General features: G+C 41.8%; 1 long non-coding RNA gene and 1 pseudogene across 2 annotated transcripts; both read left to right on the forward strand.

The window, feature by feature from the left end:
- Positions 1-8,297: 8,297 nt before the first annotated feature.
- Positions 8,298-112,165, forward strand: LOC144333301 (uncharacterized). 2 transcript variants are annotated; one of them, XR_013401846.1, is made up of 4 exons: positions 8,298-8,434; positions 30,220-30,275; positions 85,683-85,745; positions 107,418-112,165. It is a non-coding gene; the product is annotated as an uncharacterized LOC144333301 (long non-coding RNA). The 2 variants fall into 2 exon arrangements; XR_013401847.1 differs by lacking the exon at positions 107,418-112,165 and adding an exon at positions 106,844-107,278.
- Positions 112,166-128,563: 16,398 nt separating this feature from the next.
- On the forward strand, positions 128,564-135,638 carry LOC100429996 (structural maintenance of chromosomes protein 4-like; annotated as a pseudogene).
- Positions 135,639-144,179: the final 8,541 nt, after the last annotated feature.

Below are 144,179 nucleotides of genomic sequence, written 5' to 3' on the forward strand. Positions count from 1 at the left end.
ATCCATGGCTGCAGATCCTTGGTGAGGTGTCTAGTTCTCCTGGGATGCACTTGTCCCAGATGAAGCCTGCGGGACTAGCGAACTACTGTGCTGGAGTCTGGATTGAGGATGAAGTTGGGGAATGGGCACCAGTGAATGTCCCTGCTGGTCCTGGGTGCCCTGGGCTGTGGCCTGCTGACTTAGCTCTGGCCGGCCCTGGAAGCCCTCGGACTCCGTCCTCCACTTGAGAAGTTTCCACACAGCCTGAGGATGGTGGGGGAGCTCCAGGCTGATCTGGCTGATTCTTTCCTGGTGACCAAAAAATGTACTTTGTCTATTCAGGCAAAGCATCCAACTCTTCTATTTTCTTGGGAAATGGTCTAGCAAACCATTAACATTTGATCAATTCAAACCATCATGCCATACATGATAAATATACACAATTTATATTTATCAATTAAAAAAGATTCTAATCATATATATTCATATTTGATATCAGAAAAGTCTACTGTATTTCAGTTCTGAGTTGAAGAATATGGAAATTAGTTGAAATAAGTAAAAGAAGGGAGATTGTTCAGCAATTAGAAAGTCAAAAACAAACCCCAAACCATTTGATTGAAACTTGGCCAGTGTCATGTGAGGGTAGAGTGGATCTCACCAAATACATACTGAGGAACCGCTTGCGTTTCTTCCCTCTGAGAATGAGACTTTCTATGATATTTGGGAAACTGCTGGTGTGCAATAATCTGTTCTGAACCTTCCTGAATCAGCTCATCAATTAATTGCTTAGCTTTCTAGGCTAGGTAAAACCCGAGCAATCTGTTCCTAAATCTCAGCTTTTCAGAGTCACGCAGGGGAAGAGGGGAAACTCTTTTGATGTGTCTCCTCCTCCCCCGCCTCTCCATTCTAGGCATTTTTGGGTAGTTGGGGTCACAGAGAGCTCATAAAGCTATCTTGTTTAAATACTTTGCTCGGTTTGAATGGCATGAAGTGCTCATTATCCAATTCAAACACTTTTTCTCATATATAAAAATGAGTGGATTTCACTGCTCTTCCCAAAATGCCAATTTCAGGTTTATTTTTAATAGAAATTAAAGCAACATGTCACATGGCAATGATTGGCTGGGCTAAGTAGTGGCTGTGCTCTTGAGATGGTGGCATGAGCTCTCTAGTTTGCCATAGAACTCACGTCACCCTTGAGTTTTCCTGCGCATTCCCTGTAGGAATTTGGTTTTGTGACCTCTAGATGGAGGCTTATAGAGGTAGTTTATTAATTTCCCCAGTAAACATTAATTGAACACCTAAGATGGCTAGCCATCCATGCAAAAATCCCTGTCTACATAGAGCTTAATTCTAATGTGGAAAGACAGACAATAAATAAGCAAATTATAGAATATGTTAGAAGTTGATCCATTGAGAAAATAAAGCAGAGAAGAAGATAGCAAGTGTGCATAGGGGGCAATTTTAAAATAGGAAGGGCAGACTGGGCACGGTGGCTCATGTCTGTAATCCCAGCACTTTGGGAGGCTGAGGTGGGTGGATCACTTGACGTCAGGAGTTTGAGACCAGCCTGGCCAACATTGTGAAACCCCATCTCTACTAAAAATACAAAAATTGGCTGAGCGTGGTGGTGTGTGCCTGTAGTCCCAGCAACTTGTGAGGCAGAAGCATGAGAATCCCTTAAACCCAGGAAGCAGAGGTTGCAGTGAGCTGAGATTGCGCCACTGTACTCCAGCCTGGGTGACAGAGCGAGACTCTGTCTCAAAAATAGGAAGTGCAGGGAAAGGCTCACCATAAAATTTAAATCAAGATTTGGAAGAGGTGAAGGAACTGTCAGATATGGGAAGAGCATTCTAGAGGGAACAGTAAGTGCTAAGGCCCTGAGGCCATGGGAAGTTAGGGCAGTAGGGCAGCTGTAGAAAGAGTGATGGCTGGGGTGACAGATGCTGCTGTGTGCTCCAGATGAGCCAGTAGCCCACTCTGAGCCTTACCTTCTTCACATGAAAATGTGGGCTTGAGCAAGATTTCCAAGATTCTATTCTCTCTGACATTTGGTGATGGTAGGGCAAAGCCCTTCTCTTAGGGAAAGCGGGAAGCTGTTTGCCAGTGGGAATGTGCTTACGGAATTAAAGAGTCTTTTATTATTTCTCTTAGAATCTGTAAAAGTTGGCTTTGGACTCCTCTAATAAGGGAGAGCCAGGCTAGGGTTTGGCAGCTGAAATGCACATGCTTATGCTCTTCGAGGGCTGAATTTCCGATGTACCTGGGGCACAGATAGGTTGGAAATGAATGGAATCAGCAGAAGTGATTGCTATCATTTTTTATTACTGTTCAGTGTTTGATTTCTGCTGTAGCCCTGGCAGATGACAACAGATTGCTGGGCATGAACAAGAGAAGATTATTTTCTATCTGATCATTCTTTGTGTGTATTTGGGGTGACCGAAGGTTTTTAATATTGAAAAGTCAAACAGCCTGGACTGTTTCACCCACCATCAGCTTAGCCTATTATTTACAGTCCCATTCCTTTAACTTTCCAGTTCTTGGGGAAAAAAAAATCAACTATCAACAGTTTGGACAGATAATGTGGGAAGATGAAAGCTGGTGATAAATACACATCTTCCATTGCTCTTAGATATTTTCTGGAGTCTTGGGTTGACATACAGTCTCCTATTTGTGCCTTACATGGGTGAGCCCCATGAGAAAGGTTGATGGAAATGGCGAGTATTCTTTAACCATGTCATGCCAAAGGTTTGGACGCAGCAAGGGACAAAGTGCCTGGAAGAATTATTTCTGCATCTGGAGAGTTCTTTAAAATATACAGATAATTACTTTGAGATTTCTATAATTTAACCACAAGTGTTAAAAATATATTTCTGAGGATTGATTGGATGTTAAGGACCCGGTGTTTACATCTGGGAGGTAGGTCAGGGACAGGGTTGGTGACAAGGAAGAAAGGGACATTAAGACTGTGAATGGTCTGGGATTTTACCCCACTTGCCAGCTGACCAGTTAACCTGCCACAGTTTCATGGATGCTGGTGGACTCCTGGGTCAGAGACAAAAAACTTTACTACATTCCACATTAGCAGTAACCGGAATATCAACATTTGTACCAGGGCAATGTGGAGAAGGCCAGGTAATGCCTGTGCATGCGGTGAATTGTGTTACAGAGGTACCCTGAGCTCAGGGAATCCAAATCTTCCCTAACAGGCAGTGAGCATGGCTGGGCTTAACTCCAGAGGCAGATGTCATCTTTATGACATGGGCGATAAACAACCTTGCCCTTTGCTCTGGAGGGAGGCACAATTTCTGTCATCCAAGGCTGTGCTCTATACAAACATCCTGGGAAAGACAGTCTCCAGCAAAGGCAGTCAGACACATGGAGAATTGTTTTCCAAGAGGGACTTAGAAATATTTTGGCCATAAAGATGCAATTAACTCCCTCCCTGCCAGCTCCCTTAGGTGAGTTTACCCTTTGGATCATGGTAGCTTTTTTTCTTGAACTTCCAAGGAAATCCAGGGAGACACATTTCTATCCGAACTCAAGGCACAGTTCAAACCCTTCCTGGGGGCAAAGGCTGAGAAGAAATGTGAAAGCTCTGTCCACTTCATGACCTGTATATCTCTTTTACTTCGCTGCTCATTGAAAGGTAGTTGAACATTCTGGCTATTAGAAATGCTAATTTCACATCATCTCTAACCTCGAAGACACTGCAAGTTGTTGCCTGGGTCAGTCCTTCTTGATTGGGACGGACTTTACATTTTGGGCAGCTAAGGTTTGGAAGAATTAAGTGTCTTCCTCAAAGTCATTCAGTAAAGACCTAGTGGAACCATGATTCCAAGTCAGGTCCATGGAAATGGAAAATTTCCTGTCATTTTCCTCAAAACCAGAGTTTTGACTAGGGAATGTTTTCAGACAGGATCAACCAAGAAAAGTTGAGGGGAAAATAAGATGAAAGATGGGTGATGGTCCTCAGAATATCTTTCTTTAGCAGTTGTCCAGAAAGCAGTGTGTGAAAGAGATTGCCAGTTGCCTACGCAGTATCCATGTTCTCTCTCTCTCTCTCTCTTTTTTTTTTTTTTTTTTTTTAGGATAAGGTCCCTGTATATTTGAGTATGGCAATTTGTTGAACTTTTATTTAATTTTTAATTTTAAAATTTCTAATCTTTAAAGATTTTAATTTGTTTTTAATTGAAAAATAAAATTTGTATATATTTATCATGTAAAATGGTTTTGAAATATGTGTCCATCATGGAATGGCTAAATCAAGCTAATTAACCTATGTATTGTCTCATGTACTTATCTTTTTGTGGTGAGAACATTTAAAATCTCTCTTTGCATTTTTCAAGATACCCTGCTTAAAAAAGCAAACATATTTGTTAGCTTTCCTTGAGGTTGGGGTGGTCAATGAGGTGTGAGTGGAAGTCATTTCCAGCAAAGTTCCTTCAAGGGGACTCACCTGGCTGGCAGGAGACCCATTCCTTTTCCCCTCTCCCTCCTCCCTGCCTGGAACATGGCTAGGATAATGAGTCCCAGCGACAGTCCTGGGATGGTGAGGAGACCTCATGGATGGAATCTGAGTGGAAGACGGTGGAGCAGAAAGTGAGAAGAAGCCTGGGTCATCGCTAACACCATAGGGCACCACACCAGGCCTGGAGAACCCGCTTTTGGGTTTCTTCTGTGTGAGTGAAAAATGATGCCTTTTTTTTTTTTTTTTTTTTTTTTTTTTTTGCCACTGTATCTTTCAGGAGCAGATGAATGTTAATTTTTAACAGACAGTGGATGCTTACTGATATCTGTGATCCCTGAATGTTCATTGTATCCAGTCAAGTTTCTTAGTTGCAAGTAATAGAAACTTTGGCAGCCTTTAGCAAAAAACGGACTAATAAACTTCTAAGAAGGTTTACAGGGTCAAAAAATGGAAGTGGTGGCTGAAGAACTTGGAGCAGGTGGGCACCAGATTGTTCCAGAACATCTTTTAGTGAGTTCTGCTCATTGTTCTCTCCAGGGCTCCATAGGAATCAATGGATCCTAATTTCTTGTCTGTCCTTGTGTCACTGTCAAGATTCAACATCTCAGGGAAGCAAGTATTCTACTGGCTGAGCCAAGGTCACAGGACGGCCCTGTATCAAGCTGGTGAGAGGAAGGACAGAGCTGAAGGAGCCTCATGGGGCCCCTCCAGCTTCCACTCTGGGAGGGCAGGCACGTGGTTTTATTGTCCCACAAAGACTGCGCACAGTGAGGGCCAAGGTGACTCCCTACAAGGAAATCAGAGCATGGTTGGGAAGTGACACCACTGAGCACGTCCTACCATTAAACAAGATTCAGTGTAGCAGGTTTGGCGCTTTCTGTGATGAGGTGAATTGGTCAAGATAAAAGGCAAAGATTTTTTACACCATGAAGGCTTCAGGGATGAGCAGTGTCTTACAGACCTGATAATAGCAGTGCCTTTGAGGAGGACAAATGCTTCATGCAAAATAATTCTTTTAATCTTCTCCGGTTGATGTAGATGTAAGCAATATTTCATGGTAAAAATACTAACACATCTATTTCCTTGGTTGCCTCTTTTTCTTCCTCTAACTGGCTGCAGTTTCTAATTCACACTCATGAACCTGCCTGCAACAACTACAGGTCTTCATGGATCTCCCTAAGTGGGGGCAAACAGTCTTGTTCCTCTGTGTTGGGAAACTAGAACTCCGGAAAGATCAAGTGCTGTCCCCAGGGCCACAGGGTATGAGGGTGGGCTGGGGAGGTAAAAGCGAATTACAGAGTCTGTGGCTAAGGTGGCTGTAGGTCGTCAGTTAAGTGCTGGCTGCCAAGGAGAGCTGGCCTCAGTGTGAAGAGGCTCATGAGTAGAGAAATGAATGTGATTCTCTAGCCTCAGAAAGTCTAGGTTGTCATGAAATATTAGTGAAATATGTCAAGGAATGTAAAAACTTGGAAACTTAGACCCTTAGGGGCCCCACCAGACCTCAGTTTCTTGTTGCAGCTGTCTCAAATGCAGCACCGGGATGGGTATCGACAGGAAAGCAAAGGCCGAAGTCTCTATCCTGCTGAAAACTCTTCACCGGCTTCCCAGAGTCAGCAGAATAAAACCCAGTCTCCTCATTCCGGCCAATGAGATTTAAAAATTTTTTTTGAGACAGAGTCTCGCTCTGTCACCCAGGCTGGAGTGCAGTGACATGATCTCGGTTCACTGCAACCTCTGCCTCAGAGGTTCAAGCGATTCTCCTGCTTCAGCCTCCCGAGTAGCTGAGATTATAGGCACATTCCACCACGCCCTGCTAATTATTTGAATTTTTAGTAGAGACGGAGTTTCACTGTTTTAGCTAGGATGGTCTCGATCTCCAGACCTTGTGATCTGCCCGCCTCGGTCTTCCAAAGTGCTGGGATTACAGGCATGAGCCACCACGCCCGGCCCCAATGAGATCATTCATGACCTGTTGCCTTCCCATGTGCTCTCCTCTTTCCCTCTGACTTCCTTGCTGCTGCAGCCACTTTGGCCTTCGTTCCGTTTCTGCAAGCTTGTCCCCGCCTCTTTGTATTTGCTGCCAGGGAACGCTCTGCCCCAGAACCCTGTCTGGCTAACTCCTCCTTGCCATTCTGGTCTCAGTTGAGATGTTGCCTCCCCTAAGCGGGCTCTACTTCCTGGTTTCCATTCTTGGCTCTACCATGGGCTGACTGTGCCATATTAGCCAGTCCTTAACTGCTCTGTGCCTCATTTTGCTCAGCTGTAAATGGGAATCATGTTAGCCTTGTTATACGGTTACTGTGTTCTGGTTTGCTTCTGTTATAGTACTAATCACTGTTTGAAATTATTTTGTTCGCTGATTTATTGTCTGTCTCCTCTAGGCTATTAGCAGGTTGAGTAATTGGATCTACATAGAACCCAAAGTTTATTCATTAGGCAGGCAATGATGGAGCAAACCCTTACAAATGCATCTTCATATGTCATCCTGGACCCTGGATTTCCCGCCTGAGTGGTGAAGGAGTGGGCCACACCAGTGGTTCTGTGGATCAGAATCACCCTGGGACCTGTTAAAACTAAAGGTACCAAATAGAATTGCCAGATGATCCAGCAATCCCACTTCTAGGTATACATACAAAAGAATTGAAGCAGGACCTCAAAGAGATATTTACACATCCATGTTCATAGGCAAAAAAAAAGCTGAGAGGCAGAAATAACCCAAGGGTCCATCGACAGATGAATAAACAAAATGTTGTATGTAACCAGGTAACTATTGTTCAACCATAAAAATGAAGGAAATCCTGTCTCATGCTACAACACGGATGAGCTTTGAGGACATTATACGAAGTGAAATAAGCCAGTCACACAAAGACAATATTGTATGATATATGAGGTACCTAGAACAGTCAAATTCATAGAAACCGAAAGTGGAATGGTGATAACCAGGGGCCTGGAGAAGGTGGAAGGGGAGGAGTTGTTTAAAAGATAGTTTCAGTTTTGCAGGAAGAAAAAGTATTGGAGATCTATTTCATGATGATGTGAATATACTTAACGCTACTGAACTGTATGCTTGAAAATAGTTAAGATGGCAAATTACAATAAAGGTAGATTAAGTTAAAAAAATAAAGATGCGGCACCTAGATTCTGAGTAAATAGATTGGAGTGAGTGGGACACTGACATTTGCAAAACCTCCCAGGGAGATTCTGACACTGCTTAACGTTTAAGAAGCTCTTGGCCGGGCGCGCGGTGACTCATGCCTGCAATCCCAGCATTTTAGGAGGCCGAGGTGGGCGGATCACTTGAGGTCAGGAGATCACTTGAGGTCAGGAGTTCAGCCTGGCCAACATGATGAAACCCCGTCTCTACTAAAAATACAAAAATTAGCCGGGCGTGGTGGCACGTGCCTCTAATCCCAGCTAGAAGGGAGGCTGAGGCAGGAAAATTGCTTGAACCCGGGAAGTGGAAGTTGAAATGAGCCGAGATCCCGCCATTGCACTCCAGCCTCGGCGAAAAGAGCGAAACTCCGCCTCAAAGAAAAAGGAAAGAAAGAAACTCTTAGTTAATACTAGAGTTGACCCCAAAGTTAAAGGTGAGTCTGTGGTTTGGATTTGGGGCATGTAAAACTTGCATCACCCCTGACATAAAAAGCCTTAATTATACGGAGAAAAAAAAGTTCCCCAAATCCTCACGGGCTAATTTTGCCGGATGAATCCACTTCTCACCTGCATTCACGCCTCTTGCCGTCTTTCTGGGGCGCAGAGATTAGGTGGGCAGAGAGCACTGGAGCCAGCCCACCGGCGGTTTTACTCCTGGTGTCCACAAGGTGGCAGGCCAGGCACTTGGATTTGCGCAGCTGAGGGCGTGCGTAGCCGAGGGCGTGCGTAGCCCGCGGCCGGAAGTGCCCGGGCAGATCGCAGACGGGACCGTGCGCTTGCTTTTGCTTTTGTATGATTTGGGGGCTGGTACCTGGGCTAGAGCTGAAGCTGGTAGGTCAATTTCCTGGGAGCAGGGGTGCGTCTGTTCTCAGAGAAGGGTTTGAGCCGATTCCCACGTACGCCCTGGCGGCCATAAGAGCGTCTCAGAGGGACGCAGGACCTCCAGCGTGTGCACGAGTGTTCAGGGATAATGTGAACAAGCTGTTCTGGTTTTTTGTTGTTGTTGGAGGGCAATGTTTTGGTGATAGTTTTAAATAGTAAAAGGTAAAAGGTAGAATAGATGTTTTGTGTGGTTTGAAAACTCCTAAGTGGAGGGCAGAGGACTCCAGTTAACATGCACTTGCTGTTGGATATTTTATGGGCATTTAAAATATATAGACTTGCTGACCCACTTCAGGGCTTGACCCAGCAAGGGGGCGCAGTCCATAACAGTAAATAAGTCAGCGAGTGTCCTGGTGACACGTTGGGATGAAAAGTGGAGGGGGAAGTTTTATATGCTTTTAATATGCTGTTTTTTCCTACCTCAAGCTAGGACAGTGGTTTCCCATGGGTACAAAATGCTTGCACGTGGTTCAGGGCTCCTGAAGACTGGGAGGAGAAAAATGATACACGAGGAGGCAGCCCAAAGAGCAGAGGTTTGGGGTTAGATGGGCGCGGGCTGCACCTCCAGCTCAGCCTCCCACCAGCTGTGGGATTTGAGACTGGTCCCTCACCCTGGCTGAGCCTGAGTTCACTCCTCTGCGATGGGGATGAGAATGCGGGGGTGAGGTGAGGAGTAAAGGAAATGCAGTTCGTCTGTTCCCTCATTGAGCACACGCAGCTTCACCCCCTATGTGCCAGGCACAAGAAGGATGCTAAGGCAATCAGGCATGGTGATGCCTCCCGGGCAGATATGCTGAGGGGTGTTTTCAGTTCAGCAAGAGAGACAACGGTCTGCATGGGGTGCCCCGGGGTGGGGACTGGCGGGGGAGGCAGCAGGACAAAGGCAGGGAGGGTTAGAGGGTGTGGATGTTCAGGGAAGGAGTGGAGAGAAACACAGATCAAGCGGAGGTAGCAGATCGGAGACCAGGGGATTTGGAGTGTACACTGTTTACATCATAAATAGAATTATTTACCATGATTTTAAAAAATGCAGAGCTTTCCCTTGGAATTCCAGGTATTCAGCTCCTCTGGAAAAAAATAGACTTGGCTACACCGAATCAAAATTTCCACATCAAACAATGGTCTGAAACGATGTAGTGGTTGCCTTCTTTCTACAGCGTGTAGGCTGCAGTCCCCACCACACCCTATTGCACAACCAACTCTACCTGCTTCCCTTATTGACTTGTAGTCCTTTCTTCTGTGCAACCTCTGCTATAGGCTGTCTAGAGCAGCTGCACACAGTGGGTCCTTGATACCTGTTGTTTCCCTTCGCTTCTTGAGGGCCCAGATGGCCTCACAGGTTGCTTAGAAGAATAAAGGAGCCACAGGTGTAGTCAGGATTCCATTTACTGGGTCTTCTCTTTCACTTCGGGGGTATTTTCACCTTTGCAGTGAACTTCTGGCCACAGCTAGGTGTTTGGTGAATGTCAGGGAGGCTTGCTGAACTTACAGTCTGTAGGGCCTTTTCTGTCAGCCATGCTTGGCTCACTTGAGAGAACCACATGCAAATCCCTCTCCAAAGCACCATTTCCCCACAAATAATAGAGGACTATTGTTGAGAGGACGGAGACCCTGTGGTTCTGTAATACTAGCATTTTCATGAAGGAAAATCACAGCCCCACCCTGAGCACAGCTGAGAACATGGAACCTATTACTGAGACATTCTGGTTAAAATAGAGCATTATCCCATAAGATGGGTCTGCCTGTGGGAGTCTTTGGAAAACCAGGTGAGAGGGGTTTGCAGGTCCTGCTGGAAATGAGTCCGTAAAAAAACATCCTTCCGTCCAAGGATGATTAAACTCAATCATGAGGCTCTTAGGAAGCCCTAGCCTCACCTTCCTAGTGGGAGGTAAAAGTGGATAATTCACTGTCACAAAAGAAAGCGAGGAGTGAGAATGGGGTGAGGGCGGTAAAGTAGAAGAGGGAGGGAGGAAAGATGGCTTCATTGTGGAGTCCAGGGTCACTGGAAGAGTCAGGGGGAATAGCTACAATCAAGGGGTCCTTCTCTGGGCTTGAGGGTGGTGCCATTTGTAGGGGACAGTGGGTTGATGTGGTTGTGCCATTGAATGTGAACTGCACCCCAAGTCAGAAACCAAGAGATGGGGAGACAGCTGCTGGCAGATGAGGCTGGGACCAAAGGACTTGGGGGAGACCAACAAGCCCTTCATTCTCAGACAGTGTGGGAGGCAGGGGCTGCCCCTCCTCTTACACTTAACTACCCTTTCTTCCCCGATACATTAAAAGATATTTTTGTTTTGCAATTTATTAAATCTCAGAAGTATAGAGAATAGTGTTTCCTGCATATTAGAATCACTTGGGGATCTTTAAAAAATTCCAAAGCAGAGTCACTTTCCCAGACCATGTAAATCACTATCTCTGTGGGTGGAACGCAGGTATCAGTGTCTTTGACACTCCCTGGCTGGTTTTGATGCACAGACAAGTGTAGGAAGCACTGGCGTTCCTGCCTGTTCCTGTCACCCAGCCTCCCCCATAACCAACATGTGGCCAGTCTCGCTGATGCCGCAGCTTTTGTGTCCTAGGTCCCTAATTTTCCCACTGCCCACCTTCCTTCCCAGATTCTTCAGAAACAATACCAGGCTTCATGCTACCTCATTCTTACATGCTTCAATATATAAAAGCTTTTTAAAAAGTGTAAAACAACCTTATCACTCCCCGCTCCACAAAATTAACAGTATTCCTTAGGATCATCTAATATTCTGCCTGTGATGCTCAGTTTAGCTTTGGAGACATTTATTCCTCTCCTTTACCTTTGATTTTAATTTGATTCTGAAGGGATAAAGTTTCCCCCTTATTTGGGGGGTAGTGGTGTTGGTGAAAGGGACTGGCTCACCCCTGATAACCTGCCTCTTTTCCTTAGGGTGCCTGAGGGTTCCAGTCCCTTCAGGGACAGCCCTGCCCACATTGTTGAGGACAGTCATTCAGGCACAAGAGGCTCGTACAGTCATTCGGCAATCATTGATTGGGAGCCTCTACATATTCAGACACTGTGTTAGGTCCTGGGGGATTGAGTCTGTCTTTGTCATCATTCTGTTTAGCACACTGTAGGGACTCAAGAAGTATTTAGTTCAGTGATAAAAGTATATGTTTTTGTTACCATGATGGTCAGCAGCCAATCCATTGCTGATGTATTGAGTCTGGGTATGCAATGCCACTTTATAAATCACATATACACAGAACTTCTACATCGTACCTCTTTACCTCTGGAACTTCTACATTGTACCTCTTTACCTGGGAACCTATGAACATTTTTTTCTATTAAGTAATTTTCACAACAACTTCATATGTGGTTCCCAAATGAGATGAAACAGCATGGCAGAGTTAAATCATCGTAGCAGGGAGTGAGGGCAGCCTGAGTGGTTGAAATGCAAACACGTTGTCTAAGCCTTATTCCAGCCACGAGGTTTCAGCCGTCTCTTTCTATCAAATCCTTTCAAAGGAGTGCTAACATGCAACAGAAATTGGTTGGTTTGAAGCTGACCTTCTTGTATTTCTTTTACCCAACTTCTAAGTGTAACACTTAGAAACAGCAATAAAATGTCCAGGAGGCAACCAATGTAACCAAGGGAGAAAGTGGTATCTCACTGACCCACATGTTTTTCTTTTAGACTGTATTTTTCTGCTTAACACACTACTATGTTTATTATTTAAAAATTCGAAAAATATGGAAGGAAGATTTGAGGAACTGAAAATCACCCATATGTTATCATTCAGCGATAACTACCATTGTCTGCCAGAGATAATTGACTGGGTGCATTTCTTTCTAGTCTTTCTTTTTTCCTGTGCCTAAATATGGACTGTGTACTCTGATTTAATTAGAGTTAGTGTTAATTTATTTAAATATTAGAACTTTATGCTTTCATTAGCAATTTTTGTTTTGTTTTCTCCTTTTTTTTTTCTCTCATTATAATCTTGTAAAGAATGTAAGGAAAGTATTATTCTAATTTTACAAAAGAGAAATCAAAGCCCATAAAGAAGTGGTTTTTCATCAGTGGCCCAGAACTCCTCACTCTTTTTTTTTTTTTTTTTTGAGGTGGAGTGTCACTCTGTCGCCCAGGCTGGAGTGCAGTGGTGCCATCTTGGCTCACCACAACCTCTGCCTCCTGGGTTCAAGTAATTCTTCCGCCTCAGCCTCCCGAGTAGCTGGGACTACAGGTGTGTGCCACCATGCCTGGCTAATTTTTTTGTATTTTTAGTAGAGACGGGGTTTCACCATGTTGGCCAGGCTGGTCTTGAACTCCTGACCTCAGGTGATCCACCCGCCTTGACCTCCCAAAATGCTGGGATTACAGGTGTGAGCCACCGCCAACTCCTCACTTTTAATCCAAAGGTCTTTTATCTTCTCTACCCCTTTCCTGCCTCCACATTTAGACTGTTCTAGAAGGTATCTGACTTAAACCTTCTGGAGATGGGAAGAGAAATAACAGTAGGTCCCACTTCCATAAATAATCCTAAGGATTTCCCCACTGATGGTTCATGCCTCTTGTATCCAAGACGAAGCAGGTTTAGAGAACACATCTGACTGGACTGTATATTTGCTGGGCAGAAATGAATACAGCACATTGCGGTGATTGTTGGTTTGGATTCTCTAAACCATTTTTTTCCAGCGATATAACCGGGAGTTGACTTGAGTGGAATAGGAGGGGAAAAGGAGTTCAGAACTAATATTTTAGATGGATGGTATGTAAGTCTCCATTCTTTTATTTTTTTAATATACTATTTTGTAGAGCTATTTTAGGTTCACAGCAAAATTGAGCAGAAATTAGAGATTTTCCATATACCTCCTGCCCCATACATGCATAGCCTCCCCCATTGTCAACATTCCCTACCAGAGTGGCACACGTTACAACTGATGAACTGACATTGGCAAGTCATTATCACACAAAGTCGGTAATTCACCTTAAGACTCACTCCTGGTTTTGTACATTTTATGAGTTTGGACGAATTTATAATGACAGGTATCCACCATTATGGAATCATACATAAAATTTTTCTGCCCTGAAAATCCTCTGTGTTCTGCTTATTCATTCCTCTTTCTCTCTTTAATTCCTGACAACTACTGGTCTTTTTTTTTACTGTCTCCATAGTTTTATCTTTCCCAGAATGTCGTATAGTTGGAATGATTCAGTATGTAGCCTTTTAAGACCGGCTTCTTTCACTCAGTAATAATATGCATAAAAGTTCCCCCTATTCTTTTCAAGGCTTGATAGCCCATTTCATTTTAGTACCAAATAATATTTCATTGTCTAGATATACCACTGTGTATCCATTCCCCCATTGAGGACATCTTGGTTGTTTCCAGGTTTTGGCAATTATGAATAAAACTGTTATACACATTTATGTACAGGTTTTATATGAGCATAAATTTCAACTCCTTTGGGTAAATACTAAGCACAATTGCAGAATTTTATGTTAAGGGTATATTTAGTTTTGTAAGAAACTGCTAAACTGTCTTCCAAAGTGGCTACTATTTTACATTCCCACCTAGTAATGAATGAGAGTTTCTGTTGCTTCACATCCTCGTCAGCATTTGGTGTTGTCAGTGTTTTGGATTGAGGCCATTCTAATAGGTGTGTTGTGGTATTTTATTATTGTCTTAGTTTACATTTCCCTGATAAAAAATGATGGGTAACATCTTTTCATATGTTTATCTGTAATCTGTGTCTCTTCTTTGGTGAGGTATCTGGTTAGGTCTTTGGGCCATTTAAAAAATTAGGTTGTTTTGCTTTCTTATTGTTGAGTTTTAAGAGTTCTTTGTATATTTTGGATATTAGTCCTTTATGAGACATGTCTTTGACAGATATTTTCTCCCAGTCTGTGGCTCTTCTTACTCTCTTCATGGTGACTTTCACAGAGCAGAAAATTTGAATTTTATTGAAATCCAGCTTATCAGCCCTTTCTTTCATGGATTGTTCCTTTGATGTTGTATCTAAAAAGTCTTTGCCAAACCCAGGTAATCTCGATTTTCTCCTATGTCATCTTCTGAGAGTTTTACAGTTTTGCATTTTAGATTTCGTTCTTTGATCTATTCGAGTTAGTTTTTGTGAAGGTTGTAACGTCGGTGTCTAAATTCTTTTTTTTTTTTTCATGCGGGTGTCAGTTTTTCTATAACCATTTGTTGAAAATATTATCTTTTCTCCATGTGTTGTCTTTTATTTTGCCATAAACCAGTGACTGTATTTATGTAGGTCTATATCGGAGCTGTCTATTCTGTTCCACTTATCTATTTATTTATTTATTTATTTATTTTTTGGCCCATACTACACTGTTTTGATTACTGTAGCTTTGGTCATCAAGTTCACTTGTTTTAGTTTACTTTTACTACTGTAATTCTTGAAGCTGAGTAGTGTCATTCCTCCAACTTTGATCTTCTTCAGTATTATTTTGACTATTTTGGATCTTTTCTCTTTTTGTGTAAACTTTAGAATTAGTACCAAATAATATTTCATTGTCTAGATATACCACTGTGTATCCATTCCCCCACTGAAGGATATCTTGGTTTAGTTGCTTCCAGGTTTTGGCAATTATGAATAAAACTGTTATATACATCTATGTGCAGGTTTTTGTATGAGCATCACTTTCAACTCCTTTGGGTAAATACCAAGCACAACTGTGGAATTGTGGAATTGTTAATATCTTCAAAATAGTCTGCTGAGATTTTGATTGAGATTTCCTTGAATCTATAGATCAGTTGAAAATAATTGATATTTTGATAATATTGAGTCTATCCATGTCCATGAACATGGAATAGCTCTCCATTTACTTAATTCTTTGATGTCTTCATCAGAGTTTTGTAGTTTTTCTCATATAGATCTTGTATATATTTTGCTAGATTTGTACCTAAGTATTTCATATTTTTGTGTGCTAATGTAAATGTATTGTTTTAAATTCCACTTGTTCATTGCTGGTATATAGGAAAGTGATTAACCTTTGTATATTAACCTTGTATCGTGCAACCTTGCCATAATTGCTTATTAGTTTCAGGTTTTTTGTCAATCCTTTCAGATTTTTCTACATAGACAATTATGTCATCTGCATACAACAACATTTTATTTCTTTCTCATTCTTTATGCCTTTCATTTCCATTGATTGTCTTATTGCATCAGCTAGGACTTTCAGAATAGTATTGAAAAGCAGTGATGAGGGGGAGCATTTTTGCCTTGTTCCCAATCTTATTAGCAAAGCTTCAAGTTTCTTATATCCATTTTTTCAACAGATATTTATTGAGTGCTGTGTCAGGGAGAGCCAGAGAGACAGAACCAATTCATATATATATATAGCATATATATATGAATTAGGGCTCACCCTAATGACCACATATATGAGAAGGGATTTATTAGGGGAATTAGTTCATGTGATTATGAGACTCAGAAGTTCCATGATAGGCTTTCTGCAAGCTAGAGACTTGAGGAAGTTGGTGGCATGACTCAGTCCAAGTTCCGAAGCCTCAGAACCTGGGAAGCCAATAGTTTAACTCTCAGCATAAGGCCAAAGGTTTGTGAACCTGGACTTGGGGCAGGGGAGTGGGAAAATTGCTGCTATTGGAAGTCCTAGAGTCTAAAGGCTGGACGACCTAAAGTTCTGATGTCAAAGGACAGGAGAAAGAAGGGTGTCCCAACCCTGAGCCGGGGGTGGGGGGTGGGTGTGGGCAGGAGGGCAGGGAGACAGAGAGAGGGGGAGAGCACAAATTCACCTTTTCTCTGCCTTTTTGTTCCATCCAGGCCTCCAGCCAATTGGATGGTACCCACCATGTTGAGGGTGGATCTTCTGTACTCAGTCTACCAACTTACACGCCAGTCTTCTCAGGAAACACCCTCATTGTCATGCCCAGAAATAATACTTTACTAGTTACCTAGATATCTCTTAATCTAGTTGAGTTGACACCTAAAATTAACCATTACAAGTGTCAATTCTGTCCCAGGCGTTATTTTACATGCTGGGAAGACCACAGTAATCCAACCCTACAAAAGTCCCCATGCTCCTGGGCTTATATTCTGTTGGAGTTGCAAAGTTAGTAAAAGGAAATGTGGCATGTATTAGGTTGCCATGGCTGAAATAATAAAGTACTACAGGCTGTGGCTTAAGCAACAGACATGTATTGTCTCACAGTACTGGAGGCTTGAAGTCCAAGATCAAGGTGTCAGCAGGAATGGTGTCTTCTGAGGCCTCTCTCCTTGGCTTGTAGATGGCCATCTTCTCCTTATGTCTTCACATGGTCATCCCTTTGTTCATGTCTGCGCCCAAGTTTTTTCTTCTTATAAGGACACCAGTCATATTGAATTAGGGCTCACCCTAATGACCATTTTCACTTAATTACCTCTTTAAAGACCCTATCTCTAAATACAGTCATATTCTGAGGTACTTGGGGGTTAGGACTTCAACACATGAATTTTGGGAGGGACACAACTCAGTCATGACATGGCATAAATTAAAAGATGGTTTTGATGCATAATGATTAACCATATTTAAAGCATAAAAGTTTTTGTATTGATTTTTCAAACTTGGGAAACAGTTGCTTGTCCACTGACAATTGTGTATGGCCCATGAGGGCTTGGTAGGAAGACTGGCCTTGGCCAGCAGAATGGTATAGGGTTGTGTATGGAGTAGCTTTTTTCTCATGAAACTTCCCAGGCCACATAGTGATTGAATCTATGGCCCGGACTTGGTTAATATGCTAGTCTAAGCATTGTATTTTAGATGTTTAGATGGGACTGTTTAGGCTATATTAAGTCCAGAATATATATATATATTTATATATATATGCCATATATATTTATATATATATGCCATATATATATAATATATATGGCCTAGCTTGCCAGAAATCAGTAAATTTATTTTCATAAACAGCTCAGGGAAGAACTGCAACCATACCACAGGAGTGCATTAAAGCCATTTTTTTTCCCCTTGTAATCACCTCCTATTTTCCTAATGGTATTGGAGTGTGTGTGATTCCTGCTGTTTTATATATTTTTCTTGCCATGTGGCTCATTGGTTTCTTTTTTTGTTTATGCTTTTGTGGTCTTACTGAACAAATGACTTTCTGTGACATAATGAGTTTCTGGGCCTTGACATACTGAGCATAAATCCACCAAATCTGCAACTCCTTGCTGTGGAAGATTCCGCTTGGCTTCTGAAATAAGATGAAGGTGCTGAAATAGTTGGTTAAGTACATAGGAGAAAATCTCATGGTCCTCTGGAGGCTTTAACACAACAGATGCCTGGACTGACTTGTGGTGCGTGAACTTGGTCCGTCTATCAAGTAGGAAAAACCATCCGTCTGCCAATCTAACAACAGGGGCTTCTTTCAGGGGAACTGAGAGACTAATTTGTTAGTGAAGGGCTTTTCAGGGCACTGAGTAATGAACAGGGGAGTATCAGTGAAGCACTACATGGGGTTGCAAAGGCTGTGTCAGTTTTTTGCCAGAGGAGCTAGTTGAAAAATGAAGGATTTAGATAAATCAGGGGAAGCAGGTGGGTTGATTTTTTTTTTTTTTTTTTGAGACGGAGTCTCGCTCTGTCGCCCAGGCTGGAGTGCAGTGGCCGGATCTCAGCTCACTGCAAGCTCCGCCTTCCGGGTTTACGCCATTCTCCTGCCTCAGCCTCCCGAGTAGCTGGGACTACAGGCGCCCGCCACCTCGCCCGGCTGTTTTTTTGTATTTTTAGTAGAGACGGGGTTTCACCATGTTAGCCAGGATGGTCTCGATCTCCTGACCTTGTGATCCACCCGTCTCGGCCTCCCAAAGTGCTGGGATTACAGGCTTGAGCCACCGCGCCCCGCCTTGGTGGGTTGATTTTAGAGGTAAGGTTAGGAAGAGAAGTTTCCTTTTGTGATTTCTGTTTTCTTTTTATTGTCTTGAAAGTCTTTATTGGAACTTTGTCTCTATTCATTGATTGATTCCCTCATTTCTGTATTTATTCATTTATTGAACATCTGTTAGATACCAGCAACTGAGCTAATAGGTAGGCCCTTCTTCCAAAAAGCCTGTGTTAGTCCATGACTTCTGGAAGCAGACACCAAGACAGGGCTAAGTGTGCAAACATTTTATTAGTGGAACTGCTTCACCCTCTTAGGCACTCAGGCTAGACACCCTAAACATTTTCTTCTTACCTCTCTTTTTCCCTCAAAAATCCATGCTCTCCCCTCAGGGAACCACAAGCTCCTATCATTCTGTGTCTTCCCAATTTATCCTTTCTATTCCCATGAACACTCCAAGTTCAAGGTTTTCTTGTCTCTTGCCTGGATGATGTTACAAATGGCTTTATAACTGGTTTCTCCACCTCTAATAGCTTGTCTCTTAGGTTCACCCTCCACAACTGGAGTTATCTTTCTCACCTACAGCAACAGTCATGCCTCTACCCTGTTGGAGTCTTATCAGTGACTTCCCACTGGCTATAGTTTGGATTCCTTGGCTTGGAGGTTGCATCATTCCCCAGCTGGCCCCATCTGTATCTTCCACCACACCTCTTCACAAACTATGCTGTCGTCAGTTGGAGCATGATGGCCTTTTGCATCTTCATGCCTTGGATCATGTGATTTCTTTAACCTGTCAATCTCTTCCCTGCCTTCCTTGCCCTTCAAAATACTGTGTTACCCAACAGGCTTCAGTTCAAGGTCCACCACTGTTGTGAAATCTTGGTATGTAGTCAGTATAAATTGTGATTCTTTACTGTAAATCATAGCTTTTCTTTATATACTGCTGTACAGTTGGTGTTCACATTTTCTAGACTGCAAGCTGTTGAGTACATCAATCGCCACCTTTTATTTGTCTTTGTGTGTAGCCTCGCGATTAGCATAATTCTTCTCATGTATGCATTGCTCAGTGAGGGTTTACTGGGTGAAGGGACTACCATCCTACCATCAGACAACTCCATTTCTCCCTTGGGAGGCCCCACCATCCACCTTAAGCACAGCATTTTTGAAACTGAACTCCTGAGTTCTGCCCACCTCAAAATAGTCTCCCCTCCCCAGCTCCCTAGTTCTGTCAGCTGCTACTGAGTCACTGCAGCCCAAAGGCTCAGCCATCCTTAATTTGTCTCTCCTTTCCACCATAACACTTGTTAATTCCAAGGCCTTGCACATTTCACCTAAGATGTGATAAATATGTGGCCCTTTCTTTCTGATGAGCCTTGCCCTTATCATTTCATCTCAGCTTTTATTTTATTGATTGATTGATTGAGATAGAGTCTGGCTCTGTCACCTGGCTGGAGTACAGTAGCTCAATCTTGGCTTACTGCAACCTCCGCCTCCCTGGTTCAAGTGATTCTCCTGCCTCAGCCTCCTGAGTAGGTGGGACTACCGGCATGCGCCACCATGCCCAGCTTATTTTTGTATTTTTAGTAGAGACAGGGTTTCACCATGTTGGCCAGTATGGTCTCCATCTCTTGACCTTGTGATCTTCCCGCCTCAGCCTCCCAAAGTGCTGAGATTACAGGTGTGAGCCACCGCGCCTGGCTCATCTCAGCTTTTCTTAGTAGTGTTTTAAGTAGTTTCACCTGGTTCCGTTTCATAGCCATGGTTTAGAGTAGGTGTATGCTGAACCAGTCTAGAGCAAAGAACATAGAACAGGCCGGGTGCGGTGGCTCAAGCCTGTAATCCCAGCACTTTGGGAGGCTGAGACGGGCGGATCACGAGGTCAGGAGATCGAGACCATCCTGGCTAACAAGGTGAAACCCCGTCTCTACTAAAAAATACAAAAAACTAGCCAGGCGAGGTGGCGGGCACCTGTAGTCCCAGCTACTTGGGAGGCTGAGGCAGGAGAATGGTGTAAAGCCGGGAGGCGGAGCTTGCAGTGAGCTGAGATCCAGCCACTGCACTCCAGCCCGGGCGACAGAGCAAGACTCTGTCTCAAAAAAAAAAAAAAAAAAAAAAAAAAAAAAAAAAGGAGAACATAGAACAGAGCTCTCTGAGGACCAAGAACCATGTCTACAATTCAGTGAGCATGGTAGGGCCTCATTATCAAAAAATGGTTTTTATAACTTTATTTCCATGAAAACAATACATGTCCACTTTAGATAATTTACAAAACACCAATAGGAAAAAAGAAGAATACAAAAATGACATACAATTTAAGCTCTATACATTTTGGTATATCCCCCACACCCTTTCTTCCATAGCATGTATGTGCATGTCTGTGATGTATGTGTGTGTGTACACCTGTGAATGTACATGTGCTACCGTGGGTTGCATCTGGCTTCAAGTGACAGAGAAACCAACTACAGTGTCTTAAGCAAATAGAAGTTAATTTTTCTCAACTAACAAGAGATCTGAAGAGAGTGAGAGTTGGCAGGTTTAGTGGTTCATCACGTCAATGCTGAATTCTCTGCAGTTCCCTTGCCATTTGCTCAAGAGCTGAAGATGGGGGCTGAAGTTCTAGCCGTTGTAGCTGCATCAACTTCAAGAGGAAGGCAGAAAGACAGCATCTGCAGACTTGTCTCTCTTTCATTGATCAGAACTCTGTCATAGGACCAGTCCTAGCTGCAAGTGAGGCTGTGAAATGAACATTTAGCTTTTACACCTTTACTGTACAGCAGACAAGAAGCCTGAAATTGGTGCTGGCTCTATTGAACTACAATATCTGCCACATGGATAATGCTGCATTTGATACCCTTCTTGCTAAATATTTATGTATAGTCTGGATTGTAGAATTATCACAGGATAAATTCTAGACATGATTCTTTCTTTCTTTCTTTATTTTTTTTTTATTTTTTGAGACGGAGTCTCACTGTTGCCCTGGCTGGAATGCAGTGGCACCATTTCAGCTCACTGCAATCTCCGCCTCCTGGGTTCAAGCGATTCTCCTACCTCAGCCTCCCAAGTATCTGAAATCACAGGTGCCCACCATCACGCCTGGCTGATTTTTGTATTTTTAGTAGAGAGGGATTTCACCATATTGGCTGAGCTAGTCTTGAATTCCTGACTTCAAGTGACCCACCTATCTCAGCTTTCCAAAGTGCTGGGATTAGAGGCGTGAGCCACTGCACCCAGCCCTAGACATGAATTTGTGGGTCAAAAGATGTATAACATTAAAAAAAAAAGCTTTAAAGAATTACTTTTGAACTGTGTTGATAGCAATAGTGAATCATGGTTTTTATTGAATGTCCAACAAACTTGACTTTGTGGATATAATCAAATATAACTTCATTGTTCTCACTGCCTTTTTAAATTTCACTGGGTATGCTGGGGTGGGGAGTAAATTTCTCTTGCCTATGATAAAAATTTGGGCAGGTCTGTGGCTTTTCTGCTCACTCTTAGGCAGCAAACCAATAGTTATACTAATTGCAACCACAATTCAGAAAGTAGAATCTCCAGACCTCAACAGTAATCAAATCTCTGAATATAATTAGCATGAGATTTTGTGCCTCCTGCGGCTGGACCCCCACTGTGGCTGACCCTTTGCAAGAGCAGAGCCATGTCCTTCTTGCTTCTCTGCTCTTGTCTCTATACTGGATAACTGCTGTTCCCAATCACTGGAGGGGGAGGAGAGGGAGGAGGCACAGCAAATCTCCTTGCTGAACTGCCATCTTTGTCACACTCCCAGGCCTGGCAGATATTTTGAGCTGACTCTCACTCCCACGGATGTGAAGATGGGGGCTGCAGTTCTAGCCATTGCAGCTGCATCAACTTTGAAAAGTTATTTTGTTGATTCATTGAGACAGAGTCTCGCTCTGTCGCCAAGCTGGAGTGTAGTACCTTGATCTCAGCTCACTGTAACGTCCGCCTCCCTGGTTCAAGTGATTCTCCTGCCTCAGCCTCCTGAGTAGCTGGGACTATTGGCATGCACCACCACACCGGGCTAATTTTTGTGTTTTTAGTACAGACAGGGTTTCACCATGTTGGCCAGGCTGGTCTTGAACTCCTGACCTGGAGTTTTCTGGAAACCCCTCTGCCTGGGAAGCCCACTGACACTCCCTTGATGCAAGCTGTGCAATTCCTTCCCGCTATGCTGCCCTCTTTCCTGTTCTCTGAAATTCCTCCACACAGCATCTCACACTCTCCACACACTCCTGGGCAGCCTTTGGGCAGGATTTAAAATGGCTCCAGGCTAGCTTTCCCTCAGGGTCTGCATCCTGTCCCGGTAAACCCTGGAGGTTCAGGCCAAGCCCAGCTGTGTGCTCTCTCTGGTTGCCACATGCCAAATGCAGCGGCTGCCTGCTCAGTTTTCTGTCCAGGGCACAGTGTTTCCTCACTACAGGGATGCTCTTCATGGTCTTTGAATCGATCAACAGAAGCACCTTCTCCAGAAAGCAAGTCCTGCTGCCTCTGCATGGAAGGGTTAGGGTGGGACTCCCAGCATCGTGATAGTTCTCTTCCAAGCAATTGCTTCACACATTTTCCCCTTCTCCTCTCTCAAAATTTTATATTCCCAAAGCAAGTAAAGGGTAAGGGTAAGGGGCTCAAGAGTTACAAAACTGGTTCTCAGCAATTTCCTGTAAATTCTGTATTGGAGGCTGCTCCATACTCACTTTGCTATCAGATATCTATGATATTGGCATTTTGGTTGGAGCAAACAGGAGGAATTTCAGAGTAGCGTCTTCTTCCAGTGGAATGCAAGGCTGTAGAGATGAGGACCCCCTCCTAGAGATGGAATGCTTGTGTCCACCCAAGCTCATGTGTTGAAACCTAGTCCTCAATGGGATGGTGTTAAGTGGTGAGGCTGGTAGGAGGTGTTTAGGTCATAAGTGCAGAGCCCTCATGAATGCAATGACTGCCCTTATCAAAGAGACCCAAAAGTGTTCCCTTGTCCACCACATGGGGACACAATAAGAAGACAGTCATCCAGAAACGGGCATGGTCTTTCGCCAGACACTGAATCTGGTGGTGCCTTGAACTTGGACTTCTCAGCCTCTAGAACTGTAAGAAATAAATGTTTGTTGTTCATAAGGCACCCAACCTTTTTTTTTTTTTTTCTTTTTTTTTTTTTTTTTTTGAGCTGGAGTCTTCCTCTGTCACCCAGACTGAAGTGTAGTGGCACAATCTCGGCTCACTGCAAGCTCTGCCTCCTGGGTTCACGCCATTCTCCTGCCTCAGCCTCCCGAGTAGCTGGGACTACTGTGCCGGCCACCACGCCCGGCTAATTTTTTTTGTATTTTTAGTGGAGACGAGGAGATGGTCTCGATCTCCTGACCTTGTGATCCGCCTGCCTCGGTCTACCAAAGTGCTGGGATTACAGGTGTGAGCCGCCGCACTGGCGCACCCATTCTTTTGGTATTCTATTATAGCAGCCTGAACGAAGCAAGATAACTCCCCCGCCCCCCGGCTCCCTTCAAGGCTTCTCTAAAGCTCAGACCAAAAAGGTTCCCACTCTCCCTGGAATCGAAAAAATAAAAAGCCAGCAATTGTCCTGGCGTAATAAGTATGTGTAATGATTTACATAATCCAAATGGCCGTGAGAACTGGAAACCAGCTCGTACAAGAGGTTAGGCAAATCCTTGCTAAGGAGGATAATGCTGCAAACTGTCATTGTCTATTTAAACATCACGGGAAGTGCCTTATGGAAGAGGCAGCTGGAATTACTATGTTCTTTCAGGGAATGGAGCGTGATGGCTTCTCACACGTATGGTTGTCCAAATGCAAATACAGTGGCTGTCTGCATAGCCTGGTGTTGGAGGGTGTGCTGAAAGCCCAGGAGTGGATTTCTGCATCATAAAGGAAGGTGTGATTTGGCCAGATCAGTGGCCCTGCCTTATGGCAGTTCAGCAGCTCCTGCCAAGTTTCTACTGTTGAGTTTGGGGAGCTTGCTCCACCTTGGACAGAATGCTGCCTGCAGGACTCTGACGGGCTTTCTGCCAGAAACCTGGAGCAAGGGGCTGCCGTTGGGCTAGAGGGCTGAAGTGGTCTCTCTGCATGCGAGCTCATATCCTGTTCCCTTCCCAGGAATCCTGATGTGTTCTCCCTCTATCCACACAGCCTAACCATTTTCCAGGTCTTCGGCTCAATTCCCCCTCCTCCATTAAGCCCTCCTTGATCACTGCCTGGAAGCCCTCTCCCCTTGAGGTCACACAGCAGCATTGCTACTTCCTTTCGTTGTTGCTGTGGCCCTTGAGTAAGGGCATCTCTGCTGTTACCTTATGCGCCTTCTGGGAGGAGCTGAAGGTACCCATGTGATAGGTAAGAGCCCTGGGGGCCTCTGATCAGAAATCAATTGGAAGCTGGGCCCTCTGCTGTGGGATTCAGTTTGTTAGATATTTGAGCCCTACCCAGCTTGAAGTTTACAGATTGATTCTTTCTTTCATTCTCTCTCTCTCTCTTTCATTCTCTCTCTCTCTCTTTCATTCTCTCTCTCTCTCTTTCTTTCTTTCTTCTTTTAACCTGCAGCAGGTGTTAACTGAGCACAAACTGTGTGCTGGGCTCAGGGATAGGCCCTGAGACACATTAGGAAGAATGATAGTACTTGTTCCTCCAAGAACCCAGTGTTGAGGGAATCCTGCAAGATGTATGTGAAATGAAGTAGAGAATTTCATCCATTCCATTCTAGGGGGCACTTTCTGGCAAGATGAGAATTCAGAGGCTTGCACTGGGCTGTCCTTCCCTAAGAGGTGAGGCCAGGAAATTCTCTCATCAGAAGCAAGGGTGCTGGAGCAGAGAGGCTAGTGTGCATGGGAGAGAATAGTATAGCAGGGAGGGAGGATCAGAGAAGGAGAGATTTTTGGCAGGTGCTGTGGGTGGGAAGCTTTGAGGAGAGGAACAGATATCCAAAGAGGATTTTTATGAGGGTTTTCTGTGGATTGTGTGGTATAATCCCCAGTTTCCCCAGGCAGTGTCCTTTAAGGAAAATGTGGTAGATTTGGGGACTTGCAAGTCCAGGCTGGGCTCAGAGAGCTTCACAGTGGTGACGGGTGGTGAGGTTGATCAGATGACCCTGGGCTGCTCACCTCTGTGCTGGTTTCTGTATTGCAGCCTGTATTTCCAGTATTACCCTTTGGTTAAAATGTGCTTTTAGCAAAATTTATGCATCCTCAATGATTTTATTTCACGATTTAATCTTTTTAATATGTTCCATTAGCTAATATTATTTACTTTTGCCTTTTTATCTGTAGTTTTTATTGTATTATTTGTCTTTTATGATGTGATCTTAGTGTTTATTTTATCTTGGCTCTCTTACAGCTCTAACATTTTAAGTGCACTGTTCAACTCATCAAATTTATTTTCCAGCATTTTTTGATTTTATTGGTTTTCATTCCAGCGTGTTTTAAGCTAATGTTTACTTACAGCTTTTTACTTTTTACTCCTTTTCAAAACCGTTTTTATCCTTTTAGCTTATTTCATCTTGTTACATCACAGAGAGCTGTGCTGATGTCTTGCCTCTTGGTCCTACCTATTTATTCTTCCACAGTCCCTGGCAAAGCAGGTGGCCCTAAATCTTGACAGAGAGAGTGACTGAATGCATGACTCATTCATGTTGAGTCAGTCACTGAGTTCTGGCCATTTCACCTTCTGAGCATTTTAGCTCCGTCTCTTCATCCGCTCTGCCACTGGGTTGGTACAGGCACCACCATTCCTCACCTGTGGCCCTGCTGAGGCCCCCTAATGGCTCCTATCTTCTGTCTTCTTTCTCCCAATTTAGTCTCCATCCTGCAGCACAGTGATAGTTTTTAAATGTGGAAAAAATACCCAAATACTCTCCCATTCGTTTTTGGCTACTAAATTAGGATATTTAACATTGAAAAAAAAAGTATGAATTTAATAGAACTTCTTCAGTTCTTTTTTTAAAAATAATTCATGCGATTAAAAATACATCTACTATGAAAAATTTAAACTTACACAAAAATAGAGTGAATAATATCATGAACCCTCACATACCCATCACTTGTCTTCATTATCAACAGTTCATCATTTTTAAAAAATCAGTCTCCCTTTTGGTTTTTATATTTTGCCTGAGTAGCATGTTTTTATATTTTGCAATACCCAGACATCATGTCATTTCAGTGCCATCGTTCTTAAACACAAACCTGAACTTGGCACTGGCCTGCCTAAAACCTCTCAATGTCCCTCCAAAGCCACCAGATCAGGTATCAACACCATCGCCTGCACCTACCAACCCTGGCTTCACAGCAGCCTGGTCTACCTCTTCTTATGTCTCCCACACCCAGGCCACGGAACCCTTTGCTTCTCAAACTGCCATCCCCTCTCTGTCTGCAGCCTTTGCGCTTGTGGATATCTTTGCCTGGAGTGTCCTCTCTCTCCCATCCCTTTCCACCCCTGTGCACTTAGATCTGGGCATCGAGGCCCTGGGCTCAGGGGAGCCACCCTGACACCCCTTCTCTGACTCCTCTCCCTCCTTCCTAGTCCCCCTATAACACCCTGGACTCTCCTGCCATAGAACTTATTATGCTTTTGCAGTTATTTGTTTACATATTTATTTCCCATCTAGGCTCTGAACTCCGTGAGGGCAGGATGTTCATTTCTCCCCAACTTTTAATTATGGGAAATAATAAATGGAGGGGCAGCTGATAGTATCCTCAGGGTTGTTCTGGCTGCCGGGGATTGGGATGCTCCAGTTTCGCTTTGTTACTCATTCACTGCGCATCTAACCATTCATTGTCATTCACATATCACCATTCACTGTGCCGAGCTCGGACAAGTTTGGTGAGAAGGGAGGGTGAGCCAGATGCATCCTTGGGTATGCATCCCTGCTTTCCTGCCAGGTAGGGGACTTTCTGAGGCGTGAGAGGCCTCTGCAGACCCCAGTATGTGGGGCTTCCCTGCACCGGTGCCTTGTCCTGGAACCTGGGAATTGGGGTGCATGGGTGGGGTCTGCACATGCAGGAGGTGACGGGCAGAGACACAGCCTGGCTCTTCCTACAAGATGTTCAGGGCTGGCCTCTGGAAGTCAGTCGGCAAGTCTGACAAATAGCTCGTGGGTCTCTGTGGAATTGCTTTTGGTTAGAGGCATAATCGTTGGACCACTTTGCTGTTTTAGCCTTTGTGTAAGAACAGAGCATGTTCCTTCAGCGGGGCTGCATCTTATCCATTCGCCCTGCACATATTTATATCTGGATGGATTCGGCGAGGCCAGTAAATGGTCTCTCTGCTTTTCCAAGATGGGGCAGATTTTTACACCCACATATAATCTCTTTTCTGAGAATATTGTCCGAAAACTAGGTCATCTATTATAAAGAAAATTAGACAGTAATTAAATTTAGCTGGAAGTTACAGTATTGGTGGTTTCATTTTAGAGAGAGTGGGCTTCCCTAATTACTTTATTGCTACAGTTACACTGGTTGGTTTTTATTTTTGGGGGGGGTCATGGGGTGGTGTTGGCAAAGGTTGTATTTAGTGAGTTAGATGATGAATTCTGGACTTGAATTTTTAGTTGGCAGAGTCCCACGTCCACGGGCAAGTTTTCTTTCCTCTGTGCCCTTTTCAGGTCTGCCTGTCAGAAGTCAGCTCTACTCCCTGTGCAGTCATTCAGCTCAGCCTCCTCGGGATATCTTTTGACAAGAGAGCCATATAGACGAGACTAGGCTAGCGAGAGGCAGCTGATTTCAGTGGGTTTTCCTGTATGCGGTTCCTGGTTCCAGCTGGATGGGACCTAAATGATCTCACACTGTATCCCTCCCTTCTCGTTTTCCGATTAGAAAGGGCACAAAGACAGAAGCCCGGCAGAAGGTCAACTTGCTAGTGGAGCGTCAGAGGTCCTGGGAGAGCCCAGGTCAGATGATGCCCCCTTCAGTGACCTGTCATTTGCCACGTCTGATGGGTGGCCCTGAGGTCAGGGAAGCTGGGAAGAGTTGGCCCCAGCTGGGATTTGGCGTCATCATGCCCACAGGACATGCTGAGTGACAGGACAACCTTGGAACCAGGCTAGCAGGCCCTTGGTACGTGGGTTACATGACCTCTTCACTTTCTCTTAGTGCTGAGATTCACATAGATCACCTGACCCCAGAAAGCAGGCCCAAAGTGCTCATGGCTCACCACTTGCTCTCCTCCTTGCCCCTCACCGTGAATGTCTTTGACATGAGGCTAGCTGCCTCTCCCTCCTTCTGCTTAAACATTCCAGAGAATCATCCAAGTAAAGACCATTAAAGTTCCCAGAGGTGACCATTCACCGTCTCCTGTAGCTTCTTCGCTGGGTACTATTATCGTTAGTGTTGGCGAGGAAAGCCTACCATGAAACTTGTTGCTATGTTCCTAAAAAAAAAAAAAAAAAAGTAATTTATTTCTTCTGAAAGCCCACAAGTATGATCCAGTGTACTGCTTCCTAATAAGTACTTTTCATGCTGGCTAACTCTTTCTTAATTAGGTGGTGCAGGAAGTAAGCAGCCAACCTGGTGAAGCTGTGCTTGTGTCTTTGTGTGGATGTCACCTGTTCACTGAAGCTGGAGGCTGGCTTTGGATTGAATCCTTGCCCAGCAAGGAGGACACCAGGGCTGTGCCTCAAAGTCCCATCTCGGTGTGGTTCATGTGAGGTCCTTGTAAAGCTCACAGTTTAGGAGAAAATAATAAACAGCGGAATAAGAGCTCAGCTCAGGAGATGTCTTAAAGAGCAAAGAAGGATCCCACAGAGCACATTTTAGCTGGTTAATAAGGAAGCTAGGTACAAAAGGTCCGTATATAACCTGTTCCCACACTATATCAATATATAATTACCACATATTTTCCAATCTGCTCCTGGGAAATGTGGCAGGTAAAATAGATTGAGAAGAAAATAATGGTGCTTGCTGCACAATTTACTAGATTGATATCTGTTAATAGTTGAGCAGGCTCCTTGTAGGATGAATAGAAAGCCCCGAATGCTCCAGTTCAGTCGAAACAAAGTGACTGTTTAAGCTCTTTGTTCTTTTAAATAGCTGGTGTGCACTCGCCTGCATAGGGAGAGCAGAGCATGTACATTTATTAAGACTTCCCTGTCTTAGGGGTGGCAGGTCTTGCTAGACTTGATCAGGCTACGGGAAGCCCTGTGTGCTATGTGGAAAATGACCCCCTTTCCATTCCCCGCCCTGCCCTCCCACCCCAGGGACAGGAAATGGAGACTTTCCCCATTGGGCCGGTGGATGGAGGCCTTGGCAGGGATCTGTGGCGCTCGAATTAGTCTTGCAGGTTAACTACGACCAGACCAAAACAGTTTGGAATCTCCATTTTGCCCCCCTCTTTCTTCTTCTTTCTTATTAAGGAATACAAACAAGAATATTTGGAAAGCCGAACTGCAGCCCTCTAGATCCCTACTACTTTTTTTTTGTTTGCGTATTACCTTTTGGTTTTTGTTCTTATGAAAGTAATAATATAAAGATATGTTTTTATACTTACAGTTAATGTACACATGATTTTTGGAATTCTAATCTCTTTCTGCCAGATAATGTATCAAATTTCCCCAATGTTTTACCCAGATTTTACACTAGTAATTTTAAATTAAGACAGCCTAACATTTCATCATGACCGGAGGTCCCCAACTCCTGGGCCATGAACGGGTACAGGTCTGTGGCCTGTTAGGAACTAGGCCATACAGCAGGAGGTGAGCAGCAGGTGAGTGAAAGAAGCGTCATCTGTATTTACAGCCACTCCCTATTGCTCACATTAGTGCCTGAGCTCCGCCTCTTTTCAGATCACTGATGGCATGAGATTCTCATAGGAACATAAACCTTATTGTGAACTGTGCATATGAAGGATCTAGGTTGCATGCTCCTTATAAGAATCTAATGCCTGATGATCTGTCACTGTCTCCCATCACCCCTAGATGTGACCATCTAGATGGAGGAAAACAAGCTCAGGGCTGTCGTTGACTACATGATGGTGAGTTGTATAATTATTTCATTATATATTACAATGTAATAATAATAGAAATAAAGTGTACAATAAATGCAGTGTGCTTGAATCATCCCAAACCATCACCCCCACCCCCAGTCCATGGAAAAACTGTCTTCCATGAAACTGGTCTCTGGTGCCAAAAAGGTTGGGGCCACTAATCATGATGATATATAAGAATTTAGCCAGGTGCGATGGCTCATGCCTGTAATCCCAGCACTTTGGGAGGCCAAGGTAGGTGGATCACCTGAGGTCAGGAGTTCGAGACCAGCCTGGCCAACATGGTAACACCTCATCTCTACCAAAAATAAAAAAATTAGTCAGTGGTGGTGGGCGCCTGTAATCCCAGCTACTTGGGAGGCTGAGGCAGGAGAATTGCTTGAACCCAGGAGGCAGAGGTTGCAGTGGGCCGAGATCGTGCCACTGCACTCCAACCTGGGTGACAAAAGCGAAACTCCATCTCAAAAAAAAAAAAAAAAAATTTTAAATAAACAAAGATGTTTCCATGAGATGCCCAGCGTAGTGACTGTCATTTATTTATTAATTCCTTTGTTTAATAATTCACTGGATAAACATTTTCCTAAACATCCATTCTGTGCTAGGCATTGGGGAGAAGGAGGTACATAAGGCATGGTCTTTGCCTTTTTGTTTGTTTGTTTGTTTGTTTGTTTTTGAGATGGAGTTTCACTTTTTTGCCCAGGCTGGAGTGCAGTGGTGTGATCTCAGCTCACTGCAACCTCCACACCCCCATCCGCCTCCCACCCACCCACACCCCCGATTCAAGCAATTCTCCTGCCTTGGCCTCCTGAGTAGCTGGGATTTTAAACACCCACCACCATGCCTGGCTAATTTTTGTATTTTTAGTAGAGACAGGGTTTCGCCATGATGTCCAGGCTGGTTTTGAACTCCTGACCCCAGGTGATCCACCTGCCTCAGCCTCCCAAAGGGCTAGGATTACAGGCATGAGCCAATGCACCTGGCCTGGTCCTTGCCTTTAAAGAGTTCTCTGGCTAGTGACACACAAGCATAGGATGGCCATCCCGGCAGGTATGCTAGAGGACAGCACTGTGTGCTCTCAGGCTGCAGGTCAGTGGTTTAAAGGGTGGAGGAATGATCTCACTTGAAGTAATTAGCGAAGGTCTTGGGGGCTGTGTTTGAGCTGGGCTTTGGTAGGTAAGTGAGATTCAGCAGATACAGGTGGGGGCAGCAAGAGAGGAAAACATGAAACAGCATGGCTCACTCTGACTTGGGTGACTAGCTGCAATGTTGTCTGGACTGGGACACTCTTGAGGGGAAAGGGCAGTGCCAATAATAACACAGGACTCTGGGTGTATACTGAGCCTGCTCCTGGCAAGTAGGCTTTGTGGATATTCTTAGTGGAATCCTCCTGCCAGAACCACCGGTGTATTAGAGCCTGGGGGTGGGTGGGAGTGTCAGAGAAACCTGGAGAATCTGCATTTTAACAAGCATACCAGGTGATTCTGAGGCAGACAGTTCATGGACTATATGTGTCTCTGTGTGTACACACACACACACACACACACACACACACAGTGTTAAATTAGAAGCTCATTTAAGTTTACTTTTAAAACTTTTCACTGTGAAAATCTTTCAAAAGACATAAAAAGAGAGCAGAATCAAGACCCCATAACTGCTCATCCAGCTTCAGCAATTAGCAACACATTTTCCTAATCTTGTTCATCTGCTTATCCTGGTACTCTTTTTTTTTAAATGCTAGACTATTTTAAAGCAATTTTTAGACATGATTTTACCCATATCCAGTATAGACTGTGTTTTTTTTTTTTTTTTTTTTTTTCTTTGAGACAGAGTTTTGCTCTGTCTCTGTCGCCCAGGCTGGAGTGCAGTGGTGCGACCTCGGCTCACTGCATCCTCCACCTCAGGTTAAAGTGGGTCTCCTGAGTAGCTGGGATTACAGGCGCATGCCACCATGCCCAGCTAATTTTTGTGTTTTTAGTAGAGATGGGCTTTCACCATGTTGGCCAGGCTGGTCTCGAACTCCTGACCTCAAGTGATCTGCCTGCCTCGGCTTCCCAAAGTGCTGGAATTACAGATGTCAATATAGACTTTTTTTTTTTTTTTTTTAACATAATCACTATTTATCACACCTAACAAAATTAACAGTGATTCTTCACACCCTCCAATTCCCCATCATTGTTCAAATTCCCCTAATTGTCTCAAATGTCTCTTTGGAGTTGGTTTTTTAAGATCTGAAAAATATGCACACGCTGAATTTGGTTGTTAAAGTTCTTAAGTCTCTTTTAAGAAACTTTTTCTCCCCTGTGCTGTTTATTGAAGAAATGGATCATGTGTCCTGTACTGTTTCACGGATCCCACTGGTCTGATCTTTCTTGTTTAGGTTATTAGCTCTATTTTGGAGGATTCTCTGGTGGCTTTGGGTAGTCCCTTGCACAGGCTCCTAACTATCATGAGAGAGGACATCAGCCAGGTGGTGAACATGATTCTAAGAAAACAAATGGTTTTTTTTTTTTTTTTTTTTTGAGACGGAGTCTCGCGCTGTTGCCCAGGCTGGAGTGCAGTGGCCGGATCTCAGCTCACTGCAAGCTCCGCCTCCCGGGTTTACGCCATTCTCCTGCCTCAGCCTCCCGAGTAGCTGGGACTACAGGCGCCCGCCACCTCGCCCGGCTAGTTTTTTGTATTTTTTTAGTAGAGACGGGGTTTCACCGTGTTCGCCAGGATGGTCTCGATCTCCTGACCTCGTGATCCACCCGCCTCGGCCTCCCAAAGTGCTGGGATTACAGGCTTGAGCCACCGCGCCCGGCCAACAAATGGTTTTAATAAGTGACAGTCATGCTACAGATTCAGTGATGTGAAAGAGGGTTCTTGCTTTCAAGGAGTGAGAAATCTAACCGGGGCAGCAAAAGTGCAGTCAAAAATTCTGGATGCTGAGTCTTACACACCCAGGTGGGGAGCAGGTGGGTATCTGGGAATGTATATCATTTTTCCACCTTTATATGCTTTTTACTGTTTGATTCTGTCATGACTTTTTAAACCATGATAAATATGTAAACAATTCAGAGCTGAATAATTACAGTGTTGACAATTTGCCTCTAGCCTCTTTTAATCTCAACTTTGGGAGGTCATCAATATCAATAACTTGGTGTATATCTGTCCACATCCTTGATCTGAATCTTGTAAGCAGAGAGGGCCTTCTCCAGGTGGCCAAGGCAGCCAAGGGCCTTTCTTGGGAGGAGGTTTCTAGGTAAGGAGGATTCCCTTCCCCCTGGAGCACTGGGGACCCCCTGAAGGATGAGCTAGAGAGAAGCGTGCTTGGATTTATGCTAGGACTTACATGGCCACAGCGTGGCCCAGGGAGACAAAGAGCCCAGGAGCCAGGCTGACAGCTGTGGGAATGGAGAGAGGGACACACATGGCAAAGGGGGTTAGGAGTATCTTTTTCTCAGAGATACTGTCTTCCCCACTATGAGGAAAATGGCATTTGCTGGCCTCCACTTCCACTTCACCCACTACTAACCAAATGTGTCCATTATGTTTGCTCATGCAGCCCTCAGATGGGCTGGCAGCAGCTGCTTACAAGCATGGCTCTCAGCAGGGTTCTGCAGTGGAGGCTGAACCCAGCAGGATGCATGGCCATGAACTCCTGACTAATGAGCACGGGAGGGGAGCAGCAGCCTGTGTGTGCTCTTCCTGCCTAGATACCATGAAGAGTGATGGCTGGGAGGACCCAGGTTCCTTGGGATGCTGCAAGAGCTGTGAATAGCAGCACTGGGGATAAAAGCATAAGCTTTGGAGTTGGAAATAATCTGAATTCAAACCCTGGCTTTACCAACTATGTGATCCTGAACGTGACTAAACTCTCCTGATCTCCAGGTTTTGCATCTGTGAAGTGAGATTGGTGAGACCTGCCTTATTGGGCCCCTGGGATAATGAAATGAGAGTATACACACAAAGCACTTGGCATGGTGGATGGCACATGGTGAGCGAGGTGGTTCTTGTTATATTGAGACATTAATTTATGCAGTCCTCCCAAAGTGGTGAAACAGGATGGCTCTGGGGCAAGTCTGCTGAGTTGTTGAAGGCAAGTGGGCAGCTGGGCATGGTTCCTGACTAATGCTACCCCTCTGAGCTTCTTTATCATGTTGTGGCCATCCTTTCTTACCGCCCAGGCTGGCTGTGGCTCTGCGTTTTACTTTCTGCCCCTGCCGTGCAATCTTTGATGTGTGCTTTAATGAGATTTCACCCAGGCAGGGCCTGGCTGAGAGGTTTGCATTTCATATTTGTCTGCCTGTCAATCCATCAGGCCCCAGAGCGATGGGCACCCACCATGTCTCATGTAGCCCTGGGCTTGCTATGATCCATGCCTTGGTGCCCAAAGGGACACTGTATTTATAGCATCATGTCTGTTTGTCTCCTGCCTTAACCTTGAAGTGGTGGCTTTAACTGATTTTTGTTAACCCTGCCTGGGGAACAAACTGCCGATTCTTACCATTCCTTTCTCCTCCTGTTCCATTTCTCTGCAAATGAAGCCTCTTTATCTCTAGGGAAGAACTTTATCATCTCCATTCACTCAAACCCTGATTGGAAACACTGCCTGTGGGGGTGGCAGGCTATCTGGAAGTAGAATATGCCAGAGATTCCTGGGTCTGTTTTTCCTGAAGCAGTTGCTTGTGCGTGGAATTGAGGAGAGGAGGAAATGCTAAATAGCCATCTTTTTCCTTGGGGTGGTGTGGTGTCAGCTTTGTTAATATTAAATCATTTTGATGCAGCTTCTTGCTTGGCATTTTTTGGAGTTCAGCATCTCTTTCTGGTTCCAGAATTCTGGATATTAAATTAGGCCCCTTGTTGGCCTTGCCCACTTAGATGCAAAGGTTTTCTGGGACAATGTTTGGAGGCTAGAATGTAGCCAAAGGGGTAGCAGGAGAGCGTGGACAGCACATTCTCTGGCTGCCCCTTTTTTATAATTACTTTTAAAATGTATTGACGTGATGGTTGTTAAGACTCTGTTGAAAACATCTTTGGGAGCCGCGTGAAATAAGCAATTGAAACATCCATGGGAAGATGAGCAGATGAAGAAAGAAGGAAGCCTCTGGGGCACAGTATATTGAAGTGCTGGTTTTCTCCACCAACGGAGGATGCAGGCATGGCTCACGCGCTCTCCCCACAGGTTTGTGCGTACCTGTTTTTGACAGTGGTCTTTATCCATGTGCTTTTGTAAACATTAGGACACAGTAAGCTTTTCTTTTGTATTTTCTTTAACAGCAACTTGACTTACACCTGACATTTTGTATTATCCTCATGTGCTAGAGAGTATACATTCAATAGAGAAGGAGGGGTGGGCACAGGAGGTGGGGGGGTGGGAGATACAGCTTTCAGTATTGATTGTATTCTGTGGTGATCTATGCATATGGGCCACCAAGCTTTGGGATAATTTGTTAACTAATACAATGTCTATTGATTAAGAAGAGGGTATTCAGTGTCAGCCACACACTATGATCAGAAAAAGAAACCTCTAACCCCAGCCCAAGACAATGACACTAATTTCCTCCTCTTGCCAGGTGAGCCTTCCCTTGGCCGTGGGTGGTGGTAGTTGTAGTCAATCAGTCAGGATAGGGTAGGTTATGCTGTGGTAACAAACAATTTCCAAAGTTCTGTGCCTTAAAATAACGAAGGTTTATTCCTTGTACTTGTTCACACTATGTGCCTTTTGCAGGTCACAGGAGTAGCTCTGCTTTTACTGGAATTACTCAGGGCCCCAAGCTGACTGAGCAGCCACCACCTAGAAAGTTGCTGATATAGGTGCAAAAAGCCAAACTCTGTAAACTATTTAATGAGGTTTATTCTGAGCCATTATGAGTGATCTTGACCTGGGGTACAATCTCAAGAGGTCCTGAGAAAATGTGCCTGTTGTGGTCAGGTTACAGCTTGGTTTTATACATTTTAGCGAGACAGAAGTTACAGGCAATGACATAAGTCAATACATGTAAGGTATAGATAGGTTTGGCCCAGAAAGGTGAGACATCTCAAAGCAGGGTAGGTCATAGGTAGATTTAAAGGATTTTTGATTGGCAATTGATTGAAAGAGTTAAGATTTGCCTAAGCAGTTGAAATCAGTAGAAAGAAATGCTTAAGATAAGGAGGCAGGGTATGGAAGTCAAGGTTTTTGTTATGCAGACAAAGCCCCTAAGTAGCAGACTTCCAGAGAGAATAGATGGTAAATATCTCTCTTCAGACCTTACAAGGTGTCAGACTCTTAGTTAAATCCTTCCTGGATCCAGAAAAGACCTAGAAAAAGGAGGAGATTCCCCACAGATGCAAATTTCTCCCACAAGAGATGGTTTTGCAGGGCTACTTCAAAATATGTTAAAGAAATATATTTGGGGATAAAATATTTTTATTGTTTTCGAGGCTTGCTCTCATGTGATGCTATACCAGAGTCAGGTTGAAATATGGTATATTTTATTGCTATACGGAGTCTGTTTTGTCGGTCTTAGGATCTCTATTTTAACCTTAATGCTGTCAGTAGTGCCAAACTCCAAAAGGAGGGAGTATGCTGAGGTGTGTCTGACTTTCCTTTTTGCCGTGGGCAGGAATTCAGTCTTTCAGGTTTCTCTTGGTCCAGAGAGGGTCCATTCAGTCAGTTGGGGGACTCAGACTTTTATTTTTGGCTTACATTGGTCAGTGTACCAAAGGGAAGAGTTCTGGAGGGACTTGCACTGGTAACTAAATGTTTCAGCTTAGAGGTGAAGGGGATCTGAATATGCTACCCCCAAATGGCTACTTTGGCATAAGAATTATTTCGATCTGAAGGCAATTAAGAAATAGCAGACAAAGGAGGAACCCTCTCTCCTCCACCCTTTCTTTCTAAAAGCAGGACATACATTTTCCTTTGTGAAGGTGTTCCCCCTCCTCTCTCCCATACCAGGAAAAGGGGAACAATCTTAAATCACCAGAGATTTACCAACTCTTATCACTGGAGACTCACCAACGACTCTGCATAACCAACATTACTAACATAACCTTATCTTCCATTAGTTTCTTCCATATATTTATTTTCACACAATTTATAACCCCTAGAAGCCCAGACCCTTTTTCCTCTCTCTTGTCACTGTTTGAAAATTTATTGCCCTTTGTTAACATGGTATATAAGCTCCCAAGCCTTTCTTTCTTTTCTGTAAAGCTCCTGTGAGCATACGAAATAAAATGTTTCTCTTGTTAACCTGCCTTTTGTTAGTTTAATTTCCAGGCCCCAGGCACTGAATTTAAGAGAACAGAGAAAAAGTTTTTTCCCTCTCCTACAGAAGTGACATCATGTCATTGACTAGAACGAGTCACATGGCCACACCTTATGCCCAGAAATTAGACAGAAATATGTGTCAAACAGTATTCATGACTACCCCAGAGGACATTTGTTGCTCTTTTTTGTCCACTGATTGTAACCACCCAATGGATTCACCTTTCCCACTGCTTAGAGCTAACTTATCAAGATAAGAATTGCAATAGAGAAAGAGTAATTCCTGCAGAGCTGCCTGTGCGGGAGACTGGAGTTTTATTATTATTCAAATCAGTCTCCCTTAGCATTCGATGATTAGAGTTTTTAAGGGTAATTTAGTGGATGAAGGGGGTTAGCCAGTGAGTCAGGAGTGCTGATTGGTTGGATTGGAGATGAAATCATAGGCAGTTGGTGCTGTCTTGCACTAAGTCAGTTGCTGGGTGGGGGCCACAAGATCAGATGAGCCAGTTTATCTGGGTGGTGCCACCTGATCCATCAAGTGCCCAGTCTGCAAAATATCTCAAGCACTGGTTTTAGGTTTTACAAAGAGTGACATTATCCCCAGGAGCAATGTGGGGAGGGTCAGAATCTTGTAGCCTCCAGCTGCATGACTCCTAAAGCATAATTTCTAATCTTTTGGCTAATTTGTTAGTCCATCAAAGGCAGTCTAGTCCCCAGGCAAGAAGGGGGTTTGTTTTGGTAATTTACGGTCTTTGTTTTAAACTATAAACTACAAAGTAAGTTCCTCCCAAAGTTAGTTTGGCCTATGCCCAGGAATGAATGAGGACAGCTTGAAGGTTAGAAGCAAGATGGAGTTGGTTAGGTCAAATCTCTTTCACTGTCTCAGTTATATTAATAATTTTGCAATGGTGGTTTCATGATAATGCAATAGCAATCACATTTTATTAAGTATTTTTTATATGTCAAGCACTATGTCAACCACTTGATATAAATTGTCTTGTTTATCTTCCCAACAGCCCCATGAAGTAGATACTATTACCATTTTCCCTATTTTACCAAAGGGGAAACTGAGGCACACAGAGGCTAAGTAACTTAAGGTCAGACAGCAAATGGTAGGAACTGGATTCAAACTCTAGCATGTATATTCAGAGTACCAACTTCCTACCACCGCAATTTGCTGCCTCTCTAACCTGAGCTGGAGCCATTAGAACCATTAAAGATATTCTAAAAATACTGAACCTCAAGAGAAACATGGTTCAGCATCTTGGTATCTTCTCTCCTGGGAACTCCTTAGTTTCTAGCAAATTTGCTGAATTTCTACCCAGAGGTCTTTAGCTTCAAATATCAAGTGGTAAGGGGAGTATGGTGGGTGCTGGGATGGCAATTCTCAAGTCCAAAGAACATTTCATTTTGACAAAATGAAACAACAATAGCATATAACATTTATTAAAGGCTTGCAATATGTTAGACATTGTAAGTCTCCATTACATTTATTTAATCCTCATTACACTCCAGTCAGTATAGGTACTATTTCTATGCCCATTTTACAGATGAGGTAACTGAGGCGCAGAGAGGTTAGGTAAGTGGGATAAGTTCACATGAATGGTAAGCAGAGGGATCAGCACACCTTTTGGAAAGGTAGGAGATTAAAGAATGGTTGGATTTTATTTTCTTGCCAACCCCTTACCACAGTATCAAATGATTTTTAGGAAGAGTATCAACCCTTTCATTGGATTGTGTTTCTTAATCTTCTAATTTAGAACTAGAGGCAGCAGCAAAATGGAAAAGGGGAAATGTGGAGACATGAAGAGAAATGGCCACTGAAAACTCAAAGTGGTGCTTCATAGGGGACACCTACTTTAGTGTTTAGAGACGGAGTGTTTGCATTTGGCATATCAGTTGTCAATGAGTGCTTAACAACCTGAAAATGTGTTCTCTTAGGTATCTTAAGTGGCTCCCATCCTGTCTCATTTACTTTACTTTGCCATACCTGTTAAGAAAGGGCATACTTGGCAGTGCTCACTCACAACAGCCTCGCTGTCCAGTTTTCCTAAATTCTGATTTGAAGGCTTTGGAATCAATGAGGTTGTTTGTTTATTGAAACAATTTCAGAATTAAACAAAACTTCCAAGTACATTACAAATAACTTTTCTTTTCCCGAACCACTTGAGAGTAAATTGCTGAACAACATCCTATGGCTCTTGAAGGCAGTATGCTTTTAAAAAGATAAATACAAATATTCTCCTTCATCAGTGTCTCTCAAATGGTCTCTGAATCAACAGCATTGGTGTTCCCTGATAACTTTTCAGAGACACACATTTTTGGGTCTCACTGCAGACTTCCTGAATCAGAAACTCAGATATAGGGTCCAGCAATCTGCATCTTTTAACAAGTCCTCTAGGTGATCCTGATGAACACTCATTTTGTAGAGTGTCTCATATTATCTCAATAGAACAATCAAAATCAGGAAATTAATACCGAGGCATTACTGCCTCTACTCCTCACAATGCATTTACATTCTGCCAATTTCCCCAGTTTTCACGTCCTTCATAGCAAAAGGATGACAGCTGGAGTTTCCCATTGCATTTGTTTTGTCCTTTCAAAACCCTTTAGCTTGAAACAGTTCTTTAATCTTTTCTAGGTTTTTATAACCTTGACATCTTTGAAGGTGACAGGACAGTGATTTTGTAGCATGTCCCTCAATTTGCCTTTGTCTCATGTTTCCTCATGATCAGATTCAGGTGATGCACTTCTAGCAGAAATATCATGAGTGTGATGCTGAGATCTTCTCATTGTATCCCATCAGGTGGTGGATGATTTCAATTTCATGTCTCATTTCTCATGATGTTTACTTTGGTAACTTGATGAAAGTTAAGCCCATCAGGCTTCTCCACTGTGCAGCTGATATTTTCATTCTGTAATTAACAAGTATTTTGTGGTGAGAAATGTTGAGATTATGTAAATATACTCCTTATTAAACCTTCCATTTATTTATTTGTTGTTTGTCCATCCCTCCATTCATTTGTTTATTTGGGCATGGGACTCATGGATTTCTGTTTTATTAAATGGGTTGTAATCCATTACTATCATTATCCCTATGTTCATACTGTCTCAGATTGGGGTAGTGGAAGCCCTTTCAAGCTTGTTTCTGTGTCCTTTTCACGTGTCCTCATTTGCTGAGCCCTCCCTTGCCTTCTGGTGCAAAAAGATATTCCAGGATCATGTTACATTTTCTCTGCCCCAGCCCTAGAATCAGCTATTTCCTAAGGAGCCCTAGTTTCATTTTGTTTCTTTTCTTTTGTTTTAGTGGCAGATGATATTTCGAAATCAAGATCTGGGCACTAGATGTTCTCATTGCTACTGGGGTGTTACTGCTTCCAGACCCACTCAGTGGACAGAGCTAGAGACTATATGTATGTGCGTGTACATACACATGCAAACACACTTATATCTATATTTGCTTCAATATCTAGCTATACATATTAAAGACTATGAGTTCACACTGCTATCTCCAATTCCAGTCTAATACCAGAGTTTATTCTAGTTTTCTCTGTTTCTGTATTTGTAGCTTTCTGCCGTGATGGTAAGAGAGATGATTCTCAATCTCTTTACTATGTTATATATTTGATCAGCCTCCCAATCTACACCAGTCTCCCCTCACCATGGCCACTCCACTCTGCATAGACACCCTCCTCTCTTCCTGCTGGGTTCCGACACTGTGCCACACCTGCCACTGCTCTGGACTGCACAGATGTCCCTCGTCCCACGTGTGTGTCTTCTGATGCTCTGGCCCTCTGCCTGGCTGTTCTATTCACTCCACTTGGGCTCTGACACCCCACACTGGACCTCTTTCCTACATAGATATCATTCTTACCCTGCCCAGACTCTGACGGTATGGGCTGGGCTGCCCCTCACATATACCCAAGATCTTCCTCCTCATGCAGCTAGGGCTCTGATTCTCTGCACCACCACCCTCCTGGCTGCACTAAGTCTCCAGAATCAGAGGCTGGGCTGGGCTGGGCTGGGTTGGGCTGCCACCCATTCTCCTTCTCCTTCTCCTTCTCCTTCCTCACTGCACCTGGGCTCTACAAAGCATCCTGCTATTCTCCGCTCTTTCCCCTCCTCACACCCCCACACACTCATGGGGATGCTGTCTGCACCCTGGGAAGGCTACAACACTTCACTCTGGGGCTTTGCAAATTTCTCTTCCATCTGGGGCTTTTGGAGTGAATTCTTCAGGTCAGAATGGAAAGGGGGAAAAGGGGAAGAGAAAGAGGAAAATACAGGAAGGCTTCAATATACTTTTAAAATGGTCTTCTTTATCCACAGTACCAGAAGAATTTAATTTTAGCATTTGTTTAGGAAGGCTATAAAGTCACTCACATTTTAACTCAAAGCTTATGAACCTTATACTCTCCTAAAATGATAATTTCATATCTACAGAGAGATAGATATATAGATATAGATACATGTCAGGTTCCTAGAGACATTCCAAGTGTTTTTATATGCTTACAGCTAATATGGTAGGGTAGAAGCATTTTTCTTTCTTCCTTTCTTTCTTTTTATTTTTTTATTTTTTTTGAGATAGGGTCTGGCTCTGTTGCCCTGACTGGAGGGTAGTGGTGTGACCACGACTGACTGCCGCCTTGGCCTCCCAGGGTTAAGCGATCCTCCAACCTCAGCCTTCCGAGTAGTTGGGACTACATGCACATGCCACCATGCTGGACTGCTTTGTAAAATTTTTTTGTAAAGACAAGGTCTCACTATGTTGCCCAGTCTGCTCTCAAACTCCTGAGCTCAAGTGATCCTCCTACCTCAGCCTCCCAAAGTATTAGGATTACAGATATGAGCCACCACACCTGGTATGAGAATTCTTGAATTTCAAATCTGCACAGTGTTGCAATTCTTGTTTTTGTTGTTCGTGTCACAGTTGGATTATATCTGTGTGTTTCTCTTCCTCACTAGACTCATTAATGTCTCCGATGCATGTCCTGAGGGTTTTTCCCATTCCCAGCACTCTGATCTGTGGGCTTGCACTTCAGAAACAGCAACTAAGAGGCTAAGATGCAAAGAAGGAAGCTGCTTGTAAAAGTGTTAGATGAAAGAGTCAGATAAAAAGTTTGAAAGCAGGCTTTCAAAATGAATTTTCCTGTTTCCATAAACTACATCAGTCTGAATTGGGGAAGGAGAGGCACCTTTGAAGGAAGGAGTAGGGAAGAAAGAGTTGGAAACCCTCTGGGTTGGGCTGGTGGCTGGGAATGATGACAGACTTTCTGGGAAGAGTATCAGGGAATCATGTGTAGGTCACTTAGCTGTCCTGCTTATTGCTGTCACCAACAGCCAGTGGTCAGCCTGTTAGCCATGAGTGTCTGGGTTGAAGTAACACTGTCAAGGCTATGGAGAGCCCATCCAGCCTTTTTCCCTGTCCCAATCATAACTTGTGGATACAGATTGGGGAAAAGATAACCCCTGATGGGCTGAGATGATGGTCTGAAGGGAAAGCTTGCCCTTGATAAAGATGGGGCTAAGCGGGGACTGGATAGAACCAGTGGGCAATTGCCACTTGGGCCAGTAGAGTGATGAATGTGCAGTTCCTATTACGTTATTGTTATTATAGTAGATGTATATGGAAATTAAAATATTAGCATAGCACTCTCCTGTGTTAGTCTGTTTTTTTGTGTCACTATAAACAAATATCAAGCTAGGTGCGGTAGCTCACAACTGTAATCCCAGCATTTTGGGAGGCTGAGGCAGGAGGATTGCTTGAGGTTAAGAGTTCAAGAGCATCCTGGGAAACATAGCAAGGCCCTATCTCTACAAAAAAATAAAAAATTAGCTGGGCGAAATAGTGCATGCCTGTAGTCTCAGCTACTTGGAGGGCTGAGGTGGGAAGATTACTTGAGCCCAGGTGTTGTAAGGCTGCAGTGAGCTATGACCATGCCATTGCACTCTGGCCCAGGCAACAGAGTGAGATCCTGTCTCAAAAACCAAAAAAATACCTGAGACCGAGTAATTCATTAAAAAAAAAAAAAAAAAAAAAAAAAGAGGTTTAATTGGTTCACAGTTCTGCAGGCTGGACAAGCATGGTCCTGGCATCTGCTTGGCTTCTAGCGAGGCCTCAGAAACTTTCACTTATGGCCAAAGGTAGAGCAGAAGCAGATTCATCACATGATGAGAGCAAGAGAGAGAGGGGGAGTGCTACACACTTTTAAACAACCGGTTCTCCCATGGACTAACAGAGTGAGAACTCACTTATCACCAACGGGAATGATGCTAAGCCATTCGTGAGGGGTCCACTGCCATGATCCAATTATCTCACACCAGGCCCCACCTACAACACTGGGATTCACATTTCAACATAAGATTTGGAGGGGACATATATTCAAACCACATCATTTTGCCCCTGGCACCTAAAATCTCATTGCGAAGTACAACTATCCCTTCTCAATAGTCCCCTGAAGTCTTAACTCATTCGAGCATCAAGTCCAAAGTCCAAAAGTTCCAACTGAGACTCATCTTCTTCCACCTATGGGCCTGTAAAATCAAAATAAGTTATTTACTCCCAAGATACAATGATGGTATAGGCATTGAGTAAACAGTTCCATTCCAAAAGGGAGAACCCAGTCAAGAGAAAGGGGTAATAGGCCCCATGCAAATCTGGAATCCAGTGGAGTGGTCATTTAATCTTAAAGCTCCAAAATATTCCTTGAATTTATGTCCTGTATCCAGGGCACACTGGTCCAAGGGGTGGGATCCCAAGGCCTTGGGCAGCTCCACCTCTGTGGCTTTGCAGGTGCAGCTCATGTAGCTGTTCTCATGGGTTGAAGTTGAGTGTCTGTGCCTTTTCCAGGCTCAGGACACAAACTGCCAGTGGCTCTACCATTCTGAGGTCTGAAGGGCAGCAGCTCCTTTTCCCATAGCTCCACTAGGCAGTGCTCCAGTGGGGGGACTCTCTGTGGGGCTCCAACCTCACATTTCCTTTCAACACTACCCTAGTAGTTTCTCTGTGGGGGCTCTGCCTGGGTATCCAGGCTTTCTCATACATCCTTTTGAATCTGGGGAGGTGCCAAACCTTCTTCACTCATGCATAGGGCATACATGGGTGACCTTTGCTCCAGTTCCAAATAAGTTTCTCATTTCCATCTGAGACCTCATCAGCTTGATTTTCACTGTCCATATCTCAATCAGCATTTTGGCCACAACAATTTGACCAATCTGTAAGAAGTTCCAGACTTTCACTCATCTTCCTGTCTTCTTATCAATTTTTTGAGACTGAGTCTCGCTGTATCGACCAGACTGGAGTGCAGTGGCATGATGTCAGCTCACAGCAACCTCTGCATCCCAGATTCAAGTGATTCTCATGCCTTGGACTCCCGAATAGCTGAGATTACCAGTGCCTGCCACTACGCCTGGCTAATTTTTATATTTTTAGTAGAGATGAGGTTTCACAGTGTTGGCCAGGCTGGTCTTGAACTCCTCACCTCAGGTGATCCACCCACCTCGGCCTCCTCCACCATGCCGGGACCTTCCTGTCTTCTTTTGAGCCCTCCAAACTCTTCCAACTTCTGCCTGTTACCCAGTTTCAAAGGTGCTTCCACATTTTCAGGTATCTTTATAGCAATGCACTATTCCTTGGTACCAATTTTCTGTGTTAGCACATTTTTGTGTTGCTATAAAGAAATATCTGAGACTAGGTAATTTATAAATAAAAGAGGTTTAATTGGTTCACAGTTCTGCAGCCTGTACAAGCATGGCACTGGCATCTACCTGGCTTCTGGGGTGGCCTCAGGGAGCTTTTACTTATGGTGAAACATGAAACAGGAGCATGCATATCACACGGCAAGAGTGGAAGCAAGAGAGAGGGGAGAGGTGCTACATACATTTAGATAACTAGATCTTGCATGAACTAACTGAGTGAGAACTCATCACCAAGGAGATGGCACTAAGCCATTCATGAGGGATTTGCCTTCAGGGTCCACCTCCCACTGGACCCCACCTCTGACCCTGGATATTACATTTCCACATGAGATTTGTAGGGATCAAACATCCAAGCCATACCATCCCCTAACCCAGTTCTGTTAGCACCCTGAAAACATAAATCTAAATAAGTATTTACCTCAATTTCTCAATTTTTTGACCTAAATTGTACTAAATTGTTGACATCTTACTAAAAGGAGGATGTAATTCACTTCCATTGCCTTAAAAAAAATCCAATCCCTCTTCTTTTCTCCTTATTGTGATTTATTAAAATTTTAAATCTATACTTTGTAAGATGAGAAATTTAGTGCCTTAACCCTTTCTACTGTATCTCCTTCCTCTACGTCTCAGCTGGCCAACCATACCAATACATTTTTATTGATAAGATTTATAACGTTTGCATCATGTTACATTTTAATTTAGTATAATTAAAATTCAGCAGCATTATAATATTTAATACAGGACTAGTGAGCATTATTAGACCCTTAGAAAATACTATGTAATATGCCACTAAACTTGGGCCATTCAGAGGAAGATACTCCAAGCTTCAGGGTCAACTGGATTTTTTTCAAAATCATGCCTTTTTTTTTTTTGCTTTCTATTTGGAATATAATGTTCTAGGAATATGCATTGCCTTACTGAAAGTTTATGATTACCTTCCTTTTTTGTTTCTTGTTGCCTGAAAGAACATATGCTGTCTTCATCATATGCCTAAGCTCATTCAGCTTTTTAAAGCAAACCACTTATTGAGATACATAATGTCTTTATGGGCCTGCTCCACAGCTCTCAGCCTGGGGTTTTAAAAAATTGTATTTTTAGTTGATTATACTGTTTCTAGAATCCTGTATCTTTTTCTGTAATAATTATCTTTTCCTCTACTTTGTTTTAGTGGGGTATAGTCTCAATTTTTTCAGAAAATGTTTATAGAAGGTAAACTTTTTGAGGTAATGCTCGTCTGAAAATGTCTTATGTAGCTCTTGCACTTGACTGATAGTTTGGCTCAGTGTAGACTCCTACATTCAAAATCATTTTTTTTTTTGAACTTTGAAAGCACTGTTTCATTGTTTTCTAGTATTCCAAATCGCAATAATAAATTGTCAGTTTGTAAATTTTAATCTATTCATTGCAGGTAACTTGTTTTTCCCCTAATTCTAGATCTTGTTTTTAGATTTAGCGTTCTTAAGTATTAGGTAGGCTGTTGTATTAGTCTGTTCTCATGCTGCTAATAAAGACATACCCAAGACTGGGTAATTTATAAGGGAAAGGGGTTTAATTGACTCACAGTTCTGCAGGCCTGGGGAGGCCTCAGGAAACTTACAATCATAGCAGAAGGGGAAGCAAACACATCCTTCTTCACATGGTGGCAGCAAGGAAAAATGCAGAGTGAAGGGGGAAAAGCCCCTTATAAAACCATCAGATCTCCTGCCAACTCACTCACTGTCACAAGAACAGCATGGGGGGACTGCCCCCATGATCTAATCACCTCCCATGAGGTCCCTCCTCCAACACATGGGGATTATAATTAGGATTACAATTGAAGATGAGATTTGGGTGGGAACACAACCAAACCATATCAGCTGTGATTACTTGCATTTTGGAAAATCTTCGATTATTTCTGTGATTTATTTGTGACTTCCATAGTCTCAAACTTTTAGTGGAAGTTCCTTTCCAGAACTTCCACTGGATATATATGGCCCTTTTGAATTGATCCTTTTTTATGTTCTCTTTTCTTTTTTTTTTAAGCTTTTGACTTTTCACTTTTCAATATAGTAATTTTTAAAATGTTTTGTCCAGTCATTTTACTGAATATTTCAACTATCATATTTTTAAATTCCATTAATTCTGTTCTTATATTATTCCATTTTCGGAAGTATAATCTTATCATCTGGAACAATATATTCTCTAATGTTAATTAGACTTTTTTTTTTTTTTGAGACAGGGTCTCAGGTGTAGTGGTGAGATCATAGCTCACTCTCAACTCCTGGGCTTAAGGGATCCTTCCACCCCAGCTTCCCAAGTATATATAGCTATAACTATAGGTGTGTACCATCATGCCCAACTAATTTTTTAATGTTTTTTTTTTTAGGGATGGGATCTCACTACGTTGCACAGGCTGGCCTCAAACTCCTGGCCTTAAGCAGTCCTCCCAAAGTGCTGGATTACAGGCATGTGTCTTCTACGCCTGGCCTAATTATACATTTTTAATCCTTTAAAACATTTCCTTGCATTAATAGGTCTTTCAGGTTAATTTTTATATTATTTTGTCTTTCTTATGGTCTGTCTGTTTTTTCCCAAATGTCTGGTAATCCTTGGCTATACATTTATATTTATGATAGATTGTTGCTTAATGGATAGTTGGGTAGATTTCCTCAGTACAGAACTGAATGAGAGCTGAGAATACATCTGTTTATGTGGTTAGGTCTTATCTACTAGAAGTCTTCATATTAGGATGTACAAATAGGACTCTGAAAGCAGGCAAACCCTTTTCTTTGACCCCTGATGGTCTCACCTCTAGGCTGCCAGCCCCTACACAAGAGCCTCAGCCTGCACAATTTGGGTTGCTTAGTTTCTTCAGAGAGTATTTCTGTGACTTTAGCCTATGAACAAATGCCATCTGTACAGTTCTTCAATCAGTGACTTCAATTCCTGAATTCCTGTCCCTCGTCTCACTTCTGTTCTGCATTGCTGCTGACTTGGAAAAGTTCATCCAAGAAGAAAGTCTGCCTGCTCCGCTGCAGCCTTCCTTAGTGGATGCATCAGGCAGGGCATTTCTGCAAGTTCATCCAATTTGACTTCTTCCATCTTTCAGAAACTTAGGACCTTTGGTCTGTTGGTATCCCTCCCTCCAAGTCTTAGGACTTGGAGGAATATATTCTTTTTCTTACTGCCACTACAATCTGTTTTAGGACTAGGGGCAAAAACTTGTATTCAGCCTAAGATTTTGATGAAGACAGGAGATTTACTTATTTAATTTTACAGTTGGCTGGAGTATCTCTTTAAATTTTTTAGTTTTGTGGAGGTTCTATTTTATAGAACCCTATGTATCTAAGAATGTCTTTCTGTTGTTTTCATATCAGCAAAAATTCTTAGTTGTGTATAAAATTCTTAGCTCAAAATAACTCTCAAAATTCAGGACATGTCTCTCCATAGCCTATTTCAGTAGAGAATTTGAGGCCAGCCAGATGTTTTCCTTCCAGGCAACATCCTTTGTCCCCTTCACCCTTTGTTTCTGCTAAGAAATATGTTAGATTTAATTTAATTATTTTTAAATTTCCATTTTTATTTTAGATTCATGGAGTACATGTGCAGGTTTGTTACAAAGATATATTGCATGATGCTGAGGTTTTGGGCTTCTAATGATCCCGTAACCCAGATAATGAACATGGCACCCGATATATGTAAGATTTTTTAACCTCATTAGTTCAAACATTTTAGCATGTAAAAATGAGGTGTGGGTCTTTCTTAAAGTTATTTTTCCTGGAATGCAATTGTGTTCACCTGCAAAACTTGGCATGCGGTAGGCACTCATTAATAGCAAGTAGATAAATAAATAAATTAATTATTTCAATTTGAAATCTCAGTTTCCATTTTTTAGGAATGTCTTCTTATTTGTTTATTTATTTATTTTGAAACAGAGTCTTGCTCTGTCATTTAGGCTGGTGTGCAGTGGCACAATCATAGCTTGCTGCAGCCTTGAACTGGCCTCAAGTGAAGTGATCCTTTGACCTCAGCCTCCTGAATAGTTAGGACTACAGGTGGGCACCACCACATCTGGATAATTTTTATTTTAGATGAGGTCTCACTATGTTGGCTAGGCTGGTTTTGAACTGCTGGCCTCAAGTGATTCTGCCTCAGCCTCCCAAAACCCTGGGATCACAGGCATAAGCCATGTGGCCCAGCCTTTATTATGTTTTTGATATTTCTTGTTTTTCAGTTATTCTGGTTTCTTTCCTATAAGCTGTTATAATTCTTGGTTTGTTCTCTTAGTCATTGATTTGATTTTATACAATGTGCTTCTGTTATTCATTGCCTCTGTTGTGGGTTTAAATCCTCCTATTGCATTATAGTGCCCTTGCCACCTTTCCTCAAGTTATCATTTTCATCTTATTCTGTTATTCTTACATCTCAATCTTTCTTCTTACGGCTTTTTGTTCTGTTCCACAAAGGCTGTGTCTCTAGACATTCGAATTAGAATGCCAATTTTAATAATTTTCTTCTAGTTTTAGTAGTTGCCTTAGTTTGTGCTGATGTAACAAATATCACAGACTGGGTAATTTGTAAGTAATAGAAACAGTGCTGGATACTTGATATCCAAGATCAAGATGCCAGCAGATTCAGTGTCTGGTCAGGGCTCTTTCTGCTTCCAGTATGTCACCTTGTTGCTGGATCCTCCAGAGGAGGGGAGCACTGTGTCCTCACATGGCAGAAGGGACAGAAAAGCAAAAAAGGGCCTAGCTACTTCCCTCCAGCCCTTTTACAAGATCATTAATCCCATTCATGAGGTCTTCATTCTCATGACTTAATCGCCTCTTAAATGTCCCACCTCTTAATACTGTCATATTGGCAATTAAGTTTCAATGCATGAATTTTGTGGGGATGCTCAGATCATAGCAGTAGTAAATCATCTTCAGAGGTGTTTAGTTTTTCTCCAGGTGTTACTTTTTCTTGTTCTGTAGTAATTGTTCCTAAATACCATTTCTTACCCTTCTGCTTTCTCACCTTCAAACAAAGAGGGATTTATGCAGAGTCAGTTTTTATCTGCAGAGAGCTCTGACCTCAGCTTCGTAGTCTGCCTACTTTGGTATGGATCACATCTCCTTCTCAGTGGGGTTTGGGTATGCACAGCCCCTACACCCAATCCGGGTATATCAGGGCTTCCTCTATTACACTTCTCTTGGCTGGATTGGGATTCTCGCTTTCCTTCTCTGCTTGAACTAGTAGTCCCCTGAGTGCATTTGCACTGGGTTTCTACTTTTCTTTATTCTATCCTCAATGTTTCAGTTGAGGGGACTTCATCTCCTAGAATTTAATATGCTACCTCACCACCTTGAATTCCTCTGTCTTCTCCCTAGCTGTTATTTGGGAGTTACTTGAGTCATTTGAGCCTTAAGTGTTCAGTCATCTGTATGAACATTAATTTAATTTGTACACTCATGTTTATAGCAGTATTATTCATAAAAGTTGGGAGCAAAACCTATATGTTCATGAATGAATTAACAGATAAAGTGTGGTATATACATAAAATGGAATATCAGTCAGCCTTGAGAAGGAAGGAAATTCTGACATATGCTGTAAGATGCATGAGCCTTAAGGACATCATTATGCTAAATGAAGTAAGCCAGGCACAAAAGGACAAATACTGAATGATTCCACTTACGTGATAGACCTATAGTAGACAAATTCCTGGAGGTAGGAAGTAGAATGGTGGTTGACAGGGGCTGGAGGTGGGGATTAAGGAGTTATTATTTCTAATAAAATTGAGATAGAGGAAACCCAGTGTAGCTATTATTGACTGGTACTATTGTTTCTGGGATGTACTGTGGAGAGATACAGGTGAAATACAAGGCACACACCTGGCACTGGAGAATCTTTTGTGTACTTGGGAAAACAGGATATACATGTTTAGAATAAATCAGACCTAACTATGCACCTGTGGCAGGTGCCTAACCTCCCCAAATCTGCATTTCCTCACCCATAAAATGTGTATACTATAGTGGGTACGGGGGCTAGGATCAATCACCTTCGTTGGGGAGTTGCAGTAAAAATAATGTATAGGTAAAATAGCTGTATTTGGCACACAGTAGGCACTCAACTATTGTTATTTTCCTTTCCCTTAAAAAGTGAGATTAAACAATGAGAAAAGCTAGAACTTAAACCAAACATTTCAGTAAGACTAGAGCATACTACTCTTTCTCCTAAAAGGCAAATGTTCCGAAATGAAGGAGGCAGAACTAACATCATCTATGAGTGCATTTTACTATGGATTCTTGCCTGTGTGGGCAGGTTGATGATTGTCTCTAAATATGTGAGAATACTAATATGTTACACAAGTGTGGGTTGTAATGCTTATTTGATTAATTCTGTCAACCTATGCTTTAAATGTACAAAGTACCTGTTATCTAAGCTTACATTTACCAAGCATGCATTTACACATGCGCATGCACGTGCGGGCACACACAACACACACAATTTTTCTGCCTTGATGATTCAAAGGCTCATATAAAATCATTTTTAAATAATTTGATGAGGCATAAACTACTGCAGTCTTTTTGGGTATGAATTTATAAGGAGCAGGGAATTTAATAATGATTCTAATTCTTATGCTCCATCAAGACCCTTTCCTTGGGTTGGATGTCCTTTCACAGATTTCCATATTATCCTGTGTATATATCTATTATTTCACCAGGTTGTATTTAAGTCCTTATGAGTCTGTTTCTCTCCATGGATTGTGAACTCCTTGAGAGCAGGACTGTCTTATGCATTTCTATATCTATACCATCCTGTACGACACCTGATTATAGTAGGTGATCAGTAAATGTTTGTTGAGTTAAATTGAGCCTTGGCATATTTTACTTGGCAAATTCTTGATGTTAACTTTCTTCCCTTTCTCCCGATATTAAAGAGAATTATCACTGCGCTATACAAATCGAGCTAAAACCTTAAGTTGGATACCAATGACTATAAATCAAATGACTCAAGTAACCTTGGGGTATAAGAATATTTTTTCTTAGTTAGAAATGTTATTGAGACTGTTCCAAATATCATTCATGTTGATGATACTTTTTTTCCTCTCAGCCTCTCTGAAAAAGCAATTGAATACAGACAGCTCCAACTTATAATGGTTTGACTTTTGATTTTTTGACTTTATGATGATGTGAAAACAATATACATTCAGTAGAAACCATACTTCAGTACAGTATTCAATAATTACGTAAGATATCTAACAGTTCATTATAAAGTGGGCTTTCTGTTAGATGATTTTGTCCAACTGTAGACTCACATGTTTTGAGCATGTTTAAGGGAGGCTAGGCTAAGGTATAATGTTTGGCAGGTTAGGGGTACTAAATGCATTTTCTACTTATGATATTTTCAACTTATGATGGTTTTTTCAGGTTGTAACCACATCATAAGTTGAGGAGCATCTGTATATGGATTTATTGTGTTTCCAGAAGATCAATTTCAAAGCTTCAGGATCATGACGTGGCATAGTCTACCTTGTGAGACCACATTAGATAAGGTCTTTTAGGCTTTTCTGTAATAATATCCCACAGGATAATGTGCCAGGCTAGAAGCACCTCATCCTCAATTCTACTTACTTCTTACCAGTTTTGTGGAGAGATCTAGAGTCCTGACACTGAAGAAAACTCAGAATGTTGTGATTCCTCCTTTTCTGTTACTCCCCTTGCAGAATAGGAGATCTTGACAAGGAGGGGCATGAGATAATGTTTGGTGACAGAATTATGAGGACTAATGTCTAGATGGCTGATTTTTCACAAAGGAGCTGAGACTGGAAAAAGTCATCAATGAGAAGGCATGTTTTTTTCATTTCTTGTTTTCAACACTAAGCAAATACTAAACCTGCAAAATTGAACAACAACAACAAAAATCTTAACAAAATCAAAAATGTCTCCCCACCCCAAGCAACCTATGTTTTAAATTCATATAAGTGAGATGTACTGGGTTTTGGTATTGGCAAAGAAATAACTTGTTTCATCAACATCTGTAGCAAGGAGGGCAAGCAAAATAGAATCCACCTTGGTAGTGTCTGGTAGATGTGTTAGAGGAATTTACTACTAAATTGTAGGTAGGAACTTTCATAAATCCCAACCTGCCAGCCTTTTGACCCCCAAATTGACTAAATGGATTCAACTCAGAGAAATGAGGCAATTTCTTCTGAGAATGCAATTTAGGGAGGTAGCCAGTACAATCCTGGAGACAAGGGTTATTTACTGCATGCCATTGCACGAACAATGAAATCACAATTGATCAAGGGGGGAAAATTCTATCAACAACTCAAATAAAGATGCAGGAAAGGGTAAGGGTTAGACAGCGAGAGGAAATAATCCATCTTTGCTGGAGAACACTGGGATTTAATAAATGACAAAATAAAAATTCCAGACTGTTGTCCGGTCTTAGCAAACGGCACACCAGGAGATTATATGCAGTGCCTAGCGTGGTGGGTCCTACGCCCATGGAGCCTTGCTCACTGCTAGCACAGCAGTCAGAGATTGAAGTGCCCAGCAGCAGCCTGGCAGGGGGAGGGGCATCTGCCATTGCTAAGACTTGAATAGGTAAACAAAGCAGTCAGGGAAGCTCAAACTGGGTGGAGCCCACCGCAGCTCAGCAAGGCCTGCTGCCTCTGTTGACTCCACCACTGCGGGCAGGGCATAGCTGAACAAAAGGCAGGAGAAACTTCTGCAGACTTAAACGTCCCTGTCTGACAGCTCTGAAGAGAGCAGTGCTTCTCCCAGCATGGCATTTGAGCTAAGAGAACGGACAGACTGCCTCCTCAAGTGGGTCCCTGACCCTGTGTAGCCTAACTGGGAGACACCTCCCAGTAGGGACTTAATGACACCTCATGCAGGCAGATGCCCCTCTGGGACGAAGCTTCCAGGGGAAGGATTAGGTAGCAATATTTGCTGTTCTGCAATATTTACTGTTCTGCAGCCTCCGCTGGTGATACTAAGGCAAACAGGATCTGGAGTGGACCTTCAGCAAACTCCAACAGACCTGCAGCTGAGAGATCTGACTGTTAGAAGGAAAACTAACAAACAGAAAGGAATAGCATCAACATCAACAAAAAGGACATCCACACCAAAACCCCTTCTGTAGGTCACCAACATCAAAGACCAAAGGTAGATAAAACCACAAAGATGGGGAGAAACCAGAGCAGAAAAGCTGAAAATTCTAAAAACCAGAGCATCTTTTCTCCTCCAAAGGATTCCATCTCCTCACCAGCAATGGAACAAAGCTGGAAGGAGAATGACTTTGACTTTGCAAGAGCAAACAAATTCAAAAGCTAGCAGAAGGCAAGAAATAACTAAGATGAGAGCAGAACTGAAGGAGATAGAGACACACAAAAAAACCCTTTAAAAAATCAATGAATCCAGGAGCTGGTTTTTTGAAAAGATAAACAAAATTGATAGACTGTTAGTAGGCTTCAGAAGGTCAGTAATAACAATCTTCTCTGAGCTAAAGGAGGATATTCGAACCCATTGCAAGAAAGCTAAAAACCTTGAAAAGAGATAAGACAAATGGCTAACTAGAATAAACAGTGTAGAGAAGATCTTAAATGACTGGATGGAGCTGAAAACCATGGCACGAGAACTATGAGATGCATGCACAAGCTTTAGTAGCTGATTTGATGAAGTGGAAGAAAGGATATCAATGATTGAAGATCAAATTAATGAAATAAAGCAAGAAGGAAAGTTTGGAGAAAAAAGAGTAAAAAGAAATGAACAAAGCCTCCAGGAAATATGGGACTACATGAAAAGACAAATCTACGTTTGATTGGTGTACCTGAAGGTGATGGGGAGAATGGAACCAAGTGAGAAAACACTCTTCAGGAGATTATCCAGGAGAACTTCCCCAACCCTAGTGAGGGAGGCCAACATTCAAATTCAGGAAAGACAGAGAACACTACAAAGATACTCCTTGAGAAGAGCAACCCCAAGACATATAATGTCAAATTCACCAAGGTTGAAATGAAGAAAAAAATGTAAAAGGCAGCCAGAGAGAAAGGTTGGGTTACCCACAAAGAGAAGCACATCAGACTAACAGCAGATCTCTTGGCAGAAGCTCTACAAGCCAGAAGAGAGGGGGGCCAATATTCAACATTCTTAAAGAAAAGAATTTTCAACCCCGAATTTCATATCCAGCCAAACTAAGCTTCATACATGAAGGAGAAACAACATCCTTTACAGACAAGCTAATGCTGAGAGATTTTGTCACCACCAGGTCTGTCTTACAAGAGCTCCTGAGGGAAGCACTAAACATGGAAAGGAACAACCAGTACCAGCTACTGCAAAAACATGCCAAATTGTAAAGACCATCGATGCTAGGAAGAAACTGCATCAACTAACGGGCAAAATAACCAGCTAGCATCATAATGACAGGATCAAATTCACATATAACCATATTAACCTTAAATGTAAATGGGCTAAATGCCCCAATTAAAAGACACAGACTGGCAAATTGAATAAAGCATCAAGACCCATCAGTGTGCTGTATTCAGGAGACCCATCTCATGTTCAGAGACACACATAGGTGCAAAATAAAGGGATGGAGGAAGATCTACCAAGCAAATGGAAAGCAAAAAAAAAAGGGGTTGCAATCCTAGTCTCTGATAAAACAGACTTTAACAATGATCAAGAGACAAAGATGGCCATTACATAATGGTAAAGGGATCAATTCAACAAGAAGAGCTAACTATCCTTCATATATATGCATGCAATACAGGAGCACCCAGATTCATAAAGCAAGTCCTTAGAGACCTACAAAGAGAATTAGACTCCTACACAATAATAATGGGAGACTGTTAAAACCCCATTGTCAATATTAGATCAATGAAGCAGAAGGTTAACAAGGATATCCAGGACTTGAATTCAGCTACAGACCAAGCAGACCTAATAGACATCTACAGAACTCTCCACTCCAAATCAACAGAATATACATTCTCAGCACTACTTTGCACTTATTCCAAAATTAACCACATAGTTGGAAGGAAAACACTCCTCCGCAAATGTAAAAGAACAGAAATCACAACAAACTCTCAGACCACAATGCAATCAAATTAGAACTCAGGATTAAGAAACTCACTCAAAACCTCACAACTACATGGAAACTGAACAACCTGCTCCTGAATGATTACTGGGTAAATAACAAAATGAAGGCAAAAATAAAGATGTTCTTTGAAACCAATGAGAACAAAGACACAACATACCAGAATCTCTGGGACACATTTAAAGCAGTGTATAGAGGGAAATTTATAGCACTAAATGCCCACAAGAGAAAGCAGGAAAGATCTAAAATTGACACCCTAACATCACAATTAAAAGAACTAGAGAAGCAAGAGCAAACAAATTCAAAAGCTAGCAGAAGGCAAGAGATAACTAAGATCAGAGCAGAACTGAAGGAGTTAGAGACACAAAAAAACCCTTTAAAAAATCAGTGAATCAAGGAGCTGGTTTTTTGAAAAGATAAAATTGATAGACCGTTAGCAAGACTAATAAAGAAGAAAAGAGAGAAGAATCAAATAGACACAATAAAAAATGATAAAGGGAATATCACCACCGATCCCACAGAAATACAGACTACCATCAGATAATACTCTAAACACCTCTACACAAATAAACTAGAAAATCTAGAAGAAATGGATAAATTCCTGAACACATACACCCTCCCAAGACTAAACCAGGAAGAAGTTGAATCTCTGAATAGACCAATAACAGGCTCTGAAATGGAGGCAATAATCAATAGCTTACCAACCAAAAAAAGTCCAGGACCAGTCAGATTCACAGCTGAATTCTGCCAGAGGTACAAAGAGGAGCTGGCACCATTCCTTCTGAAACCATCCCAATCAATACAAAAAGAGGGAATCCTCCCTAACTTATTTTTGAGGTCAGCATCATCCTGATACCAAAGCCTGGCAGAGACACAACAACAAAAAAAAGAATTTTAGACCAATATCCCTGATGAACATCGAAGCAGAAATCCTCAATAAATTACTGGGAAACCGAATCCAGCAGCACATCAAAAAGCTTTTCCACCACAATCAAGTCAGCTTCATCCCTGGGATGCAAGGCTGGTTCAACATACTCAAATCAATGAATGTAATCCATCACATAAACAATACCAATGACAAAAACCACGTGATTATCTCAGTAGATGCAGAAAAGGCCTTCAACAAAATTCAACAGCCTTCGTGCTAAAAACTCAATAAACTAGGTGTTGATGGAACATATCTCAAAATATTAAGAGCTATTTATGACAGACCCACAGCCAATATCATACTGAATGGGCAAAAACTGGAAGCATTCCCCTTGAAAACTGGCACAAGACAGGGATGCCCTCTCTCACCACTCCTATTCAACATAGTGTTGGAAGTTCTGGCCAGGGCAATCAGGCAAGAGAAAGAAATAAAGGGTATTCAGTTAGGAAAAGAGGAAGTCATATTGTCCCTGTTTGCAGATGATATGACTGTATATTTACAAAACCCCATCATCTCAGCCCAAAATCTCCTTAAGCTGATAAGCAACTTCAGCAAAGTCTCAGGATACAAAATCAATGTACAAAAATCACAAGCATTCCTATATATCAATAACAGCCAAATCATGAGTGAACTCCCATTCACAATTGCTACAAAGAGAATAAAATACCTAGGAATCCAAATTGCAAGGGATGTGAAGGGATGTGAAGGACCTCTTCAAGGAGAACTACAAACCACTGCTCAATGAAATAAAAGAGGACACAAACAAATAGAAGAACATTCCATGCTCATGCGTAGGAAGAACCAATATCATGAAAATGGCCATACTGACCAAGGTAATTTGTAGATTCAATGCCATCCCCATCAAGCTACCAATGATGTTCTTCACAGAATTGGAAAAAAGTACTTTGAAGTTCATATGGAACCAAAAAGGAGCGTGCATTGCCAAGACAATCCTAAGCAAAAAGAAGAAAGCTGGAGGCATCATGCTACCTGACTTCAAACTACACTACAAGGCTACAGTAACCAAAACAGCATGGTACTGGTACCAAAACAGGATATATAGACAAATGGAACAGAACAGAGGCCTCAGAAATAACACCACGTATCTACAACCATCTGATCTTTGACAAACCTGACAAAAACAAGAAATGGGGAAAGGATTCCCTATTTAATAAATGATACTGGGAAAACTGGCTAGCCATATGTAGCAAGCTGAAACTGGATCCCTTCCTTATACCTTATACAAAAATTAATTCAAGATGGATTAAAGACTTAAATGTTAGACTTGAAACCATAAAAACCCTAGAAGAAAACCTAGGCAATACCATTCAGGACACAGACATGGGCAAGGACTTCATAACTAAAACACCAATAACAATGGCAACAAAAGCCAAAATTGACAAATGGGATCTAATTAAACTAAAGAGCTTCTGCACAGCAAAAGAAACTACCATTAGAGTGAACAGGCAGCCTACAGAATGGGAGAAAAATTTTGCAATCTATCTATCTGACAAATGGCTAATATCCAGAGTCTACAAAGAACTTAAACAAATTTGTAAGAAAAAATAAAACAACCCCATCAAAAAATGGGCAAAGGAGATGAACAGACACTTCTCAAAAGAAGACATTTATGCAGCCCAGAGACATACGAAAAAATGCTCATCATCACTGGCCATCAGAGAAATGCAAATCAAAACCACAATGAGATACCATCTCATACCAGTTAGAATGGCGATCATTAAAAAGTCAGGAAACAGGTGCTGGAGAGGATGTGAAGAAATAGGAACACTTTTACACTGTTGGTGGGAGTGTAAACTAGTTCAACCATTGTGGAAGACAGTGTGGCGATTCCTCAAGGCTCTAGAACTAGAAATACCATTTGAACCAGCCATTCCATTACTGGGCATATACCCAAGGGATTATAAATCACGCTGCTATAAAGACACATGCACACGTATGTTTATTGCGGCACTATTCACAATAGCAAAGACTTGAAACCAACCCAAATATCCATCAATGATAGACTGGACTAAGAAAATATGGCACATATACACCATGGAATACTATGCAGCCATAAAAAAGGATGAGTTCATGTCCTTTGCAGGGATATGGATGGAGCTGGAAACCATCATTCTGAGCAAACTATCACAAGGACAGAAAACCAAACACTGCATGTTCTCACTCACAGGTGGGAGTTGAACAATGAGAACACTTGGACACAGGATGGGGAACATCACACACCAGGGCCTGTCATGGAGTGGGGGCTGGAGGAGGGATAGCGTTAGGAGAAATACCTAATTTAATGACGAGTTAGTGGGTGCAGCACACCAATGTGGCACATGTATACCTATGTAACAAACCTGCATGTTGTGCACATGTACCCTAGAACTTAAAATATGATAAAAAAATTCCAGAGTGTTGTCATATAGGTGGCGTAGGGTCAACAGTGAGGTATCCCTAGAGCTTTTTAAGACAAGCTAGAAAAAGCACCCATACATTGATGAGATCAGATATCTTCAGACAGATCTTAAAAAAACAAAGCCCCAAATCAGAAGAGTGGGGTATGGGTGTAGCCTGAAAGGTGGGTTAATATGGGCAAAGACTGCTCTCAAAAGAGAGACTATTGCCATGAGTTTAGAGAGAGGGTATCCAAGGATTTAGAATTCGTTGGTTTATACATGCTGTGCAAATAGAGACAGAACATCTAGGGAATTTTAGCTATCCAGGCCTTTTAGAAAAGTGTGCTCTGTTTTGGGAAAGGCTTTATGAGGCTTCATCATGACCTTGGCTGCCTGCGGTGGCTGGTGCCTGAGACATTTATGTCTGGGAAGGCCTCATTCATCTCACCCTGTCAATTATCCAACCAGGATTTACTAATTATTTCCCATGTGTTATTACGATTATAGCGTTCCCTCCCTCTAACTGAAGACTTTCAACTTGACTGCTGTTCTCAATGTAAGCTTTAAGACATTAAGCATACTTTTTTTGAATGTTTAGATTTTGTAGTGTAGTTTCTTCTAAAACACTTCAAGAAGTATTTCCACACATCGTTACCTCAATAAAAACAATTTTTAATGATTCATTTGTTTATTATTTTACAAACATATATCAAGTAACTGTTGAGGGGTCAGACTATATTAGACAATAGGGATATAGAGACAAAACACAGAGGAGGTCACGATCCAGTTTGGGAGGTGGATATTTACAGTAGAGTTTGAGAAATGTTCTGATAGAATAGAGCAGAGGGTACAGTGAGGAGGGAAATTTAGCTGAGATTCCTCTGGGAAGGGTGTTTTCAGAAAAGGTGATCTCTCAGCTAGGTTTAGAGGATTAAGTAGGAGTTAGGTGAAGATGGGATGGAAGGATATATAGAGGGAACCACTCACATTAATTGAATCAGTAATCACTGAACATCTGGTGTACACCAGCCACTCTTCCAAGCACTGGACATACAGTATCTGCCTTCACGAAGTTTATGTTCTAGTTAAAGGGTGAAGATGGGTAGACAACAATGAGTATCAAAATAAATAACTGATAAAATTTAGTTAAAAGTGGTGGTTTTTAAAAATTTGTGTATATATTTTATATATTTAGGAGTACAAGGGTAGGTTTCTTATATGCATATATTGCATGGTAGTGAAGTCAGGGCTTTTAGTGTACTCATCACCCAAATAGTGAATATTATATCCAATAGATAATTTTTTAACTCTCACTCCATTCCCACCCTCCCACATTTTGTACCCTCCAATGTCTATGATTCTACTTTGTATGTCCACGTGTACCTATTGTTTAGCTCCCATTTACAAATGAGAACATGTAGTATTTGACTTTCTGTTCCTGAGTTAATTTACTGAAGATAATGGCCTTCAGTTGCATCCATGTTGCTGTAAAAGGTGTGATTTTATTTATCCTTTTTTTATGGCTCAGTAGCATTTGTATATATACATACACACACTATATATGTAGTATAATGATATGTATATACTGTATATACTGTAATATATAGTGATATAGATACACATAGTATACACATAGTATGTATGTGTGTATATATATCACTATATATTACAGTATATACATATATATCACTTTTTAAAAGATTTTATGTTATAAATAGTGATATAGTAGTTTAGTGATGGTGTTTATATGTATATGTATACAAGTTACAATTTGACAAGAATAATTTGACCTCTTTTCCAATTTGGATGCCTTTTATTTTTTTCCCTTGCCTGATTGCTCTGGTGAGTACTTCCATTACTACGTGAAATAAGAGTGTTTAAAGTGGGCATTTTTGTCTTATTCCAGTTTTTGGAGTAAATGCTTTTAACTTTTTGACTCTTGGTTTGTCACATATGGCCTTTATTATGCCTAGTTTGTTGAGAATTTTTATTGTGAAGGGGTGCTGAATTTTATCAAATACTTTTTCTGCATCTATTGGGATGATCTTATGGTTTTCGTCCTTAATTCTGTTTATGTGATGTATTGTGTTTACTGATTTGCATATGTTGAGTCATCCTTGCATCTTGGGATAAATTCTGATTGTGGTGTATTATATTTTTGATGTGCTGTTGGATTCAATTTGCTAGTATTTTTTGAATATTTTTTGTGTGTGTTCATCAGAGATATTAGTCTGTTGTGTGTTTGTGTGTGTGTGTGTGTGTCCTTGTCTGGTTTTGGCATCAGGGTGATATTGGTCTCATAGAATAAGTTAAAGGAAATTCCATCCTTCTTGATTTTTTTGAAATAGTTTCAGGAGAATTGGTATTAGTTCTTTGTATATTTGGTAGAATTTGGCTGTGAATTCATCTGGTCCAGGGCTTTTTTTTTTCCCTCCCTTTAAATTGGAAGATTTTTTTTTTTTTATTGCTGATACAGTCTCACTACTCATGTGTTCCATGTGTGGATGAAAAGAATGTATACCCTGCAGTTATTGCATAGAATGTTCTGTAAATGTCTGTTAAGTCCATTTGGTCTAAAAGTCCAATTTAGGTCCAATGTTTCTTTGTTCATTTTCTGTATCAATGATCTGTCTAGTGAGTGGAATGTTAACCGCCCATCACACACTATTGTTACACAGCTGTCTATCTTCTTTTTTTAGGTCTAGTAATATTTATTTTGTGTGCTCCAATTTGGGTGCTCCAATGTTGGATGCATATATATTTAGGTTTTGTTATATCCTTTTATTGAATTGCATCCTTTATCATTATATAATGACCTTGTTTATCTTTTTTTCCTTTTTTTGATTAAAAGTCTTTCTTACCTGATATAGGTATCTGACTTTGATTTAAAGTCTGTCTTATCTGCTCACTTTTGGTTTCTGTCCATGTGAAATATCTTTCTCCATTCCTTTACTTTCAGTCTATAAATGTCTTTAAGGGTAAGTTGAATTTCTTGTAGGTTGCATATAGTTGGATCATGTTTTTTAATCCATTCTGCCCATCTGTATATTTTAAGTGGACCACAGAATCTGTTTATACTTAAAGTTAATACTGATATGTAAAGCTTTGTTCCTGTCTTCATATTGATTGTTTTCAAGTTGCTTTATAAATTCTTTTTTTCTTTTTCAGTGTCTTTTTGTCTTTGTGGTTTGATGAAATTCTGTTGTATTGCCATTGGATTCCTTCCTCTTCCCCCTTTGTATCATGTTTTATATAAACTGTGAGTTTTATAATTCCAGGATTTCATGATGGTGAATATCAACTTTTTGTTTCCATGTTTAAGACTGCTTTGAGCATTTCCTCTAGGGACAGTCAATGATGACTAATTCCCTTAGCATTTGCTTGTCTGGGAAGAACTTTATTCCTCCTTTGTTTATGAAGCTTATTCTGACAAGCTACAAAATTTTTTGCTGACAGTTTTTCTTTCAGCACTTTGAAAATTCCACCTCATTCTCTACTTGCCTGTAAGGTTTCTGCTGAAAAGTTCACTGCTAGTCTGATGGGGTTTCCTTTATAGGTGACTAGACACTTTTCTCTGGCTAATTTTAAAATTCTTCCTTTTACTTTGACTTTAGATATTCTGAACATTCTGTCTTCCCCCTCAGAAATACTAATAATTGTACGTCCAGTTACTTTATGTAGTCTCAAACATTTCACAGGTTTTAAAAATTCTTTTCAGTTCTTTTGCCTTAGTTTTGTCTGACTGGATTATTTCAGAATTCAAGTTCTGAGATCCTTTCTTCTGCTTGACCTTGTCTATTATCAAAGTTTATCAATGTATTTTGCATTTCCTTCAATGAATTCTTTAGTTCCAGAATTTCCTCTTGGTGTCTTTAAAAACTTGTCTTATCTCCTAGATACATTTCTCATACATATATTGGATTTATTTTCTGATTTCTTCATATTTGTTTTGAGATTTCTCTTGAATCTCATTGAGGTTCATTAAAATCAATATTTTGAGCTTTTTATCTGGCATTTCAAGGAATTCTTTTTGATAGAGGTCTATTGTTGGAAAATTGTGGTCCTTTGGTGGTGTCATGTTTCCCTGCTTTTTCATGTTTCCTCTGTCCTTCTGTTGATTTCTGCACATCTGATGTAGCACTTGCTTATTCCAATTTTTTGAAATTGCTTTTGTAGGGGATAATTTTTTCCTAAGTAAGTATATGTGTGTTGATGTTACTGGAAGTTGTGATGGATTGGTTGGGATAATCTCCAATCCCATAGCCACCCATAGCAGGGTGGTTGGTATTGTCCTAAGTGTGCTTAGGAGAGCTGATTGTCCCCTGTTCCTCCATAAGCTGGATGGTGGCTGCAGCCACATCATCTCAAAGTTGGCCTGAATGTGGGGCATAGCCCAGTGTTAAACTCTCAAAATGGTGCCAGCTGTGGGCTTGTGGTCAGAGAGGGCAGGGTCCCTCTCAGGTGAGCAGCATGGTCAAGAAGCTGTGGGGAGTGCAGTCAGCATGAGTCTCAGTTTCACAGCAGCCCACAACAGGGCATTGGGTATTATCCTAGGTATGCATAGGAGAGCCTGGCTTCCCTGTCTCTCCTCTACAGGGAGGCAGCCACAACCATGTCAAGTCAAACTTGGCCCACAGGTAGGACGTAACCCAGCATTACACTCACAAATGGTGCATGGGGCCTGTGACCAGGGAGGATGTGACTCCTCCCAGGCAGGCAGCATCGCATGGGCCAGGAGCTGTGGGGACTGTGGTTCATTTGTGACTCAGTATCAACAGCAACCCATTGCAGAGCCATGGATATTGTCCTAGATGTGTATAGAATAGCCTGGTTTCCCTGTTGTTCCTTGAGTGGATGGCAGCTGCAGCCATGTCAGATCAGTCTGAGTCTGAAGGTGTATTACAGCCCAGTGTTAAACTCTCAAAATGGCACCTTGGTCCTGGGACTAGAGAGGGAAAGGCCCCCCTCAGGGAAGTTGTGTGGACAGGAAACTGTGAGGAGTGCAGCCTGTTCACATCTCAGTCTAAACAGCAGCCTATTGCAGAGCCATGGGTCTCACCTTAGATATGATATGCATAGGATAGCCTGGTTTCCCTGTTTCTCCTTGGCTGGGTAGTTGCTGCAGCTGTGTTAGCTCAACCTCAGGCTGGGGATAGGACACAGCCCAGTGTTAAACTCACAAAATGGTGCCTTGGGCCTAGAAACAGAGAAGGTGGTGGTCCTTCCAGGCAAGCAGTGTGGGCAAGAAGCTATGGGGAGTATGGTCTGCTCTTGTCTCAGTCTCAGCATCAGCCCACAGAAGGGTGGCAGGGACCCTCCCAGGGGCATGTGGGAGGGTCTGGTCTCCCCTCCCCATCCTTGGGACAGCACAGTGGTAGCAGCCATGTCTGTAGATCCCCAGTATCAAGGCTCTCAAAATGGCTGCCAGCCGAGCCTTCTCCAGGCCCAGATGCCTGTGAGATTTTGTCTAGGTTCCCATTCTGGAGCAACATCTCTGCAAACTTTAGGCAGCTCCGTATGTCAGGCCCAAAGCCTAATGGGCTGAAGGTTTCTTTGGTAGCCAAGATTGTAAAAGCCCATTTTGGAACCCTGGGGTTTTCTCTTTTACTGTTTCCCTGCATCCAGAAGGCTTCCTTGGCTTTCAGTTGGTTCCTGGCTGGGTGAGCTGCCTTGAACCCTCTTACTTACTTCTGTGCTTTCCATCTCTTCTCTGGTGAATCCCAACATTCTCTCCCACATGATCTGTTCAGAATCTGAGTTTCTACTTACTATTCTAGCTCTTCTCTACAGAGAAGGCATACACTACCTTCATTTAGTCAGCCCTCTTGATCCCTCTCTCCTGTAATGATTAATTTTATGTGTCAGTTTGGGCTAAGGGTGCCCATGTAGCTGGTAATTATTTCTAGGCGTGTCTGAGAGGGTGTTTCTGGAATAGATTATGATTTAAATGGGTAGACTGAGTAAAGCAGACGGCTCTTACCAATGTGGATGGGCGTTATCCAACGACTGAGCACCCTGATGGAACAAAAGGTAGAAGAAGAACAAGTTGTCTCTTTCTCTCCTTGAGCTGGGACACTCATCTTCTCCTGATCTCAGGCATCAGAGATCTTTATTCTTAGGCCTTTGGACTCTGGGACTTACACCAGTGGTGCCCCTGGTTCTCACGCTTTGGGCTTAGACTGAATGACACCACCAGCTTTTGTTGCCCCATTATCTGAGCCCTTATTATAATCCCATCATTATAATCCTCATTGCCATCTCCAACTTGCAGATGGCAGAGCATGGAACTTCTTGGCTTCTATAATAGTGTGAGACAATTCCCATAACAAACCTTAAATATATGTATTTCATATTTGTTCTGTTTCCCTGGAGAACCCCAACGAATACCAAGGTACTAAGAAGAAAATGAAATGTGATACAGGACAGAGAATGACTAGGAGAAGTGTCAGGGAAGGAGCTGGCACTTTAGCTAGAAAGAATGGGAAAAGTTCCTCTGAGATGACCAAAGGATGAAAAGAAGGCTTGCAGGAAGAGTATTCTAGGCAAGTGAGCCAAAATTGCATGTTTAGAAGGGGCAAGGAGAAAGACAGTGGAGGGGATTGGGGATACAGGGGAGGGGAGACTAGTAGAGGAGGTCAAAGAGGGAGCTCTGGTACTGGCTGACTTTGTGGGTCATGGTCAGAGCTAGGATTTTACTCTAAAGTCAATGGGAAGCTTTGGAAGTTTTAATCAGAGGAGTGGTAAGATTGGATTCATCCTTTAAAAAGATCACTCTGGTTGGCATATGGCAAAAAAGGGTGTTGGGAGTAAGAATGGAAGCAGAGTAAGTAAGTAAGTGAGTAAGTAAGTTGGCAGGCCCTGCTGGGGTCCAGGCCAGATATAACGATGGCTTGGACCAGAATTTGAGCACTGGAGGAGGAGAGATGTAGTCAGAATTCAGGATGTATGTTGGAGGCAGATTCATTTTGTATGGGGAGTAAATAAAGACAGTGATCAAAGATGAACCCCTGGGTGTTTGGCAGAAGTAAAAAGGCAGAAGCAGAAAGTAATAGGGACCAGCAAAGAGTTGATTTAGGGTACTGAATACAACATTAACTTTGGAATCAGAAAATTTGTTTTATTCCTGACTGTGTCACTTCCCAGCTGTGTGTCCCTTGGACAAGGGACTTACGTTCTCTGGGTGCTGGTGTCTTCAGGGTGACAGTATTTATGTCTTCCCTAGATTGTTGTGAGGGTTCAATAAGCTAATATATGTCAGCTGTAATTGTATCTGGCATGTAGTAAGTACCTAATAAAAGGTAGCTCTTATTATGGGTTCAAAACTGTGCTGTGTTGTGTCCTCACAAAAGGCTTGTACATTAAAATATAAATATAAACATCATATCCAGGTTCTTCTGTCTTCACATGTATAAGTGGTTTGGTTAGAGCTCAGTGAAGGAGAAATCAGCTCTCTAGGACTGCTGATTATTTATTATAAACATTCTTTCTCTTTGTGCAGTTGAATATTCCCCCTTTCTGCTCTTCTCAATCTTGCCAACATTTATTTCTTTGAATGATAATGATTGGTCTCATCAGGAATTAAAATATTTATTGTGCATTGAACACTCATAGGTGGGTTCTTTTTATTGGCTGGGAATAGGAGACCCGTGCTGAGTACATCCTAGCACTCCTGATGTTAAGGCTAATTTACAAAGGAAAAATAGTCACCTTTTCTCTTTTTACTCCTGGTTAAGAAGCAGCTTACGAAGGCAGTGCCATGAGGAAGGGTGAGAGGATTAAGTGATTAATAACTGAATGGGAGGGGCCTGCTATTGGGCTGCTGGCAGGCTCTGAAAATGTTGCTCTCCGGATAGTGGAAGCCAAGCACTGAGTGCTTGCTGTGCCTGTGCAGCATGTAAAGGGATAGGCACGAGGTTGAAGAGATTGACTATAGACTTGAAGGAGTTGGGTAGAGCTGGAGTTGGGCAGGCATGGCATAGGGCAGAGACTGACATACAAAGGGCAAAACACAAGGGGATTATAATGAGGGCTCAGATAATGGGGCAACAAAAGCTATGGGGGCACAGAAGAGAGAGCAATTCATTTCAACCTGTTGATCTTAGAAGCTTCTTGAAGGAGGTAGCATTTGAGCAAGGCATATAGGCCAGTGGCACTTTGAGCTGTGCGTCTGGTCTGAGCACAGGCATGAAATGTTTTTTATTCTTCTTTCAGCCCTCAACATGGTACCTGACACACAGTGAGCTTTCAGAAAACACGAACTGACTAAATTACTATGAAAGGTGTGTATGTGGAACCACAGGTAGTCAGGCAGGTCTGGGATGTGGTGAGAAGGAGTATTTTGCTGTCCTTAACTTTGTATTTTGATTTCACCTCCTTGTGTGTGTATGTGTTTTTTTTTTCATTGTGGTAAAATATATATAACATAAAATCTGTGCTTTGAGGCATTTTAAAGTGTACAATTCCATACCATTAATTAAATTCACAGTGTTGCGCAACCATCAGCACTGTTTCAGAAACTTTTTATTACCCTAAACGAAAATTCTGTAACTGTGAAGCAGTGACTCTGCATTCTCCCCTACCTCTTAGCCTCTGGCAACCTCTCATCTTTCTGTGGCTCTGAATTTGGCTATTCTAGGTATTTCATGCAAGTGAAGTCATACTGTATTTTCTTCACCACCTCCTATTTTTATTATTAACCTGGAAATATCAGAGAGTTTTGAGGCATTTTCTGCTTTAGCATGGCTTCAGGCTTTATGCAGGTCATGTTGAGTATACTGTCTTGTGACTGATTTCACAAAGTAAAAATCTCTTACAAAATGTTCAGCCTCACTTCTTGCATAGTCATGGGTGTGCTCATCTCTCTCTCTTTAGACTGCGGGCTCTGGGCAGCCAGGCAGGTACTTCATTTTCCTTTCTTTTTTTTTTTTTGGATGTTACATATCTCTCTTAATGATGACAGTGTAAATAAATATAAAATAATACAAATTAACTGAATTTGATACACAAGGTATAATCAAAGAAAAGATAAAAGTGATGGAGAGTAATGTGTGTTTATAGTAGAATGATTTATAATCCTCTGGATGTTATATACCCAGTAATGGGATTGCTGGGCCAAATGGTATTTCTGGTTCTAGATCCTTGAGGAATCACCACACTGTCTTCCACAATGGTTGAACTAATTTATACTCCCACCAACACCGTAAAAGGGTTCCCATTTCTCCACAGCCTCACCAGCATCTATTGTTTCCTGACTTTTTAATAATTGCCATTCTGACTGGCGTGAGATGGTATCTCACTGTGGTTTGGTTTGCATTTCTCTGATGATCAGTGATGATGAGCTTTTTTTAAAATATGTTTGTTGTCCACATAAATGTCTTCTTTTGAGAAGTTTCTGTTTATATCCCTCACCCACTTTTTGGTGGGGTTGTTTTTTTCCTGTAAATTTGTTTAAGTTCCTTATAGATTCTGGATATTAGAACTTTATCAGATGAGTAGATTGCAAAAATTTTCTACCATTCTGTAGGTTGCCTGTTTACTCTGATGCTAGTTTCTTTTGCTGAGCAGAAGCTCTTTTGTTTATGGCAGCACTATTCACAACAGCAAAGATTTGGAACCAACCCAAATGCCCATCAACGATAGACTGGATAAAAAAAATGTAGCACGTATACACCATGGAATACTACGCAGCCATAAAAAGAATGAGATCATGTCCTTTGAAGGGACATAGATGAAACTGAAAGCCATCATTCTCAGCAAACTAACACAGGAACAGAAAACCAAACACCGCATGCTCTCACTCACTCATAAGTGGGAGCTGAACAACGAGAACACATGGACACAGTGGGGAATAACACACATCAGGGCCTGTTGAGGGGTTGGGGGGCAAGGGGAGGGAAAGCACTAGGACAAACACTCAATGCATGCAGGGCTTACAACCTAGATGACAGGTTGATAGGTGCAGCAAACCACCATGGCACATGCACACCTATGCAACAAACCTGTACATTCTGCACATGTATCCCAGAATCCAAAGTAAAATTTAAAAAAACTTAAAGAAAGTTAGAGGTCAAAAAAAAATTCTTCCCTTTGGGAAGGATTTTTAGCTCCCAAATTACGAAATGAACTACCAAAGATTATGCATTTATTTTAGCTTTATAAATATGTTACTAGTTTGACCTCCATTGCAATTCTAGAGTAAGCTAACAGTGTTTTAATTACAATAGTGATTTTGTAGTATATTTTAATAAAACTGGAGTGTTTCATAAATTTCCCAATTATGACATTTTGAGGCAGTATTTAATTGACACTTTATTAAATTGGAGGATTACACAATTAGAGCTCATTTTTTGTTGATTCTGAAAATTTATTTTTAAATAAATATTTTTATTTCTGCATCAGCATTATTCATTTTATTACAAAGACTAACATATTTTTGCATGTAAGATAAGCTTTACTTTATTTCCCACTGAAATATCCTATTATTCCAATTTTATTTAATAAATGGTAATTTTTTCAGTACTATTATATACCAAGTTCTGTATACCAACATATATATAATTTGTAGACTCTTGATTCTTTTTTTGTTTTGTTTTGTTTTAACTTTAAGTTCTAGGGTACATGTGCACAACCTGCAGGTTTACCACACAGGTATACATGTGCCATGCTGGCCTGCTGCACCCATTAACTCCTCATTTACATTAGGTATTTCTCCCAGTGCTATCACTCCCACAGCCCCCCACTCCCTGACAGGCCCCTGTGCCTGATGCTCCCTGCCCTGTGTCCTTGTGCTCCTGCCCTTCAACTCCCACCCATGAGTGAGAACACATGGCGTTTGGTTCTGGGAACACACAGGTCTGGGAAGTCCCATGCACTCAGTCATGTTTGCTGAATAGAAGCATGAGTCAATGCAGGAAACAAAAAAAGAAAAAACCTTTTGCAAGAGAATGTTTAACAGTGGGGACTGAGAAGGACTGGTATTCAGACCAAAGATACAAGAGTTTTAAGAAAGAAAAGAGGAAGCACACAAGAACATATCTAAAGCCCAGAATGACACAAAACTCATCTAAGCAGTGAGATAACAAGGTAGTAAGAAAAGCCCTTAGTAGGCCGGGCGCGGTGGCTCACGCCTGTAATCCCAGCACTTTGGGAGGCCAAGGCGGGCGGATCATGAGATCAGCAGATCGAGACCATCCTGGCTAACACGGTGAGACCCCGTTTCCACTAAAAATACAAAAAAAAAAAAAAAAAAAAAAAAAAAATTAGCCAGGTGTGGTGGCGGGTGCCTTAGTCCCAGCCACTCGGGAGGCTGAGGCAGGAGAATGGCATGAACCCGGGAGGCGGAGCTTGCAGTGAGCCGAGATCGCGTCACTGCACTCCAGCCTGGGTAATAGAGCGAGACTTTGTCTCAAAAAAAAAAAAAAAAAAAAAAGAAAGGAAGGAAGGGAGGGAGGGAGGGAAAGAAAGAAAAAAGCCCTTAACAGTATCTTACAAGGCAGGAGGACATTGACAGGTGAGACCAGTGAGGATAAACGTTAATGGTGTGACTGATTGGAGTAACAGCTACCTTTCAATAAGTCTGCTATTAAACCTTCCATAGGGTATCTGTTTTCTTCGTGGCAGTCTTGTGATGTGCCATTAATCCATCTTTCAAGTGACAAAGTTGAATTTTACAGATACTGAGTTACCTGCTCTAACTCATAAACTCTAGTCAGTAACTGAGTTGGGATTAGAATCAAAGTCTGTCTGGCTCCAAGGCCCAGGTTTTTTTTTCCACTATGAGAAAAGCTGTCTCTCACATTTGGAGTGTGGACTGGGGGAGAGACTGAGAAAATGACTGTCCAAGAATGAGATTAGTAAAGCATCGTAGATGAGTTTCTTGAAGACATTGGTCCAAAGTGCACCACAGGGCCCCGAGAAATACTGGATACTGCAGTGAAGGAGATTAGGGAAAATAAAACAAGTCTTATTCTGCTCACAGCAAAGCTAGGAGAAAAATGATCGTGAGTGCAATGCTAGTATAAACACTGGAAGGGTGAGGACTTATAATAGCACCCACCCCTGCATGTTCCTTGTCATCATGTAGTGCAGAAGCAACACATCTTATTAAAAATAGTTCTGAAGTCCATGGTAGAGCAGCCACTTCTCTTCCTTTTAGCTCACGCAGGCTAACACATGCAAAAGAAAACTCGTCAATTTTTTACAAAATGCACAGCAGGCATTTACCCTCAGATGCTTTAAAAACAGAGATATTTGTACTTACAGGCTATTAGTTGCTATAGAGTAATGTCTGCTAGGACTGTTTTTTCCATCAGAGGAATCAAATTTCTTGTTGTGCTATCAGCTTCCCGCTATATCATTTTTAAAGGCGAGTCATAAAATGTTTTTTCTCTACTGTGGCAGCAAGGGGGAAACTTTATTAGGGAAAAAGTAATGCAGTTGGAAAGAGTCCTGTAAACTCAAAATCTGTTTAGGGCACTTAATTTTGGGCTTTAGAGGGCAATTGCATCTTTATTTGCAAATAAACATGTAGCTCTTCAATGCACATGTCAGGCAGAAAGAATGTTCTTATGGGTGTTTGGGCTGTGCTGATTTCATGGCATGGTGGAAAATTTGGGGATGAGAAGGTGGGTTGGTAGGATCAATCAAATAAGGACTTCTGTTTGTTGCTCATTTTGTGACTGGAGTGGGTGTGGAAGGTCAGGGTGTCTGAGAATGAATGTGGCTTGATGTTTCCCTCTTTCCTATCCCTTGACTTCATTTCCAATGAGTAACAACTAGTCTGGTTGTTACTCATTGTTATTCAATGATTAGTAGCGACTGATTTTGACTTGCTGTTTGCCCCACCATGAAAATAACCACAAAAATACCCTAAGCATTATAAAAACAATATACATTCATCACAGAAAACTTGGAAAATATAGAAAAGCAGAGAGAAGAAAGAGAACAATTAATCATCATCTTTTTCTTACCACTCAGAAAAAGTAAATGGATTATCTGTTGATGTTTTTGCCTATTAAAAACATAGTTACAATCATATTGTATATACAAAATTACATGTACTGAGTTAAGCATCTATTTTTGTTCTTGTGATCCATGTGCTTTGCAGAAAACTTGAAAAATGTAAAAAGAAAAAATAATTACATAGAATTTAACCATCCAGAGATAAATGCTGTTGTTCTATTTTAATGTATCATCATATAGTTTTTTCTATGCATTTAAAAATGTATTTGTTTCAAAGTTTAAAATATAGTAAATGCAGGGACATTTGTAACTGTGAGTTCGATGATGGGATAGGGTTTGAAGGAGATGATATTTTCCATAGACTAGTTTTTATTTAGTTTTCACCAATTAAAAAGAGACAACTCTGAGACTTAGGTCATTCAATATGAATTTTAAAGTTACAGAAAATCATTACTTGAGTTCTTTGAGAGTGAAAATGGTTATTATATTGCTCTATGTAGCTCTGCTTTTATGGAAGAAGAAAGAAAAATATTTTAGTAATTCTCCCAGCACAGCATCTTAACCATGTAGAGAGTTTAGCTATTATTAGAGCAAGTGCTGGAATAGAGTAATATAGGTCATTTTAAGTGGCATTCAAACATGGCAAAAGCTTTTATTTGAACTCTGGGATCAAGAACAGAATTCAAGAATGGATGTTTTCTGGAATTGATAAGGGAGAAAAAGCAGCCAAGAGTAGCACTGCTAGGCCAAGCTTCCCTGGGATGTGAAATCCATCTGAGGACATGGAATCCAACAGACATTCTTAAGTTTGTGGCCCAAACAGAGTAAAGGAAGTGATTTTATTCCATAACTGACATATTTTTGAGCTCTTAAATATGAGTCTTCTTTTGGTTCCTACAGTACATTGTTGGTGACTTCTTTTTCCACCATAGAATGTTTGGTAGCCTATTTCACTTTTGCCTTGGGAAGCAAGTTTGCTGGGTATAAAATTCTTGGCCTAAAACCTCCCCCTTTGAAATAGTAATTGTAAAATAGTTTTAAAACCTAGAATTCTAATATTAATGTTAATAGTAAAACACCTAAGTTTAAGGTTTATTTGCTTTTTTTTACTTTTAGAATATATACCCCTAAGAAGGTACAGTCATAGTTTTGTACTCAAAGAAATTTTAAATACTGATTTTCTCTGTGTGGTTACCAATTTTATATGCAATTAGACTCATTTGTTTCCGATTGTGTGTGATTTTAAGGCCTATTTTTACATAAAATCTTTTAAATTATTTACTCCTTTTTCATATGAGGTAAACATTACCTCTATTTGATAGATGAGAAGAAAGAGAGGTTGAGTAATTTTACATAGGCTTGTGAGCACTAGCATCAGGACCAGTGCTCATGGCGTGTACTGCTGAGAAGGTGAGTATTCAATTCCATTATCTCTCTCTGAAATCCACGTAAGGGATGGTAGATGGTTTTTATCTGCTGGCATCCAGTGCTGTTTCTTTGGCAAGGAAACAAGACCTCATATTTTCTATGGAAAATTTAGGCTTATTTTTTATTTAATTTTTAAATATGTAAAATATGTACATGCTTCAAAAATCAAAATTGTATACAAAAATATATTTTACCGCAGTTTCTATTCCTTTCTTTTTCACCTTATAATCACCACTCTCTGTAAACAACCATTAGTCAATATTTATGTTTCTTTTAAAAATAAGCAAAATTGTGTATGTGTGTTTGTGTACTCATTCCCCCATTTTTCTTATAAAAAGGTGCCAAGCTCTAATGTTTTATACTTTGATTTTTTTTTTTTTGCTTAACAATGCATTCTAGAGTATATATTACTCCATATTTATTCGTAGAGATCTTGATTCTGCTATATGGTTACATGGTTCCCTATGGTATATCACAGGCTACTTAACAGCCCTCTATGGAGAGACATTTGGGTTTCCAGACTTTGGCTCTGACAAATGCCACAGCCGTAAGTAACCTTGTGCATAGGTAGTTATTTTTAGGCTCTTTGCCATTGTATTTTTGCTCGCGTGGTTTCTGTCCCATGGAGAAGCCCATGGTCAGATGTTCTCATTCTAGTTCTACTTGCTTTATAGTATAAGTAAATTCATTTTGGATACATGGTGTTAGGTTGATGCCAGTTTAGACATCAGTATTTTGTCTTTTTTTGTCATAAGCACAAGCTGTTCTTTCCTTTCATATATTCTTGAAAGTTTGTACAAGGGTTGAATGTGGAAAGCCAGACAATAGACTTATTTGATATAAAAGAGGTAGGAGTTCCATTCCCAGAGAGCTAAAAGGGTGATGAAACCGCTAATTACACCTCTGTTTTTTAAACACAATCATTTATGATTTATTGTCAGCATTTGGTACATGTTCTTTAATTGTGTTCTGTTCCTTCACAATTAATTGAACATGCAGTTGACCTGTCTGAGTCTAGTAAGAATCTGATTAAGGTGAAAGATTCTCTGTCTTTAGGCTGCTTAAGCGATTTGTGTCTTTGTCTCAATTGTGTTAAGTTTATATGACCTGTACTTCTTATCCCTGGTATCAGCACTTTCATTTTTCTGTTTTTGACTCATTTTTATAAAACAATTTGACAAAATACAATAAACAAAAACAATTGCATAAACATTGCTAGACTGAAGTAAACAATGGATCCTCAGGTAACACCACTATGTGATAGCTTGAATTGATTATTTCTAGGCAGTTGCATGACAATCAGAATTTAGCATACACAGAGAGGTTTGGAGTGATAATATCTAGTGTTTGGAATGTACAGACTGTTTGGAAGGCAAAGTAATGAAAGCTGAGCAGCCTCTGTACTTTGTGAGAAGTTGGGAGAGTTTGCATGGGCAGCTGCTATGTCAATGCCATTTAAAATTGAACAATAAAAATGCTGAGAAAAATGTGTAGGCAGCCTTCAAATTATGACCTAATAGGAACACAAATTGCATTACAAAGTTGGTTATTTGATAGACAGTTCTAATTCTTGCCCTCACTTCTATTTTACCCTTTCCTTCCATCCCCACCTACCCCCAAGTTTTACTTGAATCCTGAGAGGTCTCTGAGAAGGGAAACACTGAGGGCAGGAGCCAACTAAAAAAATGCATGAATGAGAGGTGCTTTTGTTCTTGGCTTCGTCCAGGTCCTACTCACTGAGTTTTTATAAGGCAAGTGATTTTACCACTGCATCTTGGGGGTGAATCATGGCTTATCAATGGCACTGAAATATACATACCAACTCTGGACAGTGCTTGAAGAAATAATTCGACTGGCTTTAGAAAGCCTGCAAGGGATGGCAGGACACCCCTGCTGACTTCATGGGGAAGAAATGTGTGGCCTGGAGCAGGGTGCCAGTAAACGCAGGACGAATCAGCGAGCTTCAGGGTGTGCATAAGATGAAACTGCAAGCCAGGGTCAAGTCATGAGTCCGAGACTGAAAAACATTAAACGAAGTCAAAAGAAAGATTTTGGAAGAGGCCAAGAACAAACCCTGAGGGGTGGAGGTGGGATCAAAATGGGATGCTGAAGAAGAGAGGGTGATACCAAACCAAAAGTTTTAAACAGGATAAGAACCAGAATGAACTGTCGTTAACATCGGAGTTCCTGGGGGGTGTGGCTTAGAGACTGAGAGCCAGCTGTGCAACCTGCATGCCTCTTTTCCAAAAGGCACACACATAAGGAAAGGGTTAGTTAAATAGAAAAGCAAGGAGAGAAAAACTGGATGTATAGGATGAATGTCCAGGGAATTAAAGCATTGGAATAATGACTATGATGAGGGTTTTTGTGTCATGCGCGTCCGTGTGAAGAGACCACCGAACAGGCTTTGTGTGAGCAATAAAGCTTTTTAGTCACCTGGGTGCAGGCAGGCTGAGCCCGAAAAGAGAGTCAGTGAAGGGAGATAAGGGTGGGGCCGTTTTATAGGATTTGGGTAGGTAAAGGAAAATTCCAGTCAAAGGGGGGGTTGTTCTCTGGCGGGCAGGAGCGGGAGTCACAAGGTACTCAGTGGGGGAGCTTTTTTGAGCCAGCATGTGCCAGGAAAAGGATTTTCACAAGCTAATGTCATCGCTTAAGGCAAGGACCGGCCATTTTCACTTCTTTTGTGGTGGAATGTCATCAGTTAAGGCGGGGCAGGGCATTTTCACTTCTTTTGTGATTCTTTGGTTACTTCAGGTCATCTGGGCCTATATGTGCAAGTCACAAGGGATGCCGTGGCTTGGCTTGGGCTCAGAGGCCTGACATTTTGGAAGATTGGTTTTCCGACTGTTTCATGGAGCAGCTTTGGTGGATGGGGAGTTTGCCTTCAGAGTTCCCCGCCGATAGGAAGGGAGAGGGTGGGAGAGGAGAGATGACTTGCAAGGGAAGGGAAGGGATGGGAGGCTGCTGCTTCACAGTCCCACTTGACCACAATAGTTCTCCTTTTACATATTGGTGGGGGGAGCTGTGTAAGATTTCATTTGAAAGAAAGGTTCTGCTGTGTATTAGTTTCCTGTGTCTACTCTAACAAATTGCCATAAGGTTGGTGTCAATCGCAGAAATGACAGAAACTTATTCTTTTATAGTCCTGAAGATAGGACGTCTGCAACCACAGGGTGCCCAGGATCACACTCCTGTGGGAGGCTTTAGGGGAGAACCCATTCCTGGCCTCTTCCAGCTCCTGGTGGCTGTCCACATTCCTTGGCTTGTGTCTGCCTCTCTCTGCTCCATCTTCATGTCATCTTTTTCTCTGTAGAGGTGTCTAATGCCCCCTGCCTGTCTTTTGTAAGGATACTTGTGGTGGTGTTTAGGGTTTACAGGGATAATCCAGAATCATCTTTTTTATCTCTAAATCCTCAATTGAGGTACATCTACAAAAGATTTCCAAGTAAGGTGACATTCACACATGGCAGGGATTAGAATGTAGACATATCCCTTTTGGGCTCACCATTCAGCCCACTACATGCTGTTAAAAAAGGTCTGAAACTTAAAATCTTAAATGGTGAACCTGAAAGAATTGATTAAAGAAAAAACAGAAAAAGCCTCAACCTTTTGGAGGGGAAGGAAGAGAAATACAATTATGCTGCCATGTGATGTTTGAATATGTAGATAAAACAGGAAGGGAAAGTGGTGTAAGCTGCACAAAAGGAGTAGAATGCATATTCATCCGGGACTGACCGTGATGGTAGCTCCCTTGAGGACCATTGGCTTCATTACAGCTCATCAGTAAAGGGTTAGTTTACTCAATTTCAGTCACTCAGTCTCTTTGTATCTTGACACTGAACACTGAGGTTTTTGAAGAATGATAGGGTAAGGGCTTACCCGTTGTGGTGTGGTTCTCTAACAAAACCTAGGTGTATGAAAACTGTCAAAGGAGTAGTTAGAGATGAGCTACCCCCATGTCCATGTAACTAGTGCATAATGTAAGCATAGCATATATAATAAAGGTGTATGTGAGATAGCCAATGAGGTTCTGATTTTATTTTCCATTTCCTCCTCAGGAAGGAAGAATTGGGAATCTTTAGGCATGTCTAAGGAAATGGTCTTTGTTTTGTCCATTTTCTCTACTGAATAGTTACCATTTTTTCTTTTGTAAATTAGTAATTTGTGGGGAGAGATTTTGAACCCAAATAAATATCCTATTCCTTATTACATTTTCCTTCCTAGATTTAGCATTCATTAATGATTTTTTTTGCCTCAATTTGTGCTTTGATGGTTGTAAAATAGTTTTACTAATTCTATCATTCCCTCTATATTTATTACTCAACATTCTATTACAAGGAAGCATTTTTCCTTCTTTCATGTTTACTTATTTATTTAATTTCTTTAGTATCTGTATAGACTCCTAGATTCTTTTTTTATTTGATAAGTTATGGCCCATTACTGTTATTTCTTTTTGTTATTTGAATCGTCCCAAAGTTAGCCAGTAAGAATTCCTTAAAGCTGGCCGTCATGTCCGTTTAATATGTCCCTATTGTTCTTGAGCAGATCCTTACTTTTTGGTACAGTAAGATGTTCCATGATTGTCTTGTACCTTCCCTGCCACACCCTGGAGTCAGTCTTTCCACCAAGAAGCCTGATCCCTTTAGGGGACAATCCCTTTAGGGGATCCCTAGGTAACCCTTGGTTACTTTGTCTAGTAACCAAGGTCTGGACAAGATCTTTTTAAAAAATTTTCCATCACATGGATACTGTCTAAAAAACAATTAAAAAAATTTTTTTTGAGATGGAGTCTCACTCTGTCTCCCAGACTGGAGTGCAGTGGTGTGATCTTGGCTCACTGAAACCTCCTAGGTTCAAGGAATTCTCTCTCCTACATCAGCCGCCCCAGTAGCCGGGATTACAGGCATGCACCACCATGCCTGGATTTTTGTATTTTTAGTAGAGACAGGGTTTCGCCATGTTGGTCAGGCTGGTCTCAAACTCCTGGACCTCAGGTGATCCACCCACCTCGGCCTCCCAAAGTGCTGGGATTATAGGCATGAGCCACTGCGCCTGGCCTAAAATTAAGAAAAAATATAGGTGGTCTGAGTTTAGAAGCGGACCCTGAGCCAAGAATTAAAGGGGAAGCTATTGATGGGAGGAGCATGGGCGCTGCTAGGTGAGGAGAGAGTGAGATAGGAAGGGTGCTAACAGGCTGGTTCCACAGGGGACACTTTGGAAAATGGTGTAAAACACAGACCTCAAAACCATCCTTGTCAGGAATGAGAAAGCTGGGATATTTTTCCCCCTCACCTGTCAGTTGTAGGTCCAGGGCTGCTGTTTGTGGGTAGGGGAGTCCAGAGAAGAGGGGTAAATGGGGGTGGGAAGGTGCATTCACTCCCAGGCCCCTCTAGTCTGGATCACGGCGGGAGTCAGGTGGGCTTGCACAGACATGGTAAGGGGGTTGGAGGGTGTGAGCACTGACAATATTGGCTACAAGTGATGACACCACCAGAAAAGGGTGGTGAAGCTGAGTGAGAAAACAAAAGAAGCTTGGGTCCTCTGAAGGAAGGTGCGCCGAGGGGCCTGGGGCTTCCTGACTTGGGTGGTACATTTTAGACCTTTAGGTCTTTCTGTACAAAAGCCACTCTGGCTTGGTTGTTACTACTCTGTCCTTCCTTCCACAGAAACTTCCCACATGCTTGACCTCCTTCAGTATTGGCTGCTTTCTTTGATCTCTGTTTGTACTGCTGGGCAAGGAACTTTAAAAAGGACTGGTGGTGGGATTGTGGGGGTGTGGAGGGATCGCTCATATTGGCTGGAGAACAGGAGGGAAGGAGAGTAGGAGCCATCCTTGGTTTCTCATCTTCTTTCTCACCTCACATCCAACACTTTAGCAAGTCCAATATCTACATCCCAAGTCTGGCCACCTCTTACCACCCTCATTGTTCCACACTAGCTAGGATTGCCAGGATCTTCCCTGTGGATCATTGCCATGGCCTCCCACCTGGTCTCAGTCTCCCCCCATGGCCCCTGTTCTTCACATAGCAGTTGGAGTGTGGATGTGCCCTGCTCACAACTAATAGTGCCCGAGGAGGTTCCAAGTCCTTCCTGTGGCAGACAAGCCCCATGCAACCTGCCATCTGGCTTGGCTGCCTCTCCGATCCCCTCCCCCAGAACTCTTTCCCTCCTTTCTTCTCCTCGTTGATTCTGGAACATGCCAGCTTATTGCCCATCCCAGGCTTTGTGTTGCTATTCCCGCTGCTTGGAGTGCTTTTCTATCAGAGTCACATGATTCCCTCCTGCCCTCCTCTCCCTTCCTCCCTCCCTCCCTCCCTCCTTCCCTCCTTCTCTCCCTCCCTCCTTCCCTCCTTCTCTCCCTCCCTCCTTCCCTCCTTCTCTCCCTCCCTCCTTCTCTCCCTCCCTCCTTCTCTCCCTCCCTCCTTCTCTCCCTCCCTCCTTCTCTCCCTCCCTCTCTAATTCCCTCCCTCCCTCCTACTTTATCCCTCCTCCCTCCTTCTCCCTTTTCAGGGCTTGACTCCAACACCACCACCTTCCCAAACTATTCCTTTCACCACTCACCATCCATTCACCACTCTATTCCTCTACTCTGCTTTATTTACTTTCAAAACCCCATGGAAATAAATGAAGACCACCCAAATGAGAATAAGCAAAGGCTGCTTACTCAGAGCTTGCCATAGCAAGGGAGCAGCCACCATCACTTCTGTTGGGCCGAGACTCGCAGGCAGGCAGAGGGTGGGAAAGCTTGAAAGTAGAGAAAAGGGAAGGTCTCAGGTGCACCCTGAGTGGAGGTTGTTGGTGTGGAAAAGCTGTAGTCAGCTCACTAGAAGCATAGCATCCCATGTGATTGAGTGAGGGGTGCATATTTGACTTCCTCCTGCATTCTGGCATGTTAAAAATTGGTCAATTCGGAGGTGATGGTTTTTCAACAAAACAAAGATGCCAATGTCTACAGGAGGTAGGCAGGTAAAAGGGTGAGCCAGCCTGGTGGGGTGGGACCATAGCAATGAAGATTCTTTGTTTTGTTGAAAAACCATCACCTCCGAATTGACCAATTTTTAACATGCCAGAATGCAGGCCTCCTTTACTTCACTTTCAGAGGAAGCTGGCACCCTGGAGTTTCATGTAAATGCTTCTAATATTTAAATGTTAGCCACTCATAAAACACTATGCTATGTACTGGTATGAGGAAGGGAGAGGGAAAGTAATGTGTCAGTAGATTGCATTCAGCCCTTGGGTGGCCAGGCTTGGGCTTTGTTCTAGGCTGTTTCCTCAGATACTCTCTGGAAGTCTCTTTGAGTTTCCCTTCTTTCTACTTTCCTTGACCTCCCCCTGCATCAAGGCTGGACATTTGAGAAGAGGAAAGCTGGTGTGAGCCCCCAAGCTCCAGCCACTAGATATTGCACACTGGGTCTTAGCATACCCATTTCCTTTCAAATCATTTTCTTCACTAGGAGTCATCTGTAGATTTGAGGAGGGTGATTGCGGGAGGCCGTTTTGGCATCGAGCTGATTGTAAGTGAAGCTGCAGGAGCCAAATCCCTGATTAGAATTGAGATTCTGAAGCCAGATGAATTAATAATGAGGTGATGGGGAGAAGGAGAGACTCCGTGACAGCTCTCTTGTTTATGTTAAGAGAAGTTTTAGTTGTTTTCACTTGCAAAAAGATTATTTCTCTAAACTTTAAATCACTGATGATGCCTAGAGCAATTAAGCTCATCTTCCCAGAGTATGACCCTTCAGGAAAATCATCTTCCTGAGCACCATATTCATTATAGGTTGCATAGGATCGAAAGGTAAGACTTCTGGGTAATGCAAATTATAAAATGAGAGAGGAAAGCGCAGAGACTTATTGCATGTCATCAGAGGTATCGCTTAAGAGCCCAACAAAAATGATACTCAAAATGAATTTTTCCCCTCTAATTACAGAAAAACACCAAAATGCAAACCATATAGGTTTGTAATATTTAAAAAGCTATTATATTAGGCTAAATCTAAGCATAACAAAACAGCTATCCACTGTTGTTAGAAGTGAGAGCTAAATCATAGTTTTAAGTTGTAGTTGTAAGGTTAGCATTTTGCCAAATTTTGTGGTGGTAGCAAACCCCATACTTATTTGAAGTTGCTTGAATTTTTATTCCCCCAGCCCTGATTGAGCTAATTAGAACCCACTGGGAATTACATGGGTAATGGCAGGAATTGTGGAAGTATAAATATGCAATGCAATTAGCTCCTGCTCTTTTTCTGTGTGATGCAATCTTGGCACTTATGGGCTTGCAAAAGGCCTGGAACAATAGGAACCATTGATACTCAAGCTGCTAGGGGAGTCCATAATTATGATATAATAACTTGCCAGCCTCTTGCATGCACGGAGGTAGAATGTAATATGAGTAAATAAAACCCAGCAATTTTCTCCATTCGTAATTCTTTATATCAATAGCATATTTTCTCTATTCTCTCTCCTATTTTTTTTCCCCTAAGGAAGATAGAAACTTATTTGTGTGAGCATTTTATATACTATTGAAGGACTTCATCTCCATGGGAATAAATTTGGTTTGCAATCAGTTAATTGAAAGTTTTTCTCAGTGTTATTACGAATTGAAGAAAGCTATTCTGCAATGCCCTCTGCCTATCACATGCAGATTTCTTTGACTTTGCTTTCTACTGTTGTGTAAGTTCATGCCAGGAGAGACTTGAGTTTTGTGATGTATTCCTTAATTTGTTAGGACTGTACCCAGGCTGGGCCAACTTCATGGGCACGTGACTTGTGTTGTCTCACTCTGAAAGTTTCATTTAAAACTAACATTATACAATATAAAGATGTACAATAAAATCTTAATTTCAATATTTAACTTTTTTTTTTTTTTTTTTTTTTTTTTTACTTAGAATGACATTAAATAGCAAATAAAAGATCCCGTGACAAGTCAAGAGAGAGACCACAGAACAAAGGAAAAAGATTTATATTTTAGTACCTTTAGTGTATTTGTCCATGTTCATAATGCTGTGAAGAAATATCTGAGACTGGGTAATTTATAAAGAGAAAGAGGTTTAATGCACTCACAGTTAACATGGCTGGGGAGGCCTCATAATCGTGGTGGAAGGTGAATGAGGAACAAAAGCACATCTTACATGGCAGCAGGCAAGAGGGTGTGTGCAGGGAAACTACCCTTTATAAAACCATCAGATCTCATGAGACTTATTCACTATCATGAGAATGGCATGGGAAAACCCACTTCCATGATTTAATTACTTCCCATTGGGTCCCTCCCACAACACGGGGGACTATGGAGCTATAATTCAAGATGAGATTCGGGTGGGGACACAGCCAAACTATCATGCAGCATTACTTTTTCCTGCTTTTTGAACAAGGGGCCCCAAATTTGCATTTTTCGCCAGGTCCCATAAGTTATGTAGCTCGCTCGGTACCTAGGTACAGATAGGTGGAGTTCAGAAATTGAGGCATTCATTCAGCAACATTGACTGAATACCTGCTCTGTATATCCATAGTGCCGGGTGTAGAAGATGCAAAATATGAAGGAGCTTCTCGGTTGCCAGAGACATACCTGCAACATAAGAGTCAGTTCTTAAAGAGGCTGGGTCTTTGGGAGTCAAGGCCCAAATGAGGGAGAAGGAGTGAATTCCCAGTTGTGCCTGGTGTTGGGAGGAGTCTAGAAAGAATGCAGACTCAGAATACATCCGAATATTTGAACTTGTAGACATTTTATTATTTTTTAAATTATTTTTTGTCATTTTTTTGGTGAGAACATGTGAAAATCTCTTTTGGTAATATTTAAGTATAAAATACATGGTTATTAACTGTAGTCACCGTGTTGTACAATAGATCTGTAAGACACTTTAGAAACTCTTTGTTAAGATGTAACCAAATAATTAGAAGTAACATTTCACAGACTCAAGCCTTTCTTGTCCTTTACTCTATCCTCATAGGTTCATGAGGAATGTCCACCAATTATCTTTATCCAGATCTGAGATAGTGACTATATTCTGCTGGTAAATATCAAAACTAGGGTTGAAGCCCCTGTCATCTGATTTCAAATGTTATTCCATTCCATTCCTATTTTCTATTCCACCTCAATCCTCAATTTGACAACTGTTAATTACTGATACTAAGAAGTTAGAAAATGATATAATATTTTATAGAATATCTTGCTTTTTACTTCATAGCAAAACTTATGTAAGAGTTCTCTTACAGAGAAAATTCTAGCTGGGCTTGGTGGCTCATATCTGTAATCCCAGCACTTTGGGAGGCCAAGGAGGGCAGATTGCTTGAGTCCAGAGTTCAAGATCAGCCTGGGCAAAATGGTGAAACCCCTCCTCTACAAAAAGTCCAAAAACTAGGTGGGTGTTGTGGGTCGTGCTTGTAGTCCCAGTTACTACAGAGGCTGAGGTGGGAGAATCACCTGAGCCCAGGAAATGGAGACTGCCATGAGCCATGATTGCACCACTGGACTCCAGCCTGGACAATACAGTGAGACCCTGTCTCTCAAATAAACAAAATAAATAAATGAAAGAAAAATTCTATTAGTGTGCTTAAATAATAATTTGTTTTAGAAAAACCAACTTCTCCCTAACCACTACCACCCTGACTGAGGAATGGCTGGGATCTGGAGCCAGCCTTGTGGTGTGGAAAGAGCACAGGCTTTGCAGTCAGGCCTGGGTGGAATCTGAATCTGACTTTGAAGAGCCATATAGCCTAGTGACCATCATTTGCCTCCTTGGGCCTCAATTTCCTCATCTGTAAAATGGGGGCAGCAAGGACTGCCTCACGGTGATATCAGAGGAAGGCTTAGTGAAATGAGGTTGTAGCATACCCAACAGCTACTGGGTCCTCAGGGAATACTGTTTCCTTCTTTTAAGAGACAAAACATCTTTTCCATCTTTTCTATAATTCTCTTAAAGTTGTTATCATGTGAAATTGCTTATTTTATTGGGTATTTTATCTGTTTTATACCTAAAAATTTTATGTTACTTTAAACTTTCTATTAATCTATTGATACAGAGAGACAAAGATGATTCTTCAATTTCAGTATTTTCTTCTGTGTTCTCTTTCCATCCCAACAGAGAAGTCCCAGGATACTAAAAATTTGGGAGGAGATATCAGAGTCATAGAGTTGAATAATTTTACAATTGAAAGGCACTTTGAAGATCATCATAATAGCTTACATATAGAAAGGGCTTTACTCTGGGTCAGGCACTGTCCTGGCACTTTCCATGTACCTTCTATTAACTCTCGGGTGGAGTCTTTGAGGGAAGTCTGTTATTGTCTCCCATGTCACAGATAAGGAAACTCAGGGACAGAATTAAGTTATCCAAGGTCACCTTGGCTGGCCCAGAGACCACACCCTGATCACTATGCTAAACTGCCTTAATTATGCTGCGTTCCACATTTTTTGTATTTTACAGATGATAAGCTGTGGCTGCAAAGAATAACTGACTTCCCAAGGTCATCTAGGTGCTTAAATGCAGGTTTAGGACTGGAACCCCAGGATCTTGACTGCCCAGTGCAAAGCTCTTTCTACTACCCCTAGAATTACTGGCAGGACAGGCCCATGAGAGGGTCAAACTGGGAACCATCTGAGCTAGATAATATTTCTATTCCTGTGTCTCTCATTAAAGATGCATGATTTTTGTAATTCTTTCCTTTAACAGTAATTGCTATGTTTTGTCTTTCAGGAACCTGGACAGGAGGATATAAGCCAGTATATCTGCCTGTTGAGCCTACAGTTAAAAATAATTGTAAGAGAACATGGTGATGCTTCAGATGCTGTAAGGTGGTGGGACATTTTCAAATCATATCTTTTCACATTATTCAGTTCTAGTATAGAGGAAAAACCTGTGGATGGAATGGAAAGAGAGTAGGAAAAGACAAGCCAAATGTTGTCCACTAGTTTCCTTCATGAAAAATGCCTGATCAAAGTTTGAGGCCAATGAAATTTGGATCTAGAGGTTCACCAAAATTATTTGACTACGCTCTCACTTTCCCAAAGGGAATTTGGTATGTACATGAGATTAGTAAACCAGGTTCATAACCTATCATGTAGTCTGAGAATGAAGAGAAAGCAAGGAGGCCAGCTGTAAGGGGCGATGCTGTTGTGGTTGGGGAGCAGAACATTTCGTCTGAGCTTCCCAGCTGCCAAATGAGAGGGAGGCATTTTCATTTATCAGAAGGGAAGGAGCATAGGAACAGTGATTAGGTGAGACAAAATTTATTTGAATGAAATTCAAAAGGCAATTTCTTCCCAAAGTAGCAGAACAGAATTTACATTAATCAGGGTTCTCAAGAGAAACAGAATCAATCAATCAATCAATCAATCTATCTATCTATCTATCTATCTATCTATCTATCTATCTACCTACCTATCTAATCTGTCTATCTACCAAATCTATCTAATCTAACCTATGAATCTATCTAATCTAATCTGTCTATATCTATCAAATCTATTTAATCTCTCTGTCTAATCTATCTAATCCTATTGGTGTACACACACACACACGCACAAATGTAAGGACACATCATTTCTTATAATCTCTTTTGGTCTCTCTATCTTTAAATAGATATTTACATTTAGATATAAAATTAGATTGATTATAAGAAATTGGCTCATGTGATTATGGAGTCTGAGAAATTCCAAGACCTGCAGCAGCAAGCTGGAGACCCAGGAGAACTGATGGTGTGGTTCCAGTCCAAATTCACAGACTGAGAAGGAGGAGAGCTGAAGGTGTATGTTTTAGTCTGAATCTCAGTCTGAAGGCTTCTGCCTTCTGATGTCCCAGCTCAAAGACAGTGAGGCAGAGAGAGCAGATTCTTTCTTACTCAGTCTTTTCATTCTATTCAGGCCTTCAACAGATTGGATGAGGCGTGCCCAGCTGGGAGGGCAATCTGCTTTACTCAGTCTACCAATCAAATGATAAGCTCATAAAAAACACCCTCACAGACACACCTAGAATCATGTTTAACCAAATATAGGAGCACCCTGTGGTCCAGTCAAGTTAACACATAAAATTAACCATCACAATCCCCTTCTTTTTCAAACATAACCTTAATTCACTACACAGATAAGAATCAGGATTCTGTCCTAGTATCAACCTCTGTAGTATCAAGAGTTCAAGTTGATAATTTACTTATTGTAAACAGCCAATGAGGGAAAATGAGACTTTTGGTGAATACGGAAATATGGAATCTGGGGTTATGGAGGGCAGTTGCAATCTTACATCAGCCTTCTGCCTTGTGACTTGATTGCATGATACAGAAGTCTCACAGACAAGTAGCTATGAAATGTAACTTTTTATGTGTGGCTTGCCTTGATATAGTAGAATATGTTTCCATTAAACTCATTTGGAAGATGAAAAGAGGAACAGTAGGGAATGTTTGTTTCAAGGTTAAAGAAGTGATGATATGGGCTCATGTTTACTTATAAGTGTCATAAAAAAGCACTGAGGACTTAAAACAAGCTGTAGAGAAACTCTACGTTGTCACTTGTCATCATGCAGCTCTCTCAGTTGGATCTAGATTTGAAGAGATGAGCCCGGCTGGCGTGGCGCTTGAGTGATAGACATGTGGACTGCAGCGGTCATATCATTCCTCTGATGTGGTTTTCTGTCCACAGGGTTGGAATTTTTCAAAAAGTGCAATATAAAACAATACTTTCTGGTTAGTGACATAGTTGCTATTATTACTAGCTAACAGTTAACTACTATTCCTTACATGTGCTGGACACTTTCTTGAGTGGTGGACACCTCCTCTCACTCACTCTCACACACACACATCCACACACCTACACATACACCTACACACACACACAAATATAGATGCTCTTTATTCCACAGTGGGGTCATGTCCTGATAAACCCATCATAAGTCAAAAATATCACAAGTCAAAATGCATTTAATGCCTTGATAAAACCAATAGCTTTAAAAATTGTTAAGTTGAACCATTCATGTCCAGATGCTCCTCAACTTATGATCGGTCACATCCTCCTTGTAAAGTTGAAAAATCTTAAGTCAAATCATTGTAAGTTGGGGACAAACTCTATGTAACAGTAGGACCTCAAATGTTATTTTGCTCAATGTTGTTTCATCATAACGTCGATGAGAAAAAAGAATCAATTCCTGCTGGGCCACTGTCTGTGTGGAGTCAGCACATTCTCCCCATGTCTGTGTGGGTTTTCTCTGGGGACTCCAATTACTTCTCATATCCCCGAGCTGTGCACATGGGGTGAACTGGTGTGTCTGCATGGTCCCAGTGTGTCCAGAATTGGTGGGTTGTTGGTCTCACTGACTTCAAGAATGAAGCTGTGGACCCTCACAGTGAGTGTTATAGTTCTCAAAGATGGTGTGTCCAGAGTTTGTTCCTTCAGATGTTCAGATGTGTCTGGAGCTTATTCCTTCTGGTGGGTTCATGGTCTCGCTGTCAGGAGTAAAGCTGCAGACCTTCATGGTGAGTGGTACAGCTTTTAAAGGCAGCGTATCTGGAGTTGTTCATTCTTCCCGGTGGGTTCGTGGTCTCGTTGGCTTCAGGAGTGAAGCTGCAGACCTGCCCGGTGAGTGTTACAGCTCATAAAGGCAGCACGGACCTAAAGAGTGAGCAGCAGCAAGACTTATTGCAAAGAGCAAAAGAACAAAGCTTCCACAGCGTGGAAGGTGACCCAGCAGGTTTGCTGGGGCAGCCTGCTTTTATTCCCTTATCTGACCCCACCCACATCCTGCTGATTGGTCCATTTTACAGAGAGCTGATTGGTCCGTTTTGACAGAGTGCTGATTGGTGCGTTTACAATTCTTGAGCTAGACACAGAGTGCCAGTCAGAAAAGTTCTCCAAGTCCCCACCAGATTAGCTAGATACAGAGTGCTGATTGGTACACATACAATCCTCCCGCTAGATATAAAAGTTCTTCAAGTCCCCACCAGACTCAGGAGCCCAGCCAGCTTCACCCAGTGGATCCCGCGGACGGGCTGTAGCGGAGCAGCCAGCCAGTCCCCAGCTGTGCACCGGCACTCCTCAGCCCTTTGGTCAATGGGACCAGGGCCACGGAGCAGGGATCGGAGCTCGTGGGAGGCTCTGGCCTCTGGAGCCCGCCGCAGAGGGGAGCTCAGACATGGCGGGGTGCAGGTCCCAAGCCCTGCCCCGCAGGGAGGCAGCTAAGACCCGGCAAGAATTTGAGTGCAGCACTGGTGGGCCAGCACTGCTGGGGGACCCCGGGCAACCTCCGCAGCTGCTGGCCTGGGTGCTAAGCCCCTCACTGCCCTGGGCCTGGTGCACCGGGCGGCTCTGTGTGCGGGGCCCATGAGCCCGCACTAGCGGGAACTCGCACTGGCCCACGAGTGCCTCCACGCAAGCAGAGGGAGGCAGCTCCGGCCTCAGCCAGGCAGAGAGGGGCTCCCATGGTGCTGTGGCGGGCTGAAGGGGTCCTCAAGTGCCGCCAGAGTGGACGCCGAGGGCAAGGAGGCACTGAGTGAGGGCTGCTAGCACGTTGTCACCTCTCACCAGCGTGAGTGAATGTGGGTGTGTGAGAGTGCACCCTGTGATGGAACCGTGTCCTGTCTAGGGCTGCTTCCCACCTGGCACCCTGAGCTGCTGTGATAGGCTCCAGCCATCCTTGGCCCTGAGCTGGAATAAAAGGGTAAACAATTATCTTACTTATTTTTACCAATCTTTCTTAAGTGTATATACAGCTCCCATTTATTTCCATGTTTAATATTAGAAGTGTTTTGGTCTTCATTCGGAAGTTTGGTGAGGTTTTCGTTCCTGGAAATATGCCATAGGAACTAAACTCTTGTTTACATCAATTAGCTTGCGGTAAAATTGGTAAAGTTGCAGTTGCCAAAACCTACAGATGACCTTAAGAGAGCACTTAATGTATATTCATTTGCTAGGGCTGCTTAATGTGCACCAGAATACCACACACCCGGTGCGTGTAACAACAGAAACTTACTTTCTCACAGTCCTGGAGGCTGGAAGTCTGAGATCAGGGTGTCAGCAGGCTTGGTTTCTTGTGAGGGCCGTGGAGAAAGGATCTGTTCTAGTCTTCTCTCCTTGGTTTGTGGATGGCTATCTTCTCCCTGAGTCTTCACGTTGTCTTCCCTCTGTACGTATCTGTGTCCGGATTTTCTCTTCTTATAAGGACACCAATTGTATTGAATTAGGGCCCATGCTAATCACTTCATTTTAACTTGATGACCTCTGCGAAGACCTTATCTCCAAATAAGGTCACCTTCTGAGGTACTGGGATTTAGAATGTTAATATATGAATTTTGGGAGAACATAATTTAACCCGTAAGTACATATATGGTTATATATGTGTGTGTATATATGTGTATTTGTGTGTATACATGTGTTTAGTATATATACATATACATATACATGTCATAGGCATGTATACACACACACACAAACTCAATCCTCAAAACAAGCATTTGAGGTAGGTACCGTAATTATTTGCCTTTCAAATACGAGAAAAATGAGGCACAAAAAGGTTAAAGAACTTGGGCAGTGCCTCACAGCTACAAAGTTCTGGAGCTAAGATCTGAACCCTGGAAACTGGCTCCTAAGATTGTGACAAGGTTCACAGAACAGTGAGCTTTCCTAGCAGCACATGGTAAGACATCAATAGAATGCAAAGGGTGAAAAATCAGGGATTTATTCTACTGAGTTTAGAGCATCTAGTTTTCCAAATATGTTGCAGCACTTCAGAAGCAAGATGTGGCTTGGAAAATCTCATCTGCTTGGGGTACTTACTAGAATTCAGTTATGGCCTGACCCAAGCAGTAGCCCACAGGGCATCTGCACTGACCTTCTGTCTTGCTAGCCTGGGCTGCCAGATATCTGTGCACTCAGGATCAGCTGGCTGTCATGTACATGCCCAACCCTACGTATTTCTGAAAATAAATAAAAGCAATGAGGAGTCATTGTTGACCCAAAGTGTAAAGATCCCATTTGGGACATGGTGACTGAGGTCATGGGGTAAGAGAAGTGTGGCCTTCGCCTGGTCCAGGTATAGGATCATAGACAGAGGTTCATGTTCTCTCCTTCTACCAGTGGGTGACTCTTCCTTCAGAATACCATCAGGACGGCAGGAAAGAAAGTGCAAGCCACTAGAGATATGACACTTTAGGCTACAGTCTGCTCCCCAGTTGTCTTTCTAACCTTGGAGATGCTATGTGACCTCACTGTGTTTCAGTTTCCTTATAGTGATAACTTGTGACTAGGTCATTTGTCTGTTGAAGAGTCTTTGTTGAGGGCCATCCATGTGGTGGGCGTTGCAGGGCACACAAATCTAAAACACAGAGTGTCTGATGGTTAAGAGCATGGTCTTGGAGTCAGCCTTTGTAAGTTCAAATCTCAACATGGAAACTGATAAGCTTCCACCTTGGCAAGTTACTACATTTATCTGTGTCTCAGTTGCCTCATCTGTAAAACAGAAATCCTAATAGTAACAACCTCATAGAGTTGTTATGAGGATTTAACAAGTTAATGTTTGTAAAGATTTACAGCCACGATTGGCACAAACATGCTAAGTGTTTATTAAATAACAATCTCTGGCTTTAAATAATTTACCCTGTTGTTAGGTTGAAAAGACGTATACTGATGGAGGGAGACAAAATTGCTAAACCGAGACCGTAATGTTCTAGGAAAGAGCATGAAGTGGCGGTCTGGAAGAGTCATGGGGACTCATAGAACAGAGAGAAAAAGCTATTGGGTGTTCACTGTGTGCCAGGCACCGAACTAAGGACTGTGCATGCATTTTCTCTTAATCTTCAAACAATCTTTGATTGGATAATGGCCAATATTGTCTTCCCCATTTTACAACTCAGAAAACATGTCTTCCCCATTTTACAACTCAGGAAACAGACTTCAGAGAGGTCAGGCATGTCATTCAACGTTCTGAGTGGCAAAGCTGGGATTTAGGAGGAGGGGGTGGGTTAGGTGGCAGCTGAGTGCCCCAGGTTGTGGGCAGGCACCTGTTGGCCAGACACTAATGGCTGGACTGTGGGTCTGGACATGCTCCTGCATTTTAAAGAGTCCTGAACCAGATGCTCACATTGCCCCCTTTTGAAACCCCCTTTAGACCGAGGGGTCCTCAGCAGGTCTCACTGTGTTGCTACTGGGATTGTGCTCACTGCCGCAGCAATAATCCAGTGTCAGTATTTTATGCAGTGATTTGATTAGACTTTGTTCCTGAGGCTTTAAAAGAAGAGCACATTTTTAACATAAATAAGTAAGTGTTTTGGCTTGGTGATATTAACCACACTTGATGCAGATGAGGCTTTCCTTGAAGAGTGAAAGAATGATGCTCCATGCTCATGAATTTCTGAAGTCAGTTACATTTTCATTAATTGGTTTTGCTTCCCCTTCTTTTGGCCTTCTCTTAACATAGAAAATAAAATCTGGGGTTAGGCTTCTCTCACTGATGGATGGCACCCAGGGGCAATACAAGCACTTTTCATTCATCTACTTTGTTTTTCCAGAAGTCTCTGAGCAGCCATTACATAAGTCTAAGGGACCCAGGTTCAACTTTTATTTGTGGGACAGATTCTTTACGTTTGTTTATTTCACCTGAAAATCTAACCCAGAGGTAATGTTTCAGGATATTGACCTTTAAACACGATGCTTCTTTTCCATGCCTAACAATAAAAACTACCTGTACAATTATTATCATTATTATTTTTTGAGACGGAGTTTTGTTCCTGTTGCCCGGACTGGAGTGCAGTGGCATGATTTCGGCTCACTGCAACCTCCACCTCTGGGGTTCAAGGGATTCTCCTGCCTCAGCCTCCCAACTAGCTGGAATTATAGGCACCTGCCACCATGCTTGGCTAATTTTTGTATTTTTAGTAGAGATGGGGTTTCACCATGTTGGCCAGGCTGGTCTTGAACTCCTGACCTCAGGCGATCCACCTGCCTCGGCCTCCCAAAGTGCTGGGATTACAGGCGTGAGCCACCATGCCTGGCCACCCCTACAATTAAGCAGTTACTGAATGTTTAACATATTCCAGGGACCCTATTAAGGAGTTCTCACGTATAATCTCACTTAATTCTTCCAGTAACCCTGTGAGCTAGATGGTGTGTTAATCTCTATTCAGCAGATGAGGAGACTGTGGTTTAAGGAAGTTAGGTACCGGGCATAGAGTCACAGGGCCAGTGGCTTGTTGAAATGAAATTCCAACCCCATCCTTCTGCCTTAGGAATCAAATTCCTAAATCTGTAAATGCAGCTCTAGCAGCAAGTGGGGCTTACCTTCTGGAACAATTCATGTAACACAATGTTGTATGTTTGGGGTTCCAAAGCAAAGGAGGTGGGCCCATCTCAGCTCAGAGGCTTTGGAACATCCACCACAATGCCCAGAACCAGCACCAAGGCACAGTGATGTATCACATGACCTGACTGGCCAAATGGCCAGCAAACGAAGCTGGGAGCTTTTAGTACATCACAGCTGGAGGAATCACCTGAAACCATCAGTTCTTACGCACACTGCCTTCCCGCTCGGCTACCTTTCCCAGGTGTGAGTTGACTCCAAGTGGAGTGGTGGTCACCTGGTCCCTCTTTGTCTGGGCTTTCCCTGTTTTAGTGCCGCATGTCTCACTCCCTAGGAAACTCCTCAGTTCTCTGCAAACTGGGAATATTTCTTACTTTTCCTTTAAGAGAGAGTTCAAAATCACTAGTCTGGGGGTCTACCTCTTGTTATCAATCCAACCTCCTGCTTTTCCTTGTTGCACACTGTGTCAATACTGACCAGCTGGCTAGAGCTGCCCACTGAGAAGACTCCTACATTGATCAAACTCTAGCCAGGCTCCTCTGAGCCCCCTTCTCAACCAGGCCTCAACCTTGGTCTATAAAGACTTGATAGACACTAACAGAGTTTCTGACAGGTCAAGGCTGCATTCCCTAGGGTGACCCCATTCCCCCTTAAACATCCTGCCTGAGAAAACTCAAGGCTGCCAAAAGAATTTATGTTTGTTCTAGCCAACACCCAAAGATATGGCCCCTGTCTCCCAGCCTCTGTGGGAGGCTAGGAGACTAATTCTGATAGTGCCAGTTAGCACACTCAGATGGGTTTCACATGGGCTTAGCTCCTGTTCCCCCTTTTTGTAATTTTTAACTTCCCTGACTCTGCTGAGTCCCTGCTCAAACCCCTCCCTATTCCTTCCTGCTCCCTTCATAACTCCCAGTCACCTCTGTATAAATTAAGTTGCGTTCCATTCATGCTGTACTTTTTCCTATTGGAATAATATATTACTGATTAAAATCTGTCCTTACTACTCCCACCAGTGTCCAGCTTTACATTCTTCCAGTGTTGCCCCCAGTGCCTGCCTCCATTGTCCCCACAACACGCACATAGGATCCGGCTTGTAAGGTCCTGCTTCATCCCCATGGGTCTGCAGTGCGTGCTTCACCTCTGTTCAACCAGTTCCAGCTCTTGATGGCCTTTCTTTGACTTCCTGTGGCATTTGTGTTTGGCATGTCTCTCTGGGAAAAAAAGATACGCCATGTCATATTGCTTTCTCTGCAGACATTCTATTTCTGCACCTAGTTTTGGTCTCTTGAGGGCAAGAACAATGTCTTGTGGCTCTTTGTATATCCAAGGCCTCAAGAAGGCTTGAACAACAGCAACCAAACTGTGTGTTGTCAGTGATGACTTATAGCAGGTGACTATCCAGTTCTTGGGTTACCTACCTTCCTTTAGAAAACAAGGACTCTGTTTTTTAAGAACTGTCAGCCCACAGGAAGAGACATACAGATACACACACACACACAAAATCACAGGAGAGATATTTTATATATATATGTATTTTTTATATATATATATATATCTTATATGTGTATGTTATGTGTATGTATAAGTGTGTATACATATATATGTATATATACGTGTGTGTGTGTGTGTATATATATATACACACACACACATATATATATAATGGGACTTTAGAAGGGTGATCCTATATGCATGTTGAGGCATGGGGGTGATGGAGGCAGGCATTGGAGGCAACACATGCAGTATATAAAGCTGGACACAGGTGATAGTGGACAGATTTTAGTGGGTGGTTAGCATAATGAAGTAGCTAAGAGCACAGTCTTTGGAGTTACATTGGCCTGGAATTTCATCTTTTTAAAAAAATCATAGATGAGTTTACTTCCCTTCTCTGAGCCTCATTTCACCAGCTGTAAAATGAGTATATCACATTCTTCAGTGAGTGATGGTAGTTGTGAGGATTAAATGTCACGATAGTACATGCCACATGGGAAATGCCAGTAAATGGAATCAATGTAAAACATCCACCTAACCACACAAAACATAACTGGGATAGATAGTTACAAACATGTGAGATTTGAAGGAAGAAAAGGAAAGGAAAGGGAAGGGAAAGGGGTGAAACAGAAGCTGGAGCAATTAAAGTCTCTAGAACTTAGGTCAGGGGATCTGGAAAGACTTGGAAGATTAGGTTGGAAAAGGAAAAGGAAAATTGTCTTTAATTTATTGGGCTTCTATTTTGTGCACTAGATATTTTGCATACTGCGCTTCTTTTGCATATTGCGCTTCATTGAATTCTCAGAACAATGCTGTAAGATATGGTATTCATCCCGTAACTTACAGATGTTGACACTTTTGTGTGGTCACAGAGTTAATAAGAGGCAGAGCTGAGAAGGACCCAAGCCTCTCTCATTCCAGAGGCCTGTTTTCCTCATTTGGCTAACTTCCCTCCTTCACCCAATTAGGAGTGTGCCGGTACATTAAAAACTTTGAGCTTTCTTTTCAGCTCCAAAACAATTGCTCTATCTTCTCTGATTAAAAAATCTGAATGGGGCTGGGTTAAGACACTGGCTTCTCCCTGGAAGCCCCTCTAACCTGCTTTGAATATATTGGCTTGTACAAATAAAAGATATGTTTGACTGTAAGGAACAGAAATCCCACTTAAAGTCATTTAAACAATGAGGAAATTTACTTTTCCTTGTAATGGAAGAAAGGAGTTAGGGAAGCTTCCAGACACAGTACCTTAATCCCCTCGACTATGGCTTTGTTTCTCTGCCAGTCTTTGAATTCCCCCATAGGCTTTATGCAAATATGGGCTTTGTCCTAAAGGGGGCTGCCCTCAGGATTTCAAGAGGACTTCTATTAACAAACAGCTGGGACAAGTGGCTGCTTCAGTCTATGTGAGTGAAAGAAAGATCTCTCCCTCACTCATGGACCAAATATTCCTTTTCTTCAGTCTGATTGGGCCAGTTTGTTTGTAAGTCCAATCCTGGACCAATAGCAATCAACAAGGGTAGTGCTCTGTACTAATTGGCTCAAGCCAGAGTACCTAAACCAATCAGGGGAAAAAAGGATAGGATTATTGTGATAGGCGGATGCTAGTCAGGACTCGTATCTGTAGTCAGGACTGGTACATAGACTAGTGTGAAGAGAAGCAAAATTCTAAATATGTCACATCTAGTACAGTATGGACATGACCAATCAGAATGAGTACTCGCCTTTAACAACCAGTGTAAGTCTGTTGTGAATTAGCTGATTATCAATCCTGAATATTTAATCACAGTGTGAGTTTTCATAAGGAGGAAGAAGGAAGAATGAATCCTGGATAGGCATCCAACAGTGCCTGCTAAGTCTTCTACGTGTCTACCTGAGTGTTAGGCTTAATGGACAGCTAAGATAATCCCCAGTGTCAGTTTTCTAGTCTGACAGCTCAGTGTCTTTGGCCACAGTGATTAGGCAATCTTTATTTGTAACTTGCCCTTTAAGTTGGTCTCATCTGAAAGGTGAGCCTACATTTCACCTGACCCACTCAACACCAACTCCCTCCTATGTATAGGGATGTCATAGCAAGTTAATTCAAGTTACATCTCCGTTGATGGCCAGGGCAAAACACATAGGCCAAGCAAGTAAACCTAGGCTTTGCCTAGAGTGATCTCCCACGCCAAGTAAAAGTTTTAAGAAGTCCCTAACCTGTCTTTTCTTTGGTTTACTCAGTCCTTACAAATTCTAATTGGGAGCATAGGCAGCTTAAGCCGGTGGAAGGTCTGATTACAGAGGCTTTTGAGAGATGTGCAGCATCACTTTCAAATGCAGGCAATAACCCAAATTAGATTATAGAGGGATATCTTGTAAAGCCCCTAATATTTGTAGATAGGCATGATTAATTATGGGCTTATCAATTATTTGCGCTTAGTTCTTTGCTTTGAAAGTGTTTATGGTGGCTTAATACTAGTGTGTTCTGCCAACTACTTTAACCTTTCCCCAGAAATCTTGTTTGCATTAATGATTCGGACTATCAATGCCAAGTCTGAAATAATAGGGTTTTGGCCTATTCCTGATTCTGCAAGGAAGACTGAAATCTTATGTGTTCATCAAGTCAGTCTTTCATTGGACACACAAAAGACTGGTCTTTGAGTGCTATTGTTTGGGAAGTCACCTGGAAAGGTGAGGCTTTTTTTTTTTTTTGATATAATTAGTTTTGAAGGGGAAAAGTCAAAATTTGATCTTTCAGATATATATTTTTATTTTTCAATTAAGAAGTATAATTTATACATTTATGATGTACAGTATGATGTTTTGATATATATACATATACATCTTGGAAAGGCTAAATTAAGCTACTTAATATATGCATTACTTCACGTGTTTATTTTGTGTGTTGAGAACGCTTATGTACTCTCAGCAATTTTTTTTTTTTTGAGACGGAGTCTCGCTCTGTCGCCCAGGCTGGAGTGCAGTGGCCGGATCTCAGCTCACTGCAAGCTCTGCCTCCCGGGTTTATGCCATTCTCCTGCCTCAGCCTCCCGAGTGGCTGGGACTACAGGTGCCCACCACCTCGCCCGGCTGGTTTTTTGTATTTTTTAGTAGAGACAGGGTTTCACCGGGTTAGCCAGGATGGTCTCGATCTCCTGACCTCGTGATCCGCCCATCTCAGCCTCCCAAAGTGCTGGGATTACAGGCTTGAGCCACCGCGCCCGGCCAACTCTCAGCAATTTTTAAGTACATGCACAACATATTGTTATTAACCGTAGTCATGATGTATGATAGATCTCTTGAATTTATTTGTCTTGTATAACTAAAATTTTGGGTCTTTGACCAATATCTCTCCAATCCTCCCAACCCCCAGCCTCTGGTAACCTCCATTTTACTGTTTCCTTGAGTTTAACTCTTTCACATGCCATGTGAGTGATATCATGCAGTACTCGCCTTTCTGTGTCTGGCTTATTTCACTTAACCTAATGTTCTTCGTGTTTATTTATGCTATTCCAAATGACAGGATTTCCTTTGTTTTTAAAGGCTGAATGGTATCTTATTGTGTGTATATACCACATCATCTTTGTCCATTTGTCCACTGATGGACACTGGTTGGTTCCGTACCTTGGCTAACATGAATAGTGCTATAATAAACATGGGAGTACAGATATCTCTTTAACATTTCACCTGACCCACTCAACACCAACATACTGATTTCATATCCTTTGGATGTATACCCAGTAGTGGGCTTGCTGGATCATATGTTAGTTCTATTTTTAATTATTTTGAGAAACCTTCATACCATTTTCCATAATGGCTGTATTAATTTACATTCCCACTAATGGCATCAGCATACAAAGGTTTCCTCTTCCCTACAGACTTCCCAACACTTATCTTTTGTCTTTTTAACAATAGCCATTCTAACAGGTGTGAGGTAATAGTTCATTTTGGTTTTAATTTGCATTTTCCTGGTGATTAGTGATAGTAAACATTTTTTCATATACTTATTGACCACTTGTATATCCTCTTTTCAGAAATGTCTACTCAGGTCCTTTGCCCATTTTAAAATCAGGTTATTTGTTTTCTTACTGTTGAGTTGTTTGAATGCCTTAGATATTTTTATTTTTACTCCCTTATCAGCTGTGTGGTTTGCAAATATTCTCTCCCATTCTGTAGGTTGTCTCTTCCCTCTGTTTATTATTTCCTTTGCTGTGTGGAAGGTTTTTAGTTTGATGTCATTCCATTTGTCTATTTTTGCTTTTGTTGCCTGTGCTTTTGTGGTCATATCCAAAAAAATCTTTGCCCAGCTGTGTCGTGGAGCTTTATACCCTTGTCTCTGAGATACATTAAATGAACACACAGAGGAGCAGTTTGCACAATCTGAATGTAAACAGTGAAATCAGTCAGGAGAAAAGTATCCTCAGGACTGGCAGTGTGGCCAAGTGGGAGGAGTGCTGAAATACATGGAAACCTGAGTTCTGTTCCTTGTTTCGCACTCGTTAGCCATGTGACCTTGAACAAGTCACATAGCTTTTCTGGGCTTTAGCCCAGTCTCAGTGTTCTCACTAGACCAGCAGTGGCAAACATACATGCCCACAGGAACAATACAGAAAATACATGTGAATAAAGAGGCCTGGGAAGGAAACACAACAATGAAACAGCCAACAAAACCCCAGCTTTAATATGAGGCTAAGGGGCTATAGGGAATGGTGGGGTCTGTGGCAGAGCACAGCTCATTCACAGGGGGTATTCCACTGAAGCTGAACACAACCTCTATGTGGCCAGATCTGATTTTTCTTTTAAAGAGAAGCCAAAAAATCCAGATTTTATGTGAAATGTATTATTTGTTAAATATTGGGTGAAACAATAAACCCTATAAACTCTGTGAACAAAATGACATGTTTTTCCTGGGCTGAATTCAGCTTGGGGTTGCTAATTTGCAACCTCTAGACAAGACAAACTGAGAAATATGTTTTAGGTATGGAATGCTGTGGCTCTGTGAGTTTAAGGCGAATGTCTCCTTGAAGTCACGCCATCTCAGAGTTGGAAGAGGTCTTAGCAGGTGTCTGATTTGTCTCTCAGACACCTCTCACACTATCCCTGACATTTGTTATTTAACATCTGGTAGCTGTTCCACAGGATGGACTTTTCTGCTGGAGGAATGGACTCTGCTGCAGGAAGCGCTTTCTTGTATTGAGAAGAAACCCTTTGGCCAATGTCTTCTCTTATTGATCATAATTCTGTTGTCTGGAGTAATACAGAATACATCTTTGGTCTCTTGGGGCTTTAGATGTGGACAAGCCTGCTCCTGTTCCCCCGCACAAGCCCAAGAGCACTTCTCTGGGGATAGTCAGGACTCAGAAAGGTCTTAGAACCCAGAACCTTGGATGAGCTACAGAAAGTTTCCTAAATGAGAATTCAAACAAAACCCCTTCTACCGTTACTTCATGCCATGGGGGAATACAACTTTGGGTTATTTCTGATGGAGTCAAATTTCCCTCCCTTGGGGGAAAGGGGAGGAAGCTGGGCAGTATGGATGGCAGATCCACAGCTAGCCTCTTGGGAGGCATGAGGGAAGCTGGGCTGGTCATGCCCCCTTCTGAGGGTCACCACTGGTGGATCTTTGTTCTCTAGGACAAGTCAAAATGGGGGAGTCTTTTTGTCTCAGAAGGGTAGCACTGGGACTGTGTCCACCTCTCACCTCAAGTGTAACCTTAGAACATTTCTGCCTCGCACAGGACAGAGCCTGGAATCACTTTCTCGTACTCAGTGTCTTCCTATGCTCTTGCATACAATAGCAGAGATGAGGGTTTTTCCAGCTGGAGGGAGGTGGGTGAAGTTTCTGCCACCTGTGACTGCACACGTGTAGTTCAGGGACTGCACGGGAGCCAGTGTCCAGACAGTGGAAGCAGACTGTTTCAGAGAAGTGGAGGGGCTCAGCTTCTGTTCAGAGCTGTTCTGTGGGGGGTGAAATACTTCTTTCTAAATGTGACTCTGCATTATAGTGGAGTCTTCATGACATATTACGGGGATAATCTTTCAGATGCTTTGTGATTCGACCCATAAGGCCAGAACAGGGAAATTAACTAGGTGTAATAAATAATATAGAATCTGGTGAATATTTAGGTTGTGGTAATGATGATAAATCAGGTTTGAAATGTTCCTTGAGGAGATTGTGAGATTCTGAGAAATGAAGCCAGGAAGATTGATTAGAACCTATTGCTGCTCAGAAAATCTACTGCAAAAAATACAGGGAGGTATTGCTAGGCTAATAGGAAAGGTGAATACAATCCACCTTGGCCTCTAAAAACCAAATGGGTGTAATCAACAAATGTCATTGCACTTATGGGCTAATGCATAGGAGAGCAAAAGACCCCTCAAAGCACCGGAGAGTTTGATCTGTAATACAAAGAAAACACATCAGGCTTTCTGTATGGTCATAATTACAACGAAGCCTCATTTATTTACTTATTAATTTGTTTGTTCATTTATTTATCTGTCTGATTTCAAGGAATGACCCCTATTGAAGAAATAAAGATTATGTTCTTAAGAGTTTGTGTCACTAAAATCTGTTCGTAGGGGCCACATACGGTAGGTACTTAAATAATGTCATTTGGTTCATTGTAATTTTGTTATAACATTGATGAGAAAAAAGAACAATTCTAGGCGGAGTCACTGTGTGGAGTTGGCATGCTTTCCCCATGTCTACATGGGTTTTCTCTGGGGACCCCAGTTTCCTCTCACATCGCAAAGCTGTGCATCCCCAAGCTACATGATACCGGCGTGAGTGCGTGTGGGTGTGTGTGAGTGCGTCTTGGGATGGAACACGGTCCTGCCCAGGGCTGGTTTCTGCCTGACATCCTGAGCTGCTGGGATAGGCTCCAACCACCCATAACTCTGAACTGGAACAAGTGGGTCCATCATTATCTTACCTGTTTTTATTAATCTATCTTTAAGTATATATAGTTCCCATTTATTTCAGTGTTTAATATGAGAAGTGTTTTGGTCTTTGGAAGTTTGGTAATATTTTTGTGACCAGAAATAATGCCATAGGATCTTAACTGTTGTGTAATGTTAATTCACCTACGGGAAAATTGGTTTCTTTAAACACTGTTTTGCTTAAAGTCGTAGTTTCCAAGAACCTAGAGACGATGGTCAGTGAGAACTTTACTGTACTTGTTTCTCAGCATCTGGTGTGAAGATTCATATCTTACATTTGATACTGAAGCTGTACTGAGTGGGGGGATTATGTTAAATGCTTTAGTGATAAATCATCCCTTTCCTTGCAAATCTGTCCAACTTGATTGATGAACTTAACAGTAATGTAAAATATCAAAGCTTTTGGAAATTATCTGGGAAGGGAGTAGCCCTAATTGTGTGGTATTAAAAAAAGAGGCAGAAAAGCCTTGAGCATTTGTGAGTAGAGGAGGAAGCATAAAGAATGAAAATGTGGGGAGAAAGCTGTAGTTAATTGTCAGCGGACCAGGGGTAAATTTGTGATACAACAGAGAGAAGATAGGCTTTAGGCTCAGATTGACCTGAGTCCACAGTGAGCTGTGTGACTCTGGGCAAATTATTTGACTCCTCTGAGCCTCAATTTCTGCCTGGGCAAAATTCTTGTATCTTGGGACAATTGAAGGAGATTATGTATGTCAGTGCCTTGTGCTGAGTATGACACATGTTGGCCCCTTTCTCCTCACCTGGTGGCCTTCTAAATCTCCACATTCACCTCTGTGATGGTTAATTTTATGTGCCAATTTGGCTGGTTTATGGGATTCCTAGACATTTAGTTAAATATTATTTTCTGTGTGCCTGTGAGGCTGTTTGGATGATTAACATTTAAATCAGTGTGATCAAGTAAAGCAGATTGCCCTCCCTACTGTGGTGGCCTCCTCCATCAGTTGAAGGCCTGAATAGACTAAAAAGATGGACCCTGCCCCACGTCAAAGAATTCTTCCTGCTTGACAGCCTTCAAACTGGGACGTCGGCTTTTTTCCTGCCTTTAGACTCAAACCAAAACATCTCTTCCTGGGTCTGGAGTACTGGCCTTTGGGCTAGGATAAAACCATTGACTCTCTGGTGTCTCCGGCTTGCTGCCTCACCCTGCAGATCTTGGCATTTGTCAGTCTTCATAATTATGTGGGCCAATTCTTTATAGTAAATTTTTTCTCTCTCTGTCTATATATATATATATATATATATATATATGAGATTTATAAGTATATCATATTTATAAATACACACATATATAAGTGTATCCTATTGGTTCTGTTTCCCTGGAGAACTCCAATACAACCTTGTTCAGTCCCTTAAACATAATGAGCTTTATTATTTGTTGGTTAATACACAGAGCCTGGGAGCCAGAGAGCATACTCCAAAATCTAGATGACGGGCAGGCAACCTTACACTGCTGTCTGAGCTCTTCATCTGGAACCTAGGGCCTTTTGTGGGAGCTCGGTGGAGCAGCATGCTGCAGGGAAGGTGTACAGTGCAAGACAGATTCTTCAGTCTTCTCCCACACATGTGCACACACGGCACCGCATGCCAGGCAGAGCTGGGTTTGTGTGTGTTCCAGCATCTTCCCTTTTTTCTTTCCCCCTCCCAAAGTGAAGAGAGCTGATGGTGGCAAACCAGGTTCCAAATTAAAAACGAGAGACTTAAGAAGTGTTTCTTTCTTCCTCCTTTTCTTAATGTGAAGTATGAATTAGAAATGCCAATTTTGTGTAAATTATCTGATTAAACACGACATCCGTGGGCTCAATGGTTAGACTTGCCAAGAAACACAAGGCAAGCTGGTAATCGTTTTCCTAATTTACTCGAGGATAAATAATGCAGGAAGCTCATCAGATAGGTCTGCAGATAGATTTGAATGAATTAGATCCTCAGTGCTTTGGAAGTGGTGATGAAGGAGGAAAAATATTGCTACGAAACTGGTTTAACTGCTAGAGAAATTTGGAACTGCAAAAAGCCACGTTAAAAATCACATCACAGATTTGTCTTCAGCCAAAAAAGGAAGTGGAGAGTTAAAGAAAAACTTCTCTCTCAGACTTGGTTCTATTAATCAGCTTCCATACTGGGCAGTCTGTTTAAAGTTTGGCCCATTAAGGTTATTGTGCGCTAATGAGACCCTTCCCCAATGGGCCATCCTGGTGTGTGGCTGCACTGTTTGACAGGAAGTAGATTATCATAAGAAGGAGTCTCGTAGATGAACAGTGGTATGTCACCGCAAGAGTTTCTAAAAATATGCCTGCTGTCTTCAATTGGCTGCAAATTACCAGTGATTGAAGGCATCAGGGGTATTTTATGACAGATAAATATGCAGTTAAGACGCCTGCTATTCCTGAAAGGGGATGGAATGGACAACTACCTTTGGAATGTGTTTTGTTCTCAAACATTTCCCTGACTGAATCACCAGATTGCAGCCCTGAAATCTTTCTACTGGTTACTTCTTTAAGGTGTAAAGGGGTAAAACCATGATCACCCATGAAAGTCTGAGAACAAATTCATTGATTAGCTCTGTCATCAGATGGGTCCTGAGGGAATGGCATGAATGTGAGACCATCACAGTATCTCATTATCTTCCCTCTCTTCTCCATTCCTTTCTTTTCTCCCTCCCTCCCTTCCTCCTTTTTTCCTTTCCTTCTGCAAATATGAGTCAAACAATGTTCTAGGCTCTAATACAGCAGTGAACACCACAGAAAAAACCACTGCCCTTGTGTTACGGTGCTTGCCATTCTGTGTGTGTGTGTGTGTGTGTGTGTGTAGGGGAAGACAGACACCAAAACAAATACATATTTTTTGTTTATGTACACATAATTGTATATGTACATGCCAGATTTTTTTTTTTGCCATTTAAAAGCTTATTCTGTGATCAATCAGATATTAGAAGACTAAACTGAGGCATTTAAGGCCCCAGAGATTTTTCCAGAACTCCCCACTACCTCAAAGAGTGGTAAAAGGGCACAACTACAAATTATCTGTTGTTTGTTCTCCAAATTTATTGCCCTGGGAGACCTCTGAGGAGGAGAGTAAGATGGCAGGCTGGGGGACATGAGACAGTTGTTATTTCAAATTCTGAAAAACTCCTGAAGAACTGAAGGACCCCCTAAAGGACAAGTAGGTCTTTAATGGCAAAAACCTTCTAAGGTTTAGTTCAGGGCAGGTTGGTCCTGGAGGCCACTTGAGGCTCAGAGTCACCTTTATTTGGGTCATTGGTTCTCAAGGTATCTAGGGTAAGGTCTGCTCACCTGCCTGTCACCTAGAGGGTTAAATACCTGTTGCTGTGGAAATTTGAGTCACCTGGTGTCTTTATTTCATGTTGCTGTGTAATAAATTTCCACAAACTTAGCAGCTTTAAACAACACACATCTGTTATCACAGTGTTCGTGGATGAGGAGCCTGGGTGCAACTCGGCTGGGTCCTCTGCTTAGTTCCTTACAAGACTGTGACTAATGATAGGCTGCCTGGTCTGCATTCTCTTCTAATTGTTAGGCTGTGGAAGGATCCCCTTCCAAGTTCACTCAGGTTGCTGACGGAATTCGTGTCCTTGTGATTGTCCAGTGAGGGTCATGACTTTTTGCTAGCTGAATGCGGGAAGCTGCCGCAGCTACCAAAGACTGCCTGCGGTTCCTAGAGGCTGCCTGTAGCTCCTGACACATGGGCTTTTCCAACATGGCCTTTTAATTCATCAAACCAGCGAGGAGGATCTCTTGAGCAAGGGTCTTCTAGTAAATGGAGTCTTATATACCATAATCTAATCACAGGAAGGAGACTCTATCACCTTTACCCTATTCCATTGGCTAGAAGCGAGTCCCAGGTCCCACCCGGGAGTTATACCAAAGTGTGAATACTAGAAAGGGGGTCTGCTTTGTTTGTCATAAATGCAAGTTCCTGGGCTCACTCTGGACTGACTAAATCAGCATTTCTGGGGTGGGGCCCAGGAACTTGCATTTACTCAACTCCCCAAGTGCTTTCTTGTGCACATTTTGGTTGGAGAAGTTGAGGGAAAACATGGACTTGGGATAGCTTGAAATTCCACTAAGCAATGTGGGATACCTGGTGTTCCTTCCTGCTAGTTCTTCTGAGGGGCCCCCAAGCCAGTCATAGTGCTGACCTGAGGCCATGTGGGGATGGATCTGTGAAGCCATCTTGACAGATAGCTCAGCATCTGAGGGATGGGAGTGCATTCACAGCTCAACTGTGTGGAGTCACTTCAATGCTTGGTGGCCGTTTAAAAACACAGCCTGTCCGAGAATGTGGTCTCTAAATTCCATATCCCTGGGCATTTAAAAAACCTGTACATGAATATGTTTATAGCAGCCTTATTCATGATAGTTGAAACTGAAAACAAATGCCCTTCAGTAGTAAGGAGTTAAACTATGACACATCCATAGCATAGAACACTGCTCAGCAATAAACATGAACTATCAATACACCAATAAACTATTGATATACACAGCAACTTGGACAAATAGCTAGGAAAGCATTCTGAGAAAACACAGCCAATCCTGAGAAGTTACTGTATGACTCCACTTACACAACGTTTAGAAATGACAAATGTTAGAAATGGAAGACAGGTTTAGTGGTTGCCAGAGGTTAGCAACTAAGTGGAAGGGGTGGTGAGAGAGAGATGGGTGAGGTCATAAAAGGGCAATGCCAGGAATTCTTGGTGTTGGAACTGAACTGTCCATTACTATGATTGTGGACATGTGAACCTACACGGGTGGCAAAATTGTATAGAACTTAAAATCTGCACACAGATGGGTACAAATGAACTGGGAAATCTGCAAAAGATTGGCACATTGTGTGAATGTCAGTATCCCGGTTGTGATAGTACAGTAGAGTTTTGCAAAATGTTACCATTGGGGGAAACTGAGAAAAGTATACAAGGGGTCTTTCTGTATTGTTTCTTACAACTGAATGTGAATCTATAGTTATCTCAAAAAAATTTTAGTGAAAAAAAGTAGGGCCTGGACTTGCCCTTATTTTTGCTGGCCCTTGCCCATCTGGAGTAGGTATTTGTTAAAATTTACCTTTTCTTTCTTCCTCCACAACCCCCTCCCCCGCCGGGGGGAGGAGTTCTCAGCTTTAGATCAGTTGCTTTCCTTTTTCTACAGGAATTGTTCTCTTCAGGTGACTGCCATTCTTGGGTGAGAGCTTTGGAAAACTCAGAAATCTGAGAAACGAAATTTCTTGAGTTGGGGGTAAGTGGGACCTTGCCTCTTCTTATCCCAGGGCCATAGCCTGCAGCTTCAAAAAATCGAGAGAAAAAAACGTGACTCCAAAGGCACACCCCTTGCATAGCTTTCTCTCAGTCTCCACTGAAGAATTAGTATGTTGTACCCATCTCAAGATAGACTCACTTCTATAGCCTTATTCCACCATGTGATGACAAGGTTAGTGGCATAGTTATCCGTCTCCCTAGTTACATCAGGAAATTGTGGATTGGCCATCTGTCCCATTCCTCTCTGTACCCCTTAGCACAATGGTGTTCAATAAATGTCTGTTGAACGAATGAATGTTGAACCTGACTTCACTACTGTTCAGTTCCACTGAAGGGAGGAGAGGGGCAGACACAGTGGTTTTTCAGGAGACATGCTATGTGGCTATTCTTGTCAAGATTTATTTCTCAAGGCTGGAATCAGTGTCAACATGATAATTGTTTTTTTTCCCCTTTGATTTGCATTTCAGGAGTAAGTTCCTGCTGAGCAATTCTAAAGGAATGGTTAAGGGGAATTTGGGGCCAGAGACTTGAAGAGGAGAGTTTTCTTAGCCTTTGGAGTCGTGGCAAGCTGTCCCTTCTGATTTCTGAATATTTGGAAAAGAGTCCTGTAAGAAAAGTTGAAGTAAAGGATTGGGCCCTGTGTGTCTGACAGCCTCACCATTCTCCCCAGGCCGACTGTCTCCACCCCTCCTCTGAGCTGTTTCCAGGGGATTGACTCATCCAAGATATTTTGCAAATTCTTCCTGATTGATAGGTTGAAGCTGCACCCTATCTTCTCAGCATCTCTGTAAGGCCAGCACTGCATGCAACAAATTGCTTCATTCCTTCAAAATTTTGAAAGTTTCACTTCATGAATTCTTGAATAAAACGTCTTCAGCCAAGTGAAGAATAACAGCAGAAGTATCAACCGGCCTGTTGTCAAGGAAAGAGGGTTGGGTTGGGTCCCCAAGGATGCATCCTCCAAACATCAAAGTTTAGGTCTCTGGCCCAATCACCCTAATATCTTATCTGTGAGCACTAGCCTACCCAGGCAGTTGCACTATTTTATTTTATTTTTAATTTAATTTAATTTAATTTAATTTGCCTCAGTGGGACAGTTATTCTCCAGCTGGCAGCTTCATGTGATTAGAAGTGGAGAGGCAGGAGGACTTGCCCCTCATTACTCCCCTGGTGTTTGGGTAAAATGACATTTCTCCTCCCTCCTCACTGTGCTTCTCCTTGCATTGCTCCAGGGTGCAGGCCTGCGGGTTTCCTTACCTCGATGGCCATTAGGACCAGTGGTACCCTGGGCAGTCTGATTGGTCATAGGGAGCAAACTCTAGTGTGACAGGTTCCCGTGCATGGGGGAATGTACTTGTTCACCTTCTGGATTTATGTAGATGAGGTCCTTAATGGAGAATATGCAGTGTTATTGTAGGACAGTGATAATAATGGTGCCTCTAAGTGAAGTGTTAGGAACCCAAGTACCAGATACCCACAGTGAGCACTAGCTGGACTGTAGATCCCAGTGGGGTGGGAGAAGGAAAGGAGGCTGCCTAGAGTTGCTGTGGGAGATCTGTAAGGAAACATTATAGGTCAAATGAGCACTATGTGAGACATATGTGTGTAAGTCATGTAAAATCCTAGCATCCAGAATAATGGGGATGGGAATTTCAGGACTTGGCAGTCTCTTTTGAAAATGCCAAAGGGTGGATGTGGGGTGGGTGGCAAGCATATCTGGTCGGAAAATCTTTCTCTTTGCTCTCTGTAAATTCCCCCAAGCTTTCTCTGACACTTTGCCTGGAGATAATCTCTCTCCACCAGTCTCTGCTGACGAGCTTATTACTGTGTGCATCAACTCAGCCTGTCTCACTTCTTTGGGCTGAGTCAGCTCTGCCGCCCACTGCTTAGTCCTGACTAGGAATTTGCCAGAGGAGAGCGCAGGGCTGGACCAGCCGGTTATAGTCTTTGCTCTCTAGAGGGTCCATGGTTTGGGGATGTAAGAGAAGAGGAGGAAAGATTGAACCCCATATAATTTAAAATATTTTCTTTTATCCCTGATACATGCTTGGCTGTATCTCAAGTGTGTGTAGAGTACTGTTCTGATTAACATAATAGAAAGCTATTTAGAGGGTCACTGAATTTATAGAAACTTTTCATGATTTACATTTTTCTAATCAATAGGTGTTGAAAGGACAAGCACTATCAAGGAGGAGTGTGTGAAATTTTTAGGTATTATTGTAACAGTTTTCTGTTCTTAAAGGAGATGGGGAATGTAGGTTGAAAGCTGCCACTTTTATTTTTTTGGAATAATTTTCGGAAGTGTTTCTTGTGCTTTTAAAAATGTTTTGAACTTTAGCTTTTTTTTTTCTGACTTAGTGAAACCAATTTGAGGGTAAATAATATCACTCTGTGATATCCTTGTAACATGAGAGGAGTGATTAATCAAAATAAAGTCCCTAATGAAATAGTGGCTCTAGGCAATGATTGTCAATGGCCACCAAAAACACTGGGTGAAAGTTCGTGTGAGAGACTTTTTTTTTTTTTTTTTTGAGACGGAGTCTCCCTGTGTCGCCCAGGCTGGAGTGCAGTGGCGCGATCTCAGCTCACTGCACGCTCCGCCTCCCAGGTTCACGCTATTCTCCTTTCTCAGCTTCCCGAGTAGCTGGGACTACAGGCGCCTGCCACCGGGCCCGGCTAATTTTTTGTGTTTTTAGTAGAGACGAGGTTTCACCGTGTTAGCCAGAATGGTCTCAATCTCCTGACCTCGTGATCCACCCGCCTCAGCCTCCCAAAGTGCTGGGATTACAGGCGTGAGCCACTGAGCCCGGCCCATGTGAGAGACTTTTAATGAATGGACTAGGCTGGCATCATCTGAACCTACCACTGATTATCTCTAAAAGTTAGACAATCAGACATTCTGTGCCTTCTAGGCACAGACCCAGAATTGGGTCAGACCCAATTCTGACCCAATAGGAAGTCACAGCATTATCTATGTCATCTTGTGACTAAAAATATTGAACCTAGATATAATTAAGTTTCTAGATCCAGCTACCAGTTATATGGGAGGCAGAGGAAAGGGGAGCATGTTGGATGGCACTCCAAGGATGCATTCAGCCACTGGGCAAATGACTATTCAAATAATAAAGGGCATGGGGAAGAATGGGAGAGAAAACTTTTGGATAAATAGAGACTTAAAAGGCTAACAAAACAAATGCTATGTGTGGACTTTGTTTGGATCCTGATTTGAACCAATTAATTATAAAAATATATTTCTGAGATGATGAAAGATTAAGACAAGTTAGTAGATGATAGTAAGAAGTTCCTATTAATTTTATTAGATAATATTGTAGTGATGTTGAAAAGAAAAAAGTTCCAATTACTTAAAGATACTTACTGATATATTTATAGGTAAAATAATAAAAGTTCTAGGATTGGCTTTGAAATACAATAACAAAAAAAGGTGGTGTAGAGATGAAATCAAAATAGCAGGACTAGCCAAACATGGTGGCTCACACCTGTAATCCCAGCACTTTGGGAAACCAAGGTGGGCAGATCACTTGAGGTCAGGAGTTTGAGACCAGCCTGGCCAACATAGTGAAATCCTGTCTCTACTAAAAATATAAAAATTAGCCAGGAGTTGTGGTGGGCACCTGTAATCTCAGCTACTCAAGAGGCTGAGGCAGGAGAATCACGTGAGCCTGGGAGACAGAGGTTGCAGTGAGCAGACATTATGGCACTGTATTCCTGTCTGGGCGAAAGGATGAGACTCAGTCTCAAACAAAAACAAAAGAGCAGGATTGTTCATAATTATTGCAGCTGGGGATAAGCACCTGAGGGTTTATATCCTATTTTTTTTCTATTCGGTGACACATGCCGAAAGTCTAATTGAAACAAGTTCTAGTTTTTATTTATAGGTCTCAGAGAAATGAAGCAGAGGACATACGTCATAGAATCGGCTAGGCCTCTTATCGATGCTTTTGTTTTTCTTTAAGAATTATGTTTTGAAGGTGTCTATAAGATTAGAAGATGAGAATGCTATAGACACAGGCTTTGGCTATCTCAGGTGAGGGGAGCAAGGGTCCTGAGAAGGTGGTGGTAATGGTCAGATGGCCAAGTGCAGGAGGGCCAGTGCTAATTTAATCGAGGATAGTTGGGGGCATATTTCTTTCTAATATATTTCCTTTTTCTGCTAAACCTGAGGCTGGGCACTATGTCTCAGTTACTGACCTATCCTTAGCCCTTGCCGGAGTGGTAGTGAAAATTTTAGGCACTTAATGGCAATATTGACTTGATAAATAATTAAATTTTAATGAATTGGCATCAACTTTTTGTATGAGTGATGTAGCTAAGGTTTTAACAAATGGTTAATGCAGTGAGTAGGCTGTTCTGAACAAATCCTTAGTCTTGAGCAAACGGCCACTATTAGATGTGGAGAACATTATGCCAGATAAATATGTCATTTTCATTACGGTTAGGCACGGGGCTGTTTTTAGATGGAGTCACGGGGCTGTTTTTAGACGGAGTCACTGTACCTGCTTTTCAGCCTCATGAATTCCCATTATGATCTCCCTGGTTATAACAAACACACATAATGCTAAAGATACTACTTTCTTAGGGACAGCGTTACAGCATGGAGACACAAGATTACTTGTAAACGAGGAGACAAAAGGAGCTTCAGTAAAATTACTTCCTATCAAGTGTAATAAACATGTACAATAAGTTATTAAGTACCTTTAAGGCAGCTCCCATTAATGATCCATCGAGACAACTAAATGAGATTTTAAGTAAAATAGAGAAAGAGAATACAGATGAATGTAAAGAAAAGAGGAGAATGGAAAATGAAGAAAACAAAGAGAAGCAGATATGATGGAAATTGCCCTACCATCCTGAAGCAAGAGTGAAAGCAAATCTAATGAGTTTCTCTGCTTTCAGTTTTAAAAATAAGACACATTTCTCAAATATGAAATGTGGTCCATTATCTGTCAATGGTGTACTGAGTTGTCTTCAGGCAGCAAATATGTGCCATAAAATAAACTGCAAACTCCCCACTCCCTCCTTTTGAGGGGTGGCACAAATGTAGCCTGTTTGGAAAATTGGTTATTGATGACAGTTTTTATAGCATAACTGGAGAAATTCGTTGACAGATGTGATGTGATGTGTGTGTGTGTGTGTGTGTCTGTGTGTACGTTACAGTTCATAGATTTTATGATGAACACTTTTAACATCTCTGAAACCAAGGTGTGTGTTAGCAGGGTTTAATTAGTAGCATTTTTTTTCTTGATGAATTACAAAATTATGTAGAATATTATAATCAGCCACATCTTATATTGTAAATTTGATCTTGATGAATTATAAAATTGTGTAGAATATTATAATCAGCCATGTCTTCAATTATAAATTTGATTTATTTGAGGGGAGAGAAGGAAGAGTATAGAAGAAATGGGAGAAAATGGGATGTCCTATGTAATGACATAATTTAGAAAAACTTTTTAAAAACTTTAATTCCTACTTTTTGTTTGTATGACTATTTAGGGATAAAAGTTCCATTTGCTTATATTCCTTAGATGGATCCATGAAAATTGTTCAGTTCCTCCTTCTGAATGGTCCTTCACTTTTTTCTCTTACATTTTCTTTGCTTCTTATATACTTGTAATTTTGGCTTGCCAAGCTTCACATTCACAACTTTCCAAAAGGTGTTTATGACTTAGATCAACCATTGATTTGAGAATTAGCTGTGACAAGATATAAGGACAGCACCCAGATCTGTACCATAAGGTGGAACACAGATGCCCCTTAATATCTTCATGAATACCACTTCAGCTACACCCAAACTCGCGTATGTGTGGCCTACAAGCTGTGCTTCTGCTTCCATTTCTCACAACTGATTTTGGGTTTTCAGGGTACTTACTCATGCTAGATGCCACACAGCTGCAAAGTTCAGTTCAGCAGCTATGAGAAAAAGGGGCCTTGGCTCTGCCCCACCAGAGTGAATAGCTTTTAACCCTTTAGAGCAATTCCTTTTGTTCCTTTGCAGCTGTAGGTCTTTTAGATTTCCACTGAGAGCTGGAGACATTAACTATCATGGGCTTGGTTGGCAAGTCATCAGTCACACGGAGAGGAAGTGAAGTTGGAAACCCCAATGCCTGCCACCGTCAGGTCAGGAGGCTTGAATGTTGAGTTGTGATGTAGGCCCAGGTTTTGTGAGACAATGAGTCTCAGATGAACAGGTGATAAACCATAGCAGGGACTGGCTCAGCAATGTGGAACTGCCAGAGGGTCTAGGGGAGAGGCCAAAGGCATCTATTTGGATACTGGTTGCTGAAAATCACATGAATTTGGACAATAGATAAAGAAAGCAGTATCAGTCTCTGGCTGTATGTATCACCCAAACAACTGGCAAAAATTCAGTGAAAAATATTCATTGAGGCAGTTGAACAAAATCAGTGTATGCAAGGCTTAAGAGTTCTGGGCATACACTCATTGCAGACAGTGGATGCTTTCTAAAGCATCTAGTTTAGAAATCTAGCGATATTCATTTGTGTTCTATGCAAATGTCCTTTATACATCCATATAGTTACTGTTTCATCAGACCCAATCATTCCTCTCCAGAAACCAAACAAAATGTCACCTCCCCCTTGGAGAGATTTAGTCATTGACAGAAACATAATTTCACTTATCCAGCATGAGAAATGTTGACACTGACAAGAAGATAGTACCTTTTACCCTCAAAACTGTTTTATAGGAAACCATTTAAGCTAAAATAGCTTTTTCTTCCATTTTCTCCATTTTATCAGCAATGGCAATGATTACTCCCTTTGCTGTTCCAGTGGCCCTGCCATGTCAACCCACAGTCACAGTGCCTGAGACTGATCTGATTGATCTCTGGTTTAAAATGAAGATTAAACACACATGGGCCAGGTCTTAGGGTTGGGGCATCTGTGAGGATCTTGGGCAAAGGTTTAGTATCCTGACAAGGTTAGCTTTGTAGCTGTGAGGGGATGCTCATGCGAGGGAAACATGGAAGCTCAGTGCACTGACAGCCCCCAGACTGGGGCTGCCTCTGTATCAACACTGCGTTGAACAAAGTCACTGCAAGGAGAAGAGCTGTCCCGGGTCCTGAAAAAGGACTCACAAGAGAGCAGGAAAAAGTCAAGGAGAGTAGCAACAAAGCAGGCCATATGTCTGTGTCCCCACCTAGAGCCAGATACCTTTGTGGTTAGGAGGGCACCTTGGGAGTCCTGTTGCCTATCTTTAAATCCCAGTGCACTATACCACACTTCCTGGGCTCTGGGAACATTGGTGAGCCTCTAACTCTTTTCGAGCATCACCTGTAAAATGAGGATAATAATGATTCCTACTTCACCCGGGGCTTTGATGATAATGCACGTACATCATTTAGCTCAGTTCCTGTCACATAGTAAGTGCTCAATAAATGTTACACTAGCTTTTTATCCCTTCATCAATCATATTGGCCTTTCTCATCAGTCTGTGAACTCTGCTGGAACGAGCATTCTATCTTATTCATCATTTTACTCTTGCATCTTCCTTCACCTCTTCACAACCTTAGAACAGCCTCGAGGCAGTCTCTCTCCTTGCTTCCATAACATGGCTGTCTCCTGGTTCATCTCAGACCTCACTGGCTATTCCTTCCCGGTTTTCTTTGCTGGATTTTTCCTCCACTAGATCTCTAAATGTCAGCTTTTTCCTTGGACTTCTCCTCCCCCTTTACTCACTCTCCAAATTCTAAAATAAGTATTTTCTGAGCTGAAATCTTCTCTGGATCCCAGACTCACATAGCTTAATTTTTACGAGACACCTCTGCTCAGATGCCTCTCAGAGCAAGTTGAATTTCAGAAACTATGGGTTCAAAATCAAAATTATTTTTCCTTTTCTTCCCTTATCAAATCATCTCAGTACCTGGCTCCACTATCTGTCTAATTTCTGAAGCAGAAACTAGTAGTCTGCTTCTTGTTCTCTCCCCATAGCTAATCTATTAGCAAATCCTTGTGGTTCAGTCTCCAAGGACCTCAGAGCCAACAACTTCCCTCCACCTCTCTGCCACCACTCGAATCCAGGCTGTCTTCATCTCTCTCTCGGAATGTGCAGGAGCTCTCTAACTGTTCTTTCTGTCTCTACCCATGACTTGTGACAGTCCACTTTCCATGTGCAGACAGAGAAATCTTTAAGATAGCAATCAAATTACATCCTTACCTTGATGAAATTCATTATGATTTTCCATTGCATATAGCGTAATGCCCACGGTCCCCAAAAGGGCCTACAAAGGCCCACAGGCTCTGGCCCTGCCTATTTCTCAAGCATCCTGGCACTTGCTTCTTCCCCTCACTCCCCATTCTCCAGTCTGGTGAGCCTTCTTTACACTGGTTTCATGTCTGGAATCTTTTCATGGTCCTGCTGCTTGGAAGCCTTTTCTCCCAGCTGCCATGGCTGCTGCTCTGGCTCTCCAGATCTTGTCTTGAACGTTGTCTTCTAGTGTGGCCCACCCTTCTCCTAGTGTGTTCTGTTCCAGCCTCCTGTTGATTGCCTTCACAACACATTCCACAATTTGCAATTTGTAATTCTTTTATTTAATTGGCTTGTGTCTCTTTCTCCCAGTGAGACCCACTGAGGTATATCTGGTGCCTAGCATAATGCCTAGCACATAGTAGGACTCCACAAATCCTTGGCAATTGAGTGACTCCAACAAAGTGCTTTGGAGAGGTGCTTCGAATGAATGAGCGAAGTTAGTGATATCTAAAAGTGTGTGGTTCTTTTTGGGTGATTGCGTTGTTATCAAGAGATAAAAGTGTCAAGCCTAAGGGAGGCACATGGTTTAAAGGAAAGACTGGAGGCTTGGGGGGTATAGCTTGAGTCTGACTCTTATTAGCTGTGTGAACTTGGGAGTGTTTCTTCACCAGTCCCAGCTTTAATTTTCTTATCTGTAAAATGGGGATTAAACATGTACATTAGAGAGCATCATGAGTATTAAATAGATAATATATGTAAATCCTCTGGCACAGAGCTGGCACACGGAGGTACTTGATACCTGGGCATTTCATTCCTTCTACCAAATAAAAACTCCATGGAGTTTCAGGCATCAGTGAACTGGGAAGAAAGGTACTTTTGGAGGAGAGAGGCTGTCTGGGTGCCAGCTCTCTCCCAAGCCTCATCCTCTGCTCTTGCCCCCCAGTCACATTGTATCAGGAATCTCAGATAAGTACAGGAAGCACATTTTGCCAGCAGTGAAGATTGCCAGTCATTGTAGGACACATGGGCCAGATAATTGCCCTGGTTACTCCTTCCTTGAAGTTGCAAATTTCAAATGTAAGGTTCTCAGATCCTTCAGTTTGGAATATGATTGTATTTTGGGATGAAGCCCAGCATCATTTTTTTTTCCTATTTTTTTTTCCAGCTCAGTTTTACAATACCCTCCAACTCCCACCTCCATTGTTTGAAAAGCCTGCTCAGATGAATACGAGGAGGCCTCTAAGAGCTCCTAACCATGTTTCACTAAGTGGCTCTATCCGCTATTGTTTCCATGTCTCCTTTTAAAGATGTCCCCTTTGTCCAAAAATCTGCTCCTTGCTCTTCACCTTGTTCCTTGAGCAGGTAGAGAGAATTTTATTTTATCTTTCTGCTCTGTGGTCTTTTTTGATCGATAGTTGGTGGTGTGGATGCTTGGGTGCCCCGTGCCACATCCCTGGGTCTACCTGTGATTTCAACTGCAGATGTAAAAGATGCTTTTAGACCCTCCTTGCTCTCTCTGCTTCTAGGCCTCGGGGGCTTCTCCAATGCGCAAGCGAGTAGCTCACCTCCAGCAAGTGCATTCTGAAAGTACAGGGATTACTCTCAACCAGTAGGGGATTGGAGCAGTGACCCTGGGTCTTGGTGACTAATTGGATTTTGCATTGAGGGAGATGGAGGAATCTGAGGTGACTGCCAGGTTGTTGAGACTAAGGAGACCAGCAGAGTTACAGGGATGGTGCAGACTGTCAAAATAGAGGGTACAGGAGTGACGTCAGGTGGAGATGAATGACCTCAGGGCAGGGATCATATTTTATCTCTGTATTCCCAACACCTAGCATAGTGCCAGCACTTGTGTTCACAAAAGGTTTGCTGAAAGGGCCAACCCATTTCTTCATGTGCTGTCCCTTTCGTGAAAGCTGTTCTGTTGATATTGGGAAGCCAGGTGTGGCTACCTATGCACCTTAATACTGTCCTCAAGATAGTGATAGATTTTTTTCTCTTTTAGTATTGGTTCTGTTGTTGCACAGAGCATCAGCATCAGATTCATAAAACTGCTATTTCCTTGTAATTTGTCAGGCCACTTTGGAAGTCATTTGCTTTGGGGGAAGATTAATCTTCTGGAATATCAGTATTGCGTGGTATTTCAATAAGCATCCTAAGTGGCTCAGCACATGTAAATTGTTTAGCACTTATATATCACTTATATTCTCCAGGAGCTCAACATTAGTTAATTCTCATGATACTTAAGAGATAAGTGTCATTTCAAGTCGTGATTTGTATATCTTCAAGTTTATAAGTGTTCTCCGCTGCTTTTTTATTCAGTACTTGTTTCATTTTCTATCACCAAGACTTTAATTTTGTTTACTGCTCTCTTTGTGGACTTGGAACATATAAAGACTTTTGTTCAACAAAATGTGCAACAGCTCAAAGAGACCTACAGGGTCCTTTGTCCACGTTCCTCAGAATTAGAGGTTTGTAACAGGGAGATACGGCAGCAAGGGATAAACAAGGACGTTGCTTCATGAATGGTAGAGTTGTCCTAAGTTCTAGCTGTTTCTACACTTGGGAGGTTATCCAGGAGGCTTCACAAAAACATCCACCACCAAACCTTCCCACCACCATTCCAGCCCCTCAAGTGGCAAGAGTGTGAGCATTAGCTTGGGAATGGGTGCCAGCATGCTGCCCTGGAAGATGCCTGAGTGAGTAACGGGGTGCACACCAAGGAGCAGGGCACCCTGATGGAGCATGTATCTCTGGCGCCAGCCACAGGGACCCTTCATTGCCCACTGAGGGTCTGTATACTGAGAGGCCAAGAGGCAGCTGAAAGCTGCCAGAGAAGGCTGTGCACCACCCAGCAGGCAGCACCAACACTAGATCAAGCCAGATATAGAACAGGGAGGGTTATTCCCCGTGCTGGGTCTGGTAGTGGCTATGGCTGGCATGGACCCTTCTGGCATGGACCAGAACAGATGTGGACTCCTACCATGGGAGCTGAGCAGACAGATACTGCCCCCACCCTAATACCCTGATCTTATGAAAGAATCCCCTTGGACCTGCTTGCCTTTCAGGGATGGGGAAGTTTGAGGGTGAACCCTGAATTTAAGTGACTATGCCCCCAAAGAAAGTCTTAAATTAGAAAGGACCAAGTTACCTCATACTGAAGGGTTAAAAGTTTTCCACTGTCAGCAGAAATGAAGGCTCGAGAGCTAAGCTGAGATTGGTGATAGGTAAATTTTTAAAAATCAATTTTGCAAATTTTATAGACTCATGACTATCAAACATTCCATCACTTATTTTATTATCTCATTCAGCAAATGAGGAAATTGAGGCTTAGAAGTATTGAATCACTCATGCAAAGACACCTGGCTAATAAATGGTGGCAGCGTTTTCAAAGCCAAGTCTAGCCTTTGCTCTCAACCCTTACCCGAATGAATTATATATGCTTCCTAAGCTTTTCCACCAAATGCATACCCCTCTCTCAGCTGGAAGCTGAGGTGGGTGGGTGGGGCTGGGTAGAGGTTACACTGGACACTGCAGGGAACTTGGAATTTCTTTGGGTGTTTTTTTTTTTTCTTCTAAATAATCATGTTTGATACGAAGAAATCATGCATTTTATATTCTGCTACATATTATTTTGTATTTTCTCTACTTTTAAAATGTTTTAAATTATGTAACATTTAAATAAATGAGCCATTTTAATCTTTTGGCACCTACCATCCCTCAGCAAACCTGGCAATCCCGGCAAACCCTCCAGGGCACACACATCCCAATTTGAGAGCCAGTGGGTGGCAAAAGTCTTGGGGACATAAAATACATTTATTTATTTTTTAAAAAAGAACTAAAGCAAAATAGAAAACATTTTTAATACTGTATGAGGAAACAAGGAAATAAAGCACACACACGTGTGTGTGTGTGTGTGTGTGTGTGTGTGTGAGAGAGAGAGAGAGAGAGACAGAGAGAGAGAGATGGGGTTGGCGGAGTGGGGAGAGAGAGATTGACTGGCCCAGTAGGGTGCTAATGAAGCCTGAGGCTATTGGCTTTATGCCCATGGCCTGTGGGACTGATTAATTTTGTAGATTAGAGCAGAGACTGACATTTTTTGATCATGTGGCTCATCCATGACCATAGACCCCTCTCCTGGCCAATCTGTGAAGGGAGCAGGCCTTTGACTTGGCTTGGTGAGAGCGATTGTCCTCAAGACAGCAAGAGCCAGAGAATGGATCCTTCAGTGGCTGTGGACCCCAGCTTTGTCTGCAAATGTGTTCTGGGCTCTAGGAACCTCTCACTGCTTTTCTATGTCTCTAGCATTACATTTATAGTCACCAAGCAACCTTATGATTCCTTGTTTTCTAGAAGGGAGTATCATAGGCATTGGTCACAAATATTCCCATTGTTGTGAAAATTATACTTCTTCACCTGTGAGTTGGTAAATTAGCATCCTTGTGTAGCAACCATCTCTTGTGAATTTTCTTGGCAAACTTCTCAGAGCTAGAGCACACTTGGGTGAACAAAAGAAGACAGGTTTTACATCTGCAAAGCTGAGGTGCAGCCCTTGGGATCTCTATTAGTCTGAGGCTGGGTCTGAGCAGCCAATAGCCCATCTCACCTCCTTCTGTGCTGTCTCTTCTGCCGGGACCAATCTTATACTTAGGGGTTGTGAATGCACTTAAAAGTGTTCAATCTCTTTAGTAAGTAGAAGAATGCAGATAGGAAAATGACATGGCATTCATTTGCTTAGCAAATCGGCAAAATCATAATAATCCCCAGAGTTGGGAAGCATAGAGAAAACTGCCCTTTCAAGCTGCCAGTGAGAAAGTAAATTGGTGCACTTTCACTTTTTCTCAAAATAGTAAAAAGATTTTAAAATGCCCATGCCTTTTGATTCACCAATCCTATGTCCAGGACTGAATCCTAAGGAAATAGATCACAAGAATTGCTTGTAACAGTGAAAAAATTGTGTCTACCCTATTGCACCTGCCTTCCGGTAGGGGAGTGGTGAAGTAGATCATGGTTTGTATACATGATGGAATGTGTCACACCACTAATGTAATCTGGTTGCAGCACATGCACAGACATGGGCAGATGCTCCTGATCCAGTTGAGTGAAAACATACTGAATGACATAAATATGGTATTTCATTCTTAATATTTGAGAATGTATGTGGGTATATGTATATGTCCATATATGTATGCTTATATGTATGTGCCCATGCCCATCAACAATGGCTATCTCTGAGCGGTGGGATGGTGACTGCCTCCAACAGAAAGCCAACTGACCAGTTGGCCTTACCCTTGTGACATCAGAATACTCTTGGTGTTATTGCATTTAGACTTCCTAAGTCTGACCACCATCCCTGTGTTAATGATCTCCTGTTTCTGGACTTTTAGACCTCGGTAGTCTTTTGGTCATTCCTCTCAACTGCTGCCTTCTCTGTGTTCCTGGCTCTTCCACCTCTGCCCTACAGAACCCCATTTCTCCCCCACCAACCCCAGCCAAGCTCCTCATGCTTCTGGGGTGTAATTCTTCAGTAGTCCATTAATGCTGTTCTTCAGTTTCTGGCAGTTGTTCTTTGCCAAGCCTAGTGCCTTTGGGACTCGACTTCTTTGCCCTTTCCTGGCCCATGTAGTCAGCTTGCTGCTGTAGCTCCTGCAGCACCCGCAGAGAGGCCACACCATCTGTCTAGCTTTTGCTCATCCCTGATGTGTTTCTTCTGTCTCCCAATTTTATCTCCACTGCCCCCAGGCCTTTGCCTGCTCACATGGCAGGGCCTGCCACTCATTCCTGGAGAACGTCCAGGGCAGTGGGGTTGAGTGGCAGTGAGCTCGCCTTCCATGTGGGAGGACTGGCTGCGATCCAGGCAGCTTTGCTGATGACCCTGCCCTGCCATTCTTTATTAAGCAGGACTTGTGCCTGGCATGGATGACATTGTCTTTCCACAGAGAACTAGGCTTAACATGTGCTTGGAAAATGGCTTCAGTGGTGGCTAGAACAGTGGGATTTAGAAAAAAGAAAGTTTCAGAAACCAACAGTAATTCAATGCTGTACTTTGAAGTCAGTATCCAAACTCTCTCTTTCTCATTTAGGATCTCTGTAGTTTTTCCAGACAGCCATGAGATATTATTGGAAAGAAGGTGCCAGAATCACTGATACTCTTATGTAGGTATACCTGAGTTTTCATACTGATTCTATTACATATTATCTGAAAATCATGGGCTAGTCATTTAGCCTTTATGGTCTTCAGTTTCTTCACTTGATAAAAGGAGGCTTACTACTACTAATAGTGACAATGGCTATTTATTGTGTATTTACTATAAGCCAACTACCATGCAAAACCCTCAAATTTAATCCTCCTGAAAATGATATGGTAGATACTGTTAATTTCCATTTTATAGATTGGGAAAAGGAAATTTTAAGGATGTTATATATTCAAATCCACACTGTTTATAAGGCGTGGAGCCAGTAACTGAACCCAGTCAGCCAACTATGCCCCTATGCTTGAAGTCCACACTATTTATTTCTCCCAGTGAACGGGCGTAGGTGAAGCACCTCCTTCAATGTCTCTCACATACTAAATGCTCAAAACTGCCTCTCCTAGGGGCATCCTGGGTCAAGCTTTGGAGTCAGGGGCTCTTCTCTTCATGGACATTTCAGGGCTTTACAACTAAAACCCAGAAGCAGGCTGGCTGCCTGTCTCATATCTGAGGCTGTAGGCTGAATCTTTCATTCCCTTTGTGACAGTGAAGAATGAAACTGTAATTTATGATCTCCCACTCTCTTTATGGAGCCTCTGTTCCTATACCTCATCAATCATTGTCACTTTGAATTTTGCAGTGTCTTACAAAATCAACCTATGTTGATCCACCCATTGGTTTAAAGCTTCTGCAATGAAGATCTGTGTCTATTTTGTCTATCTGAAATGGGCTTCATACCACATAGAATCTCCAACAACAAACCCTCAATAACAGCAATGAGGACAACAACAATCACATCAGCCACCACCACCATGATTCATGTCATCCCAGATCCCACCTGTATTAATCTGTTTTCACCCTGTTATAAAGAACTTACTAAAACTGGGTGATTTATAAGGAAACAAGATTTAATTGACTCACAGTTCTGTATGGCAGGGGAGGCCTCAGGAAACTTACAATCATGGCAGAAGGTAAAGGGGAAGCAAGGCGTGTCTTACATGGTGGCAGGAGAGAGGGCATGAAGTGGGAAGTGCCACACCCTTGCAAACAATCAGATCACATGAGAACTCACTATCACAAGAACAGCAAAGGGGAAGTCCACCCCCATGATTCAGTCATATCCCACCAGGCCCCTTCTCCAACACATAGGGATTACAGTTTGAGATAAGATTTGGGTGAAGACACAGAGCCAAACCATATCACCACCATACCGGGTACCCACTGTTAAGTGCACTATGTGCTGAACTCAGAGGTCTCAAATTAGAATTCCTGCTGGCCTAGGCAGGAGCATAAATGAAGAGTCAGGCAAGGTGGACTACAGTGAACCAGAGCCTGTGGCCTCACCAAGGAGGAGGCTGTTACTTAGCTATGGTTGAATGTTGCCATGCTAGACTGCAATCTCAGTTTTGTCAGATCTTTACGTCTCTCAAAAGAAATTGTAAATATGGATTGTTATGTGCAATTTCCCAATGTAAAAATATTGGCAAGGAGTTCACATTAAAAAAAATCCTTATCTGTGGGATGCATACCACTTTCTTTTACAGCCTCTCATCTAACTCTTGTAGGTCACTGAGTGAACATCATACAATGATCACAGCATAAGCCATGATCATGGATAGTGGATGTAATCAATGGTTTTATGTCCTAGAGGTCTCTAAAGGGCTATTGCAAGGCCACTGCCACTTTAAGGGGCAGCCCAGGACTCCAAAGGGGACATCAATGTGACTATACTAATTACAGTGGCTTGTATGCCAATCCCAGGCTCCCATCCTGGCTTCCACACTTTTTTTTTTTTTTGTTGTTGGCTTTAACACTCTTTGCTCTCTACTTGGCCTGATCTCCTACCAGCTGACCACAAGTTTGGCCTGGTTCTCCTTTTGGCTCTGGTGCGCTCCGTCTTCTTCTTTGAAAGGAACTGAGCTGCCCACCTACACTGAAGCTCTGCTAGAGGTGAAGCTTTCCTCACCTGGGCTTCTCTCTTGATACCTGTGCTGTTCCTCCTACAGGGCCAGCTTTCCGTCTATTCTATTGGGAGTCTTGGAAGTAGAAGCCAACACATAGATCCTAGCCATGGAGTACAGTCTCTATGAGTTTCTGTCATCCTGAAAAATTCATATGTTGGGGTCCTAACCCCCCAGTGCCTCAAAATATAACTGTATTTGAATATAGACTCTCATTAAAGAGGTGATTGCATTAAAATGAGGTCATTAGGTCTAATACAATGTGACTGGTGTCGTTATAAGAGGAGGAGATTAGGACACAGACACACACAGAAGAAAGCACCTGTGAGGACACGGTGAGAAGGTGGCCATCTGCAGACAAGGAGGGAGGCCTCAGAAGGAACCGATCCTAAGGACAGCTTGATTCCAGACTTCTAGCTTCCAGAACCCTGAGGAAAGTTCTGCTGGCACTTTGTTATGGCAGCCCTAGCAAACTAATGCAGACCCTGAGCAAACATGTCAGCCAAGTGTTTCTTTGTTCCCCATGGTCATCGCTACATGCAGCCTGACCTCACCACTACAGTGACCCATGTCACGCACTTCACCATTTGGTCTGGAATGGGAGTGTGGGCACAGATAACTCCTGGTCTGCTTGGGCTCCTACCCTGGAACTGAGGTGAACACAGTGGGATTGTTAGGTATTAGAGACCTGTATTACCAGGGAGAGTTTATGACAGTGGAGTTAAAGGGAGAATCCAAGCTTAGTCAAGAGGGGAGGCAAGGTTATGTTCTGATGGAAAAGTCTCACCAGAAGCCTGTGGGGTCAGGGGGGATTTAGACTCTGGTTTACAGATAGGTTGGAGTAGGTGGTTTAGGATCAAAGCTGTGAAAAATGAGAGGATATTAGGGCCCTATTTTTGTATCAACTTAAAGGGACTGGGTAAGGCCAACTTAAAAAAAAAATCTCTGGTCTGTGAGATTTGATTATATCATCTTGGTTGATTTTCTGTCAGATGAAACCTGTGTATTGAAGTGTCCGGTATGAAGAACATTTGTAGCTTCTCAACATCTTCCCACATCTTCATCTTATTATTTTTCATTGAATCTGGAACTCTTACACATATCGACCAGCGCCGCAGTAAGCAAAGCAAAAACATATTAGTTGATACTTGTGAAATTCATATTTTCCAGGAAAAGAAAAAAACCACTGTGACATATTATTTTAACATCTGAGAATTTCCAACAAATAAAGGCCTTCTTCCTGGCAAAGCTATGGAAGTCACTAAAGGCTGCTAGCCTGTGGCCACGTGGCACAATTAGCAGACGATGGCTCCTTGGCTTTGCCAAGTTTGACAGAAGTGGTGTCCTGTGATGTGTGAGGTCTGCCCTGCTGGGCAGCTTCCCCATTGATCTCGTCTTGGCTCCAAGAACTGGAGGAACTGGGAGGGATGGAATCTCAGCCTTACAGAGCCTGCAAGTGTCAGGTTTGCATTTCCAGCAGCTGACAATTCTTGTTTTTGACAAGTTAAACAGTCTTCTTGGTGTATTGGTGGTTCACTGCAAATCATTAATGCAAGTTTGTTTGGAATAGAAAGTTCACAACATTGATTTGCTGAAATGAGGTAAGAGAAATGCCAGATTGTCAGATGGGTGAGTCTCTTTAGGGCCAGCAAAAATGGTGACCCTGGGCTCAAGAAAGGGAGACTATTGAACTATGCTAGGTGGAACCTTTTTTCCCCCCATTCAAAGGCAATCAGTGGCAGCTGAATCTGGACCAGCACACTTCTTCACTGAGACTTCAATTATTCATTCCTCCAACATTTATTGGCCACCTACTATGTGACAGGGACTATTCTAGATGCTGGGAACATAGCAATGAATAATTAACATGGTCATTTTTCTTGTGGCTCTTTCATTCTGGTTGTGGGAAGGCAGGCAATAGACATATGATATATACCATAAAGAACATTAAATAGGTTAATGAGTTAGAGAAGGTGGTGGAGGGCTGTCTTTAGGGCTGGTTAGGAAAGGACATTATTCCAAGGAGGTGACATTGAAGCTGAGACCTGAATCATGAGGAAGAAGCAGCCCATGAAGGAAAAGAGCAACTAGTGCCAATGGAAGAGCAGCGCAAACACCCTGAAACTTGCCATGGTTGTGTTTGGGGAAAGAGCTGTGTGCCTAGAGCAATGTGAGCAAAGGATGGAGTGGAAGGAGCTGAGGTCACTAGAAAGTCTGCTCAGGTGGCACATTATAGGCAAGGTAAGAAATTTAGATTTTATTCTAATTGCCTCTTTCAACTAACACCGATAAGGCACTGGGTTTAGAAAAGCAGTGTTCATCATAATCTCATGGAGCCAGACAAATGTCCTTGTTGGTCACATGTCCCAGGTGTACATCAGGTTCACACCAGAGAGTGGTCAAATCAGTGTGCACACCCAGGCCTGTCTGCCTCTAAAATGGGTGCCTTTCTGGCCCCTCTCTGACTTCCTTCCTACCTGATACTGAAGGCAGGGGTTATGCATTACAAGGGACATAGTTGTAGAGCTCCCCTGGAGCCCACTACCTGTGACCACATTAACACTCTGAGACTCAGCATCTTTATCACACAGAAAGGCCTCAGCTGAAAATGAAGCCCTTGTCTGGACATTACATGGGAGGAAAGATTTTATAGCCCAGGGGTAACAAGGGTGAGAGAGGATGTATTAGTTAGGGTTCTCCAGAGAAACAGAACCAATAGGGTATCTCTATCTCTATCTCCACCTCCACCGCCTCTACCACCGCCTCTGCCTCCGCCTCTGCCTCCGCCTCTGCCTCGCCTCTGCCTCCGCCTCTGCCTCCGCCTCCACCTGGCTATGGAGATTCATTACAGGAACTGGCTCACATGTTTATGGAGGCCAAGAAGTCCCATGATCTGCCATCTGCAAGCTGGAGAACCAGAAAAGTCAGTGATGTAATTCAGTGTGAATTCAAATGCCTGGGGACCAGGAGCCAGTGGTGTAATTTCCATTCTGCGACTAATGGTCCCAAACCCAGGAGATCTGACATCTGAAGCAGGAGAAGATGGATGTCCCAGCTCAAGAAGGGAGAGGGAGGGTTCACCTTTCCTCTGTTTTTTGTTTGTTTGTTTGTTTTTGTTTTGTTTTGTTTTGTTTTTCCTATCTGAGCCCCCTCAGTGGATTAGATGACAGCTGCCCACATTAGTGGGCACACAATCTGCCCACATTGGGTAGATCTTTTTCAGTCTACAAATTCAAGCATTATTCTCTTCCAGAAATATCCTCACAGACACACCCAGATGTGTTGCATCAGCCATGTGGATATCCCTTAGCCCAGTCAAGTTGACACAGAAATTTACACCACAGTGAATTTCATCATAGTTCCAAAATAACTGAAGTGCATTTTATGAGGAATAGTAAATCCTACCTATTTTCACTGGGGACAGAACAAGACAGTAGGTTCTTTTTAAGTAGAAGTTCTTGACAGATGTCCTTAGACCTCTCAGGGATCCAGAAAGGCAGTTGTTGGGTCCATAAGCTATTTTTCACATTTCAAAAATGTCTAATGTCTAATGGAGCCACTTCAGCAGATTGGCAGAATCTATCTACTAAAGGTGAATATGCACATATCCCAGGGCTCAGCAATTCCTCTACTAGGTATGGGTACTAGATACAGAAATACTTACATATATTCCCCAAAAGATATGAACCAAAATGTTCAAAGCAGTGCACTTGGAAATGGACAACACAGGGAAATTATCCAAATGCCCATCAACAGTAGAACTGATAAATTGTAGTATACTTATATAGTAGAATATGAGCTAAGCACTGAGAATGAATAATCTTTAACTATGTGTAACATAGATCTTAGTGATGGTGAGTGAAAGTAGCTAGACATAAAGAATGTATACTGTAAGAATAAATTACACAATTTACTGGGAAATCTATACTGTTGGAAATCAGGATGGGATTATCCTTATGGGAGCATGGTGTGTAGTGACCAACAGGGAAGTTGAGGGTGCTGGTAATCCAAGGTGCTGATGATGGTCTGTTTCTTGATCTGGGTGCTGGTTATGTGGGTATATTTGGTTTGTGAGGACGAATTGAGCAATACGTTTTTTGGTATGTGTGCTTTCTGTAGTATATTACGTAACACTTCAAGTAAAGTTTTAAAAATGTGGAAAATTTAAAAATGGGAATTATACTATGGCTATTGGCGATTTTTACTGTAAACGCAGTTGAATGTAATTATTCATATACATGATGGGAGAGGAAGGTAATTGTTGCTGGAAAAACTGTTTGTAATGCTTTTAAAATGTGGGCTTAACCCAGGGCAGAGAATTATGAAAAATGTCCTTGGGGAACACACTTGTAAAAAAGTTTCAGGGCCAGTAGGCTAAACTTTTAAAACAAATTGTCTGCCTAGTAGTGTGTTTGTTACCAAAGGTGTCCAGAGACATTTTGTGGCATTTTCGTGAAAGATACAAGAGAATGTTATCATTCCAGGATGACTTAGATTTAGGCCTTGCAAGACACAGGGAGGTGAGTTAATGCTTGCTTCCTGTGGACATTTTTAGATTGACTTGTTATGAGTTTCCTGTTCAGTGAAAATGAGGTGAGAGGCCCTAGTTAACCTGGTCTTTTCCCCTTTGCTCCATCCAGAGAACTGCAGGTGGCCAGCTGTATTTTCCAAGGCTCAGATGTCACCTCCAGTCAATCAATAAACTAGGAAGACGTCAGAAAAGAGGAAGAATGGTTTGCTTGATTGAAAGTGAGTTTGTCATGGTATCAATGAGACAAAGTGCTTATGCTTTTCTAGTACTAGGCTTTACTCTCCTCTTGGCAACCAGACAACCTTCCACCATCTCCTAGCCACCTTTTGCCACCATCTTCCGGCCACCAGCCAATCCAGTCTCCTACCTGCTGTGTGCATCAGTTGGGGGGAGTCAGGGAGTCCTCATCACTAATCTAATTCATCTCAATTTTTACAGAAACTTTGCCAGAGCAGGGTTTGCTGCAGTTGGTGGTAAGGAAGTGAGAAACTGCTACCACTTATTACTTTGCTCTACTGAATTAGTTCATGAATTAGTTCAGGTAATGACTTCAATCTGGGTGCCTGGAGGAGCTGAGGGTCAGCTGTCTCACCTGGAAGGACTTGGCAACCCAGGTTCTAGACAGCAGGGGGAGGGGCCAGCAGCTAGAAGAAAGCTCTCTTCAGCAGGAGTTGTGTGACAGTGAAAACGGCTCATCAAGAGCCATGGCCTTGGACCCCAAGACTCAGCCAGAGATGCAAGGTGGTGAGATGCCCTACCCAGCAGCCATTCTTATTCTTCCTCTTGAGTGTCCACTTCTCTTGGCCCAGGGGGTAAATCTTGATTAATTTAAGCCAAACTTAGGAGTCCAGTTCTTCTTGCCAATGACTGATTTAAGGAGGAGATTTTATCCCAAATCTAGCCAAGTAGAAGAGAGGGGAAATACACTGGGGGGTGTCTGGTAAATATTTCTTCTTTGTCATGCCTTGATGTGACTCCTGAAATGCTTGCAGCCATGCTGTGACTAAGAAGGCAGCAGGCCTGGAGATAAGCCAATGTGTTTAGGTTGCTGAGGGGAAGATGGTAAGGGCCTGGATCCCTCAGGCCACTAGAGAGCCTTTGAAGTAAGTAATACCAGACTGAATTTCCATTATGGGAGCTAATACATTTTTTTAATCGTTTATTTAAGCCAGTTGAATTTGAGTATTTTGTTACTTGCAGCCCAAACCTCCCTAATTAATCTGAAGCTTCAGCCCAACTTTTTCCCATCTACCTATACATATTGTCAATTTCCAGCTAGAAAATTTTACTTGGATATGTCCTGTAAGGCATTATTTTTCAGCCTAAAAACATTTAAAATTTAACTACTTGTCTTTTCCTCAAATATACCTCTCAAATTTTTACTAGAAATAATTAGAAATCTTTGACTTATCCTACTTGCAGTTAGTTAATGCGCCCTACACATACACAAAATCATACAATTTGATTTTAACAAGCATAAAAAAATTTAAATCTTTTATGAATGCTCTTTGTATGGCAGGCCCTGTGCTAGGAGCTTTTTTGTAGATTTATATAAACTATTGCAAATTCTTAAAACAATATGGCAGAATAGATAATTTTATCCCCATTATATATCTTAGGAAAATAAAGCTAGAGCTGTTAGGTAGCTTGCCCAAAGTCACACAGCTTGTCTTGGCTGAAAGGAGACTGGAACATAATACAGACATTCCCCCTTTGGGTGTTCCTCTTGTCTGGCCACCACTTCCTGCAGACCTGTCTTGCATCTATATTTCCATTTCCTCTCCCACTATCGCTTTTCAGGTTTAGTCCTAAGTGTTCAGTGCCTGGACTATTGCAGTGGAAAAACCTTCTGGACTCTCTTGCCTCAAACCTTAGCTGCACGTTACTGCTGTACTGACTTCCCCAAGATACAGCTCATTCCACTTTCCCACGTTAACATCTTCCGTGATTTATTATCATCTGTAGCAGCAGTAACAGTGGCAGGCAAGTAATATAAATATGTGAAGTCTGTTGAAGACACTAGGCTCTAAACTGCTTATGTGGGGACAAAATGCCTTTGGAACACTGGGCAATTTAAGTAATAAAGCATAAATTGGCTACCAGTTTGTAACCAAGTGCCCTGAAGACAAAATTCATTATTTTTCTCACAGCATTCAAGGGCATCTAAAACTGAATCCCAAACTAATATCTCCCTCTTATGTCTTAGTCACCACCCCTCTGAAGGCTCTCATTTAGATACAAGGCTAAGTCCCTCCATTCTCCATATGGACTTGACCGCTATGCTCTTTCTCATGCCTTTGTCCCGGGAATTTGTCCATTCATTCCTACCTACTCTTCGATGGTCACAACCCAGCTCCAGTCCCTCTTCCTTGACAAAGTATTCCTGGGATCTCATAGAAGGGACTCTCAGGTGTGCAAGAGGCTTGCAAAGCCTGCCGGCCAGGCTCCTAGGTGATCCTTGCCGGGCATTTGCTGGGCCTGAGTTTGAATACTTAGGTCACTACTCCCTAAGACAGCTTCTGCCACTACTGGGCTTCACTGGCTGTTCAAAGACCTGTGTCAGTTGAGCCAAATGTTATCACCCTAGTGTCTGCCTTTTGAGGTCAGGTATGACAAGCCTACTTTTACCTTTAAAATATTGAAAGAGCAATCGTATGTCTTCCATCTGTTCAGAATCCTCCATGTTCAAAACTCTTGAAAGGGATAGTTTTAGAGAGACATATGAAGAGCTTCAGAAACAAATCAATGAATTTATGGCAGGTTTTTATGTAGTACTGAATACATTAAAGGAGAATTACCAAGTGCTTGCTTTGGGAGGGGATGCCAAACTGGAGCTTGTAGGAACCTCAGTCCTTTCTCTGAAGGAATCATGTTCAGTGTTTGACTACTTATGAAAAGTTGGAAGAACATCTTCAGCCTTTCAGGAAGAGAGAAAATGCTTCGTTCATTGGCTTTGTTTTTATTTATTTGTTTATTTCTTATTTTATTTGAAACAGTCTCGCTCTGTGGCCCAGGTTGGAGTGCAATGGCGCAATCTTGGCTCACTGCAACCTCTGCCTCCTGGGTTCAAGCAATTCTCCTGCCTTAGCCTCCTGAGTAGCTGGGATTACAGGCACCTACCATGCCTGGCTAATTTTTGTATTTTTAGTAGAGATGGGGTTTCACCATGTTGGCCAAGCTGGTCTCAACCTCCTGACCTCAAGTGATCCGCCTGCCTTGGCCTCCGAGAGTGCAAGGATTACAGGTGTGAGCCATCATCCTCAGCCTTGGCTTTAGTATTAGCTCTTCCCCTCTACAAACCCACTCCCTTTTACTTCAGGGACAAGGTTGATGCAGCCCTTGATTTAAAAAGCCCTTGATTTAAAAAATGTGTCCACTGTTGCATTTTATAAATAGGAACAAACAGAAATACCCAGTTCATAATAATTTCTCTTTGAAATATTAATATGTTTGAGATTTCAGATAGACTAAGTGGAATTTACAAAATCTATAATATAACAAAAAGTGTTCCAGTAAACCCAGAAGAAACTGCATCTAAAGGACTTTGTTGTACTTGTTTATTCTTCAAATAGAATTGGCATAGATTTGGTATATTGTATTACTCATTTCCTATTTGTAAGGGATTATGAGTTATATAGAATACACATTTTTAAACTGGGAAGAAACCCTTTAGATCTCTCTCATATCTTGCCTGTATTCTACATGAGGATCAGATGCAGTGTTTGACTGTCCAAGTGCATTCTAAAGCCCTCTAAAGAAGCATTTGACTTTGAGTAATGAACAGGTGATCAGACCAAAGGGGACAAAAGTGGACAGAAACACAAAAGTGGTATGGATTAACTGTTCAGGAGCCATACTTTGAAAACTCTTCCCTGCACAACGATAGTGTGTGTGTGTGTGTGTGTGCGCGCGCACGCACACCTGTGTATGTGTATGAGGTGTTGGTATGGGGTGCAGTTGGGGACTTGAGAGTGGGGTAGAGATTTTTCTGAAACTTCTGTCTGAGGGAACTGGAAAACTGTTTTCCTGATAGCATATTTAATCTAAATTTGTTAGGAAGCAGCCACACTGAATTTTGGTATATTCATCCATCCCTCTACTGAATTTCCACAGCACTAATCGTCTGCGGCACTTACTTGTCAGTAACCTCCCTCCTTGTAATGCTGTGAGCTTGTGTGTCATTGCAGGCCGCCTCACTGGGCTTCCCATGGCTGTCCATCATTTGCCCAGGTAGAAGCCAAACCCTTCAGAGGGAGGGGCTATGGTCCTGGCCCAAGTGTCCCTCATAAGTCTTCACAGAGCGACAACAGAGCATAGGTGTCCATAAGCATTTGTTGTCAGACCCACAGAGAACAGAAAGAACCCTAAATACAATGGAAGAATTACCAGGTGGGCTCCTCAAGTTAAATCAGGCTATTACCAATGTCATCACATCTCAGCGTTCAGGGGCTTTAAAGACCATCTGTTTGAAAAGTCTCCCTCCCATTTAACCAAAAAATGTTTCCCTATGGCTTATACGAGTTAGTCTGCAAAGAACAAAGATTTTTATTTCTTATACAGCCATTATATTTCGTCTCATACATGTAACATGGGTAATGAGTACATGTGAATATGTGTGAGCACATGGGCATGTGTGTGTGCCTGGTGGGCACATTCTCTTACCTGTAGTAAACAGTTGTAATAATGGACCATGCCAATCAGAAGGTCTACAAGTAATAAAAATTTTTACAATATAAATTTACTGTACAATTCATACATTTGAAAGAAGACTGAAAAAGAAGTAAATGTGATTTTGCATTTAGTTAAGGTGAGGTTTAGTTGTGATTTTTATTTGCATTTTCTCTTTCTCATATCTACTGGTATAAACTAAAATTATAGGCTTTTAAGTAAAACTTTTTAAAATCTCAAAAGTAATCTCACTGTTATCCTGCATTGATGATGGTATGTGGAACCCTGGCAAAGATTATTATAGCAGACGGAATTCTGGCAGAAGAAGGTTCTATTCTTTGGAGACCCCATCCCAGGAAGGGCCTCAGGCCAGGCAGTAATTTCTATTTCCTGTCTCTTGTCTTCACCTTCTGGGGACTCCCACACAATCCAGTGCCCCATCTGGACACCAAGATCCATAAGGATAGTTTATTGCCAGGTCCCTGCTGAGCTAGAAACATTCTTCAGACAGTGCTCAATCCTCCAAAAGACATCCAGAGTGTGCATTTCAGCCTTGATTTCTGCATCAGATGTGAGCTGGGGCAAGAAAGGCTGTGAATTAAAAAGGAGCTATAACTTGCTCGTCAGTGATAAGGAAGAGGAGGGCCTACTTCCCCATTCATTGACCATTAATTAAAAAGAGTAAGTTTATTTTTTTAAAATACTTTCTTATGTACTCTTAATTTTACAAAAATGAGCATACAGTCATATTCATTTATTCACTCTTCTGCCAAGCATCTATTGAAATATTTACAGTGAGCTAGGTGCTGTGCTAGGGTAAACAATGGGTGAAAAGTGCTTGCCCATGAGGAGCTTATCATCTCTTGGAGCAGTGTATTTTACTGAGTAACTACTATGTGCCTGGCATTGCACCAAGTGTTTTACTGACACGATCTCATTTAATCCTCATCATAATTTCATAGCATAGTAGTAATCATCCCCATTTAATAGATGAAGATTTTGAGGCTCAGAGAATATAAGCAACTTTACTAAAAGCTATTAAGTAGCAGGGACAGGGTTGGAACCTGTGGTAAATAGTTTTTTCCAGTCACCCATGTTTAATGACCCTTCCCTGTTTTATTGACTTTGGGTGTGGGTCTGTGGCCAACTTTGACCAGTGAGAGGAGAGTGGAGGGGTTGCCTTTTCTGAACAGAAGCTTGAAGATCAGTACGTAGTTTGCCTTGTTCTCCGCCATGATGACAATTCCAGGTAGAGGCTGCCCAGGTAACCTGAGTCCCAGAGTGAAGAACACATAGAGTACAGCAGCAGCCCACCCATGGCGGGCATGCAGAGGGTGTGAAAAATCAACTGTTGCTGTTGTAAGTCAGTGAAACTCTGGGATTATATTTTCTGCAGCCTGGCTGTCCGACCGGTGCAGAACCTTTAAGTCATTATACCAGAGTGCCTTATTTTACATTATTTCTATAATTAGAAGTAAAAAAAAAAAAACCAGTTGAAATTGGAAAAAACATTAATCTGGGCCAGATTTTTTGTTCTAAAAATGTTTATATGAATGATGATTTTTTTCTTCTGCCTTATCTGCCACCCTTCCTCCACTGTTAAAATCTTCTGTATCCATGAGGATGACTATCTACAGGACTCATCCTGCCCCTTGCTGTCTTAATGCCTTAGTGGATACCTCTTCCTGCAGTACTTATAGCTGAATTCAATTCCACAAGCACTTATTGAGCATCTTTTGAAATGTCTATTATCCCGCTTCTTCGAAGTCCCAAGCTCCTACCCGCTCCGTGCAGACATCCCGATGACCCCATACCTATATGATCTCTCTCACTCTCCCCTAGACTCTAATACCATTATTTGCCACACACTATATGTTCCCTTAAACTATTATCATTTTTGATTGGAATAAAATTCAAATAAGACAAAATTCACCATTTTAAAGTGGACAATTCAGTGATTTTTAGTATTTACAATGTTGTGCAACCATTACCACTATTTAATGCCCCAAACTTTTCACTACCCACAAATAAACTTCATATCTATGAAGTAAGCACTCCCTATTCCTTCCTCTCTGCAACCCTTGGCATCCACTAATCTTTTTTTTTTTCCTCTGGATTTCTCTCTTCTGGACATTTCACGTAAATAGAATAGTGCAGTATGTTGACTTTTGCATCTAGTTTCTTTTACTTACCATATTTTCAAAGTTTGTCCAGTTGTGGCATATATCAGGATGTCACTTCTTTTTATGGTTGAGTAACATTCTGTTATTTAGATATACCACAATTTGTTTATCCATTTGTCAACTGATGAACAATTTGGATTGTTTCCATATTTAGCTTTTGTGAATAGTGCTGTTGTGGGTGTGCAAGTTTTTGTGTGGATATATGTTCTCATTTCTCCTGAGGATATACCTAGGAGTAGAATCGTTGGGTCATATGGTAACTTCATCTATGGTAACTTTATCTTTTTAAGTTTCCTTTTTTGTTTGTTTGTTTTCTCTAAGACACTGTGAGCTCCTAGCAGAAAGTTTTCCAACTCTGTCTGTGCTGCCACAGTACACACATTCATTCCTTTGACAAATGTGAGTCAAGGGCCTATTTTTTGCCTGGTACTCCTCTGGGCATTTCTGCCAAATTGATTTTCATAGAATCCTAGCCTGTGATCTGAGAGGTCATTTGGTCCCTTTTCCCATCCAGTAGAAGAATCCTATATCCAAATCCTCTGGTCTTTGTATCAACTTTCATCCTCAAACCATAGAGCTTAGCTCCTTAAATGTAATTTCAGTTGCATTTCATGACTACAGAAACAACATATACTTATTGTGGAAAACTTCAAAGTACAAGAACATGTTAAAGAAACAAAAATTATCTATAATTCTATAACCTACCCCTAACATATTGCTAAATTTCCTTTCAGACTTTTTGTCAGTCCAATAATGTGTTTCACGTAATTGGGATCATCCTGTATTAATCAGATACCTCTTGTGCATGGCTTCAAACCCTCTCATCATCACCCCATATTATGAAGGCTTCTACCAGTTTCCCACAGGCATCAGCCAACAGCACCTCACCTTGGGGAAGACCATTGTACCTCTTGCTTCTCTGACCTAATGGTGTCAATGTGATGTGTCTAAGGGATCTGCTCAACATGTGCAATCTAAACCTTTGACCAAAGAGAAGTGACCTTTTGTTCCTTGGGCATCTCAGAAAGAGATGGAACGATCAGTTTCTCCCAATAGTGGTCAGTGGTGTGATTCATCTTTCGATTTTCTCTCTCCTTCTCTGTTCAGTCCTCCTATTCCTCCACTCTTACTTCCTGGAATCATCATCCCGAATAAACGACCCACGCCTCAAACTTTGTTGCAGATGTTACTTTGCGGGGAAACACAGGCTAAAGTATTGTATATGCAATTTCAGACACAGATTTAAACATTATGCCATGAGTTTAGAATATACTCACAAACACATATGTATGTATGTATACATATGTATTTATAAATTTAAATAGTATGTGAATTGCTGTATAAGTGTATATAAATTTATATTCCTGTATATGTAAATTCAGATATATATTTAAATACTTTTTATATATAATACATGGGCATTCATCCCTCTTCCCTTCTATGATTTCCTGTATCAGAGATGCTGGAAGCCTAGGACGCCATTTCCCAGAATCCTTTGCCAGCAGGTTTCTAATTTAGACTGCTACTCATAAATGAATGGATGGCAGAAAGAAGCAGAAGGTAGTATTGTTTCTCTAGCACTGATTGGCGAGTGTTGGGCTTTACATATGGTGAATGTGAATTTTTTTGCAGTGGCTTCTTAGATTCACATGCAGTTGTAAGGAATAATATAGAGAAATATTGTATACATTTTACATAGTTCCCCACAACAGTAATATTTTGCAAAATAGTCATATGGTATCACAACTGAGGTGCTGACATTGATACAATTCACTTATCCCATTCAGTATTCCTTGGTTTTACTTGTACTCGTGTGTGTGTGTGTGTGTGTGTGTGTGTGTGTGTGTTTAGTTATATACAATTTATTCACATTTGTACTGGGATATAATTCACAAAATATAAAATTCACCAATTCAGAGTTCAATGGCTTTTAGTATATTCACAGAATTATCCAGCTTTTACTACTATCTAACTCTAGAACGTCTTCATTACCTCAAAGGGGAAACCCTACCCATAGCAGTCACTCTCTATTCCTCCCTCTAGCCCTAGGCAACCAGTAATCTACTTTCTTTCTCTAAGGATTTGCGTATTGTGAACATTTCATATAAACTGAATGATATAATATGTGGTCTTTTGCAATTGGTTTCTTTCCCTTAGTATAATGTTTTCAAGGTTCATCCATGTTGTAGCAAGTATCAGTACCTCATTCTTCTTAATTGTAGATAATATTTTATGGTATGGACACTTTATCCATTCGTTGGATGATGACATTTGGGTTATTTTCTCTTTGGTAGTATTATAGATATGCTGCTATAAAAACTGTGGAAACTTGATGTGAAAGTTTTTGTGTGGATATATGTTTTCATTTCACTTCTGTGTATACCCATGAGTGCAATTGTTGGTCTGTGTTAACATTAAATAACCTTTAAACTGTTTTCCAGAGTGGTAGCACCATTTTACATTTTTACTAGCAATGTTTGAGGGTTCCAGTTTTTCTACAACCTGGCCAAAATTTGTAATCGTCTGTCTTTTTGATAGTTCTGTACAATTTTATCAAATGTATAGGTTAATGTGTCCACCACCATAGTCAATATACTGAACAGCTTCATCAACACAAGGATCCCTCGTGTTGCCCTTTTAAAACTGCACCCACCTCCCTTCCACATCCTCCCAACCCCCTACCAACTCCAGGAACCACTAATTTTTCTCCATTTCTAAAATTTTGTCATTTCAAAAATGGAATCACAGGTAGTAATCAAAGGCTACTTAGTATATAAATAGACTAATACATTAAGTAACCTTTGGGGATTGACTTTTTTCAAACGATTGATACACACAACATGGATGATGTCCTGTGGATATACTACAATTTGTTAAATTGTTTAAGCGTTTATTCATTGAAGGACATCTGGACTGTCTCTAGTTTTTGGCTATTACAAATAAAGCTGCTATAAACACTTATGTGCAGGTTTTTGTGTGAACATAAGTCTAAATTTCTCCAGCATAAATGCCTGAGAATGCAGTTATTCAGTGGTTGGATGGCTATCGAAGGTTTAGTTTATAAAAATTGTGAAACTATTTTTCATTTTCCACTCCGGCCAGCTGGGTATGAGAACTCCAGTTTCTCTGCATCCTCATCAGCATTCTTTTGTTGTCACTCTGTTGTTTATTTTTTAATCTTTGCTTATTGTATCTTTATGCAAACTTTCAAAAATTTACCTTTTTTAAAAAGTCCTCTTTTTTTTTTTATTTATAGCAGTGATCTTCGTGTTATGGTTAGGAAAGTCTTTTTCACTATCATAAAAACTATTTCTTATATTTTCTTCTGGTATTTTTATAGAGAGGCAACGCAGGATGGAGTAGGTCAGAATGGTTGGAGTCTGTCTGCAGTGAGATCTGCTTTGTTTAAGTCTTGGCTCCATCACTTGCTACTGTGCTCACTTTTAGTTGACATGTATCTCTATACTTTCCCTGTATATCTCCTCTCCTGATATCTCCTCTCCTTCAACTGTTTCTTAGGTAATGCTTTTTCATCCTGGTCAATCTCTGCTGGAAATTCTCCAGTATGACAATGTCTATCTCAACTTGACATACCCAGATCTGAGCACTCCACTCCAGATAAATTTTGACAGTGCAGAGAAAGTGGATCTTACCGTGCACAGTTCTGCACACTATTAATGTTAGCAAAGATTGCAGTGACTTTTGGAGGTGACCATGTTAACTCCCTGGCCATTAGGAAACTTCTGAAAGCAAAACATCATCATTTTCACATGAACTGCTATTAAAGTAAGTCTCTTCCATCTCACATTTCTGCAGGCAATTTGATGATTTCTGCAGGCAATTTGATGATTTTTATCTGTTCCTTCAGTAGTTCTTTTGATTCATGTGTAGTGGCCCTATTTGTTCCTAATAATGCTTTTCACCTTAAAGTCTATTTTGTCTTATAAAAATGTTGCCATATTAGAATTTTTTTTTTGCTAAGGTATTTCCTGAATATCTTTTGCCTTTATTTTCTATTTTCAGTATTATTTTGTTTTAGGGGTGTCTCATATATAGTATATAGCTTGATTTTTAAAAAAATCTTATTTGATACTCTGAATGTGAATAGGTGAGTTTATTTATATTTGTTGAAAACCTAATATAATTGGACTCACTTATGCCATCTATTTTGTACTTTTATTCAGCTTTCCTGTTTTCTGTTTTTTTTTTTTTTTAAGTTCCTATTCTGTTTTCTTCTGGTCGAGGTTGTAGATTGTTTCCAGTTGTTAAGTACTTATCTTTAACAATTTTAACATTCCTTCATAACTTTTTTAAAGCCTATATTTATTTAATATCTTTGTCCTATTCCATACTGTATTTCTTCTGTTCTTTTTTTTAACCTTAAGACAGATCTTTATATTTTTCTAATTAAAATTAATCTCATTAGTTTCAATTCATCCTGATGGCCTGTTGAGTGATCAAGAGGTCCTGATCCAGTCCTGAGGGATTCTCCTCCTGTTTTTTGCCATCCTAACTTTTATTTTGCCTGAGTCTATCCAAGTAATTAATTAAAAAAATATGTATTAGCGCTAGGTTCAGGATCCTTTGTTTTCTATTTAGGAACTCCATGCCTTGGGGCTGGAGGGTGGAGAGTCAAACATAAAAATCTACTTTTCTAAACTGCTTGAATTGTTTCTGACTATGACCAGTTTTCTTTTTCTTGACTATTACAGACAATTTCATCACTTTCCCCCGAAAGTTCCTATCACTTCCACTCCATTATTCAAGCCAGGCTGTTGATTAAAATTAATTGAGGTAAAGCCGCTCCCGTGGGGGCTTCCTCAGTCTTCTGAGTGATGAAATTGTCAACAATGCGAGGCAGGAATCCATCAGATTCTCATCAAGTGAGACTGCCGGCCGATGTGTAGCTAAGAGTCCTGTAGCTGTGATGGGGTGGGGGTGGGGAGAGTAAGGGGACACAAAAAGACACTTGCACGTGGCATGGCATGGTAGACGAGTGACAACTGGGAGGCAGTAAACCTGGGCTCTCGCATCATACTTTAGGAGTTGAAAACGCCACACATTTGAACACATTCAGATGCTAGACCATTATTTAGTTACCTTGGAGATTTTCCCTCAGTCTGTCACCCACACACTTCTTAACCCCTTGCAAGCTGTTTTATTTTCTTGCTTCTATCAAAACTATTTTTTCCTTCTTGCTTCTATCGAAACTGTTTTCTGTTCTAATTCTAGGAACCTGTCTTTTCTATTCGGCACCACAGACCCTCTGCTTTCTTAATGAAATTATTTCCTTTTTCCATTTCTCTGTTGCTACCTTCTCATGTTGCCCCCCCTACCCTCTTTCTTTGCTGATGTCACTTGTTCCTTCCCCTTTTCCTTGAATGTGTGTCCCACTCCACCCCAGGCACAGCCACAACTTCCTGCTGGGTGTCTTCTTTCTGCTCTTTAAAACTTAACGTGCCCTGCATTGAATTCTTTACATTGTTCCTAAGAGGAGTTCATCCTTGATTTCATTCTTTCTGTTAATGGAACATCATTTCCACAGGGACACTGGCTCAAGGTCCTCCTGAGTCCTAGAATGGAGTGCTGAGCTATCTCCAATCATACTGCAGTTTAATAAGTATGTACTGAGTACATTTGACGGTGCTGGGTTATGGGCTTTTTCATTGAAGAGCTCATTGTCTAGAGGATTAGAATGAGAATACCACATAGCCAGGGCTGCAGCAAACAGGTACACAAGTTCTGGTAGCCCAGAGTAGGGAGGGAGGGGAAGATGATGAATATTCATGAAAGACCTGCTAGGTGCCAGTTTTTGTGCTAGGCTCTCCATATATATCATCTCAGTGGAAGCTTATGACCCTCTGAGGTAGATATTACAGCCAAAGAAAGGCAGCTCAGTGGGGTCAAGGTCGAATGACTGCATAATAAATGCTGGAACCAGGATTCAAAGTTGAATCTGTTATTTTTCCAGAGCACTACATTGCACCCTAGGCTGTTACAAAAGAGGGTACATGTGTGTTAATCATTTAAGGATGAACTTTTCTTGGTAGTTAATACACAGAAGAGAATTCCTGGCACAGGGAATAGCATATAAAAAAGCATAAAGATTATGTATTGGAGTTTTAAGTAGAAAGAAGGAACAAAAGAGAAGGAGGAAGTCTAGGGAGAAAGATGCTTTCTCTTTCTAAAGTTTTTCTGAGGCTTTAGACATGTTGAGTTCCAGGCATTTATAGGCTACCCACATTGTCAGTTCAGTGAATAGTTGGAAATACGAGTTTGAGAAAGTGATAGGTCCCACAGAAGGAGAGAAAATACTTGGAAATCATACATCCAACAAGGGGTTAATACCTAAAATGTATAAGGAACGCAAACCAATAGCAAGAAAACAAATAACCCAGTTAAAAAAATGGGCAAAGGACCTGAACAGACATTTCTCAAAAGCAAACACACAAATGGCCAACAAGTACATGAAAAGGGCTCATCATCAGTAATCATTAAGGAAATTCTAATGAAAATCACAATGAGAGATCACCTCACACCTGTTAGAGTATCTTCTATTAAATGAAACGAAAGATAATAAATGTTGGACAGGATTCAGAGAAAAGGGGACCATACCTTGTTGGTGGGAATGTAAATCAGTACAACCGTAATGAAAAATGTTATGGAGGTTCCACACAAAACTAAAAAGAGAATTGCTATATGACTCAGTGATCCCACTTCTGGATATATATCCAAAGGAACTGAAATCAATATGTTGAAGGGATATTTCTACTCCCCTGTTTATTGCAGCATTATTTACCAAGGTATGGAAGCAACCTAAGCATCTATCAGTGGATGAATCTATAAAGAAAATGTTATGTATATACAAAATGGAATGCTAGTTAGCCTTGAAAAGGGGGAAATTCTGTCATTTTTTTACAACATGGATGAATCTGGAGAACATGATGTTAAGTGAAATAAATCAGGCATAGAAAGATAAATGCAGCATGATCTCCCTTACATGTAGAATCGAATAAAGTTGAACTCATAGAAGTAAAGAGTAGAACAATGGTTACCAGGGGCAAGGAGGGCAAAAGGAGTTGTTGATCAAAGAGTACAAGGTTTCAGGTAGAGGAATATGTTTTGAGATCTGCTGCACAGCAGGGTGACGATAGTCAATAATAATGTTTTACAAATTTCAAAATAACTAAGGGGGTAAATTTCAAATGTCACATCATAAAAATGAAAGGTAAATGAGGAGACACATAGGTTAACCAGCTTGATGTAATCATGCCGCATTGTAGACATGTATCAAAACATCACATTTTAGCCTATAAATTTATACAACTATGATTTGTTAACTAAAAAGGTAGGAAACTAGAAATTTAAATCTACGTGTTTTCAGTGTCAATGTAAGGTAGGGGTTGGAGTTGTGGAGGCGGTAAAATTATCTAGGTAGACTGTATTGTGCCAAAAAAGAAAAAGAAAAAGAAAAAAGAATGAGCAAGGCGTTACCAAGAACCAGGAGATTGAGACGGAGCTTCCAGAGAGAGGGAAGCAGGAGACAGCTGATGAAAACCAGAGAAGAATTTCAGTCAAGAAGGTCAAGATCAACAACAGGGTTTCCAAAGAGATAATTTGGGGTCAGGACTAAAAATGACAATTGAATCAGGCAACTAGGAGGTCACTGGAGAATTTGTTGAGAACAGTTTTAATTTAGAGGTGAGGAATGGAATGCAAGTTTCAAGGGAGATGTGCAGGGGGTACAGAGCAGGAAAAAAATGTCTTCTCCCATTTTCAAGGCCAGCTCAAATATAATCTTATCTATGAAATTTCTCCCCATGTCTCTCTTTTTCTCTGTGTTCCCAGGTCATTCTTATCTCCATTGTATCCCTTGCCACCATCCAATCTGTGTTTGTGATTTGGGTACAGTTTTTAGGACTGGATTGCAAGCTTCATGAGGTGTGAGATCCTTTGCTCACGACGCTAACCTTGGTACTTGGTGGGTGTTCACGTAGTACCTTGGAAACCATAGGCATTCACAAAATAGTTGCTACATTGAAGTATTCAGACACCAGCATTACAAAAAGTAACAAAAAAATTCTTGTAATAATTCCAACGAGGTTTACTTTTTTTTTTTTTTTTTGAAGGGAAGGAGTTATGCTGAGTGAAAGAAACCTGAGTAATTCTTCTGTCGAGGTAAATGGGATGTGCATTCTGAAGATAGATAACTCAGTCAACAGTTCTTTCAGAACTGTAAGCATTTTGTCTACATGAAACCAAACAATTGGTATGAAATTTTTGTCAAAGCTGACATTTTCTTCAATTTGTTAAACTTTGTTCAACCAGTTGCAATTTTTAAATGAACTTATCTGGGAGTTTTGACTTTGTCTAGAAATGAGCTTTTAGGGTTTCTGAGCAAACTGTGTTCTGGATAGTTTTGGAGTAGTGAAATGAAGAAAAAAAAAGCATGCTAAATAATATTAGCCAAAAAGAGGAACAGCAGTGCTGGGCAGCATTCTAGAAAGAGCACTGGACTAAAAGGTAGGATATATCTGACTTCTGCTCCTAACCCTGCTCCTAACAAGCAGGGTTACCTCACTTAATGACTTTGTGTTTTGGTCTCCATATCTGTAAAACAAGGTAGAGAGACAGGATGTTTCTAAGATCCCCATTCCTGTTTTAACATCTTATGAATCTAAGAAAAACCCTTCTACAGTCGTAGTCTACAAAATACTTACACCCTCATGATCTCTACTTTCTGACATCCATTTGGCAGTGAACATGGAATTACTGAAGGAGGAAAGCACAAAATTGGCTCCTTTCCTCCCTCCTCTTCTCCTTAATCCTGACTTGCTGCCATTACAGAAAACTAAATGCAACTTGATGGCCCCGGCTTGATTATTGAACTGTAAGTTCTGCAGAGAAAGGAACCATGTCTAATCTCCTCTGTGTATCACACCAGAACCATGGTTCCGTATCCTACACACGCTGTTTGCTTAACTGACCATTTGAGAGCTTGGCTGTGTTGAATCTGTGTAGTGACCGCTGAAGGTGAATTGCTCAGCTTGGTAGGTAATTTATGATTCCTATTTGTTGCTATTGATCTTAATTATGGGCTGTATTTCTATAAATATTCTACATAGACCCAGAAACTTCAAAAGCACATGCATATATATATATGCGTGTGTGTGTATGTGTGTGTGTATATGTGTGTGTGTATATGTGTGTGTATGTGTGTATATATATATATTTAAAGATTAAAAATGAAAACCAGCAGAAAGCAAGAGAAACTCTAGCAGTGGCCTCTTTGTTACATTTTCTGTCACAAACCAAGTGACAACTTCCTCTGTTCTAGCTTCCTGAGTAATTTCTCAGCTGAGCTCTGGAGGTAAGGTAAGAGTGGGTGGATGGTAAGGCCTTCTTATCTGATGTGACAAGACTGGTAGTTGTTTTAAAGATTGGTTAAAGGGGGAATCTGAATAAATGG

This window comes from Macaca mulatta, chromosome 12 (genome assembly GCF_049350105.2).
Source record: "Macaca mulatta isolate MMU2019108-1 chromosome 12, T2T-MMU8v2.0, whole genome shotgun sequence".
Lineage (NCBI taxonomy): Eukaryota > Metazoa > Chordata > Mammalia > Primates > Cercopithecidae > Macaca > Macaca mulatta.